The sequence below is a fragment of the Anopheles arabiensis genome, chromosome 3 (genome assembly GCF_016920715.1).
Source record: "Anopheles arabiensis isolate DONGOLA chromosome 3, AaraD3, whole genome shotgun sequence".
NCBI lineage: Eukaryota > Metazoa > Arthropoda > Insecta > Diptera > Culicidae > Anopheles > Anopheles arabiensis.
In genome coordinates, this window is record NC_053518.1 from 473294 (window position 1) to 595963 (window position 122670).

At 46.3% G+C, this 122670-nt stretch overlaps 13 protein-coding genes and 1 long non-coding RNA gene across 35 annotated transcripts; 8 read left to right on the plus strand and 6 right to left on the minus strand.

Moving 5' to 3' along the window:
• The first annotated feature begins 17758 nt into the window (after nucleotides 1-17758).
• LOC120902850 lies at nucleotides 17759-19153 on the plus strand. The gene is made up of 2 exons (XR_005739492.1): nucleotides 17759-18043; nucleotides 18717-19153. It is a non-coding gene; the product is annotated as an uncharacterized LOC120902850 (long non-coding RNA).
• Nucleotides 19154-30836: 11683 nt separating this feature from the next.
• Nucleotides 30837-49018, minus strand: LOC120900764 (sushi, von Willebrand factor type A, EGF and pentraxin domain-containing protein 1). The gene is made up of 18 exons (XM_040308210.1): nucleotides 48335-49018; nucleotides 45376-45545; nucleotides 45021-45303; nucleotides 44766-44957; nucleotides 44507-44683; nucleotides 42401-42583; nucleotides 40234-42327; nucleotides 40000-40166; nucleotides 39828-39935; nucleotides 39658-39751; nucleotides 39248-39586; nucleotides 39020-39170; nucleotides 34425-34543; nucleotides 34186-34345; nucleotides 33963-34113; nucleotides 33519-33882; nucleotides 33279-33449; nucleotides 30837-33131 (listed from the first exon to the last, which is right to left on the minus strand). The coding sequence occupies exons 1-18, from the start codon at nucleotides 48396-48398 to the stop codon at nucleotides 32890-32892; spliced, it is 5229 nt and encodes a 1742-aa protein (XP_040164144.1). The 5' UTR covers nucleotides 48399-49018; the 3' UTR covers nucleotides 30837-32889.
• LOC120900765 lies at nucleotides 36959-39252 on the plus strand. 3 transcript variants are annotated; one of them, XM_040308212.1, is made up of 5 exons: nucleotides 36959-37089; nucleotides 37637-37938; nucleotides 38151-38654; nucleotides 38717-38846; nucleotides 38914-39252. In XM_040308212.1, exons 2-5 carry the CDS (start codon nucleotides 37669-37671, stop codon nucleotides 38997-38999), a joined length of 990 nt encoding a protein of 329 aa, XP_040164146.1. In that variant the 5' UTR covers nucleotides 36959-37089; nucleotides 37637-37668; the 3' UTR covers nucleotides 39000-39252. The 3 variants fall into 3 exon arrangements, with proteins under 3 accessions (XP_040164146.1, XP_040164145.1, XP_040164147.1); XM_040308211.1 differs by having other exon boundaries at nucleotides 36959-37938; XM_040308213.1 differs by lacking the exon at nucleotides 36959-37089 and having other exon boundaries at nucleotides 37873-37965.
• Nucleotides 49019-50518: 1500 nt separating the features above from the next.
• LOC120904725 lies at nucleotides 50519-66438 on the minus strand. 14 transcript variants are annotated; one of them, XR_005739817.1, is made up of 17 exons: nucleotides 66314-66436; nucleotides 60417-61323; nucleotides 58988-59220; nucleotides 58561-58725; nucleotides 57372-57793; nucleotides 57192-57302; nucleotides 56981-57130; nucleotides 56524-56915; nucleotides 56351-56456; nucleotides 55894-56283; nucleotides 55625-55829; nucleotides 55337-55544; nucleotides 54713-55264; nucleotides 54320-54640; nucleotides 53897-54234; nucleotides 53368-53826; nucleotides 50519-53285 (listed from the first exon to the last, which is right to left on the minus strand). XR_005739817.1 is itself a non-coding variant. In XM_040314971.1 (16 exons), the coding sequence occupies exons 2-16, from the start codon at nucleotides 60482-60484 to the stop codon at nucleotides 53474-53476; spliced, it is 4014 nt and encodes a 1337-aa protein (XP_040170905.1). In that variant the 5' UTR covers nucleotides 60485-61323; nucleotides 66420-66438; the 3' UTR covers nucleotides 50519-53473. The 14 variants fall into 14 exon arrangements, 13 of the variants coding, with proteins under 13 accessions (XP_040170905.1, XP_040170895.1, XP_040170898.1 ...); XM_040314971.1 differs by having other exon boundaries at nucleotides 50519-53826; nucleotides 66420-66438; XM_040314961.1 differs by having other exon boundaries at nucleotides 50519-53826.
• Nucleotides 66439-66501: 63 nt separating this feature from the next.
• LOC120904731 (zinc finger protein 679-like) lies at nucleotides 66502-73871 on the plus strand. Of its 2 annotated transcripts, none has more exons than XM_040314980.1 (3): nucleotides 66502-67216; nucleotides 67279-67712; nucleotides 73789-73871. In XM_040314980.1, exons 1-2 carry the CDS (start codon nucleotides 67084-67086, stop codon nucleotides 67707-67709), a joined length of 564 nt encoding a protein of 187 aa, XP_040170914.1. In that variant the 5' UTR covers nucleotides 66502-67083; the 3' UTR covers nucleotides 67710-67712; nucleotides 73789-73871. The 2 variants fall into 2 exon arrangements, with proteins under 2 accessions (XP_040170914.1, XP_040170913.1); XM_040314979.1 differs by lacking the exon at nucleotides 73789-73871 and adding an exon at nucleotides 67809-68143.
• LOC120904728 (MTOR-associated protein MEAK7) lies at nucleotides 67739-73521 on the minus strand. The gene is made up of 8 exons (XM_040314975.1): nucleotides 73064-73521; nucleotides 71498-71734; nucleotides 71054-71281; nucleotides 70704-70891; nucleotides 69929-70233; nucleotides 69612-69838; nucleotides 69359-69541; nucleotides 67739-69292 (listed from the first exon to the last, which is right to left on the minus strand). Exons 2-8 carry the CDS (start codon nucleotides 71624-71626, stop codon nucleotides 69173-69175), a joined length of 1380 nt encoding a protein of 459 aa, XP_040170909.1. The 5' UTR covers nucleotides 71627-71734; nucleotides 73064-73521; the 3' UTR covers nucleotides 67739-69172.
• LOC120904730 (bifunctional peptidase and (3S)-lysyl hydroxylase Jmjd7) lies at nucleotides 73808-75781 on the plus strand. 2 transcript variants are annotated; one of them, XM_040314977.1, is made up of 6 exons: nucleotides 73808-73976; nucleotides 74044-74197; nucleotides 74780-74932; nucleotides 75012-75181; nucleotides 75253-75417; nucleotides 75483-75781. In XM_040314977.1, exons 1-6 carry the CDS (start codon nucleotides 73922-73924, stop codon nucleotides 75743-75745), a joined length of 960 nt encoding a protein of 319 aa, XP_040170911.1. In that variant the 5' UTR covers nucleotides 73808-73921; the 3' UTR covers nucleotides 75746-75781. The 2 variants fall into 2 exon arrangements, with proteins under 2 accessions (XP_040170911.1, XP_040170912.1); XM_040314978.1 differs by lacking the exon at nucleotides 73808-73976 and having other exon boundaries at nucleotides 74065-74197; nucleotides 74772-74932.
• On the minus strand, nucleotides 75747-78052 carry LOC120904729. Its single transcript, XM_040314976.1, has 3 exons — nucleotides 77753-78052; nucleotides 76427-77276; nucleotides 75747-76335 (listed from the first exon to the last, which is right to left on the minus strand). The coding sequence occupies exons 2-3, from the start codon at nucleotides 77244-77246 to the stop codon at nucleotides 76049-76051; spliced, it is 1107 nt and encodes a 368-aa protein (XP_040170910.1). The 5' UTR covers nucleotides 77247-77276; nucleotides 77753-78052; the 3' UTR covers nucleotides 75747-76048.
• Nucleotides 78053-78765: 713 nt separating this feature from the next.
• On the plus strand, nucleotides 78766-79545 carry LOC120904734 (cytochrome c oxidase subunit 6C). The gene is made up of 3 exons (XM_040314982.1): nucleotides 78766-78884; nucleotides 79069-79235; nucleotides 79322-79545. The coding sequence occupies exons 2-3, from the start codon at nucleotides 79069-79071 to the stop codon at nucleotides 79389-79391; spliced, it is 237 nt and encodes a 78-aa protein (XP_040170916.1). The 5' UTR covers nucleotides 78766-78884; the 3' UTR covers nucleotides 79392-79545.
• A 134-nt stretch (nucleotides 79546-79679) lies between these two features.
• Nucleotides 79680-82063, minus strand: LOC120904733 (fidgetin-like protein 1). Its single transcript, XM_040314981.1, has 3 exons — nucleotides 81790-82063; nucleotides 81127-81715; nucleotides 79680-81056 (listed from the first exon to the last, which is right to left on the minus strand). The coding sequence occupies exons 1-3, from the start codon at nucleotides 81930-81932 to the stop codon at nucleotides 79914-79916; spliced, it is 1875 nt and encodes a 624-aa protein (XP_040170915.1). The 5' UTR covers nucleotides 81933-82063; the 3' UTR covers nucleotides 79680-79913.
• A 587-nt stretch (nucleotides 82064-82650) lies between these two features.
• Nucleotides 82651-99097, plus strand: LOC120904874 (mucin-12). Of its 4 annotated transcripts, none has more exons than XM_040315323.1 (6): nucleotides 82651-82893; nucleotides 87429-87744; nucleotides 87832-88018; nucleotides 88113-95954; nucleotides 96192-97079; nucleotides 97157-99097. In XM_040315323.1, the coding sequence occupies exons 2-6, from the start codon at nucleotides 87430-87432 to the stop codon at nucleotides 97216-97218; spliced, it is 9294 nt and encodes a 3097-aa protein (XP_040171257.1). In that variant the 5' UTR covers nucleotides 82651-82893; nucleotide 87429; the 3' UTR covers nucleotides 97219-99097. The 4 variants fall into 4 exon arrangements, with proteins under 4 accessions (XP_040171257.1, XP_040171258.1, XP_040171255.1 ...); XM_040315324.1 differs by having other exon boundaries at nucleotides 96195-97079; XM_040315321.1 differs by having other exon boundaries at nucleotides 88113-97079.
• Nucleotides 99098-102960: 3863 nt separating this feature from the next.
• On the plus strand, nucleotides 102961-107258 carry LOC120902948 (UV radiation resistance-associated gene protein). The gene is made up of 6 exons (XM_040312048.1): nucleotides 102961-103315; nucleotides 104127-105782; nucleotides 105848-105999; nucleotides 106095-106169; nucleotides 106243-106575; nucleotides 106655-107258. Exons 2-6 carry the CDS (start codon nucleotides 104130-104132, stop codon nucleotides 106914-106916), a joined length of 2475 nt encoding a protein of 824 aa, XP_040167982.1. The 5' UTR covers nucleotides 102961-103315; nucleotides 104127-104129; the 3' UTR covers nucleotides 106917-107258.
• A 664-nt stretch (nucleotides 107259-107922) lies between these two features.
• LOC120900228 lies at nucleotides 107923-109384 on the plus strand. 2 transcript variants are annotated; one of them, XM_040306940.1, is made up of 3 exons: nucleotides 107923-108561; nucleotides 108633-108798; nucleotides 109255-109384. In XM_040306940.1, exons 1-3 carry the CDS (start codon nucleotides 108084-108086, stop codon nucleotides 109286-109288), a joined length of 678 nt encoding a protein of 225 aa, XP_040162874.1. In that variant the 5' UTR covers nucleotides 107923-108083; the 3' UTR covers nucleotides 109289-109384. The 2 variants fall into 2 exon arrangements, with proteins under 2 accessions (XP_040162874.1, XP_040162875.1); XM_040306941.1 differs by having other exon boundaries at nucleotides 108636-108798.
• On the minus strand, nucleotides 108876-119459 carry LOC120900227. Its single transcript, XM_040306939.1, has 6 exons — nucleotides 119281-119459; nucleotides 116916-117956; nucleotides 112573-112704; nucleotides 112290-112498; nucleotides 111879-112215; nucleotides 108876-111810 (listed from the first exon to the last, which is right to left on the minus strand). Exons 1-6 carry the CDS (start codon nucleotides 119369-119371, stop codon nucleotides 109694-109696), a joined length of 3927 nt encoding a protein of 1308 aa, XP_040162873.1. The 5' UTR covers nucleotides 119372-119459; the 3' UTR covers nucleotides 108876-109693.
• Between the last annotated feature and the right edge of the window lie 3211 nt (nucleotides 119460-122670).

Consider the following 122670-nt stretch of genomic DNA (forward strand, 5'->3'; position numbering starts at 1 on the left):
TAATAGGCAACATAAAGCTCACGGAACACATTTTGCTACAAATCCGTAGCCGAGCCACTTTCATCACCGACATTCGACCAAAACCTTGCACAACGGATGTACTCATAAAATTTATACCCAACCACCCGGAGCTCTTTTAGGCCTCCGAATAGAGGGTGGCAGCGGGGTGAGAATGTACGCAAAGTGAATTGTTATTTTCACAACTTTTCAGCCCACCAGAACGCAGCATGTGGGTTCCCTCCTGTCTTCACACAGATGGTTCGCCATTAATCATTGGCAAAGCAACCCCGCCATGGATGATGCCCGGTTTGTTTTTATTCGTCATTCGTTGCTTGCTCCTTTTCATAACATACCATTCCCTTTCCTTATGTCTCCGTCATCTCTACCCACCTTCTTTAAACAAGACATGTTTACATAAACAATGTCTTAAGACATTATTCACTTTCGCACACGTCCGTTGTCCAAGGTCGGGCCGGAGTCGCTCATGATGGAAATCACGACTTACCAATCCCCCGGGAACCTAGCCTGGTACGATGCTCCAGGCCGCGAAGGTCAGAACTCGTGTGTGGGCACATTAATCATGGGCTTTGGCACGAGCCCAACCTGATAATTCCCAACCATCCCATCCACTTAGCATATTACAAACGCGCCGCTGTTATGAAGCGTCGCCTAAGTGATACTTTTGCCTGTGCACTATATGCTTCAACATCCCTCAAACTGATGCAGATGAAGATGAAGGCAGATGAAGCATCGTAAAATCACCGAATGGAAGCATATGAGCCCAAAGAAAAAAGCGAACAACTTTGTCTCAGAATAAGAAGGATGTTTGCTCATTTATTTCACCCACTGTGTATCAAGTCACAAGGTTTGAGGATTTAAACAAAAAATCAACGATTCTCTGGGTACTTCACGCTCCCCCGAACATTGGTCTCAATAGCGCAATGTAGCAGCCATTTCTCATACCCAACAAATACCCACTCGGAACCATCTTGTCCGCTTTCAACCGCCACCTTTACCAACACTTCAAATATTCTTCTTAAAAGAAGGCAAAAGGACACAAAAAAGCTCCCTGTCGAAAGTTTGTCAAACGTGTGGAAGTAGTATGTGTTTTAACCTTGGCACATTGATCTGCCACTTTGTAAGCTGTTCCCTGTATCAAACAACTTGTTCTCCGGTGAGCATTGATTATGTTTACTTCAAGAAATTTCTTCCCGGAAAAATAATACCACCAGCCCTCGTCAAAGACAATGCCCGATATCGGAAACAACTTCCGGAAGTAAATGCCTCGCTACCGTGTCGTAGCACACAAATCACAAAACACAAGTAAAGCTTCGGAAACTTGTTTGCAAGGTCCCAAATGCACGTTAGGCGACGTTCGGCGAACGGAAAGACATGATTTATGAACTGCAGCATAAACATTTCCCGTTAGCCTCCAACTCAGCCAAGGTCTCTCATCTAACCCTGGTGCAACCGATCGTATGCTACTATGTAACACGGTCCTGTTCGGCTTTTTGGGGAAATGAAGATTCATTACCTGCCATGTAGCCAAAAGCGCACGTCATCATCCAGTGTGCAATTGCAAACACACATGTGTATTCCCTGTCACTGCACCATCATTCACATCACAATACGAATTGTTCCATTGTAGCAGCCAAGGTTCAATGTCAGTGGCATCCAACACAGCACAGCTTCCCTGTTAGGCGTTACTGTATGAAAAAAACACTCACACCATACCCACCATTTCACCCCTCCCGTGGTGCATTGTCAGACGCCTCCATTATTAATAGTAATCCTTGACATTTACTGCCCCGGCGTTGCGGTTAGATTAGCAGGCCGAGCTTCTTCCCCGTGCACACTGCACGGGATTTCGATGCGCTACTTTGTCTGTGTGTGTGTGTGTGTGTGTGTGTGAGAGAGAGAGAGAGAGAGAGAGAGAGAGAGAGAGAGTGAGTCGATGTGTATGCTGGTACACTCTGAAACAACAAGAAGTTGTAGCAACACAAAACCACAAAAGCACATTCGTCGCTCCTGTTTAAGCTTACATTCATTGTGCTTTTGCTCGGCTCGTTCGTTTTGAAGTGGTAAATTGTGGGGTGATGTCTTTGCATTTGCTTACTTGCAAGTATGTCAAGCAAATCTACAACAAAAAACTACTTAACAAGAACGAAGAATCAGCCCAGTCCCCTCGAAGCAATCTGCATGGTGGCGACAGCTCAACAACTTAATCATGAAATCAAACCATCCACCATCGAAAGAAGGCCATCGATCATCGCTGTGCCACCCCTCACACACGAATGCATGTACTGTGACTTTTCATCATTTTCTAGCTTTCCACACGCGATGACAAATGGTGCAAGAGCACACGACACCATCGTTCCTCGTGGTTTGGAACGCGTGGGAATTGGAAGTACGTGTGCAGTGTCGGTGTGAACCGTTTCATGCACTTCTTACACCAGTACCATGCATATAGAGCTGCACGCGGTCATAAAAACGTCGTAATGTTTTTTTTTTTTGTTTTTTTTCAGTAGTACTGAATGCTTAGGAATGGAAATGACATTTTGTGTGAGTCCTTTTCATGCTGCAAAAACAAGTTAAAACATTACTTTCAAATAGCTTCTTTACATTGATAGAAACGTGTATTCTTGAGAAATTTTTAACTTGTGCTTTAAAGACACGTGTAAATACTGTTTCTGGTTCAGTAGCTAGACACTGAGTAGCATCTCATCTGGTTTGAAGACACCACACTTTCCTACCCCATGATTGGGGAGAGTGTTAAATTCGAATGAAAAGCGTATAAAAAGCTGTCTATTTCATTTGACCGATATGAAACAGACACTTGCGACGTGCCAACCGAGCCTTACCCCACAATAAATCGTAGATTGTCATCGTTACCCCATTCACTTTGTGTCTATGCGTGTCTACGTGCGGGAGAGCCTGACTTTAATATCTACGCCTGGTCATCCTTTACAGCTCTCTTAAAGGCTGTACGTTGGCACACTCACCAAGCTGCCGACCGAAAAACCGACAATGCTATCCTCGAAGGCAGTTCGAGACGCCTGGCAAGAAACGAAACCACACTAATAAACCACCAGCACACGGTTGGTTTAGAAAGCGAGGAAAAGTGTAGGGAAAAACAAAACATGCCCACGCAAACATACCAACGATCTCACCGCCGAGATAAAGTTCCGGCAGCCCATGGAGCGCAAGCCAGACCCGGGCAAACCTTTGGATCATGTGTTTATTTATGTTACGCTGCGGGAACATTATAAGCCCAGGGCAAATGCATTTATTTATGAAATATTGCACGTCCTCTCTGCGCTGTTGGGAGGTGGAAGGGATTCGCAACCACAACAAAAAAATACCCGGCAGTAACAAGCCGCGTGCACCATACTGTGCCTGTACGCGTTCCAGTGGCCAATTCGCTCTGGGTATTATGATGTCTGATTTTTGCTTTGTTGCTCTTTTTTGCGTTCCCTACCAAAACTGCCCATTAAAACAGCGCATGCAGCGTGCATGCACTTGCGACGCCCTTCGCATCCGGAGCGTTTTTTCGCATTAAAAAGGTATTTGTTAAAAATGAACCCATTCCCGGGAGCGAACGCTCGTACGCGAGCACAACCGAGCAAGTGGCAACGGCAACTAAAAGGTATATTACAAAATACAAAAACACCATAAATTACGCCACACTCAGCGGCCTGCATTTCTGTGTGTGTGTGTGTGTGTGTTCTTTTTTTGTCGGAGTGGGAAGGAATAGGACGACATTTTGTGAGCAACTCGTGAAACTGTTTCCGTGTGGCATCTTGCGAGTCGAAACCACCATTTGCCAGAGCGGAATACGAAGGGCACAATAACACCAGCACAGCAGCACACATGTAGCTCCTTCGAGACGCACATCCGACCAAACTGCACCGACCGACCAACCCGAGGGACAGCGAGTTCCGCCCGAGGAATCCACGTGTATCCTCTGGTCTTTCGTTCTTTTTTTTTCGAGTTCGCTTTATGGTTTTCCGAAATTGTGCGCCATGGCACAACTGTGGCAACCGAGGGACAAAACCCCCGTAGAACATCATGCAGAGCTGAACACATACGGCCGACGCTTTCCCACCCAGGACGTAAATTGTACTGCTCATTGCGATGCATTGAAAGTGACGATGAAGCTATTTTGCGGGGCAAACCGATCGGTGGCTATACGTGTGAATTGCGCGGCCCTGGAATGTTGCGGCAGTCCTGGCGTGCCGCAGTCAAATTTATTCAGCGCTCGACGCCACTTCGCCCACCGGCGCACTATTTTACCGCACATTTAAATGAACTGCGCCCGTACTTTACTCCATCGGAATGTGGTTTCCTTTGGTACGCGCGCGAAACGCCTTGCAGGATGGTCTATTTTGACGGTGTTTGTTTTATTGTTGCTTTACCGACGCTGCCAAGAACCTGTATGTTGTCTAGTGCTCTGACAGTGTTGAAGCCATGCTACTCAACACATGATGTGCAATATATTCACAAAAACAGCGCTACTAGTCGTGTCTGCTTATATTTTGGAACAAAATTGCCCAATCTAGAATTGTCATACATTTATATGTGAATATGGAATTTAAATGGCGCACAGAATTGAATTCTTTCGGAAGAAACAAGGAGAATAAAACAACATGGAATAATTTTGTGAAATATTCAATATGCTTAAAACAGTTCATATTTCCAAGTATTGCTGCTTCTATAAATCCAAATAATTACAAAGGCCACCTTTTTACCTTGACCACAAGATTCCCTTCTGCAAAATGCCTGCTCAAACACACACTGACCATTAAGTGGCTCTTGACCACATACTCTCGGATGCCTATCGGCAAGAACCGAACATAAACATGTTTCAAGAAAGCTCCCCCGCATCACATTCTACATTCTAGCACACGATCCATCCCCTTGGGCCAACGACATTTTCTAGAAGCTGAGTGACTCCTTCGAGAATATGATCCCACCTACTCACCAGAACCGAACCCGAAACGAGAAAAAACAAGCTCAAGGATCAGGCTTTTCGAAGAAATTGATTATTGGGAATTGTGTCCGATACTTGCTACGCGGTTTCGGATTCGGTGTTGTGGAAAATTCAAACCATCCTCTGCTCGCCCTTTTCTGTGGCCCTTCTATCAAATTTAGGAACCGGGAATAGATAAGTCTAGCCGTGCCTGTCCAATCATGTAGCCGATGTTACCGATATTGTCGTTACTCCGCTGCTTCGCCGATGATGACGAATTCCATCTGCATAATCTTGGCTTATGCATAATGATAACCATCGTCGAATTCCATCGATTTCAGTCACGGAGTGAAATGCGCAAAAATATTCCCATACACCCGCCACTGCCACCACGGAACGACAGATCGGGAAAGAGAAACAGCGAACGACCCCGGTGCAGTGGGTTTTACTCGGGATTGGGAAATATGCACTGAATTTATACCAAACCACAGTCCACAAGGGATGCCTCTGCCGCGTGAAACGAAACAGAAGCACACGGACAGCGCCCACACGCACAAAGGACAACAAAAAAGGCATTAACCATGTTCCGTATCATCATAAATGGGGCAGAGAGATCTTGCCCGATATTTTGAGATAAGCTATCAATTATTCATGCTATTTTCCATCTGATTTATGCAAGACATTTAAAGAAACATGAAAATTGCCAGCCAAACAGCGCGGCCCGCGTGGTCTACGCCTCGCAAAACGCAACGTGCTACGCTTTCGCATTCACCCGGCTGTGTCCTATTTGCACAGACTACACGCTACAGCTGTCAGCTTTGTTGCGTTGGCTTTCAACGAAATTATGTGAATGCTAACTAGTATCGTGAGTTATGCAGCTCAAGTCCGTTTTGTGGAAAATTGCAATTTACTTCTAGCGAAGCAATATGCTTCATGCCCTTTTGCGCGATTCCATCTGGCAGCTAAATTATAATCGCAATCATAAATTAGCAATAAATTTTCATCAAACTGAAACCGTATGATGTGAACCGGATAAACATGAAATTTGCACTAAAGATGAAGGAGTTCACCGTGCCTTGTTCTTTTAACATCAGTGCATAGGTAACGCATGCTTTTAGGTGCCAGAAGAATGAGCAGTATACTGTATACTTATCAAAAATGCATTTTATAAAATCCTATTTCTACCATTTTTTTATCACAACCTCACAACATTGCTCAAATTGATAAACCTGTCACATAAACCCATTCCCAGTAAGGCTATCCCCTAACCAATCTTCAAACAAGCGTATTACCAGGAACCACAGCCCCTAGCACACAAAACCACGTGCCATCCATTATCTACGCTGCGTCATCGATGAAAGCATCGTGAGTGATACACGTGGCACGTGATTTGCGGTGTTAGGATGTGAAATTTAAATATTTTATCCCCCGCTGCTCTTTATTAAATTGTTTGAAATGTAATACATCAGCGAAAATTATGCTACGCCAAGACAAATGTGGGCAGTTATGAATATTTATGGCAGCGGCGTTCCAGCACCCGGACGGTCGCCTCCTTTGCCGCAAGATTCGGGAACCTTTCGCCACCATCAGTGTTGCGTGCAAGCAAACGGAACAAACGAGTGCGCCTTCCGAAAAGAACAAACGGGTAACAGGGAACCAAAAAGAAGAAGAACGTTACTCGCACACAAGCCCTAAAACACAAGCGACCGAGCCGCCGCATAAGCAGCATAACCATTCAACATCAATTCAACTATGGCCAAAGTGTCGTAAAGCACGCGGTACTGGCATACGCATCGCGTTTACGGGTACCGGTTTTTCACGAAAATCAGACCGAAACATCCATTTGCTGCTTGCGCTGCTCTCGAAACAACTTTGCAATCCGTTCGTGCTCGGAATTTTTTCGCCCATAAGTGTCGTTAAGTGAAGTGAGCCGAAAGCTTACGCGTGCACGTTCCGGCGAGGCACCTCTGTGCAGCAGTATCCTACCTCCCCGGTCCCAGTTGTTGTATCGAATTGATTCCAAATTCACTCAATAAATACAATTCATCATTGCGACTGGAGGAATGGAGTGTTAGTGCTGGTGCCTTGCTTGCCACTTCACCGTGGAGCGGTAAATGTTGATGATGCTTCGTAATTTTCATTCAATCGGTTCGTTATCGTGCATTAACCAACCTTGAGTTGCAACGAAAGCAAGGGTTCCCATCGCCAACACGTGCCTTCGCTGGAACAAAAAGGTCATCTAGAACAATATCATACTACATTTGTTATGGAGATTTTAAATACGTTTATAATTCAATGTTAAGCAATGTACAATCATTGAGAGGTACAATTAGGAACTGCTGCGATTAATGTCCCAAGGAAAATTTCATCGAAGCGGCATATTTCATACCAATAAAACCTTTACTATTTCTTAAGTTTTTTATATTGCAATCTATGAAATGTACGAAAACGACTCGACAATAATAGGTGCTTTTCGAGAACCACACTCAATATTATACTTAGCATACACAATTCCTACAAACAGTCAGCTTTATTGCTTCATACTCTCCACATGCGCTCTTACAACAGCTCCATTTACTTTATTTTGCAATTCCATTGATGGATCGTTACTTTCTCCTTTCCGAGTAGTGCCATTGAATTGATGGCAAAATGGAACAAACTACACAACAATACATCGCATGCTACACGCGCTCACGTTCGCACTTGATGACGATACCAAGAGCAACCGCTTCCGATAAATGCTGATAATTGATTTCTCACTCCGTACGAACTGCAGCAAGCCAAACAAATGCATTTTTATCTTGCACGGATGAAATACGTTGGGAGTTAAACCGGCGATTGGTGAGGTCGATACGGCCAACCGGATACTAGCCCGACGTATTCGAAGCTCATGGACAAGTAGGTGTTTATCTCGGAGAAGGGAGAGGATCATTCCATCACTATACGCCTCGTTCCAATCACTAGCATTTTCATACCAATAGTATACGTATGAAGTCTTTCTCCAGCAACGGTGCTTTATTTCTTCAAGATATACTAACCAATTTTCTAATGGCAGTTTTCCTATCGCCTTGCAGCAAAGCAGCCTTTCATTTCAATCCACTCGCCTACCATTTTGCTCCCTGCAACTGGCAATTATGCTGAACAATTTTCCTGTGTTCTGGTGCTTGCATGGAAACTACGGAAGAACGAGGCAAAGCCCTTCACCGTTCGACTGTGAAGCAAGCTTAAAGAAAAGGCTATATTACTCTAGCCATTGCCATCGCCGTCTTTTTTTCTCGTTATTTCTCTTTTCACTTTTGCTACAGCTCCAGCCCAGGTTTAACCTGCACTTAACTTGATTACACCCAAAACGGCATCACCTTTGCCGAGCGGGCAGAACGAAACACAAAGGAAGCAAGAAAAAGTGGAACGAATCTCTTCTGTACCCAAGTGTGGCCAAGAGCGCATTTAAAAAACTATTACCACAGCGACAAGACGTGACCATGGTCGGGGTAGCTGAGAAAAAGATAAATGGCACTATGCCACGCACTTAAGTGTCGTAGTGTGAAAGTGGAATGCAAACGTTCGAGCAATCATTGCGATACCATGTCGTGCCGCTTTTGCACAGCTCTCTTCAACCACATTCTTTTGCTATTCATTTGTTGCCTATCGTTCGGTTGCGCCACGCCGTCCAGACGGTGTAAAGTGAAGTACACATTTCCGGACATTGACGCACACATGTGCGTCGGTTCTTGTTTCGTTTTACATTAGTTTCGTTGCGTTTAAACAATAACAACGAGTTTTTAGTTAAAATAGTATCAGCAACAAACACCTAAACCCTTTATAATAGCAACAAATCGATCACTGGTACAAACCATAGTCTACTCTATCCCAGTTGGGTTCTAATCTCTAGTCTCCCGTCCATCCCCTCCCCCCCCCCCCCCATCAACCGAATACACATGCAACAACACCATGGAAGCTCCTACCAACGCCAACTAACAGCTCCCATCACCCCTAAACTGATTGCACCGCTGTACGATGAGAAAGTTCATTCAATTATCCCTTTTCTGTTTTCAACCAGCTCCAACCATCACTAGCGCCGTGATTACGCTCTCGGGAAATTTGTCACTGCGTGTTGTCACCTTCAGCAGTAGCGCACGAGCTCCCCCAGCACTCGGGGTCATCCGTTCCGCCTTTCAACGTCGGTAGCAGAGTGGAGTGTGTTTACCGATGGTATAATGACACCGTGCGCTGCTCGCATCTGGGTGTGTTCCCATGGTATATTAATATTCGTCGTTTGTTATCCCTGTCGACACGTTGACTCATCCCGCCGTCCATCTTCGTTCATAACAGGGAAAGCCGGACGGGCGACACAATGTTAGCTGTGTAGTGTTCAATTTGCCTTTTGGTTTTTTTTGCTAAACACCTTCAGCTTTTTGGTGATGTGCTGCAGTGACTATTATGCTTGTGATATCATCATCCATCTCGTTGGAAAATGAAGTTTGACTTTAGTGTGCGCTTAGTAGTTTGAATTTATTGCGCTCGTGAATTACCAGGCATCTCCATTATGTGAGGGATATTGTTTGGAAGATTAGTTTATGATTTTTATGTAGCAAAAACTTTACCAAATAAGTTTAACAGGTCATGCATACGTTAATATTTTTTCCGTTGGTAGTAGCTTTCTAATAGTAGTCTACGGGTAAAATTATTTACGAATTGTGTTCATAAAATATGATTCAAAAATGATATCTAACCTACACCCTTCAACACAGTATTCTTCAATTAAACAACCACCACCAGTAGAAACCAGTAAAACAAAAGCCACTGGCCTGCTGTATTTTATTATTTTTCAATCCAGAAACTCGCCCATACCACAGAGCACGGTGAAATAAGGTAAAATTGAAAACGAGTAGATCCTTTTGTAAGCAGCTTAGACGTGCCAGGATTTCGATGGTTCTGGTTTGTGGACGATGAGCACCTTACCACAAACCAGGTGGAAACCGGAGAATCCTTCAGACCAGACCAGTGAGGTGGTTGGGCTGCCGATAAAGGCAAGGAAAACAACGATGGACGTCGATAAACCAACCTGTATGGATGATGGAGAGAGCGTGTGTGTTTGCAAAACCTTCTCACGTGACATAAAGCTTCCGAAAAATCTCTACCAAAATCCGGAATATATGTACGACCAGGTAGCTCCGCCTGCGGACATTGCGTGGTAAGAATGCTCCTCATACTCAATCCCTAATCCCCCCATCCATGCGATAGAAGTTGATGGTAAAGTTTGTTGGACGATTTACGTATATTTTACGATTACGGTACACGCCTTTCGAATTGCGTTCTGCTCCCAAGATGCCAGTTGTCAGATGCTTACTGTTTCACCCATTTCATTTACCGCACAAAATACGGACTGAGTACTGACTAAAGCAAACAACACACAACACGCGGAGTTCCGAAAAGAAAAAAAAATTGCACACGATAAACAAGGCCACGCAGCTCCCGCTGGCATTGACAAATTTTTGACGACGGAAGACAACATATATGTTACGCCATCTCTCAAAAGTCCTCCTACTGCGTCGTGCTCTATTCTATCTATGCGCATCATCCAAGCGTAAACCAAGATGGGCTCGTTGGCCTATTAACGTAGTCAAAAGCACACGGACAGATTCTTTACGGATGAACAACGGCATCTAGAATAAAAGAAAATTCTTTTGGGTTTCTAAACCAGAAATAACTTACCTGTTTCTGTTCCGGTGGACCGGTGTGCCCGCGGGGCAATGACCCGCTTTATAAGGATATAGCGACACTCCTTTGCACATTGGTTGCCTTGCTCCCCCTTGTCAACCATTACCGATCCACAGCCAAACCACAACATTGTTTGCACAAATTAATGGTCTTTCATCAGGGCCCGGCCCGCCCCTCCCCTAGGGGCATCAGTGTAGGCCTTCAATAGTTTCGCTCCATCCAGCCCCGGTGTGCAGCGCAATGTGATGCCTGCGGCTAATCCAACCGAGATGTGGCTTTGGCTGAGAATCGAAGAAGAAAGATCCCTGCAAACAGGGGAGGAAATGGCGTACGCTTCTTTCGAGCCGAGTTCCATACACGGACGTGACAAGAGAATGCAATTGCGATCTTCTCGTGTCCTACGTGTCGTTGCGCGCGTACTCGACATCCCTGGGACAACGTGTTCGGGGTGCCCCGGTACGGGTACGTCATCCATCCGTCCATTCGTCCGTTTGTGGTCCGGTTTTGCCGGAAGCAGTGCATGCAATCAGTGCCGCACATGCTCTTCTTCTTAGGTGCAGGCGGTCACACCCGGATGAACGACTTGGTATTCACATCCGGTTCCAGTGTTTTGGCGGTGACGATGATGAAGCTGATGACGTCGATTGCAAGAAAAAACATACATCCCGAACCGTACCCACTCTCAAGGAGAACGTTATTGCTTGCCTGAGGGTAGTGCAGCTACTGGAACAGAAGCTAGCAAGGGTAAGTATAGCAGGTTGAGTGAATATACAGTCTTTTACCAGGAACATCTTTTGCTTTTCTTGTACAATCAACTTCCCTGGACGGGTTTTTGAGGGAATTGAAATTTAGACCAATGTTCCTGAAACTTTTCTTCAAACGTATCTGCTCATTCTAAAAATTCGAATATTTAACACAATATTTGATGTATACGGCAAGCAAATTTTTATATTGTAATTAGTACGGGTATAAAAGTGAATCATGTTAGGACATACTATGATATGAATTCTTCTTCAGTGTTTTTAATTAATATCATTTAATATTTCTCCCTTGACCCGTTCTTCTATGCTCCAACGCACCACAGAAGCATTGGTTAAATGTGAACGTAAAGCAGTTCATCACACAATTCAGCTGAACCAACAATATTTCGACCATTTTTTTGCCGCCTTGCATCGCTATTGACATGCAATAGGCCTCATTTTATCACATTCCGCCTATTTTAACGATACAGACACCTGATGAACTGCCGACGGCTCACCGTTCTCATCCTATATAGCCTCCACGATAAAAACAACATCCCCTTAACGATTAATAAGATTTATTGTCCACAGAGAAGGGAAGCTATAGGAAGAGAAGATAAAAGATGTGTAAAAAGGCTACTTCAATATGCGTTTGTTCAATCGCTGGTTCATCAAATTTTGATGGACCCCTTTCAGCTAACCGTTATACCTGCAAAAAAGGACAAAAAACCCAATGAATCTCTTCATAAATCAACCCACCTACCAATCTTGCAAGCACTAACGACAACAACAACCAATCCTGTCTCTTTACTCGAGCAACAAAAAAGGCCGCAACGATTTCCATTCTACTGCTCTGGCACGTAAAAATTAATCCCGTCGGATAATCCGCACGAAAATACTGTCGGTTGATAAATCAAGCCCTCTTTTCCAACGATCATACCCCGAAAGTATCGTGTGGTACGGATTTTTTCTACTATCCCCAGATTTTGCCATTTGCCGTCGAATGACCCGAAATACCAAACTCACAACTCACCTGCCTACCTGCAACAATCAGCTAAACTCCATTTCCACGACCGATCATAAATCATCGACGTTAACTCGCGGTTCGGTTCGGTGCGGTTCCAAATGGTATGACGAAACAGGTGAACATTACAGCGAGCAACAAAAAACATTCCTGACACAGCATTACACAGCGCACCTGGGTGACAGACGGATGGTTCGCCAGGAACAGATAGCACATTCCTGGAGTTTTCGCAATCAAGAAGCCATTTTAAGCTTACGGCGAGTAAAGGATTTCCCGCCCTGCCAATCCGCTTATCAAGGCGATTCTTTTCTAACACGTTCGCCTCACGTCTTTTCGCATCACATTTGTTTGATCCTTCGACCCGTCATGTCATCTGTGAGTGCTGTGAATCTGTGTTTTGTTCTGTCTCTTTTTCTCTTTTTGGGACAATAATTATCCATTTGACCTGCATAATTAATCTTTATGCTGCCCGGCCGTTTATCAAACCCTTTTATTGCATGCTTGTGTGCGCGAAGGTTCTTACACCTACACCGAACAAGCAACATCATACTCTTATATTGTCATAAACCATCCAAGAATCCTGTATCCAAGACAACGTAATGAGTGTGTTAAACTTAAAAACGTGTTCCATCCTTTGTTTTGCGTGCCCTCAAAAAAGAGCCACTAGCAGAGCCATCCTGAAACCACCTGTCTCAGCAGTGAATTGTGCTGACCGCATGCCGAAGAGCGCTCAAAGAAGGGGAAAAAGGTTTCAATTTTTTCAAGTTTCTTTAGCCTGCGTGTCCCGCCACAGCCAAACTGCATCACCGCTAATGGATCAAACGGTCGCCCCATAGCTGCTCGGAACTCGTTCATTCGCACGCTGTCACGCTGGACCCTCGTTTACGTGTGAGTTATTCGCCCTTCGCTCAATAAAAGCTGTCACAGCTGCAAACAGACCATCGCTGATTAATCCACTGTGCTTTCGATAAACTTTCCGGTTTATAGGCGACAGCTATGTATTCAAGGCACAACAGAAAGAAAGAAAGGGGGCGTTAAAGACCAAGCCCAAGAAGGAATGCTGAGCAGCAGCTGTAGGAAGAGCGAGATGTTCCGATTCTACGAACTAAACGAACAACCAATAAATGCGTTGTCGATTGGGTTGGAAACGTTTGAGAGATTCATTCGACCTGCCGGTCACGTCCAGTGGAAGGATGTTGCAGAGTTTCTACACGATTATTGCTATGTTTTCGGTGTTTGCTGAAGGATTATGGCTAGCGGGTGGGAAATAAACCGGAAAGGTGTCACGCTTATCGGTTCAATCTGAAGACGGTCGTTTTAAACTTCAACGCGTAGGACAACAATAAAAAAGAATAAAAATATTCCTACATAAACATCATAACTTCGAGAAGGAACATGTATGACAGTGTTATCAACATTATCGAACGTTTGATTACATCTTTTCAAACGATGTCATAACCATATGGCTCGATATCGCTCCTAGCTTGATTCTAGTCATTACCATTTCACTACACAGTTGCACTTCATTGAGAAACTTCAAGTAGATTACTTTACCCTCGTGCCAATTCCCAATTTTTCTCTCCCCCGCTCTCATCTCGTTTTCTCATCGATGACGTTCCCTTTTCGGCAAATCGGGTCATATCAACATTATCCAAACCAAACACAGTGTTCGAACTGCAAAGCAGCGCAAAGATCCTCCGGCTTGCATATCCCTCCGGACCCGAGCTTAAGCTTTTCGTGCTACTCGGCATGGTTACATTACCGATGACCGATTTGATGCTGGTACTGGACTGTTTCGCACTGGATCGATCCAGAATGCCACAAAGCATTAGCCGACAATCGTTACGTTTCAGCTCGTAATGCCCTGGGAGCACGTTACTCATGCAGATTGCCACAAGCAATCAAGCTTCTTGTTTCTTTTGCCCTTGTTTGAAGAAAGAAATACTCCTCCTTTTCGATCAATCGCAGCTATCTGCCTCGAGCTGCCAAGAAGCGAAACGATAATTGAAGCGGACATTAGCCTCTTTGTGTGGAGGTGTAAAATTTGCGAATAGGGTAATCCCTTCTCAGCATCAACACACCCGTGAGCTGAAACTACTGATTGGAGAAAATGAGCAGCAGATTTTTCTGACTGCTAGCCATATCCCACAAGAAACGATCTTTTTGCATAGCAAGCTACTCGATAGTCAATAAACACATCAGGAAAATCTCAGGCACTCCGTAACACACACGCTCACGTAATGCAATGTTGTTTGGAAGAGTCCATCCGACAACACAGCGAACGACACGCTCACCCTCGTCCTATCAAAGAGCTGCCTGTTGCTTGAACGCACTGACCTGTCGTTTTTATTGGAAGACTGAGATGCTCCTGACGCTAAAATCCTTCCACACGTGATGGTTGGCTTGGGCTCCATAATCACCTCCATCCACCACACCCCACAGGGATCATCAAAGCCGGCAAAACAGTCACAGGCAATGACTCCAGGGGAAAACGTACGTGCAAGGGGAGGGCTATCGCTTCTCACGCCCTTGTCCGTTTACTCCCGAACGACAGCAACGGACAGCTATCGTGTATCGTTTAGTCGGCTCCCTGTAGAATTGAAAGGGATTAGTTGTGCGAAACAAATACATACAAGCAGTGATTTGAATGGCTGGAGAGGGGGGAGGCTCAACAAAAGGCAGTGTTTGGCGAGGTAAGCACTCGCTTCAAGTGGTTACTGGCAAGGCAGCACAGTTTTGCTAATTGGATTATTTCCGGTTTTACCTCGGGGGCATGGGTGCGTAGTTGAAGGATAAAGAAAGGCTGTTTACATAGCCCTAAGTTGCTATACTTTACTGAAAATCAGGAAGTTGTTGAGCTTGTGAAAACATTTTTAGGCCACTGTCTTACGGATTTTTTCCAGGATAGGGGTCTTTCAACCATTGGAATGTAAGTACTAAATTACTACCTAACATTGTGCCCTACCTTACATATTTGAATTGGTCAAGAGTGGAGGTGCACGACTAGAAAACGAGATTCATCAAATTGTCACTGAGGTGTGGGATAACGAATCGATGCCTTGTGGTTGGAATCTCAGCACCATATACGCCATACAGAAGAATGGAGACAGGTTGGACTGCAACAACTACAGGGGTAACACGGTGTTGAATGCCGCCTATAAAATATTCTCCCTGATCCTTGTCCCGCACGTCGAAGAGATCGTCGGAAACTATTACAGAGGATTCCAAAACGGAAAATCAACCACCGACCAGATCTTCACCATGCGGTTGATCTTGGAGAAGATGGCAGAATACAAACACGGCACGTACCATTTCTTCATTGACTTCAAAGCTGCATATGATAGCATAGCCAGGGTAAAACTATACGACGCTATGAGCTCTTTTGGAATCCCGCCAAACTGATAAGGCTAGTTATAATGACTATGATCAACGTCACTTGCCAGGAGACGGTGGATGGAAAACTCTCAGGGCCTTTTGATACCACCAAAGGTCGGCGCCAGGGGAACGGGCTTGCCTGTCTCCTATTTAACTTGGCGCTCGAGAGGGCCACCCGCAACTCGAGGGTGGAGACTACGGGAACCATCTTCTATAAGTCAACCCAGATCCTGGCATACGCTGATGATATAGACATCATCGGTCTACTGTTCTCCTATGTAGCAGAAACCTGCTAAGGGATCGAGCAGGCAGGAAGAGAACCTAGGATTGAAGATAAACGAGGCAAAGACCAAACTGATGGTGGCAACATCGGACCGCTGATACCAATAAATAATCCAAACCTACGTAGGCGTGACGTACAGATAGATGAACGCATTTTGAAGTCGTCTTAGAATTCACCAATCTTGGGGTAAAGGTACGCAACGACAATAGTATGGTAATTAACAGTTCTTTCTACAGTCTGAAAAATCAGTTTACCTCAAAGAACCTGTCGCGATGGACGAAGCTGAGACTATATGGCACCTATGTAGTACATGTACTCACATACCGCAAAGCTGATAAGTAAGTGAGTGCCCTACCTTACACCTATACAAATTTGATCGAAGCACTATAAAGCGACATAACTTCTTACTAATTCATATTATTTCTCTATCTTTCCCATATCTCTATATCGATCTACTCTTTTCTATCTCTGTTCCTCTTTCTCTTCTTCTTTTCTCTATATCTATGAAAATCTCGTGTCATGATGTTTGTTGCCAGCGTCCTCAGAAACGGATAATTTTCAGAGCTGGATAATTTTCAAGGAAACTTTGCACACACCTTATGCTGGCATGAGCATAAGTTTTAAACTCTACAACATTTTCAGATGTTACGCTTAACTTATTTCAATTGCAATTCTCTAACTCCCCTTACAAAGAGCAGCATTGTTGTTGTTGTTGCATACATCACTTTGCCACTCGGTGTAGCAGTTTACACTCGATGTAAAGTGCCTAGCGGTTTACGATACTATCTCAATCTTGGGAATAACTGCCAGCTAGTTTATTAATATTATTTATGGTATGCGTAGAGGTCACAGGAAACTATAAAAATCTAAATTATTATTTACATCCACTTTCATCTGGCTGTTATAAACCAACACCAACATGTCGAAATAATATGCCCGTTTGCGATCATAATCTCTACCCAGCGCGTGTTTTGCTGAGCGCCAATTTTACTCCATTTCCACGTGACGAAACCTCATTAGGCTAATATTATACGCATATTACATTTCCGTTCCGACCTACTGGACCATCAAAGAGGTGGAACTGATTACATGCATATGTATGCGTAACGGGAGAGGAAGTAATGATTCGTTTGCTGGAATCAACCGAAAACACATTCGTCAGGGATTGGTGGTCCCTGCATGTTGCGGTGGTGACTATATACGTAGTTGCAGAGGTAATTAGGTGACTACGGGTCTTCCTTGTTTTAGGAACGATAGAGTCATATTTAGCTTCGCCTAAATTGCTGCACTGCAGTCAAAACAAGCACCTACGTCGGAGCTCCTTTCTAAAGTTCAGCTAGTTAGATTAATTTTGCTAATGAATGCTGTAATACTACATGAATAGACCGTACATGTAAGAAACATTCTAATCCAGCTAACCGCAATGCTTACCACAATACGAACGATGTTTATCAATAATAACTACTCTATATATAATAACTCTACTCTGTATATTTTTGGGACGAATATTTTAAGAGATGTTAACAATCTAAAACGCTGCTTTTCAATTACACACCACCTTTGATCGTTTGGTGGTGTTTCCAGACACAGTCTTGCACTGCAAATATTCCCCATCAAACCTCATCAAAGCAAGCCGCGATATGTCATCCTGACCTTTCCGGCAACCTCGCACATGGTTGGAGGATTAGCTGTTGATTAGTTCTATAGATTGTATTCAATTTGTGCATTAAATACAAGTCCATGCGTCCAAGTGTGCCGTTGGCGTAATGGTCTGTTGAGCAGGGTCTACCATTAGCACCACACACACTCCCATCCGAAATGGTGGAAAATCGCCCCGCAACTTTGAAGCCAAACGGTACTCCCAACTCTGTACGGAAACGAACGCAGGCAGGCAAACCAACACGCTACGTACAACTGCTCTCTGTCAACAGGTGAGTGAAGTGCATTTACCTAATGTAATGTAGCAACGCTGAGCACGTTTAGCTGTTTGCTCAAGCTAATGATTTGAGTGTTGAGGGAGATTAATATTCAAACAGCGTCCACATGTGAACACCACTGCAGCCTAGACCTAGACAGCCTGACTATAGGGAAGATACTACTGGATGCAATGCAGCGCAGTGAACAGAGATGAGATTTGAAGCACGAGGCCAATTGGCAAATGTTATCGTATAGTATGTGGATGTTAAAATATCATACATGAAAGTCATTACATTCGATGATAAGTAATAGGTATGCAATCTAGATTATTGAGGTTTATTCATCTGCTACTATTTCACTGTATTTTTACATTAAATACATTTTCATCATAAAGTTTCATTACATCGTAAAATACATACGTATTTATCTTTACTCACGCAGTATTTTCATATGGTTCACTCCATCAAGCGCTGTTTGCTGTACATCTCAAAGACAAAAGCAAAGAATGACAAACTTAACTTTACGCAATGCAACACAAAAGGTCTTTCCAAATATTTTCATTAGCTTTTTAAACGTTTGCAGTTGCACAAAGCTCATCTCCGTTCACCATTGCTAATACGCGTACCGTTTACACAACGTTCTATTTATTTTCCTTATCTGTTTTTCGTTCACTTTTTGCTACCTTAGGTAATCGAAATGAACCCAATACGAGTGGTGATGTTGTCCTTTGTGAGGGGTTTTTTTTTTTTGCTCATCGATGGATAAACACTGGCAAGCTCGTCAGTAGACCTTTGGAAAACCGTAAAACGAAAAAACGGCATACAACATGGGATACGATACAACGGTAGGAAATGAAATTATTTAAAACTCAATTTCAAAAACCAAAACAAAAGGCCAAAAATTGTTCCCTTATCCCTTTCCATAGTTTTTTCAGGGTTTGTGGGTGTATTTGCCTGTTTTTTTTTCGAATCCACTTCAAAAATTCCTTTCACTTTAAGCCATTCCATCCTCATCATGGAAACCCTTTTTGTGAATGCCTACCGTATGCGGTAGAGGAGGAAGGCGTTTTGATGGTGTTGATGCAACAATAAAAAACATACACACTATGATGTGACGTGACCGTGGCCATGTATTATGCCTGCTGTCAATCTGGTTGTCGGTTTCACGTGCGTTCATCGGTAGCCCTCCAAAAAAGGGAATAAAACAAAACACATGATAGCACTGAATTATTCATAACCGTCCCAGGGCTCAACCATCCTGTTTGCAAAAAAAAACTGCATAAGGTGATGTGGCCGGGATGCGAAAGATCCGTAAATGGATTCGTTGCACACTCGCCCGTGATAGGAGATAGGCTAAAGATTGGCCTCCGGTTTCCTATTCCCTTCACGCAAGCACCTTTCCAGGCTCTTGTTGCCCATTTACCAATCAACGTGTGCGCAACAAATTCTGGATTTCTTTTCCCATCTCCCACTTCATATGCATGGGAAAATGCGTGTGCAAAGGATCAGCATTAATGGTTGAAGACACGGGGTGAAATATAATGTTTGCTTTGTACTCGATCCTTGCGGGTGTTGGTTTCACTAGAAACGTGGCGCCGACCCGGGCTCCATGTGTGGCGGGGGTTATATTTGTTAAAGGATGTTTTCATTTTCTGGCCCGTCCCTTGTGTCTGTCCGGTTCGTTACTTATTTAAGTGCTCAGTGTTGCTTCTTTATGCATTCTTCAAACACGTCATGTACCTATGACGGTTTTGCGGTGGACGTGTTAGCCCACCGGAACGGTTACTTATGGTTTTACAGGTTTGCAGTGTGATTTTCATTTTTCAACATTCACCTGGCACGTTCAAAGCTCGCTTACTCATCTCACTTGTTTACATACTGTCTGGCAAGCACAAGACATAAAGCCCACCTTTTATGTTACTATCATTTAGATCCATCGTTACATCGAAACCAATCCGCATGGCGCTGTCTCAGCAACAACAAAAAATAATGAATAAAACACACAGACAAAGGTAAGCATCATACAAACATCCCAACAAATAGACAAATAGAGAAAGTTTTGCAATCGATCATCCAACACCAATACACAGCAGCTCAATAAAAGCGTTAATAAATAGCAAACGTCTCCACGGGATATCTACGAAAATTGCTGTTACGGATCACAGACACAGCATTACCACGGCAAGATCAAGCGTGTAACAAGCGTACAACAATCATCTTCCCCATTCGGCAGCATAGCTGCATTGCAACACCGATTATGCCAACTCTTCCACTAAAACGTACCCACAGGACGAATCGCTTTCACTGAAATCATAGCCCACCCATCGGCATCCTACTGGCAAATTGCCAACCGTTCGCGTTTTCATCATACGCTTAGCAGCGTACTCGTGCCAACATAAGCGTTGCAACTTTTCCACCCCGTACGGTCGCATTCAATGCAAACGCGTTTGGCGAGAAGTTGACTTGTGTTTGGAAAGCGTAAAGATAGATGGTACGTAGCGCCCCGCTGGGACAGTTTAGGATGCACGCTTTACCCCCCCAAAATAATCAACATTCCACAAACATCCCATTATTGGTGATGTTCTGTGGATTTACGGCCCGCGGCCTGCATGCTGTTTTCGTTGCAAAATTCCTCGCGAAGGAAATACGGTATTTAAATTTATAGAATCACTCACACAACTTTCGCGGTAAGTGGCTGGAACAGTGTGTACGTTCCAACCGCATCGCACCGCTCCCTCATTGGAAAGTGGAAATTTTGTATCGCTCTGCTGGTTGGGGGCGTGATTGGGTGGGCTTTTTAATATCTTCTACCCTATTGAGCACCCAAACGGTGGCTTTCACCTATCGGCACCATTCCGTCCTTTTTGCAACATTTACAGCCCGGCCACTAGGATCGTTCCGGGTGGTGAAAAAGGGAAATCAATTCCAACCAATTATCGCACCATCCCGAGGTTCACCCGAAGCTGGAGCAACTTTTCTAAAGGGAGGGAATGGAGAGAAGCGTTAGTGGGACTGCATTATTACTCAAACGCTTGACGATGGTGATGGCGGTGCTTTTGGTGTCGTCGTTAAACGACGTCTGCAGCTGCTACCATGTACCATGTAAACACCCTTGTACAATGCGAATCGGACATTTACAATCCATGTTTCCCGTTATGCTATACGGCGGTTTCCTTCCTCTCGCATGCAACTTCACTGAACGTTCTCTGCCCCTTTGCAGGTCAATCCAGTAGCTGGGTAAACCATTATGGTCACAGCGGGAAATGCTGTTGTACCGTTTTTTGGGAGCCCGCCCTGTCCCGCTAATAGCAATTAGCTAAACGTGCTGCAAAAATTACTCCAATTATAAAGGGATGAAATGTAGACAACGAACGAACCAGGCAACTGTACCACGGAGGAAGCATGGGCAGTGTCCTTAATTGAACTGTAATTTGATGAGTTAGGAGTTGAACGTGTTTGTTGGCCGAAATAGAGAGAAAACAAATGTGCGGATATGCTTCTGTGCTGACAAAGTGTAAATACGAATTTAAGCACAAAACAATAACTCCCACACTACTGTCACATTCAATTGCATGCAGTGCAACATAATTACGTTGCCTGAAGCAGCTTTTTTCTTCGAATGCAAATTGATTTTCAGGTACTTACATGGTTTTGAATGCACTCAAAGGCTGACACAATGCCCATCCATGGCGGAATCACACAGTCTGAAGCGAATGTACATTTAATTTCTCTATTAAAAACACATCTTTTTCAAGCATTCGCACTCGTGTTGAATGTGCCCACCCTACAAGCTCTAATCGACGTCAATTGCACCATCGTCAGCAAACAGTTTCGTTATTCCGTCACCGATACACAATTAAACCGTGATCCGAACCCGCCATCTGCCATTAGCGCCAACGTCAATTAAAGCAAATCGTCCCGTCACCAACAGTCAGCAACATACTGTCAACCTGTTTGACTTCCCATACTCACACACACCCTTCCCGACCGAATCCGGTGAAAAGTGTGTTTGAATGCGTAAAATTTTAATTAAACTCTTCGCGGCTATAAAAACCCCGCTACAAGACACGGCGTACGGTGTATCAAGCCTAAAGCCCCAGGTTTTCCGTTTTATTGCCTGACAATTTCACAAACATCTCTCATACCCGCTACCACTACACCAAACCGCAAATAAGACTGTCGCTTTCCGGAGCCCGTTAATTCTAATGGTAAAAGTTAGTCTCCACCGGCGGTCGTTGTTGGTCTACAATGGCAAGCTCGATTCGCTTGCAAGCCTAGCGCACAGGTTGGCACAGGTCCTAACACTCAGTCGATTCGCCTGCACACAAGACACTGTTAACCGGCCATTCGAACAGACCGGTCGGCAAGCATTTGTGAACACATCTTCCACGCCCGCTGACAGATTGTGTGTCACTCCCGACTCCCGAGAGACGAACACCCATATTCCCTTAAAATCTTTCGAAAGCGGACACATTTTTGTGAGACCATTTCAACAAAGTTATGAACATTCCACCGTGTCTGTGCGCCAAAACTTTATCCCGCATGTCTTTACCAACCCGTTAACCGATCCGGTTTGCACCGCCAAATCACGCCGTAACGTAACTTTTGCTCAAGCTTTTTTTCTGTTTCTTCGTACGACTTCTTTTTCTTCACTCAGCGCTCAATGCTGACTTTCCACTGACAGATGTGACTCAAGCTGGTTTGCGAGAGGCAAAACCACTAACGTGCTTAAGGAAAGCTACTTTTCCTTCCAACGACTGCCAGCCATTGTCTTCCGTTTCATTACAATCACACGAATGCATCGCACGATTGAATGTGTTGCAAGAAAATGATGAGCTTTGCTCATTTTCTAATTGCTTGCGGCGTAGTACTTTCGTTGAGCTTGGTAGTTTCTGCGGAAATTCTCCACCCAAGAATAACACATCTTCTATCCTCCCCGGGGATTGGTATTGCACAATGATTTACCTGGAATGATGCTCTTGATGTGATGCCTACAGTGTACCGGAAAAGTGTACCCGGTACCACCATTATCAAGTAGAAAAGTAGTCATGACAAAGCCATACATTCTACCACCCACCATCAGTAGCCATGTTTCGTTTCCCGGTTCATTTCCTATGCGTGTACAGCTGCTAACAAAGTGTCGCTTACTTACATCAAAAGCGGCACATTTAAGCAAAACGCACAACCAGCCCAAACTCCCGAAAGCGTTTCAGGGACATTTTAGCTTTGAGGACTCAGTAACAGTGCTGGCAAATTAACTCATTCCCTGTGTGGTTTTTTGCGACCAATTTTCTGTGGATTGGAGGAGAGGAATCGAGTGTCTTTTCTGGAAATACTTCAAGCATATTTGAAAATACACTCATTCCGCTTCGCATACGAACCTAGTGCACCACCAGTGGGGATGTACAGATTGGGATGATGGTACTTCCCAGAGCACGGTGATACAGTTTTGGTACGGGGGACGATTCCGACGCCAACAGACCGTGGAATAAATATCCTCGGCCAACCAGATGATACTGAAGAGCTGATTTATCCCACATTCTCCCTTGGTCTTGGGCTCTCGTCTCAATATGCAGTCATTACTGAGCTTTCCCTACCTATCCCACTTATGGTACGACACCGGTAACACAAAATGAATGAGTCTTATTTATGCTAATGGAAAGCGAATGCCGGGCTGCGTGAGTCGGTAGGCGGCAGCGGTCTAACTGACTGAAACGTCTATCTTGTCTGCTTGTCTTGAACACGTTCAGAAGGAAAGCGATGCCACTGTGCCGCCTAACGCCCCATCTTCCAGACGCTTGAGTTCGGCATGTAAACGCGCCCGTCGTACGCAACACGCGTCATCGTAACGCCCTACTACGTAGCGCTTCGAGGAAGCGTCAAAACGTGAGTATTCCACAGGCTCGTCGCTCGACCAACCAACCGTGGCTTCCGTCCCGTGAAAAAGGATACTCTCTACCCTGTCGCAATTGTTGAAGCAGCAAAAGTTTTGCTGGAATCTTACCAAACCAAACCATGCCACTACCATCGATGGGTGGCATTGAATCACCAGCAACAAAAAAGAAGAACGAGCCTACGAGCTTTCTTGCTTCTTGCCTTTAGGACAACGCAAAAAAAAACCTCACAGCGACATGGCATGGCAAAAGAGTGGAATGGTGTGGCATGGCAAATTTAGTGGAACACGCTCCGGAACTCATTATATTTTATGTGAAGTAACAAATTGTCTGAAGCCCGCACACATCTTTCGCTACGCGGAACAGCTTGACGAAACGTACACCTTTTCTACTCCATGGTACCTTTTTTGTTTATGTAAGGTAGGTTTATTTACAGTGTTTTATTCAACTAAAATGGTGGAGCAAACCATGTCAATACAACTTTAAAACAGCTTCCTGCTTTTCTATACAAAACACAATTTACAACTTCGCAGGACCTGCAGGTCGCACCCAAGAAATTCATTCCTCGTTTCTTCGAAGCTGTGCCGATGGCACCGCCGTCATCAATTGGAACATATTTCAATACAGCATAAACAAAATTGCAACACACTTTCCAAAACTATGCAAATGAACATTTCTTATCATACACCGTGCACCATACACCGTGCGAACGTACGTTTTGCGAATGTGTTGAAATTCAACATTCAAGACGCAAAAATAGAAACGGCGAAGTATATCAAACGCTCTCTGTGGCAGTGTGTAGCTACTTCCCAGCACTCCCGCGTGGATGCGAAAACTGGGGAGATACAAGAGAAGAAAAATAAACAATATCCCCGCAGGACAAATTCATTTATAAAGCGATTAAACTAATATATTTTCCGTTTTCATTGTCGCGTGCACACAAACGCGCGTGTTGCTGCCGCCGTTCGGCATGGTATCTTCACTAGCTCTCCACGTTCCACTCTTCTTTGCTTCATGTTTTTACTTTTCATTCAACGACCATATTCCACTGCTTGCTTGGTTCGCATTGGTGATAGTTAAGCGTCCACCTCGGATTATTCTAATGAGCAGAAGGCGCAAAGCGAGAATAAGTTTATGAAACCATGTTTTAATCCAGTTAGGTGTTCGGTGGCAACTTTGATTGTTTTGTGTCCTATTATGATAAGAGTTTATTTAAATTTTACCACATCCTGAGGTTTCTTCCTGATTGTTGCAAACTACTTTAACAATCCTCTCCAAATCAAAGGAAAATATTTGTTTATTTTAATCATAGTTAATTAGTTTTTTTAAACTTATTGAGTTTTTTGCATTGCATTTGAACACATAAACATTACAGTTCAGTTTCATTATCAAGTTTCAACGAGTTTTTTCCCAGTTTTTTGTAAATGGTTGAGCCTCATGTTATGCAACCCAGCAGCAGCATCGACATTCGCGTCGTGCATCACAACACTAACACAATTAAACTCTTGTAGAAAAATTTGTCTAATTAAAGCATTATATCATTATCTCACCATTTCCTTTTTAAAAGCATGTTAGCGCAATACAGATTTTCTAAAGTTGTCGAGGACCCGCTACAGAGTATGTACCGATGTAACCCTCGTAATGGTACGGCTCGAAGAAAAACAGAAGCTCGACGCGATGCACACAGGTGTGCTCAATTCAGTTTTACTTCCTGCCCTTCCTAAAAGTAGCAAGAGTTGCAGCTCGATGACTTAACGTCGCGTTGATGGTTGTTTAAAAGCATCATAATTCAAATGATGTACCACCGGTAGTACACTGTGAACCGTACTCCCGCTATCGCGCCCACAAACGACGTCCCCGGTACCGGAACGTTTCCGGTAGGTTGATCCTTAAGGTTGATTGGCCTACAAATTGCACATCTCACATGAGCGGATCTTTTATGTCGTTCTATGGTCTCGCGTATTCTCTTCTGGGTGACTCAACTGCCTGTGCCTTTTCCATCCTTACCAACGAGAGATGAGATCAAACCATCCCAGATGGGTACTGTGCCGAGTACTTCCACCCGTGGCTGAGATGGAGGGTGATTTTCAAAGCATGACTTACTTACAATGCTGTGCTTTGCTTCTTCTGTGGCCCATAATTACGAACAAGTGGAGTAAAGTAAGTCACTGCGCTTTTTCTTAACGACCGACCGTCAGCCCACCTAGCGAAACGCGCGACATCATATGCTTACCTTTACAGCGGAAAAGTAACAACATAACAGCAGCAAAAACCAACTCTCCAAGTGTGTGCATTGTATTGCTTCTACCAAGCGAAATACCATTTCTGCATCCTTTTCCGCATAAGCCCGGCAACTGGACGGAGACCGCTGCAAACTTGTGCACGACCCGTTTCTTAACGATTATAATTTTCTTCCTGCTCATCTACAACGCACCCACGTTGGGTCTCCGTTTATTGTTCGAAGCATTTCACAAAAGGCCACCAGACGCATGTGCTACCAAGAAAACCATCAAATCGTCCACGTTTTGTCACTCTTACAATACCGACCGACAGAACCGTAGGACAATTTCCCATCCTTCTCTTTCTTTGTATATTCACTTATCGTGACAGTTTTGAAATGCCTTCCCGGAGCCTACATGATCCTCATACGCCCGGAGAATACTCACAGCTTGTGATCCAGGTCACCAGCGTACGGTTTTACTTTAATTACGAGAAATTGTTATTCATACGACATTCACCGGGAAGCCTCAACGAACCGACCCAAACTGAGCAACATCTGAGCTACGAAGGAACTCCCCCTGGAAGGGTTCTTTCTTCCCGCTGGTTAACCCAAAAGCCTTCGTCATCAGAGAAAAGCCCTCAGCCTGCATAGTAGACAAAGTAGTGGGGTCCATCGAAGGTCTCTACTAGCCAGCTGTTACAAAGCAACCTTCCGTTCCTCCTGTGCAACTGTGTACTAGAATCAATTAAAACCATTCTCCCAAGAGCAATGTGTGTACGGGAGCGAGGATGCAATGCAGTAGATATAACCCTTTTGTCCAAGTTTCTGCGATAATAACGCTCGCACGCTACAACAGCAAAAAGGCACAGCTCGATGAGCTCCAACCGCCATTGGCTCGACCGTATTATTGCCGGATAGCACCAACCAATGAATGAACGAACGCTTTCCCAGTCTGTGTGTGTGTGTCTCAAGAGTGGCATTTGTAATAAACATTGCCACGGGTGAGCGGGTCTTCCGAGAAAGTTAGAAGCAAATATCCTCCCTCGCCGATCCGATGCATATGAGCAGCTTTTCTTGCATTTGCTTGCAGAGTCGGTTGCCGGTGTGATGTATTTTGAAGATGATCTTGGCAAATTACCATCGGGTAATTCAAGATCCCCACTGGTGCGGTTCGACCCGGTACACGGTACGATACATGCATCCAAAAGATAGGTCGTGCAGTTAATTGGAGTTCATCTGCAGAAATAAATACTACGGCAGAATAGAGTTTCCGGAGGAACTGTGGGGAACAATTTGAACCATGTCGGGTCACAAGGTATCTTATTTTGTAAATTAATTTCACACCAAGAAAAATCATTGGATAACAATTTTGTATTCAATTGCATTGCTGGGGACAAACCATGGTGCAGTAGTTGATGTATTTTGTATCTCAGCTTATCGCTACTCTCCTAAGATCATCCAGACAGATCGTGCTCTTAAACCGTACCCGAAACAATGGGGCCTTCCGGCGGCGGGGTCTTCCAGCGACTTTCCTGGTGTTTCTTTCCTTTCCGGTTTTCATCACAAATCTCAGATTTAAACTCAAAAGTTCACACTCACTAGTTGATGGGTACAGGAGGAACCTTACGCGAACAAAGAATGTTTCTTCACATCCGGCCGAGATTGCAGTGCGACCAGCACGTCGAAACGATGGCCCGGTCGAGAACTCCTTGTTCTGCCTTCCAAAGTTCGCCCAAAGTTTTGTTCGCTAACCACTAGTACCGGGCTACATTTGATGGAAGCTCCCACTGCACTCGCCTTTCTGCCGGATGCACTTTTTAACATTTGAGGGGAACTGCCTTTTTCATTCTTCATTCTTTTCGCCTTCATTTGGGTTCTGTTGAACTTTTGAAAGTTTAGCTAACGGAGTAAGTTCATCAAATTGGTCCAGGAGACGAATGGTGCGGTTGCACTTGTACTGTGGCCCTGCCAACAATTTCTATGCACTGCACGTACATTCCGCACAATTGGAAGATTGTTTTTTTTCTGCATGTTTTTCAGATGACTTACTACTAGGGTGACCGTGTTTTTTTGCACCACCGGGAACTACCGCAGTGAAAACGGTCAACAATCAACGACGTGTTGGGGGAGAATCTTACAAACTCTCACTACAATGTTTCAATGTTTGACTAGCAGTGTTTTTCGTGTAGTTTGCCCATTTGCACGACTTTTACCAAAAGCATATTTTCGGTCTCTCTCACTTCATGCCCTTCGGTTGAATGGGGTGTAAGGACCATTCATAGATCAAGCGGCCAGACAAACAATAACTCTAGCTGCTTAACGCTAGACGTTTTCTGCTCCATACAATTCTCTCAGTGCATTAGCGCAATCCGTTGCTATAGTTGTTAATTTGCATGCAATTAAACACTACAGGCCATCGTACGGTGTACATGACGTACTGAGAAGCAGCCTCCTAGCATCCGAACAATCCCAACATTCTTCCACGCCCCGCAGTAATTACCGATTTGTCGAACAGAACCAATTAGCAAAGTTATTCAACGGTAACTGGGTCACCGACATCGTGTTTTCTTTCGAGCACTCCCTCTCTTTCCCCCAAACACACACCCACTCCATATCAACCCATTTCATCATTGGCGGCCCAAGGGACACATTGTCAAGGGCCGTGCTTCTTTAGCCCATTCGCACGATCTCCTGCATCAGGCGTGTAATCGTCCGCCTTCCTGTAAGGCGAAAACAGACGCACTCGTATGCAAAAATGTGCAAAAGAGACCTCCCGGTGGGATTTGAGATACGACTCGGGAAACCTTTTCCGCACACCCGGTTTACTTTCTTGCAGCATTATTTGCATACTAAGGAATTGGAAATCACTCTCGGTGCTAAATACGGAAGCCAACTTCATTTCCTGCTCACTCATCGGTGAGTGTGGAAATCTAAAAATAGCTCCACTCTTAATATGGTTCACTTGAGCTGTTCATGCAGTGTCTGGAGAAATGTGCTATCAATTCGAAAATGTGTGATCAATGCACCATCAGAACAAACCATATGGAAGATTCGGTATGTAAAAAGGAATATGATGAAAGCCTTCCTCTGATGGAAATGTAAGTATCCCCCGGGAAAAAGCCTCAGAAATTTACATTCAACGAGTGAATAGACAATTAAATGACTATTGAATTCCTCATTGCACAATTATTGGCAGGAATATCCCAAATTCATTTTTTTAATTGGAAACATTCTTTTTAATATTACCACATGATTATATATTGTTCGTTTTGCTCAAAGAATAAGTCACTGTCTTTTGTTATGTTCAATCATCAACCACATAAATGAGCCCCAGCTCGTTCAACGTATTTTAAACCTTAGTTCCAAATGATTCCCATGGGGTGCAACATTTCACAAACGGTTTCTTCTGCCTCGCTCCACATTCTATCGGTAATTGTCCTGACCTAGACAGCAGCGTACACGTGCACACAACATGCAGATTGGCACATGAATCTGAATCGATTCGAACAAATTGATGTGTGATATGGGTTGCATTCCGTACGAATGCCCCGAAACCTCATCGATGCTGATTGAAATGCAAGCCCTTTTAGTTCTGTTTTTTTTTTCACCTTGACCATGAAGTCTGAATACTCCTTCCATAGAAATGTGTCGCTGTCTGACATCAGAGAAAATGACACCTCTCCAGATGGTGGGATGCAATGCACCGGTAGATGATAATGCATTGTGCTAAACATTTTCACAGACCGAACGGTTTTCCACTTTTTATGCTTAAATTGCATCCAATTTGCTTTCTTTATCATACTTTCAACCGGTACGGGTTCCATTCGGTTGAGTCGAATTGCTGAAACGAGATAAGATAAGTACAATGCAAATGGATGAACGGCTGCAATCGATTGTCTCTTTTGGAGCGACTACCTTTTGCACCATCCTTCAGATAGTGAGATATCGAGGAGCATTCTTTCTGGGTTGATAATGTTTCAAATTGTTGTGTCCTGTGTGTAGTTTACACAAAGCGAACATAATAAATAGCTGATAAGAAGAATCGTTGTGCGGGTGAGTATCAGACCTGTAAATGAGCATCTCATTATCTTGTTTGGTTTCAGCATTTAGTAATGCTAAAGCCTTCAAAAGTCAAACAAACAAACAAAAAACAACTAAACGTGTTTCTCACGCAATTGTTTATCCCATTATGTCGATACCCTTATCATATGTATAAACAGAACACTTGCGTTAATTAAAATTAAAACGTAACCCTAAATCATAATTTCACGCAAGGTCTATCAAACGGCTCACTGTCAGCATAAACAATTGCTGTACAAATTACATGATAAATTGTACAGAAAGCGTATACCCATTAAAATGAATCGCACTCATTAATTGAATCGTGATCCGGCGGAATGGTGGTTAAAAACTGTCACCCAACTGTGACCGTACGCCAACCATCGACCGCGCTTGCCGCTCGTACTGCAAATGAAAAGTGACAAATGAACCGCTGCGGGAAATTCGGATTAATTGAAACAACACTACGCAAACCGGACACCATCGGCCGCATTCACTCGTCGAATGTATTTAGCGTTCTGTACGGTAGAAATATAAATAAGTGTGTGTGTCCATCAAAATAGTAAAAATATAGATATTTATATATTTATATATAGATATATTTCATTTGTAAGTATATAATATATAATATATGTTCAATAAATTCCACCTGCTTATTTTATTTACAGTTTTCAATTCAGTGTAACGCCAATAAAGGAGTGATACATTATGCGCATAACAATACCTAATGTGACATACGAATGGCGCAGGATAAAATGATTAGTTTGCCGAAAACGCGAATCATCCAGTGCAACACATACCTCACGGGCATTCCTGCCAACAGTACTTTCTGCACAGTGTTTGTATTTGTGGGGGTATTGAGTGGTGGTTTTGTCATCTGTTGCCTACTTACACTGCAAAACCAACTCATCTGACCTGACGGAAGCAATTATAACGTGAGCTTCATATTGGATCGCAAAAAAATCCCGCCCTTTCTGATGAATGTGCAATGACGAGATGGTGGAGAGATTATCCAGTCCGGCAAAATCGGGGTGGAAACAACGCAACAAGAGCCGCGTATGCAGCAATAACAACAAACAAACAAGCGACCATGTTGGTATTACATTTGCGATTAAGTTGTGCATAAATTAGCTCCTCACAACCCAGGAGCGATTACCGCGCGACGAACGGCTGTCGATAAATCTACATTCGATCCCATTTTGTTCGCTACAAACATCGACAACAATGAAAACAAAAAAGTTGTTTCTCCCCTATGCATCAAAACTGATGCTGCAGAGTTGCATGGTTATTATTTATTCACCAGCCACATAAACCACTAACCACGATACAGCCTGATGCACGGAAAGAGATGTTCGCTTAAAACCATCCCCTTGCATTTGGGTCAAGGCATAAAAAGTGGGCAAATATTATCCCATGGTTTCACACACACACACACGTGACACCGGGTGTGTCCATCGGTGCTGGTTCTAGATCATCGATACAATTAAATATGCGTCAAGGGAAACCCTTTTTCCCGTCAAAATAGCCAGTGCGCCCAATCCATCAAACAGGCAACATCAATACATCATCCCCATCATCATCTTCCTCCTCATCATCATCACCATCATCCTCATCATTAAGAGGGAGTATGGAGTAAACAGCAACACAAAACAATCAGAGATTAAAAGCAAACAACAAGACAGTCGGACCTAAACGTAACTTTGCTTATGGATATATCCTTGATCATCTTTTTCAATGGTTGCCAGTAAGTTTGCTTCCTCCATTTATGCTACTACTAATGGGGATGGTCAGCTTTGTCCTTTTAGCCCAACATCCGTGCTGCATCAACATCAAAGCCCCCTGATTCCGATAGCATTTAGGTAATATTTTGAAATATCAATATCCATACGTACATGTAGTCATCTGACCTCTACAAGTGTGATGCAATTGGTTTTCTCTCTATCTCTCTCTCTCTCTCTCCCTCTTTCTCTCTCGTTCTCTCTCTCTCTCTATATTTCCCTTCACACTTCGCTAATGTTTTTTCCTCGGTGAGATTGGAAGAGACGACAACAAATTAACGCTGATTACACTCCTCTCTGCGTGTCGTTGTAGTTTTACTAGCATTTCTGTTACGCGATATGTACTTCCCTCTCAATTTTGCTGTGTAACTGTGTGCGTGTGTGATGAATCTATATTTGTAGGTTTGTATGAGTCGAAGAGAAACTGCTGGTTATCGAATTTACGTGTACATTTGTGTCAAGGTATGGCGAAGATGGTTTGCTTAATCCAATTGCAATTATGATAATATTTTCATTGCTATGCGTCTGTTATTGTATCGTTTCCGGTTGTTTTATCCTTATTATTTATTATTAAGTAGCTGTACCCTCCCCCACCCTACTCTCCTTCTCTTTTGATACGATCATCGCCTTTGTGAGGCTTTCTTTGTGACTCCTCTCAATGGGTTGCCTATGTTAAGGTTATGAGATGAAGCAATTCCTTGAACTGCCCGCTGATTGCTAATAAATTGCTATTATACTCTCTTCTATCTCTCTCTCTCTCTCTTTCTCTCTCTTTCTCTCGCTCTCACTCTCTCTCTCTCTGTCGAAACCGAGTTTGTGGCTGTCTATCAATCCAGTGACAGGACCTCCTGCACTGTAGGTGGGTCGTTTCTACGTTCCTTGGGCGAACGGCTCCGTTAAGTGAACCGTTTAGTTGTCCCGCTTAAACACCCCTTTCGCGTCGGTGCGCACGTTTACTGCGTCAGGATTAACGCAGGTTGGAATGGCATTCGACCATTTGCCGTTTTTCAGACACTTGAGCATCTTGGCGCCGCGCAACTCCAGCCCGGCGTCACACGTGAATGTGATGCTTTCCCCGATTGAGTAGTAAAACTTCACCGATGACATCCGACCACTGATGGCGGTACCGGGGTAGGAACAAGCCTGTACACCTGTAGACCAGAACATTACGGGGACGGAATTGAAATTTATCTTATAAAACTATTAAGCTATACCATCTGATTTGCTGGTAGCTTCACGTTTGAAAGTTTATTGTTAAAAAGTCTAAGAACGCATGAGAATGACAGTAAAACACTTACACTTTGGTAGACCTCCCGACCAGCGCCCATTGTCCTGGCAAGCGATGATCGGTTGTCCCTGCATCATGTACTCCGGGTTGCAGTTGAACTGGACCACATCACCTGCCCTATACGGCGGCGTCCCCTGAGCGTAACCATTTTGAGGTGCCCCTGGGTGGAAACACTGAACCTCTGTACCGAAAAAAATAGATAGTTAACAACCTGATACATGATCAGAGTCGTTTCTAGCACAACACTTACCCACACACGATGGGAATGGACCACCCCATTCACCCGTGGGCAAGCAGATGGCTTCACTGGGTCCCCTCAAACCATAGCCCGGTGGGCAAGAAAACGCCGCACGACCTCCCACCTCTCGCGACAAGATGGCAACTCGCGGTGCGGACCCATTACTACTCGGTTGTATCGGGACCTCACCGCACTCCACACTTTCGCAGACGGGCAACGGTGCACTCCAGTTACCACTCGGCAGGCAGGAGATCTCAGGCGTTCCAATCAGTGCATTACCGTTGGTGCAGGAAAATAGTACTCGTGTGCCCATCATCGTCTCTCCTGTGCTGGCGGATAGTCCTCGTCTTACCTGAATTTCGTTACAATGAACCGCCTAAGGGTGGAGCAAGCCCGTAACAAGAGAATACAGAATAGAACGACCAGTAGCTTATCTTGTAGCAACATGTAACCTACCTTTACAACCACTTCAACCGTGTGCGTGTGTCGAGCTGGTGTGACACAGGTGAAACTTCCAGAATCATCCTTGACCGCGTGCATAATGCTAATGCGAAACTCTAGCTGTGGATCGCGCCCTTCATCCGAGCTCCAGCCTTCGGGATATTTGCTGCACAGAAAATTCATTGAATCAGCTACTACAGTACTAACTTCCCAAACCAACAGACATTGAACAACCTACCGATAATCGTGACTAACATTCCATCGTGGATTTCCAAAGCGACGCATCCACAGACACTCCAGATGTACGGTGGTACCCGGATACACGATCAGCTTACCATCATTACTCTGCGCTATCGGGCCGTTCTGGTGGCGTATCAATATGGTCGGTGGTTTTTCCACTACAAAGTGAGAGTGTGGTATTTTGGTAAGATTCATTCAACGACTTATCCCTAAAAAGCATCTGAATGCCTTTCTTACTTGCGTAATCATTCTCCTGGTTCAACCCGAAACAGGATGGCTTCTGTCCGCTCCACTCTGAACGAACGCACGTTCGCACACTGGTACCGATCATGGCGTACTTTCCAATATCGACACATCTGTTTGGAAAGATTGAGCAAGTACATTTTGAACAGGTTCTTCTTAATAAAGGAATCTATTTCCGTTCCCAAAGGAGATTTTTTAATTTTATTAAAAAAATCCTATTTCAGTGTGTACACAAGTAAAGAGAGTACTTGTAAATCCAACAAACAAGTACTAAGGTTATAGAAAATATAGATATACAGGACCAGTTCTAACTTACTTGTAAATACGACAACATGGTTTTAAAAATATTCCTAGAAATCTAATTCGGTTTCAAAAACAAGGCCTATTTCAAACGAATCTATTATTACCCACCGACTACACACTAAACAAAAACTCGATCCACCCATCAACCATCAGACCAACAGCTCAATTTAGCAGGCACTGGCGTCCAGTAACAAATGTCCGTTTTCAAATTTCCACTGGCAACGCTTTTATTCCCCCTCCCCCTCCCCCTCCATACCCGCACAGTGTACCTCCTTCGAGGAAATGGTTTTAATTGGAAAATCGACAAATCGCTACTTTACACATCGCTGTATAACAAAAATGAACCAAATAATTCGAAACCGGCAGAAAAAAGGCAAACACAATCATTCATTTTGAATTCAATCATGCAATATGATACCTTTCACGTTGCCACAAGGCAAACGTACTGCAGCGAACCCGCCTTACGCTCTTACCATAGAAAAAGGGCAAATTAAATCGCATTCATTTCCCGCTTCATCAACGGACAACGGTGCGTGTAGGCGTTCGATCGGTGCAGTCATTTTCCGTCCTTTCATTCAAACAAAAACGTATGCCTCTCCATTGCGCTGGTTACCAACTCATTCATCCCTCGAATCCGTAACCAACGAAAGCTTCAAATTCAACCGACAGCAAGCCGTCACGCCCGTTGGCTTCTTAATCAGATAAACTTTGACCCGGGATTTCAATCGGTCCATGCCAGTGTGTGTGTGTGTATTTCTCTCTCTCTCTCTCTCTCTCTCTCTCTCTCTCTCTCTCTCTCTCACACACACACACACTTTCTCTTCCCTTCACGTCAGTCAAACGCCATTTTTATGTCGATTAGCAATCGAAGTGTGATGTTTATTCAATCTCTGGCGCAAAAGTTAACGAACCATTTGACGCTCATCACTGCCACCGGTTACAGAACGCCAGGCCTTAATAAAAGATGTAGCTAAAATCTAGCACAAAAAAGGGGAGAAGAAACGAAGCGCTCTCATTTGAAGGACGGCAGGCAAAAAGCAAACAGGAACTCGTAAACAAAATCTCCTCCCAGTCCCGGGCACGAGCCTGAAATTCGTTTCCCAAAATTTAATTTCAAAGCAAAAAAAAGCTGTGAGACGAAAATAAAATTTAATACAATTTTATAACGCACCACAGCTCTGGATGAACTGCCGCCGAAAGCTCCCACAGCAATGTTAAGTTACTTCATTTCGAACAAATTTCACATCTTTCCACTAAGTCCGTTTCCTAGAATTCAAGTGTTGAGGGAAAGAAGCAAATAGTCACATCATTACAACGAACTCAGACTCAGTCTGACCTAAGACCCATCGGAAGTGGGCTCAGTGTGAAAAGCTTCATCTAAAAACACCACTTGGCAAATGGAACTGCGTGGAAGCAGACGACGTAATGGGGAAAAATCACTTTATTCGATAATGGCAATGGAATGGGAGGTGAACACAAAATACACATCCCTACTCCCACTGTAAGGGAAACGCTATCACCATGGAGATGGATGGAGCAGCCCAGAGACGGGCCCGTCACGAATGATCACAATTGCGTGAATTGCGTCTGCTGAGTCACTGATAAGGAGCGCCAGCTGCAAACGTTTGATGCTGTGTGTGTTCGCATGTTCCATCCGCACAGCGGAACGTGGTCTCTTTTGCTGGGTGGTCAAGAGGAGTGTTTAAAATTGGACTTAATAGAGATAAAAAGGAAAAAAAAATCATACACGTGCTTCCGCAAAAAAAGGATCCTAGCAACAACAAAACGACAAATGTTCGGGACAAAACTTTTCCCAAGGTGATTTTACTAACGAACACAGACCCACAGGTGGGCGACTTCAAATGAATGACTCAATAAATAATATTTTCTCCCGAAACATTGCTGTGTGCATGGTGCTTTTCATCTTGTCGCGCTAGATCGCAAACGAACTGAACTAAATGAGCAGTTGAACATTAAATGTACCATATCGTGCATAAAGTTAATTTAATTGTACACCCTAACGGTCCTGATGAAGTGGTAGAGCTCATTTACTTTCCTTTTTTCATAACGAAGTTTTACGATTGTACTTCTCTTCGTTACTTTTCGTTTCGTTTATTTAATAGTAATGTAGCCAGTATCTGTCCCAAAACTCCCATAGTCCTCCAACACCCTTTCCGTTTTCCCAAACTCAATTGCCTTACCCCATCTTTTCTGCTGCAGTACAAAGCACGCACTGGCAAACACCTCAGCATCAGTGCATTTCCCTTTTTCAGTATCAATTCACACGCCACAGGCTGTGGAACCAGATGTTCTGTCCCGCAGCAGCTTTCCAGATTTTTTTTCTTCTCAACAAGTGGTTCTCGAACATTTCGAACAGCGTAAAATTATCCATTCAACAGGATTTCACGTGTAGTGCAAACCATGCCGTAAGGCACGGTCCGTCCGAAACGGATGGAAACTGTACAACAATTTTATCTACCACCTCCCCAGCTTACTTTGCCAAACAAGTGCGTTCTCAATTAGAGCTCGAAAAATTAATCCAATCCAACCAGCTTGGTTGTATGGCTGAGTACCAGCGAAAATGTAAAGTGAAACACCAGCAGGCAACAAACAAAGTGAAAGGAAATTTGTTGGAAAATTTGCATCGAAAATCACTCGTGGTGGTGGAGCGCAATGGGTTCGATTGAAGTGGTTCGGAGCGGAGCCACGTGAAGGACTTGTGCCGTACAACAATGAGCAAAAAGTGAAGTGATTTCTCAGTGTGGAATTAATACGATTTTCCCACAGCGAAGGAAAGTGAACATAGACACACATACGCAGCCTACACACATACGTAGCATCGAATACACTAGCTCCCAAATTCGTTACAGCAACTAAAATAGTCAAAATTTTGTGTGTTGTAGCGCGGTTTCACCTTTCCACACCGGTTCCAACCATGGATGAAGTGCATGAAAAGATGAAGAATTTTTTAATTAATTCCGACTCGAGTGGCATCGAGTTGGGCGAGTTTCTAACGAAGCGATTCCCCACATCCGCCGCAACCTATCTCGCCCTGCTTCCTCCCGGCAGCGCCCACTGCATACGCCAACGTTTGACCAACCCATGGAAAATGGTACCGACGGTGGTGCTGTTGATGCTTGCGCTACTTCTCTTGGGCGGACGACGGTGGCCACTGCAGCTGGCAACGTTGTTTGCAAATGAAGATGTAAATGAGAAATGGAATTAATTTCGCGTAATGAACGCTTCCTGCAAACGTTTACATATTTTCGACATTTCAAGGATTTTTTGTTTTATTGTTCATTCTCTTCTGTTTGAAGTGCATCGAGATCACTCGCCAAAAAAGCACCTTCCCTCCTTTGCAGCAGATTCTAATGTCGTTTCGTTGCGTTTTTTTTTTCTCGTTCAATCATTTCATAGTGCATTCTTACCATGCCGGCACAGCTGCAGAAAGCTTTTCGACCCCCGGAGAGCTGTGACTTCTGTCGAGCGGTTCGCGGAACTGTTCCACGGCTGTCGAACGTCAGTCCGGCGGAGTTCGCCCGTAACTACGCATACCGCGGTAGACCGGTGATTGTGACCGATGCAACCGTTAACTGGACCGCAGTGGAGAGTTTCGACTTTTGGTTCTTCAAACGTGTGTACGAAACGCATGGCAGTGGGCCGAGAGCGGAACGCTGTCAGTTCTTCCCATACCAGACCGGATTTCGCGACATACGAGAAGCGTTTTCATTGCCCGAATCACGCGTCCGATATGACCCGGGAACTGAGCCATGGTACTTTGGATGGAGCAATTGTGATCCAGCGATCGTGAATGTGCTGCGGAAGCATTACCAGCGTCCCTACTTTCTGCCAGCCGACTCAGAGAACAGTGCCATCGATTGGGTGTTTATGGGTGGGCCTGGTCTTGGGGCACACATGCACGTAAGTGATGGATGGTCATTTCAATATCACTTTAGAATGACCTATGCCCAAAACATTCACAGGTGGACAATGTGCGACTTCCTTCGTGGCAGTCGCAGCTAAAAGGAGCCAAAGAATGGATACTGGCACCGCCACCCGAGTGTTTGTATCAGTGCGAATTCCTCTCGGTCGTGGTACAAACTGGAGAAACAAGTATGTCTATCTATGTATTCTCTTTATTCCTTTCTTTAGCTTAATCTTACTCTCCTTTCTTGACTAGTTGTGCTGGATACCAACAAATGGTACCACAAAACAAATGTACTCCCCGGTCCCATCAGCATCACAGTGGGAGCTGAATACGACTAAACCCCCCATTCGCCACTTACCTCGATATGATCGTCGTCCCCGGCGGAAACTCCACAATGTCCTCCCGAATTTCCAGATCGTTGTAGAAGCTAACGACGTGCGGCTCATTGTTGCGGAACATGCACGATCCGTTCGCTGACGGCATTCGATGAAACAGTGGATCATCATCATCTATAAACGCATAACATAACGCTCAGTTCCAAATTGTTCAAACGAAATATAATACTTGATATTGATGTTGTACTAACCGCAATTCATCGAGCGACCGATCCATTGCCCATCTTCACATATAATTTTCCATGTTGTTTGTTCGCCCGTTATGGAAGCGATACAGTCGAACGTTATCTCCGTACCGGACGGAAAACCTTCCTCACTGTTTTCATCCATCTGTTCACCGTTTTTGTACACCAACGAGCCATGGATCTTCCCTGGTGGACCGCACTCTCTGCCATCGTTTTCATCCTCGGAGGAAGTCACATTGTTGCCATCGAGTACGATGATCGAGCTGCTGTCGTCATCGCGAGATTTGCGGGACGAAATGTACCCACAGTTGATCGTCTCGGGCGTAAGCGAACCGAGAGCACAATCTGGAAGCAGATGGTGAGCAATGGTAGATGAGAAAAGTGGTATACACAGATCCACAGGAAAATTATCTTACCCATCTGTACTGATGATGCACTTCCCATGCCGCTTTCACACTGAATCATCACTGAGCTGCCATGCGCAATGGTTAGACCAGCACGATATCCACCCTGGCAGACGAGAATTCAAATTGATTAGGTCTAGATAAATGTCACTTCGCCTTATTTCCAGAGATACTGCCCTTACCTGATAGATTGCGTGCATAATTGGCGGCAGAACACAAGGGGCAGGTAAACATTCCGGCAGTGAACTGACAGCCCACTCACCGTTCCAACAGCGTAGATTGGAGGGACCCTATTTTTCACAGATATCACATTTGAAATGGATGTTTGTACTGTGAAAATAAACACCTACTCACCTGCGTGTTGTAGCCATGATCACACTGGAAATTGATCATCTTCCCATTTTCGACCATCTCCATCGGGGTTAAAGAGGCTGTAGTTGGTCGCACTGCATCAATGGTCGTCAGATCGACTGATGCTTCATAGTACTTGCCATGCTCGGTTGATGGCACGAAACAGGGTTCTAGCAGAAAAGCAAATATTGTGTAATGTCTCCATCATCACCTTAAACTCCTTTCAACTAAACTTACTCATACTGCACGTTGGTTTTGTAGGCTTCCATCGTCCCCTGACACATTTCGCCGTCGCATTCGGATTTATAATGTTCGAGACATACCCCTTCGTGCAGGTAACGCGCACAATCGTCCCCGGACCGAACGTTTCGTTCGGGTCCTTGCCTGGGCGAACTATTTCCAGCTGTGCGTACGGTTCACTGGCCAGAGGTTCACAAGGTCCCTTGAATTTCACCTTCCGCGCCGGGTCCATGCTATCCACGTCAGTCTGGTTCGCTGCCTTGCGGTTCGCTTTCTGTGTGCGCATCGTTTCCTCCATCGAGCTGCCAGCATCGCGCGTGTCTCGCTTCCTTCTAATGATCTGCGACTGTAGCTTCTCCATCAGTGCGAGCGGACTTTCCTCCACCGTTGGTTCCGTTCGATTCCGGCCACGGTATTGTGTTGTACGGTACTGGTTGCCCTCGTTCCGATGACTGGGCGTCACTTCCGACGCAAACTGCCAGCTCGTGTGATAACGCCCCGTCAGTGGCGGTGGGAAATAATTGCTGTAAATATCGTTCTCATTCAGATGGTCCGGTGTTCGATTAGTTTCGGCACTCTCGACAAAATCCAACCGATAGCGTGATTGTTCGTTTATGTCCGGTATTGTGATCGGCGGTGGAAGCTTCGGCTTTCGAGCCTTACCACCTTGCTTGACTTTGTGTGGTCGGGGTCGACGAGTAGCTACTGGTGAGGGTGCCGGTGTTCCCATCAGCTGCCCTGCTTCTGATTCACGCCCATTCTGCACGCCTCGGTTACGACTTACTGGGTCTGACTCAGGGTAGGAATGCCATCGACCGTCCTGCACGTGTATATCGTCGTTTGTGGGCATGGTACGAGCCTTGTTGAAGCCAAGCAGATTCTGCACATAGTTCCGATACTTTGCCTTAATGCGCTCGTAGTACTTGCTGTAGGCTTTCTCCACATCCGAAAGCTCCCGACGCTCACGCACCATAGCGGTGTGGAAGGCGCTTCTTAGCAGTGCATTTCGACTTGCATCGATGCTACGCTTTGCACGAAAACGCTGGAAGTCTTCGAACGTGTAATGACGATTGGGTGTCATCTGACCACGATACGGTATGGCAGCGGCACGTTTAACCAACTCGTGCTGATGATAAGCGTCATGCTCCTCCAGCTTACGTTGCAAATAACGATAGTGCTGCTTTAGCAGGTTTGACCGGTGGAATCGCATACGCAGGTCCAGCGAACGACGGCGACGATTCCAGCGCAACCGAGGATGTTGACCGGGCGTACAGATCGGTAGCTCCGTCGGACTCCACTTCCCGCCTATACAGGTCGCTCCAGGTGGACCTGTTTCAATCACATAGCCCTTGTCACACTCGTACATAATTTGCTTGTTGTTAATCACCTTCCGCACGTACGGCCGATAGTCGTACAAGCCCATGTTTCCCACCAGCAACACCTTTCCATTGGGGATGTATCCCGGGAACTGACAATACACTTCCGTGCACTGTGGCATTTCACCAGTCCAGTTACCAAATGAACAGATCAACACGTAGTTGTTCGGATCTGGTATCGGTTTCCCACCCGGAGCTGTTAGATTGTAGCCGTCCTTACACTTGAACCGTGCTCGCATACCATGTTCCGTCTTCGGTGCCAACACCATACCGAACTTAGGCGGCTTGGGCATGGTCTTACAGCGTGCCGGTGCACAACGTGGTATAACGCTCCACGTTCCGTTGTTACAGGTGGGTGGCGATAGTGAAGAGAAGGGAAACTCGTAATGCTCATCACAAATCACTTCCAGCACGGTACCATGCTTTACCTTGGAGCTACTCCCACTTGTCGGCACAACTGTCGTCGAGTTCACATCGATGTCAAACTCGATCGGAATTACCTGACCTTGCGAGATGGAAGGAACGACACAGGGTGCCAAACACTGCGGCAGCGGGTATCGCCACCGACCATCAATTTGACATACGGACGAGGTATTACCGACCAGCAGCATTTCTGGATGGCAGCGGAATATAATGCTTGCCCCAAGTCCCGTACCACTTTCGATGTTCTCCAACCATCCATTGTACAGCGTGCCGGGATGTCCACAGTTTATTTCTAACGGAGTGCAAAAGAACAATTCGTGATCGTAGCCAGTGTGATAGGAACCTCAGATGATGGTGCTACATACCCTTGCAAGCAGGCAATGTTCCGGTCCAACGCTTGTCAGCACCACATCGGCGAGAGCTTTCACCCACCAGGGTGTAACCATAGCGACACTCGTAACTGACCACCGAGTTGTAGGATGTGCTGGTGTAGATCGCTTTACCATTTCTCGGGTTTTCAGGTGATGGACATTGTACCGATGTTACCACTGGAATAAAAAGGATTCAATGTATTACTTTGACTTTCATAGTTTTTTAAGCATGATTATGAATTCACTAGCAGGAGTAAGTTGGTTACTTCATAGCATTACCGAATTATTTCGGTCGTACTGAATAAAAATCAGCATCAATTACTACAAACAGAACATTAATTTCTTTCTTGAATACCCAAGATGTTTAAAAAAAGTAAAAGAAAAAAACTTTGTAGATAGTTTCCACACATTAACAGAGAATGAAATAGGAGAAGAAGGTGCGTATTCTACTATTATTGCATACTGGATTGCATACGGTGAACTTGAGGAGTATGTACAACAGACTCCGATCAGCCACAAAAAATCGTCCAATTAGTCCTATATCTCTGCTCAAATTAATGAACTGCCCATTCATTTGTCCTTTCCTTGCATTGTGATATTGACATTTAAGACACATAAATCCACCATCGCCAATCACTAATACTCATGTTTCGCTCATTCGCTTCATTTTGTTTAACACCTTCTTCTACTGTTTCATTGCCCGGTGAAAAATGTACAAAACAAAGAAAATTAATCATTATATGCTCCCATTTAGGAGAAAAAGCAAAACCTGCAGCATAGAAAATTAATTATAATGTAAAACAAGCCAGTAGCTGCATAAGAAACGAAATAAATCCTTGTCTTTTCTTTTCTTGCTCATTCCTTCCCCCCGTGTCGCAATTGCGATCATGTGGTTAAACAAAATGAAACGAAATGAAACAAGTATTAGAGATTGCGGCAATGAATTTATTCAAGAATTAAACGTCACACTTGAGTACAATGTTAATCGCGTGCCAAGACTTATGTGACGGTTTGATACAAGTCCGTTATGCTTTCTGGTTTTCTTCCCCTTCTAGTCAACCCGCCCGGCTACTCGCTTCCCTTTTCCAATGCCTTTTTTGTCGGCAAGGTGTTGATTTGCCTAGCGATGACCCATTAAAACTGTTTTCGTCTTCACTAACGTGCTCGTCACTTTATTGGCCGCGCGTACACACTCGCACACTCAAACGCGTTTCTAGTAAATTCAAAATGACACTCTTCTACACTACGGTTATCGCTACGTAAATATTTGCTGTAATATTTATATATGCCACATACTCCTTTTGCCATCCCATTTTCTTCCCTTTCTTGATGCTTGACAAATCCCCTAACCCACACGCCGCAAAGCAAGAAGAATGGTGAGAATGTGAAATGATCGTGAGAAGCACAACCACGATCCCCGTGCTGACGTTGGCTAATTTTAAGAGTGATAAATGTTGTAGCGTGGTGCTTCGTAACTCTTCTTTACGCTTATTTAAGCCTGCTGCCCGGCTACTCGTCGCCTACTTCTGCTCTGCTTGTTCCCTAGCCTTACGCACATTCGAGTAAGTTATGATACTGTGTTTGTTTCTGGTCATGTTAATGTACTACACCTACTGCACGACGGGTCGCGCGCGAATCTGATCAACGAGTGAAACGCGCCAAGAACGGCAATTCAATGAAAGGAATGGGAAAGATCTACTTCTACGTTTTATGGCCCTGCAAGCTCGACCGAGCTGTTCTCCGACGCTATTTCTTCTATGTGGAAAACTCTGAATAACATAAACTATGAGATAGGTACTTTTTATCCTTCAGTGCCTATGCGAATGACTGGTAGTGTGCTAGTATGCTAGGCCCTTATGTACTTGGACCCACTACTTCCAATTTCTTGCCCGCGAGAGGAGTTTATCTAGTCAGCCGCAGGTTGAGCTAGTAGTTGCAGCATTCAAGATTGTGTGTGATTGTGTTAGAGAAAAAAAGTGCACGATTAGTACATGCGGAGATCAAACAGCTTATTAGTCGGTGCCCAGCCCTCCAATAACATAAATTAATTAAGAAAACATCAACCACATCGATTTTACGAGGCGATAGGTCTCTACTTACGAACACAGGTTGGCAGTTCCTTCGGTGTCCACGATCCATCGGCTTGGCAGTAGCGTTCGGCTCTTCCGACCAGCTCGTACCCTTCACCGCAATGGTATGTTACCTTTCCACCGAACGTGTAGCTCTCTCCGGCATGCCAGCCATGAGCAGGATCAGGCGGCTGACCACAGGAACGTGCTGGAATTGGTTCATCAAACAAAACACGAAACGTTATTGATGTTTGCCTCAGCATGTCCTTTTTCCTCTTTGGCCGACTTACGTTCGCAGGAAATGTCTGGTCCATACCAGCTCGCTTGTCCATCGACGGCCAAACATTTGGCTCTTGGAAATCCGGCCGTAGCATAGCCCGTGTGACAGTGGTACTGTACCGTTGAGTCGAGATCAAAGGTTGCTTGTTCGGGTAGAGCGGAGTGTCTTGCGTGCTCGATGGTCGGTGGCTCCAAACAATAGACTGCATAAAAGAAAAAGAGGTTTTACACAGCTCAATCTAACTCGCCTTCTCCCTGTTACTCACTGTTTTGCTTGCATACTGGTTCACTTCCCGCCCAACTTCCATCCGCTTGGCACAGTCGACTCTGCAGCCCAACCACGTGATAGCCATGCGGGCAGGTGTACGTCGCTCGCGATCCAAAATGCTTCCCGGACAGTGTCACTGACCCGAGACTCGGTTGGGACAGGTCCGGGCATTCCCGATCCGGTTTAATGCAGGACATACCGCACGCACCATCGCATAGACATTTCTTCTTCTTACTCTTACAGTCCTCGTCCGACGAACACTTGCGTAGGCACTTTTGACCCTGCGAAAAGGAAATCGTGGTACGTATTAAACGGAATAGCTCACAGCACGCCTCCCCTCCGAGACATCTTACCAGCAGTGTGGCCTGTTCCTCGTCCCGTGGACATTCGGTTGAGGGTGAATTCCTCGGATTCTTGTACACCCGCCCATCATCATCTGCCTCCGATGATTCCTCATCTTCGTCCCATTCTGAGTCGTTCTCATCGTCCGCTTCGGTGACGGCTGCCGTCGGGACGCAGTAAACTTCCGAGATGCGTGGAAAGCGGAGGGAAATACAAGAACAACAAAGCAATATAAATATTTTTCCCACCCAAATTGCAAGATCATTCAAATTAACGAGAACTTTGGAGGAGTAGAGGAGGGAGATGATCCTTTCGATCGACGTGTTGGCTGCGACCCCACGGCATTCTGTCATTGTTTTGGTTCGGCAGTCTCACTGCTCAGTGTTCCGTTCTTATTTTAAATACCCGGCTGCAATGATGAGGTAACTCGTGCTCAAACCGGTGATGCGACGAGGTCAAGTAAGTGCCTCTGAGGTACGGTTCTGGGGTTAAAATAATAACATTCCTTTCAATTGGCAACTAAATAGCAAAATTACAAGCTGATCGTTCCTAGTGGCTCTTAATCATGTTCTATTTTTGTAGTCGGCAAGGCTATCGATTGGGTGTGTCACCAGAATACCTTTCGAATTGGGATTTGAATTGTTTTATATTATATCTAATATCATCCACCTAATAAATTCTCCAACTAATATCTGAACACGTAACATCAGTGAAATTATTAACTTTACCACATCAATCAAATAGGAAAAACCCACGCACGAGATCACTCGCCTTATCAGTCGCGAAAACCAGGTACCCTGATGCGTAAAAATGTCACGCCATCGCGTGTTTGCCGACATGATGCGTTGTTGGCATACCGGGGGCCCAGTGCTAAAAAAAGCCACCCAACAGACATTGTGACGGTGTGGTGTCAACATATCCTCATGGCCCAGACACGATGTCTGGTGCAACCGAAACGGAAGGCCCAGCGCGACGTGTGAGTACTTCCGTTGGTTTTACGCACCAGCAAACACGCGAGCGTTCGCTGTGTCGTGCCGGCTGATCATCGTCGTACGATCGTCGCTGTCTGCTCGTACGAGACTTGTTGGAGCCATTGCACTGGTGGACAGCGCGATTGCATTCGCCAGCTGCTAACGTGCCTGCTGTTGCTCTTACTGCTGCTGTTGCGTTACCAAAAGGGAGTGGTGAGAAGCAAGAGAGTGAGAGAGTGAGAGCGAACAGCGAAATACCGGGACAGGGTGCAAGATTTCGCGACCGCAAATCCCGAAATAACCAGCCCCCCGGGTGTTGGGCGTACGGCGCATATCAGTTTGCCAGACTGTGACGAAAGCCCTGTATGCTGCACGTACACAAACACATTCGGGGCAATTTGGCAGACATCATGGCTAGACGTGCACGAAAGACGAACCGTAACACAGCCGTTAGGCAACCGGGCAGACAGTCAGTCAGACAGACAGCAGCAGCCCTATCTCCGCCGCAGCACACCGTTCCGTAGCTCGTTTGAACGTTGTTTTGGAACGAGTGTCTGAGAGACACTTTGTTTGCTACCGGTCGGAATTGCACATACGGCGAGTTGAGTTAGTTGAGCGGTTATGACACAGAAATACACTACTTAAGGTTAGTTAACCGCGGATTCTGCATCGCTCTGTGTCGCCAAAACGGGAGAGCAAAACAAGCGAACAGGGACCGATGATGACAAATCCACACCGATTACGTGTGCCCATGGTGCGATGATTCGTGGCTGCTGACGACGGGGAACTGCAGTCAACCCTCCGCCACTCACTTTCCCTTTGTGACACCCTAAGCGGGAGGGCTATTTTTGTAGGGCAATCGTGTAGCAAAGTGCACGAAAACAAACGCACGCGCTCCCAGTCGATTGGTTTGACCGGAAAGGTCACTAACTCGTTTATTGCCGCCAGGTGAACTGAGCCGTGCCTGGCTGGGGAATGCATACGAACATGACCGCGTGCAAGGCATTGTATGAATTTCATTAAATGGGAGCGTCAACAAGGCTTGCTTTGGAGATTGGTTAGTTTATTTTATTTACGTTATTTTGGGCGCATGTTAAATTCGATTGAATTGTAACAGGATTATTGAATTGGATTTTTCGTTCCAGTTTTGTTTGAATTCGGTCATTGATGCATGAGACAACATAATTGAATGCCCCTGCCCTAAAATCAATCCATTTTGCAAATCATTCGCTTTGCAAACTTTAACGCATCCGTTCTTTTGCCACCTGATGAGACTAGCACGATAAAGATGTAAACATTTCAAAATCAGCTGTGCGGGTCCAGGTTGAAGTCGAAATGGATGCGAGCGAGCAAACGAATGAGCGAGGTTCGCCCCAACGGTCAGGATGTGCCGCACGTGAGAGCGCACGTGAGAGTCGTTACACTCGCTCACCCATACAACTACACACGCACTCGAGCGTGGCAAATTTGCACACACACACACTCACGCGTCTTCCTCTTATTTCTGCTGAGAAAACAAAATAAATAAAACCCACAACGACCTTCCCGTGTCAACCCGAAGCCATTCCGAATGGAAAATGTGACCGATAACGGAGAGCGCCCACTCGTACGCTGTTCCCATTTAACTCCTTTTTCTGCGAAAAAGCGTACGAGAAAACGGGAACACCTTGACAGGGCACAAAGCGGTGAGAGGAGGACAGAAGAGATTGTCATAAGAAGCATACAAAGCGATGTAATATTGCCTGTTCTGGAATTTCACATTTTTTTCACGCCGATTCACTTCAACGGGTTCATGTTAAGGTCATGGCTCGGTTTGCACAGAGTACTGGAAATAAGATGAAACCTTTGCCCACTTGATATTTCCTCACACCTGCCCGTGTGGCCTATGAGGCCCCTGATATTTACATCCACACCCCAGAATAATAAAAAAAAGAAGAAAAAACCGCCCGAGAGCCCCGGAAAAGCTCCTCCTTTCATGCACGCCGAAGAAAAGGCTCACCCGTTTTCACCAATATGGCTGACAGGAGCAGCCAGTAGAGAAGGTTTTTCTTTAGCAGCAACATTTTCCGTCCGCGGCACCGTGTGCAGCACCGTTTATCAAATAACCGCTCGAGTTCGAAACCTTGTCAAGCTGTGCACAATTTCATAGGAAAAGCTACTTTTTGCACTTGGCCTAGCTTAGCCCTTGAAACCGCACATGACCACTGCAGCTAGTGAGATCGATTTTCCACCAAACACAGCTTCCGAAAAACCACAAAAGAGCACACACACACACACACACACACACACAGAGCACTGCTGAACTGGGTGTACTGCAGCTTCTTCTGAACAGAGGTCTGTATTCCCGCGTACAGCACGCTGTGGCGTTCCTCGCTGTTTTTCCCGTCGTTCACTTTTGATCTGGCCTGCTCTCTGCTTAGGACAACGTTGACAACGACGTCCACGACCACGGCAACAATGATGATGACGAGCAACTAGCACAGCACTTGAGAGCACTTCCACTCGCGAACAGTGTCGGGTCGATTCTCACGACGATTTCACAATGCTCGGTCCCGTGTTCTGTCAGGCGATCCGATCCTGGTTGTGTTATGCCAGTCCGCTTCCTACTTCCGCTTTTCGCCAGCTACCCCGTGCGACCGTGCCGCCACAGTAGCTTCAATTGAACTGTTTTCATCGCCGTTTTGCAGCGTTCTGTCACAACGGAGCGAATTTTTTGGCGAGAGAGTTTTTGTAGTGTGATATGAGTAAAAATCTTTGCCCCGGCGCTCACGGAGATTTCGACTTGATTTGAAATGAATTGCTGAGGGGAAGCCAGAGAACTTGACAGCTTATTAAACGCTAAGTCACTTTATCTTTACTCTGAAACTTTTACACTCACTTTAAAGGAAAATATACATTTCTTTAATAACAAGAATAATTATGTTCCAAATATCTACTTCCGTTACTACTGTTACTATCTAGATCCTTCGTTATCTTTCGTGTTCAACTTACTTAAATAATTTTCAAACTAATGAAATTGCATTAAATTCACACAGAATCGTCATGATGAGTTCCGCTGCCACCACGTGGTCGATGTCGCGCTTGCAACCGAATCGCGTTAAGCGTTTAAGCGTTTTTACTCCCTAAGATATGCAACAAGCAACACAACTCAACAGATACTCTTTTTTCCAGCTTTGCACTTAGTACACTGTTGTTATCATTGAATCAAACTACTAACAAAACTGCCTCCTTTCTATTGGTTATTTACCGTTTCTTTACAACTTTACTATTTTTCCTTGTAGTGTTAAATCATTTTACTGTGCCCGGCTTATTCGAACTTCCACATTACAGTTCAACAGATTTGCGGTAAGTTGCTACATCCTATCGCAAGCTTCACTTCTTCTCTCAATCACAAAAAAGTGCACGACGACAGTTTGTCTGGTAGTATAGGTAGCGTTAAATATCGGGACACAAAAACAACCTAGCGAGCACAGACGTTCTGACGACAACGACCCGGGACATACTACTGCGTGGTACCCGCACAACGCGACCAGTGATGAATGGCCCGTTTAGCAGCACTGGTCCACCACAGCTTGTGGGAGAAATTTCGAAAATAGTTCATGACATTATCAAGCAATACGAGATAGGTGCAGTGTATTTTTTTACATCGTATTCTATCTCTCTATTTTCACGTGCTTGTCAACCTGATAATCCTTGCCATTTAATTAGGCTGTTATGATCATGTTGTTTATGCCCAGTTTTTTTTTTATTTTAGACTATAACCCCTTTCAATTCCATTAAACATAGTCTATAGATCGGCTTTTCAGCTACACACACTCAATTTGTTGTCACCACAATTTTGCAAAAAAAAATCCATCGCCGAACTGGCACAGCAAGGAGGGACTGATGATAAACGAACCGCCGTTGACAGGAGCCTTTAAGCGTTGTATTTTAAATTTAGATTTATTGACCATAAACCATGTGGGAATCACGCCCGAGATCAGAGCGACGAGATGGGTGTGTCCGGTGTACTGATACAGATACGCATCGTATTGCTCGCAAGATGAATTATGTTGGCCAAGGTAATTCTTAATCAATTGTTGTAGAGGCTATAGCTCTCGCACTGATATTGCTGCGAACCTTACTTCAAACAATCCAATTTTCTTTCAGTTTCTCACGAAATATAAAGTAAAACAAACATTGCTCCAATCAGCAGTTTCATTATTCATTTTCTTTTTCGCCAGTTTATAATGTTTGCTCCAGTTACAACGTTTCACTTGTTCGGTTTCGTGATATATATACGTATAATATTTTTTTCTTGGTTTTGTATTCTGGTTTTCATCTTGCAAATACATACACACATTCATAAATCAAAAGTAACAAATACAATATTACTTATAAGGTTTTACATAAAAATTGATAGTACTTCATCGCATTATATGTTGTGTTGCGTTTCTTGTTTCTAGTTTTTCAATCCTTAATATATGTTTCCTTCTACTTGTCTGTTTCGCTTCGTATATTAATAGTTTACCTCATTTACTTGTGCGTTTTGTCATACTAGCATAGTGTTTACTTAACCCTTGTTTTGCGCTACATTTCCTTTCTCAACGAACGGTATGGCGTTACTTTGTTTTGATTTCTATTCCCATTTTTTCACTTTTTCCTTTCCTCTCCTTCACAAGAAGTGTTATTCTTCATCGTGGTACCACGTGGGATGAGGGACACGTACACACATATAAGATATACACGTCTATTTAGCTACTTAAAAGTGTTCGATCTTTGTTACACCATCCATCCCACCAGCATCTTCTGCTACGGTTGTAACGTAACCTCGTACCTCAAACTATCACACCCATCTTAACGTTTACACGAGTTTCGTACTGCCGACGGTCGGCTTATTCTACAGTACCTGGTTTTGTTTCACAGCTGTAATTAGGGAGGTGGTTTCTCGAGCGTTGAGAGTGTTGAATTGAGTTCAGGAGCGTTTGCTTCCGGGCGTGGGATGGATTGCATTGCAAGACTTCATATCAAGGACCAGCCTCAATGTCTCATTCCAGATGAGATGAACTCTAAGGGTAATAATTTTTGCTTAGTCTGGTGACACGATATTGGCGGCAGAAGGCTTGGGCTAAGGGAAACCACTTGCGCATTGGCTGAGTGTGTACGGTTCATGCTATGGCTTTACTATTATAAATGTTGTATTGCACACTGTTGCTGCTAGCTACGGACTATTTGCCGATTACCATTCTAGACGATGATCAAACTGCATTATATGTTATTATTGGTATGTTATGTCTGCTTTTTTATATGGTGAAATGGTTCGAAACGTTTCTTATGTTGCTTGCGTTTGCTTTAATAGATATGACAACTACTATTTGCTTCTGTTTTTTTTGTCCTTACCTTACGCGATACGTTTTACAACTATTGCACTATGGCAGATTTCCTAAGACTGTGCAGAGAGTGTATAAGATAGGTTTAATTTAATGTTTTCTTTTGCTTTTCTTATCAGCCTACCCTATGCGCACACAAGAGGAGGCCAAAATGTGTAAAAAATCGTGTTTCATAAAAGTTTCATTCAACATACGCAAACGAAAAGGTCTCTACTGTAAAAAATTGGTTGAAAAAGTTTGCAACATTATAGATTATGGTTTTTATGGATACACGGTTTTTAGTATGTGACTATACAAAACGTAGAACAACGTGTGGCGCTTGCTAAATGTCATGTTTTCAATCCAACAGCCAAACAGCCAATACATAAATAAAAATCAAATCACATAAAAATTAGTTTAAATTATCTTCGAAACCAATTGCTTAACCAATACAATTTTTAATTATTTCTAAGCCCAAATATTAACCAATTCATTCTCATCACATCCACCACAACACACACGCACTTGCTCTTCTTAATTTAACTAAACAATAATCAACGATGCTTATTCGATCACATTCAGATAGCAGAAAATTATAATTTCGCCGTCGAAAGTTCAACAATAAGGTCAAAATCAAAAACTGAAATCGTTTCTCCGTCCTTCCGTCTTGTAGATCACGAGGATCCGTCCTTCCGTTTCGTTAAAATAATGTACTGTGAAACCCCACATAACGAGTTTAATCCGTTTCAGTGACTCAGTCGCTATGCGAGAGGCTCTTTTTCATATAATTTGTATGAAAAGTGAAATAATTGGTTTCAGCAACGCAAATGTGCTGGTATAAAGCGCATAAATGCATTTGAAAAATGAACAATATCTTCATAATACTTATAATTTGGAAGACATTTGTAGCTCACTATTTCTGTAGAGCCACAATGTTGTCCGAATGATGCTTGAAACAGACCAGGAACACAAATGATATTGCTCATTATGTGAGATTTTACTCGTTAAGAGAGGTATTTGTTGACCATTAAGATTTGCTCATGATGCGGGGAAAAACTCATAATATGGGGTACTCGTTATGAGGGGTTCCACATTAGCCACTTTTTGAGCGATGACTGTGCGATCTCAGTTGAATGCCGCGAGTTACATTCGCGATCGAGTCAAACTCGGTTCAGCAGTTACATATAGTTTGTACAGAAAAACATTCTCCTAATTAAAACACAGATACAGGTCGTATGTGAGCAGTACCGATGAGTACTAACGCCATTCTTACTAACAACTGCATCATGCAGTGTCATTACATCGTTCATTTCCTACGGTATCCATGTTTACTCTATGAAGGAAGATAATCATACCGCGCATACTTTGCTGTAAGATGTTTGATGAAGATTTAGAATCGCTCACACTCAAGGTTGTATGCTGCGCGGGACACAATGGCTAGGGTGCAATTATTTTTAATATGTGTTCTTTTTTGTGTTATGAAGCTGAATTTACATGCAGTTTGCGTCTGGTTGTCAATCATTTGCACTACTATTTATCTACGTTTTTCCATGAACATTGCTCCGAATACGCAATCATTTCGATTCTATTACCACGACGACTCTGTTAACCATAGGAGATGGGTTTGTAATGGATGAATTAAATTTGCGTTTGCGTTTGTGCCATACTTCTGACTCTAACTTACATTCTTATACCGAAGACAATCCATTATCGTTACCTTCACTCGTTTTGGGGAGATTCATTCGTCAAAGGGTACTCGAAAAGGATAGGACTCACCGTCCTCCTCATTATTACTGCTTTAGATCAAACTGCTTACCATCGTGTTCGGAATTGCCGTATACTGTCGCTGCTCGATCTTCATCGGCTGTGGATCCATCTTTACCTGAGCGAAGCTTCAGCGTGATCAGATTGTGACGGTTCTCCAATGCAAGTGCCAGATAGGAGCCACCGCTAAGAATTTCACACGTCGTGATACGTTCCTCCGGGGTGTACACCGCCAGCAGATTGCCGCTATCGAGCTGCCAGAGCCGTATGGACATGTCGCGTCCCTCTTTATCGCTAGATAACAGAATCTTGCCCGTAGGATCTATCTTCAACAAGGTTACCGGGGCACTGTGCCCGACCAGGGTGCTTCGGCAGTTACCTACAATCAAACAATCAGTTCAGCATGAATAATATATCTCCCGTATGGCTTGTTCATAGCTAGTTCTTACCAGTCACCAGATCCCAGATTAAAATTCTTGCATCCTCGAGTCCAGCAATGACACAGGTGTTAGTTTGCGATATGGCAAGAGATACCGTGTTGCAGGATGGTTTCCACTTCTTGAACAGTGTGCCGCTCTGTAGATCGTACACCACGATAAAGTTAGGGCTTGGTTCTGCCAGCTCCTTCGCAACCACACACACGTATGAGCCTTCGTGCGTAATAGCAGACAGTGAAGTGATAAAATCGTGATGCGGTATGCGTAGATCGTATAGCAGCTTCTTCTGCGACAAATGCCACACCAGCAGCGGGAACGGTTTCTGTGTTTCATCACCACACACAAGAATTCTGCAACGAAATAGAAAGAAAGAGAGAGAGAGAGAGAGAGGCGTAAGAAAACTCACACAAAAAGTACCTCAGCAAGCTCGCTTACCTCCCATCACCCGACACTAGGAGTGAATTCAAGAACCGATCTTCACCCGCCTTGAACGTTGTGACACAGTCACCCGACTCAATGTTCATCAGATTCACGTACATGCGGTTACGCGATAGACACACGAGATGCGCCGGATCGTGCAGACCAAAGTAGGGCATCTTCTGGTTCATGACACCTTTCAGTGTCACCTTGAATCTGCCTTCGTTCAGATCGATAATGCGAATCTCACGACGACACAGAACCGCCACACCATAATCACCAACTGGACATATTGCTGATGGTTGAGGTACACCAGTAAGTGTGCGTACCTTACGGCATCTACGAAAAACGAAGAAAATTGTTTTAAAGTAACTCACCGTATCCTCTTTGATATTTTATCCTGCAACTTACTTTGCTACGTCCCACACGCAGATTTCTTCCCGCTCTGTGCTAAGCGAAATGACAAAGTACCCCTCAATGCTCAGGTTCATGATCAGATCGAACCCAACCACGTTCGGCATGTTGTCAACTGCTTGCTTTTCCTCCTCGTCTCCCCCCTCAGCTAACACCAACTTTTCCAGGAACGGTACAGTGCTGTTGTTGATAGTCTTCAGCCATTGTTGTACGACTGTATTGTTCGCATAGGGAGAACCGGGTCGCTGCTGTTCCGCTACCAATACCGGATGCAGCAGCGAGTATAACTGATTACCGTCATAGTTCAGGGCCTTAAAGTGCGTCTCAATAAGCGATTTCAGCAGGGCCACGTGAGTACCAGCACTGGTGGCACTATCTACTAGACGAATGTCGTTTAAAACATGAACACATCCGGTAGCGATCAGTTTGTCTTGCAACCAGACTAGATCGGTCAGGTACGGAGAGTTGGAAAAGATGGCGCTATCGGTTGCCGTCGAATCGAGCTTGTACTTGTGGTAGGGCAATTCAACTATCTTCCTATAGTTAAAACTGCAATTCGAACCAGAGTTAAAATCGTTAGTAATTATTTCAAACGGACGACATGGTGTGATGGTCACTTACCACTTCTCTTTACCCTTCTTGTCGAGAAAAACGGTTGGTTGCAGTTCGTAGTAGTCGTACAGAATTTGATGCGCATGCTTAATGTCGGCCTCGTAGCGCTTTTCTGCCACCTGCCGCAGTGTCCTATCGATGACGATAATGTTCTTATTGTGAAGAAATAGTGGTCCCATCTTCCAACAAAAATGTGTCCACTGTTTTGTTGTTGATCCTAGAAAGTAAAAAAATGCAGCTCAAATAAAGTGTGTGAAGAGATCATTTAGCCAAAGATGAAAAGAAAACTCCTCGTACCGGTGACTAAGTTAGAATTTCTAATAAGTGTAATGATTTCCGTCTCGAGCAGTCCTTCCCGCGAAGCGAGCAGCAACGACATGATCAGCCTCACGATGGGGGCAGTAAACTTTTCCTCCAGAATCACAAACACTCGCTCGCTGATGTGTGAAACGGAGGTGTTTGAAAGGTTGGTAATGCCAAGCCAGCCGAGCCACCAGAGAATCTAGAACGATCAATACACAACTGCGTTTCAGTACGCCGTGAATCGCACCAAACTTAAGACATACCTTGGCTTGAATTGAAATCTTCTCGTCTGATTTCTTCCAGCTTTCTGGCAGCTGCAATGCACCGTTGGCAGCGTAAATATCGCCTCCTCCGAAACACAGCACATCCTCCCACTGTTCCTGAGTAAAGGGTGTGAGATACAGGAAGCAGCTATCGTCTCCAATCCGTTCACGAAGGCGCTGCAGCACGCGACTTTCGGCATTCGCCAGATCATGCCCAGTGCTAGCGGAACTAACCGTCAGCACAAACTTCACATTGTCCAGCAGCGTTACCGGCAACCAGTCAAGATCTTCCACGTCACGCAACGCATCGATCGAATCGATCAGGATGGTGATTTGCTGCTTCGAGCTCTCCAGCAATGACTTCAGTACCTCGGAATATGATGAAACGGTCTGTAAAGAAGTGCAAAATGGTTAAAGGTATTGTTGTTTCACGGCTTCCTATCTTCCCAAAACTCACATGCTGGCATCGTGTCGGTACTCCTTTGATTAATACTGATATCTGCTCCGTTATCGAACCCACCAGACCGGTAACATCTGAGCTTTGCATAGTAAGGTTGGCATATCTGTAAGAAAGATACAAAACCACTGTTATACTCTCATGCTTATAAGGACTAGTTCAGCGTGCATTACCTTATCACTAGATGAGAATCGGGCAGCCAAGTGTGCAGATTTTGTGACAGTTTCGCCATAAAGACACTCTTTCCAGCACCCATCGGCCCGTACACAACAAGCGGCTTGCCCCGGGCCGACGTTAGATACTCGCGCACCCGCTCAGTCGTGCTGAAGTTGGCGCAATTTTCGTTCAACACACGCGAGTGCCGATTGACCTCCTCCAGCTCACTCAACAAACGTCGATCGACACCGTGCGTGCAGTGTGGAATGGAGTACTTGCTAACGTGCTCATCGATAATTGCATCAATCTCAAGCGATAGGCAAGTGTCCAGCATCGCTCCAAACTGTTCCTGCTGCGGTTGGGCGATATTGGCCGGGATGCGAATGATGTGCTTCTCGGACAGTTGATTCTAGTATGCAAAGAAAGTGCATTAATTCAACATTATTTGGCATTGATATCAACAAATTAAAATACCTTCAGATCGTTCTGGATGTTGGTTAACCTTCGCACCATTTCCGCTTCTACAGAGGATTGGCCTTCCGTTTTAAGTGCTGCTACTGTGCTCTGGATCCAGATGCAACGTTTCGATAGTTCTTGGCTGATCAAAACGGTGTTGTTGATTTCCTGTGAAAATATATTCCATACTAACTGTTGCTTTGAAGACATCGACATTAACGTTTGGTACCTGTTCTACGACGGTGGTTAGATAAGAGTCACGCAGCTCCTTCGAAAATATATCGATCAACGTTTGCAGCAGTAGCGCAAGTTCCTTCTGCGACTCTTCTGAAGACATGGGCTGAAATCAATCAACGAAGAAAAAATGGATAACTCCCTCTCCATATATCTTCAATCATCGCCTATTTACCGGTGGGGCAGTTGCATTCAACCGATAGCACGCGGGCTGCGATTTATCGTCCAGCACGTACCACTTCTCCAGTATCGCTCGTTCCGCCGGATTCCGCTCAGCCATCTGCAGGGCCGCCACAAAGTCCTGGCTTTCGATCGTCAGTGGCAGCAGCGGATCGCCCAGCGTGCCACCGAGGAACAGCACCGGAATAAGGTACGAGTCACAGGATTGGCGGGCAATTTCGGCCAAACAGTTCGCTGCCAGCTCGTGACCGCCCTGTGCCTCGAGCGGTCCTCGGAACCACTTGTTCACGTCGAAGCTGTTCCCCTTGGGCTGCTGCACATGCAGATCGGCCACATGCAGCTCAAATCCGCGGCTCTGGCATTTCTGGTTCAGCCCCTTAAACACCTCTCGCAGCATGGCCTTTTCTGTTTGAAATCCTGCGAATATAGTGAAGAGCATACGTTACATTGGTAAGCCATCGGAATTGCCAGTAACAGTTACATTCCACGAAGCAATCGACTTGCCGTGCCGTGCGAGTCGTAATTCCAATTGAAACTTTTCCTTTTTTTCCTCTCCCCGTAAAGCCTTCCTGTTGGACCTTTATCGCTTTTCCCGTGCTTGCCAAAACGCTCCAGACACACCGGAAAGGGTCAATGCGATAACCGGAGGATATTGCCGAGTTTTTTCAAACACCCGGAGGTCATGCAAGTGTACTGAAGCGTCCTGCTCCATACCGTAGGGAATGTATGTGCCATGAAGCGTTAGCTACAGAGAGGATGTAGCAGAGCAAAAGTAAAAATAAACTAACCATCGCAAATCGGGACCATAATTGACACAAGGGAATCAAATCCAGTAAATGCACGTTTCGCCATCCCCGCTTCCCACCGAGGTGTACCGACCATTGGAGATGGTGGAGGAAAGGATAGGAGCAGTAGCAAATTGGGACGAAAATAGGTCAGATCAGGATGTGGTACGAGCTACATCAAGCACATATTCAATCACTGCTTCTACCACACGCCCACTGTGGTAGTCCTCGTGGCTGCTGTATCCATTTACAGTGCAGTGTATGTAACGAATGTTTCGTTCATCGTCTAGCTACTGCTAATACTTCCATGTTCTACGTCGCTCCATGTTTAAGGTTGTAAAGAATCCCCCATACACTTAAAAAAACGTCCCACACTGTAACCTGCTGAACAGGGCTTACCATCGTCTGCGGCCAGTATGTAGAGAACGATCTTTTTGTACTTATCCGTGCGCCTGTTAGTAGTCGGCTTGCCGTACAGTGGTGTTAGGTTTTGCGGTAAGTTTTGATGCACTGGCGGTATATCACATGGTGGCGACACGGTCATCGGGCTGTTGGCGGTGGAGTCTAGGTAAGAGTGGGACAACAAATTGTGATTGATAGGTTAGTTGATTGGCGATTGAAAAATTACTATCTTCAACACACTAGCTAGCACCGGTCTGTACGGTACCACAGTATGAAATGCAGCACGTGATGGCAGATTACTTTAAACGGTACTTTTGCAGGATATAGTTACATAGTTTTATTGATCTTTATGTGACATTTTTGCATTTTTGAGACTTGAAATGTTTTTTTTAATGTATATTTTATTTCATACGGCAATTCTTACCTGACAGTGTCATCGATTGCACATTTTGGAGTGCTTTAGGTTGAGCTCTGGCCCCATCCACGCCCACCCCTCCAGCCACGGTCGACGAGTTGCAGCCATTGGTAACGTTGGAGCTGTTTGAGATTTGGCCCGTGCCCGATGCATCCGATGTGACTTCCGGAGCCGCTAGCGGAGCCTCCTTTACATCGTTCCCCTTGCCCTTATTTTTATCCGCCAGCTGATAAGATGGTGATCTGAAATGTAATGTACAATCAGGCAACACATTAAACGCAATATCAATGAAAAAATGAAATAAAATAATCAAACGCCATTGTATGCTGTACTTGCTTCAACTCATTGGACGCTTCCTCAAAAACAAACACAAGTTAGTGATAAATAATATGCGAAATCAAAACACCTCCATCATTGGTCCGTACGTGCACTAATGTGTCCGTCGTGCCGACGGCTGACGTCAACATTAGCGGCTACTCGAACGACGCCCTCGGCCAAGGTAAACAACGCGCAGTTCGATGCAACAACCAACGTGCCCGTGCATCAATAATAAATCTACCATGAAGAACTAACACAAACACACACATATAGCAATAGCACACCGTCACTCAGCACCATGCGTCTCCATTGGCGAAGCGCCGAATGGGAGGCGAAAATGAATTGAGATTGTTCGGGTGGAAAAACAAACTAAGCTTACCGTGAATTGGTGTTAGTTTTCGCTTGCAAGTCAACCTATTTTTATCAAACGAAGCAAATATTGCGTCGTCCCGCACCGATTCAATAAATGAAATTAAAATTCACCACAAAATACCATGCGTCTCCATGAGTTGGCAGGTGTTGTGGCGATAATGGCCACCAATACCTTTGAATCCCTAGTTCTAGCCAAGTGAAGCGGGAGTGCAATCAGAACCGTTGTTAATTCTATTCAAATCCTTTCTTTGCACTAACTAAGCCATTGGCAAAAAGGTAGCCTCAGGTAGCTGCAGAGATCAATATTCCCAGACGCATGGGCATCGGTAGCACACAAAACCCACATGTTGCTACAAGCTGCTTATCAGAGCAGAAGAGAGCCCACCGTTCAGTATCGTCACGTAAATCATCACCCCTAGTAGAGCAAAGGCGGTTGGGGGCATAAAATTTAATTTTCCGATAGTATGTCTCACATCGAGGCGGTCTTCGTGCACGGATCGATAGCTGGCAGGCTCGTGGTAGACGTGCCATATGCAACCGTGTTACGCTATGTGTGAAATATGTTTGCTAAAAGCAGCAGTCGACAAGGAGATGAGATACGGGACAGTGAGCGTATAACGTTAATATTTAAACTGCTTTCATCTACATTGCTTATATGGACGCTACTGATTCGCTATCAGAACATTATTGGAATCGTTTTTAGATATAAGCGGAAACAAAGATCTCTCCTCATTCGACCGATACTTACTCTTCGGACTTTTCCGACACATTATCCTTATCCTTTTTGGTCTGTCCGGAACTACAGTAGTTGCCCATTTTACACCTATGACCCCGCCTGCACACGTAACACTCACACTGAAAAACTCTTGTTGGACAATGTCTCAGGGCAAGAAAATGCTCCTTTTTCTACAACACACTCGTCAGAGGCCCTCCTTCACTGTACAAGCCGCCTTTCCCGTACTCGATTAGTATTTAGATTCTTATCCCAGTGCCTTCTTATTTTTTTCACCACATCTTTCCTTTTATCGGTACCATTTCCCCACTGGTAATGCCTCGACGGTTTGCAGTGTTGTCTCACTGGAGGACGATCCCTTAACTACAGCACTGCTCCACACCGGATGCATTATGTACACACTCCAGCACCACGCCGAGATGTGCACTTTAAGTTCACCCGGTTGTTTTTTTTAATATATATTCTTTCTCATTCACACACAGTTTGAGTAATGGGGCTTTTTATCCACTTTTTACTCTTATTCATTCACAGACACACACAGCCACCTCACCATATACACTTCCGTACACGTTTAGCGTTCCGTTTTAGCTTCCGGTTCGAAGGCTTCACTCTCGGAGATTGTGATTTTCCTTCAACACATGCAAACACCGTACACCTGATACACCGTGACGTACACCTCACTTTTAGCAGCACTCTGTCACCATTTTAACGATCGATTCGACGAGCCTCGTTTCCCGTGCGCTACCGATGAGAGAAGCGTACCAATCCACACCGTAGCCTTCTTGAACGATTCCAAGCATTCTGCTAATGCGTTCAACACTTTAGCGTCATTTTCCACTTGTTTAATTATCACTCTATGGCCAGGATCAAACGACTTTCGCCCCGTCTATGCTTTTTTCACGGAGTAGAAATAAATTTAGCACTGTAGAGAGAGAAAAGGAGAAATAAACGAAACATACAGGATAGAGCTATGACCGTGATACGGTAGACCTTTTAATGGTGTTTAATTTAGATATAATACTAATTTTGATTCGTTTCTTCTATATTTTCTACACATAGTAGTTTTCTATCCAACAGATTGAAGCATAATAGCACAGTCTTATCGGATACTAGGCGCTTGTGCTCGGTTTACTTACAAGTTGAAAACACATCTCAACTCAAGTGATTATCAAACAACCAGCTCGATCGCTCTTTACTCTTCACCTTACTGTGGTACACACCCGTAATCGCGCTCGTCGAAATAAATGACTTTACTTTCTTTATCAAACGACAAAGTGCCAGTTTCTAACTATTAGCGTCACTACAAAATAGAAACCCTTGCGGAACAAACCAGGCGCAAGTGTGCATCGTATTACGCGAGTGTTTCTACGCTCATGCACACACAAACACACACACACACACACGTACACAAGATCAACGAACACAGCCACATACGCATGGCTTTAGGTCCGCATATCTGGCTGGTCCGCGTCAACAGCACCCACCACCATATGGTAGACCGATAACCGTTCGGTAGATAAACTCATTCTCCACCCACACTATTACTAGGCGTATTACCACTGACAGGCTCCGTCATCATATCGTACAGCACACGCGGTACAGCACACTTCCGAATCGAATCGAAACGAACGGATGGACGAACGAACCAGCTAATCTAATACCTTCCCGTAGTAGTGGATAAGTTTAGCTGTGAAGAAGCATCGTCCGATTCAATTATAGCACCGAAAGCAACAAGCTGAACCACAAACCCCGTCAAACCCCTGTGGCTGCTACTGTGTGTGATGTTGGATGGCGTTTGCGTTCGCGGGTTTTACCGATAAGAACGCCACGAAACACGGGGTGAACACGACGATAATGGATAAGCGGACGAACGGTTGTTTACTTTTCGAAAGCCATTCAACACACTCATTCGCACACGCGCTCATGGAGATGCGCTCACTCGCACTGGCCAATACACAGCTGTTGCGGCATCTGTCACCGTACGTCCGCAGCAGTGGTCTAAGTCGTGCGCACACCCGTTCGAAGCAGTGCTCCAGCATAGATTGACTAATACGCTCTCGACGCTCGCACAATATTGCACGCCACTCACACTTGCGGCAACGGTTGGTTTGGTGATGAGATCACAGAAAACGAATTACGGCAATGGAGCGCCGCGAACTACCGTGCTCGTGAGTTGAATACTAAATAATTACTATCCATTCTGAGCTTCTGATCGATGGGCGAGTGCTCTGCAGTGAGAAAGAGAGAGAAAGGAGTGTTGGACACACCACACTCCACGGTGCTGCCCTTCGATAGGATAAAGCAAAGTAATTTACTTCAAGTTGAAGCTGAAGACACCCACTCTCCCGCTGGTGCTCGCCAAACCGTTGGCAATAAAACACGAAACGCGGTACAGCACAGGCACAGAGTGTCAGAGAGCCAGCAACAGCGCAAACCCTCCACACGCTGCGAAACTATCGGGTCAACTAAAACACTGACCTACCAATATCATACCGTGTACTCTGACTCTCGATGGTCTGTCTCGTGTTGTCGCGCCTCCATCAGCTCGAGCACACCTCAAACCACCACGGTTACATGCCGTGCATTTGTTAATGTGTTTGTAGCGAACCCGTTTGTTTGTAGGAGACGGGTGAGTACAAACACACAGAATATCCAAAAATATAACGTTTTCTCAAGGGGGAATTGAAGCGGTTCTTCATCTCCGGAAACAGTTGAACTATGTTAGTTTGTGTAGGCTGGAAAGTATGTTTTGTGTGCACTATCAAACCAATTTACTAGTTGACGACACAGAACCTCCAATCTTCCCCCCTGCGCTTGGCATCGCCGTAATCAGTCACTTACGCGGCAAAACAATTCGTGCACAAACACACTACCGTTATCGTGTGCGTCACAGAGTGACTGAAAACACGGTGCGATGCACGGCAACGATGACGACATACGACATTGGGTCGCCCGGTTGACGATAATTATCGGCTCGATGCCGATCTCGTTCGTCGGCTGAGAATGTAATGGTAACAGGTCTTTTTGCTACCCTCTTCAACCTAGAGATCCACAATTGATCCCAATCGCCGTCGCCAAATGACGCGACTTGTATGCTGTGGTAACGTAACAACGTCACAGTTCACAGCGTCATACAAAATCGATGCAATTTTTCTAGTGCTCGTTGCGAGGGGCTTTGATGAGTGGACAATTAAGCGCATCCAAACCATTGGCCACGGAGATTGTGGGATGATGAATTATATGTGTGTTTGGAGCTTGGTACGTTGAGGACAGCGTTTCCTGATGAGCAAGCACGCAGCTGGTGTAATAAATTTATTCCATTGTAGCTATGGTTGTTGTTTTAATGGACAATCTGACTCCCAGAACAACTGCCTGAGTTTGCTGTGAGTAAGTTTTTAATATGGTATATACTCTTAAATCTCAAATTATTTAAGATTGTGCAACAGAACAATTATTAGTATAGCATTTAATATAAACTGAATACACCCATACAAAAAAGTCTCTGACAAATAATATACAATACAAATAAAATCGACATTCTCTACGCACATTGACGAAAGCGTAAAGCATTGACATAACATATGCATGCTCTTTACCTCGATTCGCTCATCATCACGTCCACCAAATTCTACCACGGACGCAACAAAATCGGCGTGAACATCGATGCGGAAAGGCATTCGCACGACGCAGCAAGGTTTTTACTCGTTCATGGTTTCACTTTTCAGATCCAAAATAAAACTCCACATCCAAAGGTTTGAAGGCCATCGGAGACCGTTCGCCACTTTCCCATGCAAGTCAATTGCAAGGCAAAAAAGGCAGTCAATCCGATTTTACTGCCCCTGGATCCTATACTTACGCATCGCCCGTCCACGACACTTTCCTGGCTAATAATAGCTACCAGAGTTATAGTATTTTTTAGTATTATTTTTCTTCCCACTCTACAGTAACTGGAATGTGGTTGTCATTTCGTCTGTAGGTAAAAGCATGTGCCGCTTTATGCTCCCGTTTCGGTGGCAGAATTGTGTGTCTTTTACCGCCTAAATACAATACACATACAATCAGTAGTACACTCAGTTGACCCAGTTATAAGTTGGAAAAATGAGCGTCAGCTTTACGAAAAAAATATATTTTCATGCCAATGTGTACTGATACCTTAATTTTCCAAAACCTGCACTGAGCACTAAACAGATGATTAATCTTACAACATCCCTCATACGCGAGCGTTGGTGCTGTGCCAGGTCAATTATTAAAAATATTTCAACGATCGCAACCAAGAGCAAAATGAAAACACAAATCACACCAAACGATCCACTTCCCTCTGATGGGCACACACCATGTAAATTAGTTCATCAATTTATCACAAAATTAGATTATGCTTGAGGCAGCACCACGAATCACACATCGTTTGCCAACTCTTGCCACCCGTTCTCGTCTCTCAGCTGTCCTGCTCACCGTCAACACCAAACATCCTGGGACAGGTGATGACATTGAGGAGCACACTTTCGGCAAATGGAACGCAATCGAGGCGTGCAGGAACACTTTTCCGCTCGCACTTCCCGTCCGTACCGTTTGCGTTGCTCACCTGGTTTAGCATACGAAGTGCGCTTTTTATCAGGTTCTATAGCAGCATCGCAAGAAAAGTAGTATTTACAACATAAACACACATACACACGCGATGTACCCGTCTGGGAATCAGCGCACATACGGGGACACACGCGTATTCTAATGCTCTTCGAATCGCGGAGCAAGCGGGAGAGCTCCCGCAGTGAGAGAGAAGGAATGAGCGTGAGCCGATAAAGAATGTTGAGAGATTCTGGGTGATAATGGTTGTCCCGGTTTCGACATTCTTCCATCTCCCATGGCACCCATCTGGTTAGCTCTCTTTCAAGGTAGCAGTCGAGGTCAGAGCAAGATCACATACGGCGCGACCTCGTACACGTACGATTCCCGCTCATCGGAGTGAATCTGCATCGGGAAACTGTTTCAGGGCCAGATAAACCACTTCCAGGCCCTTTGGTAACGGAAACTTTTGCCTCTTACTAACAGCATTGATCGGTGGAAATAAACCATTTTTCGCATCCGCATTTTTAAATTTAACTCAAACAAAAAAAAGTATACACCTTCATTACTGCACCTTCACAAACTGTCACTCATGTGACGCCAATTTTTCCATATACGTAAACAATCGACTTATCACACTTTACATCTCAAGTCGTCGAACGAGTACGAGGGAAAAGTTCAACGCGGCAGGTTGAAAAATGTTGCCAGGCCAGGTCAGCTCTAGCCAGCGTACTTCGTCTCTCTGCACGACCAAACGGTTCCGCATGGGTTTTACGCTTAGTGAGCACCGAGCTGGACGGATGGATGAGCAAGCGTGAGAAATATGTGAGAAACTGAGAACACACACACATACTCACAAATTCCGCATGCATACCACACAAACACTCGCAAACGATCAGACGATTTTTCCGCACTAACACACTCAGCGCATTCTTTACGTCTCACCACTCATCTCATACACCTTTTCGCTGCTCGCCTCAAGGTTCCCCATGTTCATCTCACTCGGGCGACGGGACGATACGGGACTCAAAGACAATAAGGAACTGTAGCTTTACCAAGTGTGATCCTTTCTATGCTTTTTTGTTTTTGCTATATCCGAAGACGCACATGAGGTTGCCAAGAAGAGGGCCTGTTTCGCAGGTTACGAATTCACCTGTTCGGGTTTTCCGTCGCCGAAAACTGAACCTAATGACAAGCCCACGTCTCCGTTGGAAAGTGAGCCCCTTTTTCCTTATCACACGTACAACGATACATTTGCCGAAACTACGATTGACCCACGTTCCACACTATCTCGATGGGGAAACCATCAGCAACACCAGCTACTTTTCCACACTCTCGACGCTAATGCTCACGCTCGGTTGTCCGCACAATTGGCCCACACTGACGGCGGGCGAAAACTGCAAAAACTTCTTCCACGGTGCTGTGCCAAAAAACTGTGCGCCAGGAGCAGAGATTGACCTTCCCGTACTGTGGTGGTCGGATGTAACTTCTGTTTTCCTAGCGTTTTTCCACAGTGAGGACGCACGTCTGTCCCTTGTCACCAGTACCAGTACACACACTTTTGCAACTGGCAAGTAGAAATTTTCCAGGTTATCACTACTGGGTGGACATGCGCAGAACCTTACTTTACCGTACAATCTACAGTGCCGGTGGGAAAAATGTGTGCCTTTTGTGGGTGAGTCATTTAATCTTTTTACGAAAATAACAAAATGTTCTTTTTCCTCCCCTTTTCAAGCACATATTTTACTATACACATTGGGCTATGGGAATAAAAATGTAGGTTAATCACCGACAGCAGCACTTTTTGCAAATCACTGCTCAATATATAGCGCGCGCTCTAGTGGACAGTAGAGTTACTATAATGCACCGTCTACTCCCGAGTTTCGCGGTTTTGCGGTCCCAAGATTTCAGCGAATCTCGAATATCCGAAGAAGTCGAATGAAAACACACGAATTTTAATAAAAATCTTAACATTTTTACAATTTGACAAGCCACCACGTATTGTAAATTTGTCCATAAAATAATATATTTAATTCGAGATGACAGAAAGTGGCGGGTCCGCCCGACCTCAAAGAACCAGATTTTGCTTCTGGATCAAAGTAGGCTGAGCAAGGCCTTAAGTATGTATCTTTCAGAATTTGCAAACCAGAACACTCCACATCATACTCCACATCCAAACGCATCCATTATGCCCCGAAGTTTACTCTTGCAAAGATATAATGACGATTTGTTCCGCGTGAAGAAGCATTACGATGGTAAGTGTTCATCCCGATCAATACCAACGGCTCAATAGTTGTAAACATTCATCTCTCATCAGCCGAATTTTGTCGTCTGTTTTGGAATCCGTTTGCCGATACCGAAGATGATAATCTACGCGCAAAATCGACCTACAAACCAAAAGGCACACGTAAGAAGATGCGCAAAGTTGCTGAAGGCGGAAAACATCGATGTTATCAATGTAGGTCCATCTTCCGGTGGCCATCGGATTTGAAGTACCACATTGCATTCAGCCATAACGGGGAGCAGCTGAACGTTTGCCCGGAAGCGACGTGTGGCCAAAACTTTCAATTCCCCTTTCAACTGGTAAACCATCAGCGTACGTTTGGCCATCACGATTGGCAGATAGTTTGTACGGTGTGCAACAAGCTGTTCGGCAGTCAACGGTTTCTAGCGCGCCATACCCAGCTAGCGTGCAACCGGTACAAGCAGGAACAACAAGAGCAAGGACAGGACTCAGCTAATATGTAACAGGTAAGTGAAACAAAAAAAAACACGCATTCCTATCGGATTGGTTTTAATAATCCACATGCTTTATATTTTTATATTCATTCAAATCCGTGCATCTAGCCAACAATGGCGACATTGCTACATAAAATACACACATACACACATATCAATAAACGGACAACGCGGGTCACGATCGCCACATACAATAGCATACGGAAAACGGGATTTCCCAGTATGGGATACTTGTTGCCTTTCCTTTTGCACATATGAAACAATTTGAATAGAATTCTGCGGCGGCGAATGGCGCACTATTTTCTGATGACCTGAATTTGATACCGCATCGCCTGTATGGCACATTCAAAACTAAACCACTCGCGGTCTATACTCATTGCCTTATAATTAAACATACATAAATAAATACATCGATGTGCTTAAATACATCTCTGCATCTCCAATTTCCGACTGCATAGACATCTTTTGCACTATTTATGAAAACCTCGGATGTGTCTGTGTGTGTGTCTATTAGGGGGAGAATTAATTGCACAACATCGACGGATTCAGGGCACATTACTAAGCTAAATTAACTGTACAAACGTCATACCGTTTTCTACTGAGGAGTTGGAAATGATATTTTAAATTATTCACCGTTAGTTCATTGCACGTCTAATGGCCAGGCTTTCTTAAAGTTGAAAGGTAGAGAGAGAGAGAGAGATAGAAAACAAAATTTTCCTGACACTATGCTACTACGCTACTTTAATTTCCTCGCCAGGAGCGGTTTCCGCTATCTTTGCGAATTTACATTGCTTGTAGTTCAATCAAAATGTTCCTGTAAAACTTATCTTACTGCGTATCTTGGATACTGCTACTTGATATCATCAGCGCTATTTTTGCTGTGCAAAGGGAAATAATTTATGTGTTGTGCTTGTTTGCTTTGTTTCGATCTAAACAAACCCACAGTCGAGTAAAACGTGTAACGCCTAAAAGCTCAAATCAAAACAGTATCTAACAAGTTAGTGTTGTCCTCACGCCAGATGAAGAGTCTCGTGATTATAGTGCGGGTGTACGGATGGTTTCTTGGTGCAAGTTGGTGTTATCTTGTTTTATGTTTATCGTTAATAAATCAAATAAATTCTTCCCCAACGTGATGAAGGGAGCATCAAAACACAAAAACAGTTACAATGGTAAACCCGTTTAAGAAAACTATTCAGACTTTGGTTCTTAAAACGCTACATACTTCATACGCGGCAACTTTTTGGCCCGTACTTTGTCCCAGAGCATGACACGTCCACGACAAATGCCGTTTGTTTGCATTGCACATTTTTCCCTGACTTTAGGCAGCCACGGCCATCGGTCAAGATGTGTACCGAATTTGAACACGATTACAGAAAGTTAAAATTGAACGTATCCGTTACATCCACCAAGTTGATTTCCATCGAGCGACCCAGCACGAAACACTTTTGCTTTCTGGCGTGTTTTCGCAACCCTTAGTCTTTCGGCTCCTCCCGGTACCCGTCCGAGTACTGCTCCCGGCCGCTCATTTTCAGGATTGCCTTACTGTCTGCATTACCATCCAGCACCGACCGTGCGCCCGACTTTTCATCCTCCTGGTGAAAAGAAAGAAAAGATCATCAACACAACCTCTAATCGTTTGCAACTACAGTTTAACGTACCCCTTCATCTTCCTTCACGGGTTTATCACCAACACCCCAAACTTCCACATTGCGTATGTTGAATTTCTTTGTTGCGCTCAGTTGAAAATATCCTTTGTACGTTGTGCAGGACTCGGAACACTCCCCGAGACCGTACTCGCTGTCCAGCCACATGCCCCAATAGTTGTGCTGACCTCCCATACCCTACGAAAATGAAAATGGTTTAAAGATAAAAATCAGGTTTGCTTGATACTTTCAATCCAAACACACGTACCATTCCATTCGGCATGGTTTGCTGGTGCAAATTCAGATACTGGTAATGGTCATTATAGCCGGTGCTTGAAAAGCATCGCATTTTGGGCCGCAGCGTAAAGAGAAACGAGTTTTCGTTGCCGACATAGTTGGGACTGAGTGCCCACGAGTCCGTCGCATACCCACCGAAGATGTATCCATTCGCGTCCTCCACGATTACTACCGTCGGTCCCTGGTCCATAATACGACCTGAAGGTAGCGAAAAGAAAATTTAACGTTAAATGTGTTTAAAGTTTCAACACACATTTCTCAAAACAAACTCCTCTCTCACTCTCTTACCTAGTAGGGTGGAAAAACTTTCACCGTGGATTTGCGATGAAAATAGAAAGCGCCACTTGTTCTGCTGTGTTCCGGGCAGATTCGAGTTGATAAACAGCATCTGCGACAAATCGGTAAAAGCCGGATAGTCCGGCACATACTGGAGACCCTCGCAGTAGGGCAACATGGATTGGAGTGCTTCCTGTGGGATGATGCTTTTCCGTGCGTTTCCATCCGTCTCCGAGGCGTTCTTCACGTTGCGATAGTGGTACAGATGGGAGAACACGTGTTCCAGCATCTTAAGAAAGGTAGGATTTTTATGTAACCTGCCAATGGATAATGCATGTTTCGTTACGGCTTCAACTACAGCAGTCTATACCTAAAGCACCTCCTACATTCTCGAGGGAGTTTTAAATCGCACAAACTACTGTGACTACGCAATCAAGGTTATTTTACGTTTTAGAGGTATGGAACAAAAGTATCGATTGGTTGAGGGCTTATTTTGGATCTTTCTGCTAAAATATGTTACAAAACATACATCGAAATACGTTTCAAAAGAAATAAAATTGTCTTTAAATTGCAATCAACTCAAATGCATTCGCTCGAACACACGTTGCTTATTTGCATTTCCCAGCATCAAAAGAAATGCTTTTTTCTCATAACCAAGCAAAAACGAGAAACATTTATCCCAGCGTCAACAGAAATACAGCCGGGCGAAAAGCAGGTCAAGTTACGGAACTACACGTACACGCTGCGGCAGCAGGATGTCAGCTGCGTCCGATTATATTCCACTTACCATCGTTCGGCATCGGCTCGGGTAACCTTCTGCGTGCCCTGTTGCACCACATCGTACGCTAAACTTTCCGCCAGCTTCTGGATGCAATCCTTAACGATGCGGAAACCTCGCGATTCCCAAGACTTGTACTGTGGGCCACCTTCCAGTCGGATAGCTCGCATATAGCTGCTGACGACCGCTTCCACGTACTGTGTGTCGATAAGCAAACCATGATGAGCATGAAATAGTAAAAAAAAAAACCGCAAGCATGAGAAAACAATTTGCATGCTCCGTGTTGCTTGATAAAGATAAAATAAAATCGATTCACTTCACCACAGGCGGTCTACTATGTTGCGGCACTGCACCCTTACCTCCTTGATAAGCGGATACGCAATTTCGGTCGATTCCGATTCGGGCTGCTGCCCGAGACTGCACAGCAGCACATTGATACGTTCATCTATAGTGCCGCGGACACAATAAACATACAGTTCGGCGAACCGCTGAAACTCGACCACCGGCGACCGGGCACCGAGCGGTCCGAACAGGAAGTTGGTGATGTACTGCGCCAACCGGGGATCCATCTGTGAGCCCCAGAATTTCTGCCGAGGGTAAGACACCAAAGTCAACAACATGGAACGGTGCCAGTTCATTCCGAATGGCAACGACCGCCACGAGATACAACAACGACAAAAAAGACCGGACATCAAGGAACGGGAATGGGTGAGATGAACGCGGAAAAGGAAAAGAAAAAGAAAATAAATAAAAGTGCAGCAAAACTTGTTGGCTCACCGCGCTCCGGCAAGCGAGATACCAACCATGAGATCATCTTCCTTGATGCGTTCCGAGTTTTTGCTGACTAGCTTAAAGGAGCTTGCCACCACGGGCACTTCGCTCTTCGCCAGCAGGGAACATTTTTCTGCCAGCTTTGTACTTGAGTTTCCCATCGTTTCGCTGTTTCCTCACTAGCCCGCGCTTCTGCAATTAGTAATTAAAAAACGTCACCGGGACGCATTAACCGTCGCAGCGGTTGGCGTGCAAAGCGTGTGGAGAAGCTGCTAGGACGAGAGAGAATGATATAGAGAGAGGGTGTGAAAGGATATTAGAAAATTTATAATTGGCAACGAATATTACACGAATCGTCCCTTTGCCCTTCCAGTCGTAAATGAATAAATAGTATATCACCCGAGTGGCGAGTTCCGGGTATATTTTCAACCCTCATAACTAGACTCCATTATGTATTTCGTCGTTAACTGCAAAAAAATCATCACCCAACGACATCTTCAATCAACTGGCTCAATTCCCCACCAGCAATACTGTGAATCAGCTCTCGGGAAACTCTCTAGACGTACGGTAGATGTGGGTTTCTTTGGTCTTTGTCCACCACCCATTGTCACACTCGACAGATTTTGCGGACTCCATCAGAGTCGGAGGGTGGTGCAAGGGTGAAAACGGATATCATAAATTGTTTATTGTACACGATCGACACATTACCGGATGAAGGCTTGAGGGGCTTGTTATCTACTTGTTTGGTCCAACCAAAAAAAAAATCGGCCACATGATGAACAACATACGCAAGCAGCAGGCGATGATGATCCCTTATCAAGCGTTGGATCGTAGGAAGCGAGGGATCGATACGTCGCGAACACGAACGAATCAAATCAATTCACAAGCAATAAAACTTGCTCCATTATCAGGAGTGGAGCTGGCACGGTTGATGAAGCAGTTAGTGAAAAGGGTAATTATATTTTGCAATGTTAATGCTTTGCTTTCCACTATCCATTTCCAATGCGTTTGGAGGATTTAATCCATTCAACAGTCACCGTCTTTCGCGTGCAAGCTTGGTTGGAAAAGCGATAGAAATCCGCATATATTTTCTCACAGCACTATTACAGTAAAGCAACACCAAACAATCCGTTACTTTACGTTACGCTTTATTGTGATGGTCCCAACGAAATTCACTCTTCAGAAAGCAATGAGACAGGTCGATTCGAACTCTCCAGAATGCACTCGCTTGCGATTGAAAGCTGCTCGTCTACACTTGTTCCAAGATGTGATCACATGAGCATATCCCGCATCATTATTAAAGCACACCACGTTCTCCACCGAACCCGCTCTAGGACGGAAGGCCATTTGTTTACACAGGGTTGAAGTCGGAGGAAGGAGGCACTGTGTGCCATGGCAAATAGTAGACCTTCCCCACTCGCGTTGATCAGGTGTCAGTTTCCTTTCGGACTGAATAGTGCTAGGAATTTTGCCATTTCTAGTGTCTAATGAAAATGCACCACACACATCCACTCATTGATCGCCACTTCCTCCACTGCTTAAATCCTTCCATTCTGCCACATCCGTGTCCGTGTTATCTTAAGCTACACAATATTTACCTTTCCACTTGGATATTTACTACTATCGGCGGTGTTAGAACGCACCACGGCCGGCCACACACGCTTTTAGTCTACTGTCGTAAACAAATGCACATTCCCTGGCATCACAACATTTTCCGCTCACTTTTGGGCAACGTCTGTGCAATTTTTCACGCGTTCATGATTTCCTAGTGCCCTTATTTACTTTCGCTCTTTTCTTGCGACTAGAGAAGATTATGTCGCTGTTTTACTGCTTCGTAGCAGAGAACCAATGGTAAACCTGAATCACTAGGACAGCTGGGTAGATGTGTACAGCTTGTTGGGGAAAATAAACTCCACAAGTAAAAACCTCCTGCGTGCGGGACACTATCGCGTACCGGGATGAAATAAGCGAGCGATGGCCATTCGAGCCATTCGGAGCAAAGATTTTTCCACCTTTTGCGGCCCGTGAACGAAAACAGTGCAAATTACGACCCGCTTGACAGGTATTGCCATTCCGCTCCATGTGACATATGGCTAGGTGGCACATTGCGCAAGAAGAGCATTGATTTGACTAATTTTACTAGGTTTTGCCGTCAAATAGCTGATTTTCAATGATTTATGACACTTAAAACAGTGTTGATGTAATATAAAAATAAAATCGTACGAGACCTGCGACAATTTTACGTTTAATATTCATAATTTCAATCGCTCAAGATTGGTACCGTCTGTAGACGCCTTCATGTAAACAAACCTTTTCTTGACAGGTCTATCAGCTGCCATTACCCCGCGAAAAAAAAATACAAACACATTCTTGAGGCAAAACAGAGCGAGCGCAGGTACTCCCGTGAAGCGGTGCGAGTGGGCCCGATCTCGACGACAGTTATTCTTCCCAAAAAGATGAACAATTCGAACCTGCGAGATGCTTTTCAATTTCTTACCAGCGAGGCCAAAGGTACGTTATCACTGATCATCAAACAATCCATACTAATGTGATGTTTTCCGTCTCTTCGCCCTCACAGATTTGTTCCTTCCGTCGAACATACCGGAGACGTACGGTATCCCGAGTTCGCTGGAATTTGTGCGCGACTACGTAGCGAAAAACCTTCCCCTGATAATGCGCAACGCTGTGAACGATTGGCCAGCGGTGGACAAATGGAACTCCAAATACTTTCGGTTAGTAACGCATGAGCTGTACGTGTATTTTTCTCTCCCGTGCTAGACGCAAGGTACGCATGTTGTGATATTTTCACGAGCAGTTTGTATGGGAACTGGGATGTTGCCGTTTGTTCGCGTGATGATGCCGCGCGCACTGTGTCATATCCCGTGCTGGCATGGTATGCTGGTGGTCCGTTTGCATTTTTGAACCACTGCCAAAAACAGTCATCGCGAGAGAGGAAAGTTTAATTGGACGATCATCTCACCTTTCATTGACTGCGGAGGGAGACAACCTGCGCACAGCTGTGAAACATGAAATTATTGCCGACGGGGTAACGCCTTCCTTCCTGTGCGCGCACACCAACACGAAGTGATAAAATTATGATTGCCAGGTAGTTGCATTGCATGTGCACCTGTTCTAGCGCGTGTAAAAACAACGCATGTGTAATTTGTTAGACAGCAAACGCTAACTTGTCGCGCCTTCCCATGCTGTTTCAATCATAAACCCCCATTCCTTAGAGTAGTATTTGATTCAGCAAGCTTGAATTGCTTAAAATAACCCGAAATCGAACAATCCCTTACGTTTTGCAAGTTCCACAGAGACACAATTCCCGACAAAGAGGTAACGGTTGCGATCACGCCCAACGGCTATGCGGACGGTTTGGCCTTTCACGAGGATGAAGAATATTTCGTCCTGCCGCTCGAGCAAACGATGCGAATGGAGGATTTCCTCTCCGCCCTTGATCACAAGGAGTGAGTAAAAATACCCGACATTGGGAATTGACTAGGCGTTAATTAATTCGAACTTAATCACCCTTGCTCTATGCTGCAGCCCGGACGTCATTCCCTACATACAGCGCCAAAATTCCAACCTTACCGAGGATTTTCAAGAGCTGTGGATAGATGTGAACGAAAGCAGTCTAGATTTTGCTTCCGAAGCGTTTAACAAACAGCCGGATGCCATTAACTTTTGGATGGGAGATGAAAGGGCTATCACATCCAGTGAGTAGTGTGCCCGAGGGCAAGCAGCTTTCTGCAGACGGATTCTAAACTGTTGCTCTAATTGTCCACAGTGCACAAGGATCCGTACGAGAATATCTACTGTGTGATTTCCGGATACAAAGACTTTATCCTGATCCCTCCGATCGACCTACATAACGTACCCCGGCGCCAGTATCCGATGGGTATTTACATGCAGGAAAATGACGATTCGATAGTTATCGAGCCAATTCTGGACGGTGAGTCGTAACGGGTTTGGGAAGGGAATGGAATAGCAGGACAAACAAGCACTTTCGTTGAATAGAAATAGGTAAACCACGGATGATCGAGTGGGTCGGCGTGGATCCGTTGCAGCCAGATCTGGAACGGTTTCCCTGCTACGCGGATGCAACAACCTACGAAATTCGTCTGAACGCTGGGGACTTGCTGTACCTTCCCAGCCTTTGGTATCATCACGTACGACAAAGCCACAAATGCATTGCGGTCAACTTTTGGTACGACATGGACTACGATGCCCGTTACTGTTTCTACAAAATGATGGAAAAACTTTGCAACTATGGACAATAAATTTGGGCTGTGTGACGCACTATATTATATTTAAAACGGGTTTTCTTTACTAATGCAAGAACTTATCTTGAAGCAACGCAGACTATACAAGGGGCTCCTAGACAACATAAGAATACACTTTGCTAATATAATGTAAACACAATAAATACCCTACACTGGAAACGTACAAAAACCATACATATAAAGAAGACCGTCCTGGTTTGGCCATTGCTTTTCTTCTCCTTTGTCTGTATACTGGTAAAACATAAAAATATCTAGGTTCTAAACCCTTCGTCTTCTTTCCGACGCCGATCGTCGCTTTGATCATTGAAATCCGCACGCGTGCCGTAACTTGCGCACGAGCTGCGCATCGATTCCCCGGTTCAGTGCCTTTTCCTCCAGCTCGCAAATCAAATTGGTCAACCATCGTTCCTGCATGTACAGTTGACGATTTTCCTGCCGATCGAACTCGAGGCTGGTGTTCAGCATGTGCGTCATCAGCTTCTTCTTGTGGCGTGATCGACGTGACGCCTCGTTGTTTTTCACGCGGTCCTGGTTGTCGGCTTCGTTCTCACAATTCTTCCGGATGCGCGATTTGTTGGGGTTGAATCCTAAATCGGTAATAGGCGGGGACACAACAAAAATACGGTACCTTGTGAGTCCATATAACTCGCTACTACAAAACCCTTGATTACTACTTACCCATTTCTAGTGGGAACTTGGCCAGCTTAGCCTTCGTATAGAGATCCTTGTTGTAGGCGGAAATTTCGACTATTTTGTCCAGCTCCTTCTGCACGCAATCGGGAATTCCGCTGTCCTTCTTCCATCGCTGCAGCACCAAGTTTGGCTGCAACATCTCGTCCAGTATGGAAGAGACGCCCGAATCTGAGGGTGATCGTGCTGGTTTGTCCGCTATAGCAACGAGCGAACCACCAGCAGTGGCGCCGTGCTCTACGTTACCGCTTGCTCCATCCGAAGGTGGTTCCGGGGAGCTGGTATATTGGTTGCCACCCGATTTCAGCATCATTGCAAATCCGTTCATACCGGGGCTACCGTATAGCAGATGGGGGGAAAGGTTCCCTGGCGTCTCGATGATCCGCGGACTGATCGATCGTCCCCCGTGGGATGTTTCCGGATGCGGTACAATAATAGGGGACAACGTGTCTGCTCGCTCCCACCGCTCCAAATCCGGTGATGACGAGCCCATCCGCACCGCTAGTGCACGGTTCCTGGCAGTCGTATCTTCCAATTTGTTAACTGGAACCAACGAAATGACGGGGCGCTTCATCGCATGTCTAGTAAACAGTTCGTGCTGAGCAATGTTGCCGTGGACGGAAGCAACGCGCAGCGTCGATTTCGGTACGATGCGTTGCTTGGGTGATCCATTCTTTCTTTCCCGCCGCTTCGGCGGGGACGTGCCGGACGATGCTGCATTGGCTGTGGAGTTGTTCATTTGCACCAATGTGGGCTGGTGTCCTCCGCTCAGCATTAACAGTGCGGACACTGCATCCAGATCAGTCATTTTGGGGGTATTTTTTTTTAAAGAATCGATCTGAAAGGGCGAAGAGAAAGAGAGCAAAACACATTGGGGTCAGATTAGGACCAAAATCAATTCGTCCAAAGAACACTAGATCATGCTGTGAGCGAAAAAGGCCAGCCATGTCTGCCATTGCCGAAATGAATGCGTCACATTCTTCGTGTTAGGATAGGGGGGAAGGACGCCAAAAGAAGAGGTGATGTAGGCTTAGACAAGCCTTTCGCCTTTGGAATGTGTGCAATGGTTTCGATGTGTGTTACTAAATCCCAGTACAGAGAATTATTCTAACGTTTGTTTTTTTTCTTAAGCAATCATGTTCCACCGTTTCGATCGTTGCATTCGGAACTAGGAATGCAGATATCCCTCGTACGTATTCGTACTACTTTACAAAGCATCATAGCAGTAGCGAACACGATCAAGGGATATTCACAGCCAACATGAACTACAACCGATCGCTTTTGTACACTTTGAACATATGAAAGGATGTTTACCTCAATGTACTTTTTGGGGTGTTAATCACCTTTCAACGCGCACAAAAACGCACACTTTTCACAAAAACAAGCACAAATCCGAGTTTCCGCAACTCACACAAATTGTTCACGAAAGGACGGCCGACAAAGAATAACGCGATGGTGGAACCGAGCAGCAATTTATATACTAACTCTATCGCTTAAAAATTGTTACCCTTTTTCAAAGCACACAAACACATCCATCTTCAGGTACTACATAACTAGGAACCCTGATACCCCTAAAACAAATGCTCTGCCTTATGCCTTTACCCGCGTGAATTTGGTTGTGGTCGTTATGCATTAGCCCGATAGATAAAGCTAACCAAACTACGCCCTACAAAGGCTCGAGCTCCCTCGCACACATAAACAACACGTCCCGCCGGCTGGCTTCTATGAAAATGTGGCGACTGGCTCTTTCTTCATTATATTACCCGTAATCGTAACATTAGTTTAGTTTTTTTCTCAAGTTAGATTAGCCTGTATGTTGCTGGAGTGGGTAGTGAAAGTATTGTACATTCGAGTCAGGTATTAACGGTCAAGTTTTGTTCTTTGTTTTTACCTCTGCTTGTGAATTTCCAACGAGATATTGCATTGCTGCGAAGAGGCGGTTTTGTTGTGGGGTAGTGAAAGATATATTTCAACGGTTTTTTGAAACACACATTTAGATGAAACAAAGGGATTCAACGGAACATGCAAATGGGTAGAATTTGAATTTAAGCGAAATTGCAAATAACTGGCAACCAGACATTCCAGATTGCAGATTGCAATAACAGGCAACCAGAACGCATTCAATTTATTAGTGCGAAACTTTAAAATAGCAACATTTCTTTTTTATATTGATTTTTATATAGACTTCGAGGACATAGCACCATTGCGCACTTCTGTTATACAAAGCAAACGGTCCAATCAAATTTGGTTTCACATGTCGAGCGATCTTGCTTGATTGGGTTAATTTTCTTGCAAATAACATATTTTATCGTTTTCCTTTCATCGCCATCTTTGCGTTGACATTACATCGAGTAGACTTCGACTGTCATTCTTGTCTTTTTTCACACTCTTGTGATTTTCGGAACCAGAATTCGGTGCTGTGAAAAAACAGAACACACGAGCCAAGGTAAAGAGCAATTATTTAACTCGATTCCAGTTCCAGTGCGCTTAAAACACACGTGATTTACGTGAAGATTTACGAATTAATCATACTGGCAGTGGGTGGGCCAAAGTGTTGGAAAATGCGCCTCACGAAGGACGACCAAATTACGTAATGTAAATTCGGTTTGTTTTTTCTTTTCTTCTTGAAGATGTCTGAAGTCGCTACCAGAATCCCGAAGCCCGTGCTGCGCGGCCTGCACAATGCCACCATCAAGCGCAACCTGATCGTGTCGGGCGTCCTCTGCACCATTGCCGTCGTTGCGATGAAGGTGATGCACAACGACCCCAAGGTGCGGGACTACGCCGAGTTCTACAAGTGAGTGCAAAATGGTGCTGCGTGGATTGGATGCGTGGGCCCGTCCGTTCCTGGTCTAAGTTAATGTGGTTACATTGTTTTTGCAGGACCTATGATGCAAACAAGGCGTTCCAGCGCATGAAGGATGCTGGTCTGCTGCAATCGGTCAAGGATTAGATACGGCTGCCGCAGCATACTTTATTTAGTAACAGAGAGAGAGAGAGAAACAAAGAGAGAGATATGTATGATTCCTTGGAGACAGTTTGCAGTTGATTGCAATCCAGTATCTGATGGTAATCGTGCGATAAAAATAAATTCCGGTTAAACCAAACGAATGAGTAAGGGTTTCCGCTCTCGTGTAAGTGTAACCGGGATAATGCTAGTTTGTGGTTGATTTATCATCATGTCATCATGGGTCAATCAGTTCAATTTCGTCTTCTCCACATCGCTACGACAATCCATGCAATTAGGCAAAAGAATCCAGCACAGCCAAATTTGCTGGTGCGGTCTTTTATTAATTTAGTAACTGCTTCCCCACATCGCAAGGGAGTGCTATAGAATATGTCGTATCCGACGAAAAACAGATGTAAGCTCTAGCAAATCCTATCAAATATGTCCAACATTTTCTAGAACATCTCAATAGAGTGCCATACGTTTGTCTTTCGTGCCTGTCCTATACGATAGATACTAGAGCACACCCTAAATCGCGCCGGCCCCGTATGTACGATCCCAAACTACGTACTGTTGCAAATCGTCCTGTGATACGCTGGCCTTCACCTTTGTCAAAGCTAATCGGAAATCCTCGTAACATATCGGTCGAACCTGATCCTTCGCAATGTCACCCAACTGATCGAACGGGATGGAGCGAATTGGGCCCATGGAAGCTTCGTGGCACAACACTTTCATGTCCGCACCCGAAAAACCTTCCGTAAGATCGCCAATGCGTGCAATTTCGTCCGTTTCCAGGCTGTTGCGTTCTCGGTCCAGCAGACGATTAAGAATTTGAATACGAGCAGACCGTTCCGGCAGTGGAATGTACAGTCTCTTCACCAGCCGACGGCGTGCTGCTTCGTCCAGCTCCTGCGGTCGGTTCGTTGCACCAACAATAAGAATTCGCTCGTCTTCCGCCGTTGCGGCTCCGTCCAGTTGTACCAAAAATTCCGTCTTCAAGCGGCGCGAGCTTTCATGTTCGGTGTCCGACCGTTGGCAGAGTAGGGAATCGATCTCATCGATGAAGACGACCGCCGGTTGATGAACAGCTGCCACCGCAAACAAGGCCCGCACCATCTTCTCCCCATCGCCAATCCATTTCGAGGTAAGCGAAGAGGCACTGATGCTAAAGAATGTGGATTTCGACTGCGACGCTATACATTTACCAATAAGCGTTTTGCCCGTACCGGGTGGTCCAAAGAGCAGTATACCACGCGGTGGTTTGCGCAAACCGGTAAAAATATCTGGCCGCAGAATTGGCCACACAACCGCCTCCTTGATGATGGTTTTTGCGTACTCCAAGCCGGCAATATCATCCCAGGAAAGTGGTTGAAACCGGTCCATGATCTCGCTGCGAATCAATTCCACCATTTTTGGGTCAATGTTTCTCAACCGCTCATCGATCTCATCCTCCTGGCTGTCCTCGTTGCTGCTGTTATCGTTGCTATACCCGCGGTACTGTCCTGACCGACCATCATCCGAACCATTGTGAGGCGCTCCAGTGGAGCGATCCTCATTGTCAGACCGCACTGGACAGACGAACTTACTGCCAAGCATTCGCCGCCCTCCGAGCGTTTTGCGACCGTACGCAAATAGTGGCGCCTTGCCAGGCGGATTCGTGGTTCCGTATTTCTGTAAAATCGCGACAAAGAGAAATATGTTACCAATAAGCATTCGTCAAGCAACGCTCTACACACTTCACCTTCATGTTTTGTATGTGCAGTTCGTCTTTTGCCGTTCGGAAAGCACCACCACTACAACCTTCATGGTTAACAGATTTAGGCTCCTGATGATCTGGTACTGGTACGGCAGGTGCCGGTTTCGATGCCGGTTTGGTAACAGGAAGTTTAGGAGTGAATGCTGGATTGCCACCGTTTGCAAATACACGGCGTGAAATGTCCTCAATGACGGTATAACTGGTTGCAGCCGCAGCAGCAGCCGGTTGTTGTTTCGTTTCGCGATTATCAACGCGATTATCAATTCGCTGTTGGTGCTGCTCTTCGCATTGTTTCGATTTGTGCAGGATGCTCACAAGTTTGGTTGGGGAAAGTTCGTCCTCACAACAGTTCTCGTACGATCCGTAACAGTCCTCGCTTGGCAAATATGAAACCGGATCATCCAACGCCGTATCGGTGATTTCAAAGTCATCGTCAGCCACCTCCGACGGCTGAGTGTTAAGCAGCTCCAGCACATCGTCACAGTAGTTGTTAACGCCGTCGGGATTGGTCATTAAATCTTGGTACTTGTGCAAGCCTTCGCTCAGCAGCTGTGCTGATAGTCTTTCATCGTCTCTGGAAGCAAACAGTAAGTATTAAACTTGAAACATAAATTTGATAAACTGTGCGTATGTGCTTTTGCTCCATACATTTGCAACGATTCCGTATGGAGCAGATAGTTCAAATTTCGCACATCGTTTACTGCTTGGTTCGGGTCTTTGTGGGATGAAGTTTCTTTCAATCTACGCAAACAGAGGTATATCTCCTCAACGTTTCCAATAGAGTCTTCCATTTCACGAGCAGAACTCTTTGTTGATCAACGGAAGGATCTCTCAAAACATTCACGCGCGCGCCGATTTTGTGCTTCTTTTTGAGGCACTGTGGAACGTCCACTGTACATGCGCGATGTATACATAATATAGCATTGCTAAAACATACAAGAGGGCTTAAAAGCATATTCAGCACCGCTGTTAGGTAAATTCAAAAGCAAAAAAGATCAAAAACGATCTAGATTGATTTAAATGTAAAAACGTTGTAAACATAAGGCAATTTACGAATATAATAATAATTAAAAATAATAGATAGATTCCTATGAGAAAGTGCCGTTGTGCTATTCGATGCGTAGAACATATTAAATGTCAAAATGACAACACATTTTGCAACGTTGGAAAATAGAAATTTATAATCTGTTATACAAACAGTTTTTAAACAAATTTTCTCTTTAGAATGCTCAAATGAATGACATAAGCATACTGAAAAAAGTTGATATATTTTTTAAAATGATGAAACACTTTATAACTCGCTGAAAATGATGAAAATGAGTATAAATAATGTATCCGAATCGTTCGAACATCAGGGCGTCCATACAGCAAATGTGCTGCATGGGCGGCCATCCGTTTCGCCCGTCGTGTCGTGAATTTTGCTTCACCGTTCAAGCGCTCTCGCTTACGCATACGCTTTTCGGCACATTCTCTCGCTCTAACATTCGCCACTGAAATGGAAGAGAAAGAAAATGGGAAAAAATGCAAATGGCGGTCGTTGTTATTGTTCGATTGTAACAAACGTACTGAATTTTCGCTAAATGCAGACTTTCCACGTACAGTGCAGCCCGTAAACTAGTAAACTATGTTTATTTGGCATCTGGCGATCGTGTTTTCGTTATTGTTTGGCGGCAACTGAGCGTGTAAAGTGGATATTTGTCGTCGCAAAAAGTGTGTCACCCTCGGCTTCTCGGCTGAGCAAGGCTCAAATGGGTAAGAAAGAGTGTGTGTGGTACACCCAGGCGTACGAGACCAGTACCGTCGGGGGGTCGCGTTGCCGTTCCGAAAATGCTCCGGGGGTCGTTTTTTTCGATGCAGTGGGTTTCCATTTCGCGTGTGTGTGAAAGCAGCCAGTCAGGAAAGTCGTGAAGAATTGGCCACTTTTTCCACAGCGAATGCTTGCACGCATGCATGTGTATGTGTGCGTTAGTGCGTGTATGTGTGTGTGTGTGTTTGAAGATCCCCGTCGGGAAGGAAAGCGGGATAACTTCCGTCCCCGTTTAGTTTTCAAGGGGGTCCACTTTTGATGTCCCCTCCGTGCGGGGAAATAGGTGATGGGAGGAAATGGTGATATGTCCTGATGTGTTAAATATGATTCGGAGCTTGTAGGCCGCTATACTAGAGTGCATTATACGATGAAACAGTTGTGTGTGAGTTGCTTTTGATCACGTTAGTGGTAGTGATAGTGGTAATGCTGGTGGTGTTGGTAGCGGTAGTATGTGGTTTTTCTGATGGTGAAGAAAAGAAGAAACTTGAATCGAACGATTCACGTCAATGTTGGCCCACAAGCCCATAGTTCCTCCCATCATGGCCTGCGTTTGTGAAACAAATAATTTTCACCCTTTCGCCTGGAACTAGGCAATCGGGATAGTATGCACCACACTTTCCGGGGGTCATATTTTGTTCAGCGCACCCAAAACCGTTCCAAACGGAAACCCCCTCACGAGAGCGCCATGGAATTATGGGTTGCAAAAGGAAAAAGAGAACGAAGAAATGCTGGAGTTCTTTTTGGTGTTTCGTGTCGTGACTGTCTCGCTCTGTCGGTCATTCCCGCGAGGGCTCTACCCGTCTCTGTCACATCGTTGGGTGAAAAGGTTGCTTGAGCGAGTGTGTGTGTGTGTTTGTGCACTGGAGCTTCCTGTTGGTGTGCTCGCGTTGTGCATGCGTGTGTGTTTTGTTGATTCGATTGGCAGTGTGTGTGTTGGTTACGAGCACGTATGTGTGTAATTGCTATCCTTCTTGACGGCGACCGATGTTTATGGCGTACACGTACAAGAGACGTATGAGAACGCGCGCGCGCGTGTTTGTGTATGTGTGTGTGTGTGGGTTGTTGGCAGAGTTGGTCGGATTGGGATGCGTGTGTGTGGTGTGGAGATGCGGTTCTGGTCATACAAATTTACCCACATTGCTATAGTGTCGTGCGTGCTTGCCCTTTGCGTGCGTGTCGCGTGAAAAGTAAACGGGACGAGAATCAACGTTGTCAAACAATGCAAAGCTAACCTCTGAACGATTTGGTAGGTGAAAATCTAACCCTGAGGTGTGTGAATCACGGACAATGGGCATGCAGAAAGTGTATTTTCACAATCAAAGCAAACAGTGAGCGTGTACGCAATACGATCCCGTGTGAGCATCAGCTTCATGTGTAAAGCATACGAGTTAAGAGCTTCCACACATGTGGATAGATGCGAGTGTGTACGAGTGTGTGTATGTGCGTGCGGGTGTAGTGCGTAAGCGGCTGCTAGAGGGAGTAAGAAGTCGTTCTTCACAAGCGTTTGCTGGCTGTGTTTCGTAGGTCGACAAGCGCACCAAACACACATACAATCCAAGATACTCCTACATATACTAGCCCAAAGAATCGGTTCGTCGGCTGCTGCTGTTGACGGCGGTACGCTCAAAACATACGTTAGTGTTCCAGTCGAAAGGAAAATTCTGCCTAACACATCGCCAACATCGTATCATAAAAAGCGTGAAAATGTGTTTGCTAGTAGCAACAACGGAGTATGCGTTGGCCTCGGGCACGTCGATGGGTTGAACACGAGTTTTCCAACGCATTTTTTGCTGCATAATAATCAGTTGTCAGTATGTGTGCGTGTGTAAAAAATGAGAGCGTACAACAGCTTGCGTGTTGTGTTGTATGTAGTTTAGGCGTGTATGAAGAAGTGCACCTCCTCTTCACCTAAAATGTGTGGAAAATGCTTTCATCTCAGTTCAGGAACGTTTTAGTGCAGAGTGTATCGTTTTTTCACCGATCTGTGGGCCTGCGAGATGGGATGAGATCCGACGAGAATGTAATGAAGATAATTTAATATAAAAAGTCCCGTTTCCGGGAAACTCTACAAGCCCCTGCGTGAAATAACTTGAAAAACAGGAAATCTTCCAGCGCACTGATTATGGAGCGGTTTTGCACCGTTGTGTGAAGAACGTGTGGTACAGGGGCGTGTGTACGTTCGTGTGCGTGTGTTGAAGCGTTGCGGAGGTGTGTATGTGTGTGTGTGTGCGTGCGTGTGGGTATGCATGTGTATACGACGAGGTCGCAAGAGAGAAAGAGCGGCGTGCGGTAATTTCGATTGAATGCAAGAGATAGAAAGAAAAAGAAAGAGTCGCAGTATAAGTGCGTGTTGATGATGTGTGTATCAGAAAGAGCGAGAGCGAAAGAGCGCGCAGATTTGTTGGCCTTCGGTTTCGCAGCAGGTTGAGCATAGCGCTTGTTTGCATGTGTGTGCGTACATGCGTGAGTGTGTGTGAGAGAGAGTGCGTGTATATAGTGTAGAGATGCGTCGTCCGTCTCAGTCGCTCCATCGAAGCAGGAATTCGTTCTCCTTTCTTGTCATAGTTTAAAATCAAAATGGCTGCTGCTGCTGCTCACATTTTGGCCAGGGGCCCTGAGTTTGTTGGTTGCTTGTTCACACTGCTGAGCGAAATGCGCGATGTTGTTGGAAAAAGATGACGTACATCTATTTTGTAGTAAATATTAAAGCGCCAGCAATGTGTAAAAACCATGGCACTGCGCTGTTGTATGTAGCGATTCATGATTCTAGGTTACATAATTATGATGCCGACGGAAGGTCCCCCGAAATGAAACAGATTTGACAGGAGCTTTCGAATTGACAGGGTCCACGAAGTTCAGGTTTCACTGTCGGGTTAGTTAAATACAATAACCTAACAAAAAACAGCTATTTATTTGGATAGAAACCTCGTGAAACTGTCCAACGAGTTGCCAACAATCATCATCATCCTTTGCGCTTTGCCTTGTCTTTTTAGAAGCTCTAGCGTCTCTTTCTCTCGCACACGTACATGCCTCACAACTACACAGACCAATAATTGGTCAGTGTATTTCTTAGCTTGTTTTGTTGAGGTTTGGAGGATGTGTGTGTATGTGTTGGTGGTGTGTATTGCGAACACCCCCTCTCGACAGGAAACACAACATTGTGCACCAACACAACATCAACGCAGCCAATATTTTCTCGGCTGAACGATGTCGAGTGTGACCCATGGCCAAGGAGCTAAACGATATGTGTCGATATCGTAGGAGCGCCATCAAGGCAGCCAAGAGGGTTTGTTACAATACCACACTACTACAACCATCCTCACACAGGAGGGCAACAAACGAGATCCCTCTTTTGGAGGACCGGTTTTTACACGCGAATTGGCCTACGTGCCGCAGCGATTGCTTTGATAGTGTATATGATTAATAACCTTTTTTTATATTACATTCGAGACCGGATGGTAAAGTATGCTAAAGTACGACGGTAGTTCCCGCCTTTACGTGAGAGAGATTGCAACATAACGGTTGAATCTGTGTGCGCGCACGCCTATCTTTTTTGATAAGAGAGCAGTATAAGTGGCCCGAGAGCAGGAAGGCACGATAGATGCAGGCAGTATGAGCGAGTGAAATGACTATGTGTGAGCATTTCCTAAACACGCGCGTGTAATTGAATCCCGTTTGATGGTATGGCGATAGAAAGAAGAAGAAGCCTCGTAATTACGATTTGTTTACGATCAATTGTATCAGTGGTTGATTATGTATTTACACCGGCTCCATATCCTTGGAGGTGTTGGTTAAATCCGAGATCAACGCCGCGACATATCCTAAATGTTTCAAACCAATGGATGATAATGATCGGAGCGGAACGGGAAGCTGTGTCTTGGCGTCCTGGCCGTTCTGGAATGCATCTAGCATTGAATGCTGATAAACAATCAATGGCGCAACAGGTTGCGCCGGAGCTCTGTTCTCCAATCCCTGACCCAATGATGACGTGACAGATTTATGAGCGAATGAGTAAACAGCAAATGTGCGTATGTGTCGTGTTTTGGGTGAAGATTTTTCTTCATCCAGGGGCTCCACATTGCGCCAATTGTAGATTCGTTCACACCATGAATGGATGAGGGCTGTGGTACGAAAAAAAGGGAGACGCAGAGTGTATCAAAAGTTCACGTAATGTCACAGGTCCCCAGGGGTCGGGAAGAAGTTTCGGATTTGAATAATCAAGGCCCCTGCGTCTTGCGTTTTGGCGTATCGCGTTCCGAATGCGATAGCCGCTATATACTTCTCGCTCCCACTCAAATACATATACACAAGCACATGGTCAAACATATCCTCCCGGTAGTTTTGGTAAAGTTTTTTGTTATGATGGTCATGTTAAGAAAATGCTATGCTACATTTTCAACGTTCGGGTCCATGGCTTGGGCCCTTGTTAAGCGAACACACGATGGTTATTTGAAAAGTTACGTTCTTACCATTACTACAGAATGGCGGCCGATAGTGACGGTGATCAACAGAAACGGACAAACAGTAGTAGCAAGCGTAGAAATGCCGGTAACGAAGGAAGCCGAAGCAGAGCCTGCACCAACAGCAGCAGCAACAGCAGCAATAGTGTCAGTGAAATTCAAAGCAATGACAGCACTTTAAAGGCGGTTGTCATATGCGAAGGGAACCTGCACGATCCAGACTTTCCGGCACGACTCGAAAGCCTGGTAGAAAGTCTCACAACGCTGGTTGAGGAAAAACAGCCGGACGAGGGTGGAAAGGAAAAGTCCGATTCCGGGAAGCTTACGGTCGATAAGGTATGTGTTGGGTGGGGGATACTACGGAGAGAAATGAATCCAAATTTTAATTGCCTTTCATTTTGACATACTGCGTTTCCCTTCTAGGTGGAACCATGGAACAGTGTGCGAGTTACCCTCTCAATACCGAAGGAAGCGGCGGTACGACTGCGGAGGCTCGCAGCCGAAGGAAACAGTGCACTACGGGCCCTAGGCATTCTGTCGGTGCAGCTGGAAGGAGAGACGGTTCTATCGTTGCGGTTAGCCGGGCAGCAGGAAATTGTTTTGCGGACTGGTCAGTATTTGCGTTGTTTCGAGCGATACAAACACTCGCATCCGTTGAAAGGAAACACAGGTAGCTAAATGTGATTTACGGTTTCATTTTGCAGATAACTCTGCGGTTGATGGAGCGGTTGCAGGAAACAGCACGGGCGGTTTGGGTGAGCTGGCTCGGGTTTTGTCCCAGCAGCAACAGCAACCCCAGCCAAATTCGTCGGGTGTCGTCTTGCAAGGGCATTCCCAGGGTGTTTACGCTCAGCCAATGATTCCGGCGCAACAGCAGCAGCAGCAACAGCACCTGCTACACATGCAACAACAGCACCAACTACAGCTGCAACAGCAACAGCTACTGCACGGCACTGCTGTTGTTGATGGTTTGCCCGGTCCCAGTACCTCTAAAGTCGTCCATCCAAACCTTCCGAAGCCTCTTAGCAATGGTCCATTGCCGATGGACACCGTTGGCGCTAGTGGAGGCGGGAGCGGAATATTCAAATCGCCAAACACTATCTGCCCGATGGACGGCAAGGTTCCAGCCCATGTGCCAAATGTGGTCGACGCCTGCGAATATCCGTTCGAAAGCATGACACAAGCAAGGGTAATACAGCGGCGCGAAAATACGCTCGGATTAAACAGCAGCGGTGGAGTGGTAACGGTAGGTCCGTCCGTTGCCCCGGTGTCCGGTGTCGGCATAGGAGCAGTGAAACAACCATCGAATGGTTCGTTTGTACCACCGGTAGGCACTGGTGCAGTTCCACCACCGCCGCCATATCAATCCGCCGTCGGCACTGGAAGCGTTGTAGCGAAGGAGAACCTGGCAGCTGCTGCTCCGGCTGCGGTCGTCGGAACCACGATGCCCATTCCGGTGGGCACGGCAAGCGCGGGCAACAATGTGGCCATGTCCAGTCCATTGCTGGTGAATTTGCTACAAAATGAAAACAGCCAGCAGCAAACCGGTCCATCCCAGCAGCAGCAGCAGCAGCAGCAACAGCAGCAGCAGCAATTGCAGCAGCAGCAACAGCAACAGCAGCAGCTGATGCGCAGTGTAGGACAGCCGATTTTGAAGCAGGAACTGCTGATTGCCAGTGGTACTGGGGGTGGAGGTATGGTGAAGAGCGGGGTCATTCCAAACATCCCACCGTCGGCGACGATGTTGACGCAGCAAGCTGTCGGCGGCGGGAGTCCGATAGTGCCGAGTGACAATGATCCAAGTGTGCACGGTGTCGTGATGGGAGGTGGAGCTCTCAAGAGTGGTAGCACGGTGAACCATCAAGTAGTGAGTGTAAATCAGCAGCAGCAGCAACAACATCTAGTGCATCATCCAGTGATTGGCGGGGCATCCACGATGGGCGCACCCATGGTTTCGGCTAGGGCCGCTACAGTTTCGGTCGTTGCTCACCAGCAACAGCAGCAGCTGACGTTAGTGAACAGTGGCAGTCCTTTGCGTGGGGCTGCGCCCACAACAGTGCCAGGTGTGTCTGGCGTAATGCTCAGTGCTAGTAGTGTGAATAGAAGTAACAATATGACTGCGATGACAGCAGCAGTGACCACAGGTGCTGTGTCATCAGCAACCAATAGTAATGACAGTAACAGTAACAATCAGAGTGTGTTGAACGTGTCGCCTTCTTCTCTAGTAACTCCACCATTGTCAGTGCCTTCAAATAGCAACAGCAGTAGTAGCAGCAACACCACCTCCACCATGAACACCATTAAGATGCAAAGATATAGCCTCGTGGCGGGTCCATCGACGAGCGGTGGACCTGTGGCGGTGGGGATTGGCCCGGCCGTGAGAGCTCCACAGCAGCAGCAGCAGCAGCAACATCAACAACTCGCGATACCCAGTGGAGGTGGCGGTGGCAATGTTATGCTAGCCGCTAACAATCGAGCACCTGTGATGGGACCACAGTCGTCGCATGGTCATCCTCAGGGAATGCGGCCACCCCCGTCTCCAACAGCGTTCCAGCTGCAGGACCAAATGCAAATGCAGCAGCCACAACATTCCCAGCAGCAACTGAACCGTTTTCCAGTTCAGCAGCAGCAACAGCAACAGCTACCTTTTCGACAGCCAAATCCAATGCCACTATCGCATCAACAGCAACAGCAACAAGGACTGCAATCAGTCGGTTATACTCAACGGTGGCCAACGCTACCCATGGATTCGGCCACCAAGTCAGGCTACCAGGAGTTTGCACGCTTTCAGATGCAGTACAATCTCAGTCAACAACAATTGAACAAGCCCACAGCGGCGTTGGGACAACCGCAACAACAACAACAATCCCATTCGCTGGACGGCGTTTCACCAACCGTTGCCACGTCCCCAAGCGTTGGTGCCGATTCGCTCGAGCTAGGCAATTGTCTGGTTGATCTGCCCGATCTGGCAAAGAACGATCTGGATTCGTTGCTACCGAGCGATCTGGACAGTGCATTTCTCGACACTAAGCTGGACGATCTAGACGATCTGGATCTGATGGATCAGCAGCAGCATCACCACACGCTGCTCGGTCCAGCGTCGTTGCAACAGCCGGCTGATATTTCGACTGTCCCGGGTACACTGCTTGGTGGTGCGTCCGTGAATCAGGCGGTGGCTACTGGACTTTCCGGGCTGCCGATGGGCGCTCCCGGCGGTGGTGGAACGACGTTGAGCGATGCGCAACTGCGCGAGCGCCGGTGGAAGGCACAGCTTCTGATCAACCCGCTAACGGGCGAGCTGGAAGAAACGCAAGTGGAAGAGGGTACTGAAGAATCGGAAAACGGTGGCAAAGCAGGTGGAAGGCAGAGCAGCAAGATGGGCGCGGTTCGTGGAAACGATTTCCCCCCCGAGATCCCTAACTCACTCTATTCGGACGACGACACTACGGGCAGCGTTGGTGGGCTTTCCTCGTCGCGGCTATTTTCGGATGCCAGCGATTCGGAACGTCCGTCGCCTTCTACAGCTGGTTTAGTAGCGATGGATGCTGGAAGCTTGGCACCGGGCAGTAACGCCAACATGGGCAAGGCTGTGTATGGTGGTGCTCCCATTGTCCCTTCAACATCCGTTCCTACCGGCAGTGGTATTGGTAGCAATGTAGCCAGTTCCGCCAATGTCGCTGTACCGCAGATGGTGGTAAGCACAGGCAAACCGGTGAAGCATAAAAAGGAACGCGCGAAACCTGTAAAGGCCAAGGACAAGCTGAAGTCTCCGGTAGCAGCCAAGGACAAGCCCAAGGAAAAAACGAAAGCATCGCTTAAGACGGTTGTCAAGCAAAAGGCGAAAGTTCTATCCACCTCAGTGCTGTTAGTAGACGCAGCTGGGTCAGGTGATTCGCCGAGTAAAAACGGCACGGAACTCAAGTTGCGGCTGAAGCTTGAAAAACCAGATTCCATTGGCGTACGCGAAAGCGGTCTTGGCTCCCGTTCCGGTGGAATAAGCGCTCTACCGCCATCATTAACGGTTGCATCGACCGGAAGTATGTCTGCTGCGTCGGCAAACGCATCGGTGGACAGGTTAACGGTAGACAGCGATGGCACAGCGTTGCTGACGTCGCTGCAGTTAAATCCTGCTTCCCAATCTCAGCAATTCATCGCTGCAACGTCGGTCCCCTCGGCAGTCACCAACGCCATGGGGAGTATCAGCGGTGGCAGCAGCTTTGTCTCTGTCCCGGCCCCGCTGGTTGCCAATGCGGCGGGAAACAGCGGAAATACCGGTAGCACAAACAGTATCGGCACTGCTGTGCAGACTTCATCTCCACCAGGCGAGGAGTTGCGAGTGCCTCCGTTGCACATTAGCTTACGGGGTAAGAATTCCGTGGTGATCAAGAACTCCCGCAAAGACCGTAAGAAAAGCCAGAGCGGTGGCGAAGATGACAGCAGTGACGGTGGTGGTGTTGCGAAGCGATCCACCTTCAGCAAACGTAACTCCATTGACCTCAACGCACCAATCTCGAGCATGGTGGCCGTAACGGCAGGCCCAACAGTATCATTATCCCCACCTGCTTATCAAAACCACACTGCTGGATCGTCCAAAATGACTGTCTCCGATGTGCAATCGAGCACCGACCAGACAAGCGAGGCACAATTAGGCTCGCAGAAGCGAGCCGCATCAGATGCAGGGCATAGCAATGCGACTGCTACTGGAGGCAGCAGCGGCAGCACATCCTCTGCCGGACACAGTCCGAACGGATACGTCTGTCCGGAGAAGAAGCGAAGACTCAGTAACGGTGGCAGCAGCATAAGTCTAACCGCGAGTGGTGGTACCATTGCGGCGAGCACTGTATCGACTGTATCCGGCACGAGTATAGACAACACCGCCAGCAGCAACAGCAGCAGCAGCGGTGCAGAAACATCGTCCACGCCAACAACCGTAACTACCAGTGTGCAGGAAATTAATGACATCTACGAGTCGATCGTTACAACCAGTGAGAGCGTACCGATTGGTTCGACCAACGTCGGCACAGTACCTCCGACAAACTTGCTCCAATCGGCTACAAAAAACTCCAAGAGCTCCGGTGCGAATAATGCTAACAGCAATGGCAGCAACAACATAAACAATAACAATATCAATATTAACAATAATGGTGGCAGTTACGGTAAGACTCAAAAAAATCTCGTCAAAGCTTCGGTAGATGGGGTTGCTGTGGGTGCGGCCACTGCGCCTCAGTCGCAACCGGCTACCGTGGATGCCCTTCCGTCGGCTGCGGAAGACTGTAAGAAAGGAGATAGTGCAGCTGTAACGTTAGCTTCATCGCCTTCATCCTCAGCGGAAGCGGCGTCCGTCAATCCAGGCAGCACTACAGCCGAACGCAACAATATCATCACTACCACCATCATCACCACAACGGCCACCAATACAACCACCACCACAACATCTACCTCAAGTGAGAAATCCTCCACTGTTTTGGAAAGTCATCCTTCAGGGCAGCAACATTGCGGAGAAGAAGAATCGCCACAGCAAAATACGCTAAATAAAATTAACACCAGCATTGTACATCACGATCATCAGCATCACCATCATCATTCGGATCAGGAGCATCATAGTAAAAACCGACCACCGGAGCAGTTGCTGGTAGACGTACCGTTGGAGGACAGTGGAAAGAATAGCAAACAGCAGGACAGCAGCACTGCGGATGGTGCCATTGCCGATGTGCTCCCATTGGACGCCCCACCACCGACTGCTGCAGAGAAGGGTACGAATCCGTCGTCTACGTCCAGTTCGCCCCATTCTCCTGGCACGGCAAACGCTGTGTGTACTACTGCTGGTAGTGCCAGCTCGACGGGAACGATGGCAACTGCAGCGACGGTAGCGGCGGGCGTTGTATTGGGTGTAAATCATCATTTGCTTGGCCATACGAATGTCCGGGGCTCACCAGGATCTCAGGCACAGGGTGAGGATAGTGGCATTGAATCGATGGATGCACTGTCGGAGAAAAGTCCCCATCAGCTGTCATCGCATAGCCCGCAGGGCTCGCATAGCAGCAGTGGCACAGGCAGTAACGTGATGAACAGCAGTAGCAGTACAAACAGTAATAGCAGCACGCTAGAAGGAAAGCAAATGCCTTCCGTTGATAGTCCACAGTGTGATGAAAAAATGCTTGAAGGAAACGGTGCGGATGTTGTTGCCGTGCGGTCAGAGAAAAGCGGTTCACCTAAGGACGGAAAAGAGCTGGCCACTACACCATTGTTGGATGGCAGTATGGAGCACTACAACGATATTGAGGCGGCGTTGGCAAAGATGGAGGGTTTAAATGACCTCGCGGTCGCGATTAGCTGCAGTGGTGCCGATGCGAAGCTAAATGGCGATCATTCCATACTGCTAAAGCCGGGAGATTTGCTCGATCACAATCATCACGAAACTCTGGAGAGCATGGATCAGACGAATCTGAGAAAAATTCTTGACATAGACGTCGAAGATGATAGAAAGCAGCAGAGTATTATTGACCCTGAAAGTCTATTGAACGATGTCACCCACTTGAACACCAATCAGTCATCGGAGGAAAAACAGGGCATTAAGTTGACGAAAGATGACGTTAAGTTGACGAAAGATACAAAGATACAGAACCACCACCAGCATCAGCAACAACAGCAGTTACTTTCCGATACTACGATGATTAAGAAAAAATCCGTTGCAGAAAAATGTGATGCCATCGGGAGCAGCAAGACTAAAACATCTGTAAAAGCGGCAGGCGTTGCTGGCAGAGAAAAGCATACACAGCAGCCGCAGCAGCAGCAGCAATCACGACAGTCCCAGCAGTCTCAGCAGCACTTGTCTCCATCTGAATCCATCGAAACGGACGGCAAACTACTCGCAAAGCACGTTGTTGGCAACAACAATCTTCCGGAAGAGGAACAGAAAATGTCACCGGTCACCACAAACGCAGCTCTCGATGCGAAAGTGTCCAGCGATGTTGACGGAAGCATCTCTGCAACACAGAAAAGTGTCGATGAATGCGGCAACAATAGTAAAAATATCCCTAGTGTGAAAAGCGAATGTGATAGTAAGGTAATAATGTTAGTGGACGATAAAAAACTCTTAGTTAAGTCTGATCCCGACGAGGCTATCGTTAGTAGTGTAAAGAAGAGTTTAAGAAAATCTTCTGACGAACGGCAGTCAGTTACCGTTGTCGCCACGGCTACCACACCGGCTGTTTGTACTGCTGCTGCTGCTGCTGATGCTGTTGCTGTTGCGCCAGCAACCGCCGAGACCACCTCCGTTACTGAGAAGCTTGAATCATCGTCATCATCATCATCATCTCCGACGCCTACAGTTGCGCAGCCATCTGCCACGGCGAGTCCGGTCGAAATGAAAGCGGATCCAAAAAGTCCTGATTCGGCTGATCCGCACATCGATCTGAAACCGCGTCATGAGCAACCACCGCTGTACAGTTATTCCAGTGAAAAAGCGCGTGAAAGACGTACGGCCGCTGCAGCTAGTGATGGAATTCAGTCTTCAGCTAATGGGAGTGCTCGGAGTGATGCAAGATCTCGTAGAAACTCGTCCGTGACATCGTTACCTGCCGAGGGTAGTGAGACCAATCCATCGGTTGATTCTGAGAACGAGTCGCCTAGTAGAGCACCAGCGAGTAAAAAGTCACCATCGGCAAACAGCACTGGCATGGAAGACGATAATACCACTATTGGAGGGAGTAGCACACGCACCTCGAAAGCAATCGAACAATCGGGAGCTTCGAGCAAAAGTGCCGCCGATGGTCATTCGACATCCGAACAGCAACAGGGTAAGGAGATGCTAACTCAGCTCTCCATTGAAATCCCATCGAACTCGGATAGTGGAGAACATCGGATTCGGACTCGCGCATCCAGCAAATTGGAGAGTCCGCTGGAGCTTCCACCACGCCAGAGTCCGTCAGCGGCAACCTCAGTGGGACATGATTCGCATGGTTCCTCTGCTGTTGCAGCCACTGGAGCAGGAACCAGCAACGCCACCCACTCAGGGAGCAGTGCAATATCTGGGTCTAAAAATTGTAGCTCAGCAGGAACGGCTGGCGGTACTGCGAAGCAAAACGCTTCTGCTGCCACGTCCAACGCTGCCGGGGGCGGCAGTGTAGTCACAGCAGCCGGTGCCACTATTGGCAATGATCGGCCAAGCCCTAAATCGACTGCAAATGCGATCCGACCGGCAGCCGCGAACAAACGGAAACGGCAAGGGTCGGAGAGCTCCAACCAGTCCGGTGTTAGCGATGATATTCCGACGCGTGCCAAGAAGTCCCGTAAAGCAACGACAGCTACCGACCCGGGCACGGCAGTCCATTCCGAAACGCCGAAGCCTGCGCTACGAAGATCGGCAGATAATACGCTCGCCAAAGGTCGCATGTCGAGAAAGGCGGCCAATGCGGCAGCCGCAGCTGCTGCCGCGGCAGCCGCAGCTGCTGCCGCGGCAGCAGCCGCCGCTAGTACAGCACCACCGACGGTTACTATTGTTGCGGATTCCTCCGACAGCGATGAACCTTTGATCGAAATCGCGGGTAAAGCTCGAAATTCTAAACTAACCTCCAAACTCAGCTCAACTTCTACCACTAGCAATGCTACTACTTCTCCTACCATACAATCTTCTACTGCTACTTCTTCTATTACTACTTCTACTATCGATTCTACTACTGCTACCACGACCATCAATACTATTCGCAACAACAACCACACCAACAACAACACTTCGACTACAAATTCTACTTCATCTTCCTCAACCTCGTGTAAAATCCTAGCAGCAGCCGCAGCAGCCGCAGCAGCAACTGGTTCGGGAGATAAAGGTGCTCATTCCGCCGTTTCGTCCGGTGCCAGTGAAAGCACTATACCACCGTCATCCGCCTCGTTGCCGAAGGGGACTGCACCCACAACGAACCAGTCGACAGGTGGGGGTGGTGGTAGTGGCGAGAAAGAAAAATCACTTCGCAACCATCACAGTAAGAATGCGTCCGGTGTCAAGCAGCAGGGTGGAATTGCGCCACCGCCGTCTTCCACAGCATCGTCTCCTGAGTTGACCACGAGCACCATGACAGTTGCATCTTCCACCACACCCACCTCGAATGCCACTGGTAGCAATGGACCCACGCACAACGCCAATGCGAGTCCCGGCAGTGATAGTGCTGGCGGTGGTGGTACGCAAAAATCCGCCACAAACATCGTTGGTGGTGCACCCTCAACTCCTGCAACGGTGGGTACTTCTGCGGATGAGAAAATCAGTACACGACGCAGTGTACGCATGACGTCATCGACGCTTTCCACGGCGGCGATGAACAATAAGGCAAAGGCTGCGGCGAATGCATTACTTCAGCAGAATTCCACCGCTGCTACAACCAACAACATCGACAGTAACCATCACGGGAATAGTACCACTGTCAATAATAATGCCGTGGTGAACGATGTTGCTGGAGCTGGCGGTTTATCAGCTGCCGCGGCCGGTCATGCGGACGGAGCCTCATCGGGTGGATTGAGTTCGGGCGGAGCCAATGGCAATCATAGCAGCAAAGTGGTAAATCATGTGAACCATCATCACGTGGGAACCGGTTTGAAGGGATCCGGAACTTCGGGTGGGGTAGAGGCCATCGAAACCGGGACTGCGACAGAGCTGCGCCGTAAAACGAGAAGTGCAGGTATGACAGAAAGCAGCAATTGCGATACGAGTAGATTTGCTAAGATGAAAAACGTTTCTATTTCCTCCTCTCAACAGCTGGACTCGAAGTCACCGTGACTGAGGGACGTCGAAGAAGGATCTCCCGAGATAGCAAGTGACCAACAGTTTGCGCCTCAGCCGCTAGCGACGATGAGCAACGCTATCGGCATAGGCCAGAAGGTATTATTACCTGTGCCCGCTGCAACTGTGTCGATGATCATCATCGTAACGATTGTCTGACGAGTGTCCATTGCACGGCGGTCAACAATGTTGGGCCAGTTTCAACTGGAACTGTTGTGATGGAAGGTGAAAGTGCTGAAACTGAAGACGGGCAGCAGTACTTTGCTGAGCAGAATGAAGTGACGGTCGTGGAGTGTAACGATGTTGATCAGAGCGGCAGTGATGCAAGCTGGCACGTCGATGAATCTGTTGGCATGTTGCATAAAGAAGCTGAGGCGCAAAATCTACGCGAAGTGGCGCAGAAAAGAGGCGTAAAAGCAGAGATGACAAAGCCAACCCCTAGCTGTGCCGCCGGTAAAGCGCTGTTGAATGGTGGAGATAATGCTTTGGCTGCGGGATCCGGCACTTTGACGTGTCGTAATGATGATACTGCTGGTACAGGTGACCAAGTACGATCAGCGGCGAAGGAAACCGGAGGCAACGCGGAGGACGAAGATTCGTACGCTAGTGAAATCATTCTCACGACTAACAGCGACTGCAGCCTAGACGAGTTCGTGTCGTCGGATGACGATAGTAACCTGGAAATATCTGTGGTAACTATTTCACTATACTGAATGTGTGGGTAAGCAAACGGGATACAGAACCTTTGTGTTTGCATGTAATTAGGGTAACAACGAATACCCTGTTTCTAAGGATTCCAGTGCTCTATGTTTTTTGTGTAGTGTGATTCCGTAATTTTAATTCTTTGATTTTGAACCATTTTTAATTGTTTCCCCTTTGTGTATGAGTATTGCATTGTACTGTGTTTTGTACAATTCATTTTTTGAAAAAAGAAAAAAAGATATATTTATTTTTCCCCTTTTATGTGAACGCTTCAATCATATTGATGCTTTATTCGTTCTATTGCTGCGTTGTCTCGGATTGCGACATGCGATATGAGTTATCCGAGCGGATTGGAATTGTGATTTCGTTTTGTCAGAGTTTGATGATCGATATCTAGTAAAACCCGATGGAAAATCAATATTTGATGAAAGCACACCTTCAAAAACTCAAAACAAAAACAAAATACAACACAACTTTTGGCTTACCTAATAATGGCAGCAAGCATGCTTAATATAAGAGAGCTGCTGTTGGAAAAAAGTGTCTTATAAATAGCGTTAGGGATATAAGAGTCATGATGATAAAACCAAACAAAAAAGATTATTGCGCCTGAGGGTCCTTAAAATTTGCTAACCAAGAACCAAGTTAATGATACGAAAAACAAACATTAGGTACCACATAGAAAAACGAAGTTTTTTTTCGCATCTGGTTTGCTATCGAAATCGGAGGATGGCGGGTTGGGGAAATGGTGAGGAAATTAAATATAGCAGAGAGCGATGAACATCGTTTACAAATGTGCAAGTGGCTGGAGTTAGATTGTGGCGGGGAAAAGTGTGGATCAGTATTGTACCTTCGCGTCATTGAGCGACGTCAACTTATACGCCATCGTTTACACTCAAAGCTCAAAACGGTTCGCTTACTTTTTAAATGTAAAAAACCTATTTTGCTTTTTTCTATGTCTCATCTCTGAATGATACCAATTGCATATGGCATTGATAAAATCCGATCGTTTAAATTGCACCTCCAAGATGATCTGTCTTTGAACACTCGTATATTGATTTAGAATGGGAACCCTTACCTTTTGATCTCAAGGTGCGTTGAGCTAGGTTTTGTTTAGTAATACACGCGGATTTAAAATGGAACAAGCGAAACGGATACTACAGAATCACACAAACAAACAAACAAACAAACAAATAAATAAAAACACACACACATATATTTTTTTCTCTCCTTGCAAAACACACACGCAACACTGACGCGAGGGTGCGTAAGAATATAAGGCACTATTAATTTCTTACGCAAACGACTTTAATAATACTTGCTGCACGCACCCTATGTGGAAAGGAATCGCTCGAAAACGCTTGTCATTATGCTAATATGTGCAATAAAGAACCCCCGGATATCAAAGGCCAGGGGTATATAGAAGGAGATGCTAGTAGTGATGTTGAGCATGCATTAAAATCTTTGCTAATCAACATGTGAGACTGTTTTTATTTGAGCGATTCTCGAATACAAATGATCATTTCTCGAGCTTTGAGAGTGGATGTGTAGTGGATAAAAAACGATGCTTTTGGTTTAAACAGGACGAGTCGATTTGTGTGTGTGTGTGTGTGTGTGTGTGTGTTTTTTCTTTCATCTCTGTTGCAATGCTGTTCTTTTAGAACAGAAATCATCTTTCAGTAATTCGATACGGAAACTGGTTCAAAAAAGGGGGAGCGTGGTGTTTCTACATCTGAAGTATAAGCTGGGCTCGATCTGTTAAACGGTCAGAATGAGATAGCATGTGGTGGGACAGAGGCAACAAGTAGAACACATGTTAGAAAGCAAGATAATAATACACAAAAACAATTAAAAAAAACACAGACACGTACATATTCACATTAAAAAACACTCAAAATATCGCTACAATAGCACACGTTAGCAGCAGACGCGTCAACACATTAATGCACGTTTAGTGCAAACAGCAAGGGAGAAAGAGGGTAATGAGCGGATTAGAAAAAAACACGATTATAGTTTAAAATAATTTATCCGTATTATGTTTAGTTGAATGTGCGCGGCGTCGGGGGAGTAAGTGCGTTGAGCGCGTTTTGTGAACGAACCGCATTGGGTTTGGCTGGTGCGGCGGTGGTATGTAGTAAACAGAAGCGGATGGTAGAATTAGTTTGGGGAGGGAAATTGTCGATGCATCCAATCGTCAGGTCGGACAGTCAGTCAACTAGAGTGCGTTAGAAGTGTGATCAGAGATCGTTCTGAAGATGTATGGATGTATCTCGATGACGATTTAGCCAGTCGGCGCGGTACAGTGAACAGGGGGTTAATATAAAACAAAACAAACGAGGGGAAGGAGATATTTGTAATGATGAGTGCAGGAATGCTGCAGAGCTTAAAATTTGATTGTGTATATATAGGTTTATTATCAAGTATAGGTGCACAGCAACAAGTAATATTGAGGGAAAAAGTAATCCGTTCTAAGGACGGTCACAGAGTTTTTCTCCATAGCCCTCCTTCCTTTGTTTGTTTAGTAAACAATATGCACACAGCAGACCCATTTTCACACACACACACACACACACACACACACACACACACAGAGGCGAATTCTTCATAACTACACGTACTACTAAAGTCATTCGTTCTCTGATATGGTTAATAACTCACTACTCGACAGGATGAAGCTAACAGCAGCTAACGTGCTAGTGTTGTCGTATAAGCATTGACGCTGGGTCGGAAACGAGTATATGGTGTACTGCCATTGCAGTGTAAACCCGGCTATATTGCGCACATGCTGGCAGAGAGAAAGCTACAGCACAGCACACATCATACCTATTCAGCTTCCTCGTATGGTATTTGGCTCGTGGAAGAGATAATCGATACGATAGGACGATAAGAGTAGGTTATTTGCTTAGTTTAGCTATTGCGTGACTGGTTAAATGTGCGCATCGATCATGCTCATGTTTGCTCGATCGTATACGAAGCACATACACATTAGTTTGGTTTTACACGCTTCGGCATTCATGTTGTATTCGAAAGAATTGCTAGCATAGATTTGCGAACTAATCATGCTGCATGTGCCAGCTGCCACAGTGCTACTAAAGAAACAAAGAATATCCGCTCCATTTTGTTGTACAATGTCAAACGACTTTATTCGCATCATCATCAACCCTCACGTATGGCGAATTGTAGTGTGCTCTCTATAGATCTTAGCGCTGACACATTTAGGAACATGATCAGCACGATCGGCGACGAAGGCTTCATGTTTCATTTTTCTTCCGACGGAAGCTGCTTGTTCGAACTCTTCCGAATGATATAGTTCGCCAATTCTTGAAATAGGCCAAACTTAGCTAGCTAGCTGTGTGTGTGTGTGCGTGAGTTCCCAGATTTTCCCTTCCGAATTGTGCTTGAATGTGCAACAAAATTAGGCACAAAAGTTGTATTTCTCTGTGTATGGAAGAGAGCATACGCATCGCTGCTGGTAGGAAAGGACCAAAAAGAATGAGAATACGGTGAAACAGAAAAAAACAGAGATAAATATAAGTAATCTGCAGATGAGAGGGCTCTTTAGTCAACGCGAGTTAAAAGGGGGCTATACATTCTACAGTACACCTATAACCTTATCTTTCTCAGCAAGCAGACAACTATGTTCTGCCGGGATTTCCGTTTCCTCCTTCTTGTGACCATGGTTGATCACACTGTGTTGTTTGCGCTGGTTTTTTGTTGGAGTTTTATGTTGCTGTAATATATCGTTTTCATTGCCATATAAGTTGCGCGCACCATTCACTAGTGACACAACCTCTTGACGGGCGGACGGGAACGTACACAGAACCACGTTCTGCTGCCGGGTAACGGGTGTTATAGGAATGGGAAAACATTATGGGTCGATCACACATGTGCAGAGGAATGTAAGTGCATTTCCACGGAAGCTCGCACATCCCGCTTTGCTGCAAGGACACAGAAGCTTATATTATGCGTAGCACAGATTATACAAACATTAACATTCACAAAAATACACCTCATAACACACACACACACACACAAACAACATTCATACACCCACATACCACCCACCCCGAACGGAGAGTAGGAAAAGAATAAAATGTGTAGGACGCGTTCGTACGAGCATATTTATACATATGTATATGCAGAGCAATATACGGTATGTACGGTATGTGTATAGGTATATATCTATATATATATGTATATGGGATGCATAAGAAAACAAACGATATGCGAATGAAGTAGAAACAAGGGAAACAGACACCACTCTGTAAGTGGCGAATGGTAAAAAAAACATAAGCATTAAGCATTGTAAGTATGATAATAGACAACGGTACACACAAACACTTGCACCGTATAGTGCTAGCAGGAAAAAGAGCATCAATAAAAATGCATAAGTCCACTAAAAAACACCCGGATACGAACGCGCGCCCCCTTCATCCCCCATTCAGCAAAACACGTGAAAACCCCGTAAGGATAACAATTGTAATATTTGTAGATTTGTTTGTGAACAGGTTGATAATCTAAGCTCTATACATATAAATATTGTTGAATAGATATATCATACAATTGTGTTAAAAAAAGAACAGAAAAGTTGTTTTATTTTAAAAAAGAAGTACACAAAACCTGGATAATAATGAATAAAATATAAATAAATGAATAATGAAACAAAATTGCGGCGGAATTACTTGTGCGTCAACACGGATTTCCGAAAGGTGCAGTATTTCCAACGTGTATCTAAATTATCGAAGAGATTTTGCAGCAAACGCAGCGCGCAAGGTTTTCGCTGCACCGGCGGTTATAGTTTCTCATCTCTTCCGGGGACATCTGTAAAAATGGTTAACAGGATATGGACTACATATTCAAGTTGTTGATTCGTTCAATATAAAATGGTTTTAAGATTTAGAGAAAGAAATACATCGTTATTAAACTAAAAACAACCTTTGCTTCAGGCCACGATTTTCTACAATAAAAAAATAACGTGCATTTCAAAGGCAGTTTTTTCTTGTTTGACATTCAGCAACAGGGTGCCTCCGAGCTGTCAGCTGTCAATCGATTTAAGCCCCGTCGGCTCCCACTGTGTGAAATCTGCGATGCAAACAAAGCGAGAAAACGATTCGGAAAGAGTGGAAAAAGAGTGGAAATATCGATGATAGTACGCGTTTCGATAAAGTTGGTCAGCATTTACACACCGAACGATGGTTCCGCTGTAGCACGGAACTAACGCATTGGCTACGATCCGTGTGGCGCTCGACCATTCGTGTGACTAAGTTTCCCCGTGAAAGGGCGAACACAACGACAACACAACGAGTGAGAGAAATTTGGATCGTGTTTCAGGGGCACCAGCAGCAGCAAGTGCATTGAGGCTACATTGACGCGATATCGGTGGAGTGGTTTCCTCGTGAAAACGTTTTCCAATCGTGCGAAACAAGAAAAGATGAGGTAAATCAAAGGAAGGGGGTCTCAGATAGAGGGGTTAGCCGTAGGTGAGTGTGTCGAGCAGCAGCCTACCTTGAGCGTAAGTGTGCAAGAATACTCGCGATAAGACCAGGCATCCAAACAAAGTGGACACACTGCCAGTGTGCATAGAAATTTGGAAGCGTTGAAGCAAAACGGATGTTGCGTGGTAAACATATGGAATACACTAATAGATACGGATACGGTGCACCCAAACACGGTCCATCTTCCTAATTAAATTACCCATTTTACCTGGTGTAAGGTCATCGATCGGGAGGCTTGTTTGTCTCAATCGATTTTGGCCAACAATGGAGTATGTTTCTCGATGGGGTATGAGTGATGGGGTGGGTAAGCTGGCATCTGGGTGAAACTGTATCATCGGAGCTAATTATGTGAACAGAGTAGGCCAGAAACCCACCAACGCAGAAAGTAAATGTGGAACGAAAGCTGCAATGTTGATAGCCACTGTTGGAGAGAAAGGAGCACGCGCTCCATTGCTTAACGCAGCTTCTCGAGGGGATTTTTATTCGTCCCGGTATGGATATTAAGTGTTTCACTATGCTCCGGGGACCATGCCTTGGAACAAAGCAGAAAGAAAGTCGTAATCGTTTGTATACATTTTGCACGAACGCTTTTTCGAAATGAAGTCTTGTCGTATCACTTAGCGTATAGCAGAACGCATGTGACGGTATCGTATCGTACGATTGCTTGCTATGATAAAGCACGTTTTCAGGGGTCGGTGCCTAGAATGATGCATTTCATTCATTTGACCTCGTATCATTACATATTTTCGCAGAAAATGTTTGACCGTCCGAGATGTCGCGACTGGTGTCCACTATCGACGCAGCAGCTACGGTTGCGCAGCTTAATGCAGATCTCCGGCCACAACATAGCCGTACCGGAGTGTAACCTCAGCACCTCAACGCCACCAACGCCAGCCTGCGACACAGGCGCAGAGAGATTGAAATGTACCGTATACTTTACGCTTCACCAGACGCCTCACTCCGCCCCGTTTTACACGAGCGAAAAGCTTGACCTGCACTGCAACGTACTGTGGGCGGAAATCGACTGTCCGGCAACGATCAAATCCTCCCTCCGGAGTGTGTGTGTGCGGGTGTGGGAACACACCGCCCGACCCGGCCAGTCCGCCCGAACGAAAGTGCCTCCCGAGAGCAGCGATGCCACCAGGAACGACGAAGAGGAGGTGACGCAACCAGCGAACGAGCAGACCGACCGGTTGCTGTTTGCATGGGGCGTATATTTTTCCGGTCTGGTACCGCTGGCGCGACGCAACGAAAAGCGGCTCCGCCCGAACACGCTCGTGTTTCAGCTGCACGGCGGTTACTTCACCTCGGCCGCCTGTATCCTCGAGCCGGAAGAACGACGACCGCCGGTAGTGAACTTGCCCGTAGAAGCGGGAGGCCCGACTGTACCAAAACCGAACGCATCCTCTGGCCAGGCGTCGCCATTCTCGCCTTCCGCAACGATTCCAATCGTTGGGGCGGGTGTGGGTGCTCGACGTGGTGGTGGTGGTAGCCGCGGACATACCGCCGAGAACGTGTTACACTGTGATACTAGCAATAATTCCTCCCCGGTAACGATGTCCGGGGCTCCGCTCGGCTCCTATCAGACGCCTTCCTCTACGTCTCCGCACCAGTGGAACTTCTCAAACGGTGGCGGTGGCGCTCTGCTCGGTGTGGAAGGTCGCTTCGACAAGCTGTCCGTATCACCGGTAGCTAGCAACGGGGGAAGCAGTGGTGGTGTACTTCCCCATGCCGCACGATCAACCAGCCCTTCGTCACCGCTCAGCTGGACGGAACCGTTCGAGACGAGCTTGAAGCTGCGCTACCTTGTTATGGAGTTCCTTCCGCCGGAGGTGCGTGCTAGCTACGACGTACCGCGGCTGCTGGCAATCCAGGAACGGCAGCGAAGGATCCGCTACGAGGCGGACAGCGTCAAAACGCTCATCGATCGCATCTGCATGAAGAGTGCCTACTGTCTCAACATGGAGCTGTTCGCGAGCAAGCATTTGGTGTACCGGACGGGAGCGAACCAGCACCGGACGGGCGGGATGGGCAAGCAGCTGAGCCGGTTGCTGTACCAGGAGCGCGAACCGATCGATCCGATGGTGTTGCTTCGCGGCCAGGAGCTACGGCGGCACATCGAGCGGGCTCGGTTTCGCTGCCGGCTGCTGGAGCAGGAACGCGACCGGATGTGCGGTGGAATGCAGCAGCTGCGCAATCGGCTGAATGCGGCCTGTGATAGCAACATTGAGCGAGAGTCGGCACTGATGGAGCGCTATCGGACGTACGGGCGGGAGAAGGAGCAGCTGTACCAGCAGAAGATGGCTTACGCTAGCCAGAAGGACAGCGTGCGTGAGGTATGCGCAAAGATGCTAATGGTGCGCCATCAGTTGCTGAAGGGGCTGAACGAAATTTATTACATTAAATCGGTAAGTTTCGGGGTGGAATGTGGTGAGGTATGGTTCGATAATGCACCATTCTTTTACAATTGCAGACGAGTCAGGGCATCTACACCATTAACGATGTACCATTGCCGAATGCGGAATCGTACACGGACGCAACGCCGGCACTGGCCCTCAGCGTTGCTCTTGGCTTCGTTGCCCACGCTGTGATGATGTGTTCCTCGTTTTTAGATATTCCCTTACGGTGCGTATCGGTGTAGGGGTGCGCACACCACCACCACCACCACCACCACCACCAGCTGAAATTCAAATTGATCATGCATTCTCATCCTGTTGTAGAAATCCCATTAAGTATGACGGTTCCCGTTCGAAGATAGTGGACCAAATTAAGCTACTACCAACGATGGATCGAGAGTGAGTGTGATTTACGATGCAAATAGTACGCTTATTCGCTACTGAACATGTTTCTCTTCCCCCCGTTCTGCAGCTTTCCCCTGCACTGTCGCTCGGGACCAGCGCCGAACGCGCTGCTGTATGGGGTGTACCTGTTGAATCAGAACATTTCCCAGCTCAAGCATCAGCTCTCGCTGAGCCGGGGCGACCCGCGGGCCACGCTCGTTAATCTGCAGGACATTCTCACCATCCCCGGCATCGGCGGGCCGCTGCAGAAGCGTGATCTTGAGGAAGCGTTCCAAATGCTACCCTCGTCCGTGTTCGGGGCGTCATCGCCCGGGTTTATTTCGCTGTCCACGGCCGGTGGGAGCAGCAGCGGTAGCAGCAGTAGTGGATCGTTCCTTCGTGACAGCCCCTCTAGTAATAGGTGAGGAGTAGGAGGGCACGTTTGCCATTTATTTGCACCGCAATTGATAGGATATTAATACTGGTTTGCTTCCGAACAGAATTTCCCGCTCGGTTGACAACTACACGGACCGAAGGCAGCAGATGCAAAGGCACTACCAGCTTAATAGACATCCGTTGCAGCAAGCAAAAAGGCTGTCGAGCAGCAGCAGCAGTGCCAGCGCCGTCGACCAGCAGCAGCAGGACCATCTCGTACCGGCTAGGCGCGGCTGTGGGGACAGCACCTTCTCTTCCGATCCCATCCTAGCCCAGAGCGTCCCATTACAGCGACCGTGCGATTTTGACGGGGGTAAAAAGTTCTAACACTCAACAGACGAAAATGGGGCATTGCGGAAAATTATCTCCTCCTTCAAACATGTGGCAGCAAAAGGGGCATGAACTTTAACACTAAGTTGTCACTAAAAGCAAAAGAATATTGTTATCCTTTCTTCCCTTTTGTTTTGAGTTTTAATTTAATATTTATTGGAACATTATGCCCTTTCCCTAGTTGTTTTTTGGAAGGATTTAGGAATCATATAGAGAATTAGCGAAACTGGTAACGCAAACGGTGTATACAGCAATAAACGGACGGCGCATTCTAAAATCGCAAAAGCTGTATCATTGATGAGAATAAAAAAATAAATAAATTCGAAGAGTTAAACACAATCGACAGCATACGATTCTTGCTGCTTCGCGTTTGAGTCGGATGTACATCTCACACACCTTCGCTGTTATCCTGCCGATGATGTCGATGTCATCCGAGAAGAACTTGGAAATTGGAGAGACTGGTAGAGGACAGTGTCACGGATGTCGTTGTCTAGCCCCGCGCTTCGAATGACACCCTCCAGAGCGAAGAGTTGAAGAGTCCGTCACCTTACCTCAGAGTCCTGTGAGATTCGAACGGTTCCGACATCAGTTCGACACTCTTACCTTGTACTCCATCCCGTTCGTGGTGGCCTCTAATAGCCGGATCAACTTCCCAGGGAAGTGGTACCGCTGCATGATGTCACATAGCTCATTTCGGTCTGTCGTGTCGTAGGCCGCCTGAAAGTCGATGAACAGGTAGTGCGTAGAGATCTGGCGCTCTCGGCACTTCTGAAGGACCTGCCGTAGAGTGACAAATTGATCGGTGGTGGATTCGCAACAAAGAAACCCACGATCATGCTCGCCTGTTTCGTTTGTTTCACGCGAAAATTGCACACCAGCGCGACCTTTTTAGCGGTCATTTTAAACCCTTACAACACCTTTCAAAAAACCTCGCCAGAGTGCGCTGGCGAGCTCGCGAAACCGCGGTTTTTGTTCTACGGGTAAACAATGCAGCTGACAGTTTCCGCGAAGTAAACAAACGACTGCGCCAGTAGCTCGCACGGAAATCTGCTCGTTTTCCCTCTGCTTCCAAGTACCTAGTGCAACTGAATGTTTCACATGCTGGAACAATCGTGACCAATCCAAACGCTTTGATTTAGCTGATTTTCCAGTACCCTAGTCACGATGAACATGCGCGTATCGGAGCTGACGGAGATTGCCCTGCAGATGATGGGCTACAAGCTGTTCGATCGGAACGGCACACCTACTGACTCGCTCGAAGCGGTAATCGAAAAGCACCAGTACGCAAACGATGACCAAATGGCACTGGCCAAACCCGCCAACAAGCGCAAAAATCCCAACCCATCGACAAAAAGCGAGCAACAGTTTGCGAGCCAGTTCAATCTGCCCGATTTCGACACCATACTCACGAACCCGGTCCGGTACGTGGACGGCCAGCTAGTGTCGTTCGAGCAGCAGCAGCAGCAGCGTCTGGCCGTGTTGCGCATGCAGGACAATATTACCAAGCCGAAGGTGAAATCGATCCGAGCATCGAATTTGAAACAGATTTCCAACAGCAAGCAGGGCCTGCAGACACAGCTGATGCGCACGTACAAAGCGATGAGCGAAGCGGATGAGACGGAGCTGCTGTCCCGAACAAAGTGTGAGTCTAATACTCTCCATCGCTATAGTAGCTAGCAGGATTGTAATGAACCTTTATCGTTCCGTTTCTAGCAGATGATTTGGATATAGGCGAACACATACAGCTCAAGCAGGGGCTGCTGTTGCGCGAGTTTAACGTACTGCTCCAGCTGCTCAAACGCTTGATGGACGACCTGTCCGACAACTACGCCCAGTTTGATTTTGCGTGGCTTATGATGCGCAAATTGGACGAAATGTTGTAAGTACCTATGTCTAAGCCCCTTACCCACCGTTCGGATAAAATCTCACAAACAAACCTCTAGCGCAGAGCGGCGGTTTTTACTTCTTACATTCAAAGACATTTTTATTGAGGTGTTGTGCAGTTGTAAAACCCCCTCCTTCCCTTGGCTGGCCACGCTTTTGCGCACAGAAAACCCACTACACAAAGCCACAGTTAAATAATTCACATCTTACTCACTAAAAACGTGCGTTTGTTTCGCTCTTTACATGTGTGTTTTCGTTGCTACACTAAATTCTTTTTTTTTTGCTTCTCCTCCGCGTTTGTGTTAGTTGTTATGCACACACGCACACACATGTTGGGGCTTTTTCTTTCCTTAATATTCCACTTTTATGCAAGTGTGTTTGAAAAAGATTAAATCCTAGCAGTTTTCTCACTTCCATTTTTTGTCTGGTTTTCTGATTTTTTTTCCTACAGAAAGGGTGCCGAACGAACGTCTACGAGCGCTTAAAGGAGGAGCAACAACGTAAGCTAATTCGCCCCCGACCATCATCATCTCATTAATTCCACTAGCGTTTAATAAACAGTTACACACACACGCCCTTGACGATAAGTTCTTTGTCCTTTTCTTCTCCTAGTTGGTAAGCGGGTTCCCCTCCTCCGAACGAATAAACCTTCTCGTCGTTTTAAAAACGACCCTAAATTATCCCTTGCATCGTGTTCGGTTCTGTTTCATTTCGTACACGACGCCGGAGCACCCTCTAAACGGTATTACTTCCATTACTCCACACCGCTACCAGGCTCTTGGAGTGTACGCCCTTGGCGTAGGCATCTCCAAACCCGGGTTCTGGCTTTATCACAAATTCCGGTAATACTTTGGTCGTCGTCTCATTTCCAAACAACAACAACAGCTACGCTACTTGATCGTGTTGTAAATGTTGTCTTCCATCGGACTAGAAACGGCCGACGAGCAGCGGCTGCTTGTGTTGCTGTTGCAGCTGCTGCTACTACTGTTACTGGTGTTGATGGTGGTGGTGGTGGTGGTGGTGTTGTTGATATTGCTTGCCCCAGCCGGATTCAGACTGACCGAACCGGCCGCCGCCACACTATCGCACGGCGGCACATTGATGCGTATGCTGACGAACCGTTTTTCCGGCCTCGGTTGCACCTGCTGCTGCTGCTGCTGCTGCTGCTGCTGCTGGACAGTTTTCTTCGGCTTCGGTGGTGCTGGTAGCGTCGGTGAGGGACTGTTACCGCCATCGCTCGCACCCACGCCCGGATGTTCGGTACAAATCTCGGCGTAAATGCTTTCCGCCGGTACGGAGCTACTGTCCTGATCGGAGTCCCCTGCCTGCAGCACGATCGAATCCCGCACACTGCTGTACGGCAAATCGTCCAGTAGCGTCCTCTCGGCGACGGTTCCGCTGGCAGGTTCCCGTAGCGTGACAGTCTTCGGGGTGGTGGTGGTGCGGCGCTTCTCCTTCCCAGCCGCTTCCTGTGCCTCCTCATCACAAACGCTGTTAATGTAGCGAAGGTCCTCAAATGAAAGCACCACCTCGTCGTGGTTGTTCGCGCTGCTTCGGAAGCGGCTCTTGAGGGCGCTCTTTTTCCCTCCACCGGACAACATCATCAGGTGGTGATCACCCTGATTGCTCGATTGCGATCGGTGCCCATTGCTGGCGAGATGGAGCAGCTGCTGAATGCTGGAGGACGATTTGCTGTACTGCTTCGTCTTGACGTGAAACTCGTTGTACAGCTTCTGCGTCATGAACGACTGCTGGTTGGTGCTGTGGCGCAGCGGAAAGAAAATGGTGTCCCCAAGCTCCGAAGCCGTCAGCTCGCTGGTAGCGTCGTCGTCCTCATCCTCGTGCGCACCGCCGGACGCATGATGGGGCGGTACCAGATCCGGCTTGCACTTCTGCTCGATGTGCTGCAACGAAAGACACTTTTCCCGTGCGCCAACGCTCGCCACCGAAGATGACGGGTCGTGGCTCACGATCGTACCATCGTCAAACGCGCTGCTGATCCGGTCGGTGCTGGCGGCGCGTGACGATAGCGAAAGCATGCCGAGCGTACCGAACCGTTCCTGGATCAGCTTCGACATGTCCCGGTACCGATCGAGGCTCGTGCGCTTATCCCACTCATCGTCCGCCGACACGGATTCGTTCGCACTCGATCGGCTGCCGAAGCCACGGAACCATCTGCTCGAGGACGATGTTGCGGTCGTGCTCTTCGCCGGCTTGCCGCTCGGCGAGGCAAACACCTTCATCTTCTCGCTCCGGTAGCTCGGCATCGGCAGTGAGTGTGGCTCGTGGGTGCTTCCGCCCCCATCCGACCGGCCGCCGAGCGTTCGATCGTCCACCACCAGACTGTGGTGCTGGTGGGCAGCGGTGCTGTTGGTGGTTTGGTGCAGCGAATGGTGCTGGTGGTGCAGATGGTGGTGCTCTCTCCTATCGTCCATTCCGCCGGCCCCACATTCCAGACTTTCCAGGTCATTTTTACTTAAAAATATGATGGAATCTTCCTTCTCGTGGCCGGACCCGTTGCGATCGCTGCCACCACCGGACCCACCACCACCAAACAGCCGGCCAAACCTTCGCAGCACATCGGACCCTCCGCTCTTTGATTCGTGCTGCTTGCCACCACCACTGTTGCTCGACGATCCCAGCGAACTTGGACCGGTCGTCGTCGTCGTCGTCGTCGTTGTGTTAGAAGTCATGGTAAGGGATTGCTGCTGCTGCTGCTGCCCGACCGAAAGGGCCGTCATTTGCTGCAGCTCGATCGCGTTCGTTTCGTGGTCGACTATGCGCAGAAAGTTGTCGCAGTTAAACTGGCAGAACTTGAGCACCGTCTGCACGTTCGCGTTCAGGAACATGTGCTGCTCGTTCTCGAAGCCCATCGTACACTTGGCGAACTTCATCTGCGGCGTCAGGTGCAGCTTGGCCAGCGTCAGCGTCGTCGTGAGCTGCTGCTCGTCCAGTGGGCACGCAATTAGGAAGTTCTCCTCGCTGATCTTCGCGATCGTCACGTACTCTGTGTTTTGAGAAAGAGCGACCATTAAATCGGGCGTCCAGAACCGGAGCACACTGCTGCACACTTACCAGGCACGGTGGAGGAGTGTGTCCCTGTTTGCGGCGAGATGAGCTTCAGGTTGAGCGGCAGGCACGGATCCGACTGCATGATGAACCCGATCCGATGCACACAGTCCCGGCTCAGCTGTTTCGGTTTGCGATGGGGCGACGACTGTGCGTGTTGCTGCTGCTGCTGGCTGGATTGATTCCCAGCGTTCGTGCCGGCGCTACTGCTGCTCGTGTTGTTCCCGTTCAGGCTGTGCAGTTGATGGTGATTGCCAAAGTTGCCGTGCTTCTGCAGTACCGGCGCACTGTGCTGTTCGATCTCGTAGAACTTGCCTTTGGCGGACAGCGACACGTAGAAGATCTGGAGATGGGTTTGAGGAAGCAAATTGGTCAAAGTGAACATGCTAAATTCGAGCGAACCTCACAACAACTTACCTGCCGATTGTCATCCAGCAGCTGCGCGTACTTGCCCCGTTCCTTCTCGCGCCCACCGACGTTACCGTTCCCGGCGCCCGACCCATCCTTGTGACTAGAGGGCGATGTGGCCGATTTGTGATCGCCGTCCTGGAAAACGGCCAGCAGCCGGTACACCTGCCCTGCCTTGGCCGTCGCCTTCACGTAGTGCGTTTTGTGGCTAAAGTTGTCTGTGTTTGAGTGTGTGGAAAAACAACGTTAAGGCACACATCTTAGGGCGGGATTGTTTGCAATTGTCACTTACCGTGCGACTCGGTGTAGGCGGAAAGGCTGTCCAGCGACAGGAACTTGTACACCTGATCCCGCACCAGCTGCACGATCGTCGTGTAGACGGTGGCCGTCGGTGCGCCCTTGTCGTTGATGAACGAGAAGTACCCTGGATGGGAAAGAAGCACAACACACAAAGAAACCGTAAAGTACGACTGTCAATGGAGCTATGGAAAAAAGGAGCGCTACCCCAAAGTTCCCACATGCCGGACAAGCTTGATTATAGCTTTTCTATTTCCCTTTTTGTTTGCCATCACTGGTCACAGTTCCCAAGCTCCGACATTTGCATATCAGCGTGCATACGCTGGGTGAGGGGAGATGGGAGAGAGGTCGTCCGTCGTCCACCCGTGGAGGTCATTAAAATGTGACAGATAATGACAAAGAATGCATACGAAGATCCCTGCTCTTGCCCCTTTTTTGTGATGATGCACCGAGGCAATTGTTTTCTCGATTGAGTTATTGTTGATGTGGACCAACCGACAACCCCCGTTGCATAACTCGATCGTGGGATCACGGGGAAGATCATGGGATAGCGCGTAAATGGCGGGTGTGTGCGATACAGGTTTTTCTTGCCTGCTACTGGTTGGCTGGCATTTGTGGACCAACCAGAAGCACCTAAACCCTATTAACATGCAAACAAATGGTCTCTGTCAGAGGCAGCGCACGCTGATGAGCGTTTCTGGTAGCCGATCAAGATCAATCCTCTTGTGTGTGTAGGAGGTGGGATGTCTTCTCGTCAGACAGAAGCAGTAATTAGGTTAATGGTTGTCCGATTTGGACGGTGGATCGCTGCTAGCAGTAGCAGCAAACGAGTTCGATTTGTCGACTGCTTGGTGCTGCTGCCGCCCTAAAGAGGCCTATCCTGAGAGACCCTGAGATAGCTCCTCTTGTTTTCAGTTATGGCAATGTAAGCTTATTAAGCTCCGCAAGAAGCGCCTGTTAGCTTGTGGGTGGACGAACTTCTAATCCAACTATATCTCAGGGTGGGTTTCATTAAGATAGGCACGCTTTTTTAAATTGACTTTGATTGAAGTTCTACAAAAAAGTTCATCTTCATACCAAAACAAAAAAACAACACAAACCGTTGCTGCAAGTAAGCCGGTGGGAAACTGAATTGCAGATTCCAAAACGGTCGGCGTTGGGTTTCCCATCACAACAATGTCGCTTTTGCCCGCAAGGGTATGTGACGGCCGGTGCCTCGTGGGAATGCTTGTTGCATCGATTAAACTGCAGCTCTGTTTTTAATGATGTGTGGAAATTATAACCTTCTTGCCAACTACAAATAGAAGAAAGTGTCGTAATTTTTCTTTCTATCATCAATCTGACGGAAAATAAGGAGATTTGTTGAGCAGAAACTATTAGCTTATTGGAACATGTGGAAAAGGACTGTATTTAAAGGTGAATAGTACTTTCGTTGTCAACTCGAGAATAGTTATATGAGATGTTTGTTTTAACGCCATTTTTATTAGCCCTTGATCAACCGGCATCTTCAGTGTATTCTCTAGAGCAGTTGGTAAGAGCAAGACTGAACGCAGTACTTGTCATGAGTTCAAATCTCGGGATGTAACAGAGTTATGCTATCATTCAATGCAGATCTATTAGAGGCATATTCTATTGCAATTGCCAATATATATCTCCGTATGTTCGTTCTATGTAATCAAACATAGTTCATAAAAAAATCAAAATTGTCCCAAGAAATAAAAAAAGAGCTTCATTTTGCTTAAATCACACTCTTCGTTTAGAGCTATGTGAAACCAAACACCGATTGTGATCTAATTCGCTCTTCTTCTTTACTTACTGCTGGCTGCTACTCTTCTCCATTTCCCTCATATCTCACCCAAAACTAATGGAGTATCGTGTGTCATTAAACGGGATCGATTGATCAAGATAATCGCGTTCCACAAGGCGCACAAACACACACACCACATGCCCTTGAATATGAAACTGCATTTTCTCCTGTGCATTGTGTGCAGTGCAATGGTGTGAGCTAAGGAACCGAAACCGATCAAACACAAGCACCTTCTCCCCCTGTCCCGAGGTTCAAGTTCATATCCGCTGTCTGTTGTTAAAATGCGGGTTTGTGCGTTGTTCAATGAGACGGCGCATCGGTCGGTGGTGTGCATTGTTTGCTGTTAGTAGCTGCGATGACGCATTCTTCCCTAATTTTATACCTTAACCAGGGGCTGAGCAGCCTTTGCATTGTAAGCGGAGCAGAAAGGCGGCCTTTGAATTCCAATTAAAATTCTAAAAAAAGATAATCACCTCGATGGTTCTTGGGAGGGTGTTGAGACACACAATACGCTTTAACGACCCGGGAAGAGTTGGGTATAAAAAAAAGAAACCTCAACGAGATGCAAGATCGCAAAAGTTTGACAACGATCCACACACAAAGCTTCCCTACTCCCCCTGCCAGCAACACATGCAGATTACTGCAGCCGATGCAGCACGCTGCTGTTGCTAGGCAACCGGTGCCGCCATGTTTGATTAATGATGACACGGCCTCAGCCGCAGCCACAGATTCTATTCTGATACAGTTCGTCCAACCACCAACCTCGCGTTTGCTGATCTGTATTTTCTGCACTTTTTGGAGCGCCGCTTGCTGCTTGGCACAGCGCGTGGATCTAGCCTAGCAACGCAACGCATCGGAGGCGATACGCGAGGCGATAATGCGCAATGCTAACGATAGAGTGTTTGACGCTGCACTTTTGCCCACCAGCCTGCCGCGGCGTCAAACGGCACCGAGCTAACAATAAGGCGCAAAGACAGGAAAGGAAAGGGAAGTCGTCCACACAAGCCAGAGCGCGCAAAGGCAATCTAAATGATGGCGCACAACGCAACGGTATCACACACGCAGCAGAAAAAGAAGCAGCGTGGTATGCAATTTTCCCTCTTCCATTCGTGCTGCCCCCCTCCTCCTCTCTTTCTCTCATCCCGCTCTCCCTCTGTTTGCATTCAATTAAAAATGCATCGTCATACGGTTGGGAGGGATTGTGTGGGAGGGTGCATGTTTGGTGGTTCGCTTTTTTACCTCACCCAATATTATTTGCCTACGCGTGCAGTTTTAGAACACATTCTTTACACGTGATCTTCGCTGTGCCGTTGTTGGTAGGAGGGGGAGGGGGGGGGCGGTGTTAGTTTGCTGTTGCGCTTGGAAGAGATGAATCAGCAAACCCAACCGCCTCCCTCGTTGAAAAGAAAAACCACGGCCAAAGGAAAGCCATCCAAACAGATTGATTGGTACGGGGCGATAGTGTTGGGAGAGTGTTGTGCGCATATTAGCATGATTGGTATCTATCGTTCGAGTTTGCGTTCCATTGCACCATCCCACCAGCCCCTCCTCTTCCTTCGATTGTGCATCGCCAAGAGAGAGAGAGAGAGAGAGAGAGAGAGAGAGAGGGAGGTGGAGGCAATTGTTTGCCACCCTCAACGGGCGGTCGGTGAAATAATGTAATTTTCATTGCCAATCTTGCAGAAGAAAAGGCAAAGCCAGCAACAAACACCCTCATGCCTGGAGCCCTCTCACCGTTTCTGCTGCTGCCCCTTTCCTTCTCTTCCTCCGCTTTCAAGCGGAATTATGCAAATGCTATCGACGCCGGCGTGTGGTGCGCGCTCCGGCTCGGGCGGACGGGAACTGTAGCGCGAAGCGTAGAAAATTATTGCGCGAACGAAACCATTTGCCAGGTTACGCGTCGGAAGCTCGCGCGCGGAGCTGTTTTTTTAGGGTGTCTGTGTGGGTGGGTGAGTATTGGGAGGGGACGTTTTGGGTTTTATGCGTAGTCCGACCGGTGCGATCGCGTGCAAAAAAAGGTGCGAAGAATGGCAGCATGATAGATCGCTTGCGTTAATCAGCTGGGAGCGTTTGAGGAGGGAGAAGAGTGGTTGTTTTCACTTTGAATGAGAAAACGAGAGGAATAGAGCGTCTTTTCCTAATTCAAATTGAAATACTTTAGTAAAGACACAACATTTCCAAAAGACGGACCCAAATACACAGACTTTGTTATAACAACTCAGTGCGGCCCTTTTGAAGCAGATCGTCTTTGTCGTCCGATCGTGCAACAAATTATCATACGAGCAGTTAAAACCATTTAGCGTGACCAACGACTTATGGAGGAAATTCCTTTTTGTGATTGTTGAAACACTTAAACTCAATTAAGTTGATTGAAGCGGTCAGCGGCGCCAACTTTCTCCCCAACAGCACATCGCATTAACATTGAAGGTTAAGAGCACATCACAGTGCGCTTTAAAGCTCAACCCGCGCTCACCTGTAATTGACACTCCAAAACTCCCGAAAGACATTCTTAAGGCTGCGTAGTGACTTACCGGGAAAATCGTGCGGTATCTTGTAGCCCTTTTTCCGGCTGGTGCCCGCCTTCGTGTTGAACACGTGGTAACTCCGATAGCCGCGCATGTACCGGTACAGCAGAAACAGATCGCCGCCGATCGGGCCGCCCTGCCCTGCCTTGCCCTTCTTGCCCTTGCCCTTCGAGCCGCTGGTCGGCCGCTCCGCCGTGCTGCTCGATTCGGCCGAACTGGACGACGTCATCGTCTGGTCGCCCTGATGGCCACTGCCCGCTGCCGGCGAGACGGACGACGACGACGAGGAGGAGGTGTACGACAGCCGGATGACGCGCGGCAGCGAGAAGCGCTCGAGAAACTGTTCCGCAAACAGTGGCTCCGTGGTGGACTCGCTCGAGCTCAGCTTGGAGCCTTTGCTTTCGCCCGTCGAACAGTCACCTCCCCCTCCGCCTCCACCACCACCACCAGAGGACAGTGAGTTCAGCTTGTAGCGGGCGCGCTGCCGGAGCAGGGCCGCATTTTCCAGCTCGTTGCGCCGTGCCATTCGGGCGTTTTCAAACTCCGCCACCGAGAACATGTTGGCGCTAGTGTCGTGCGAGTTGAAGCGTCGCAGCTTCGGTTTGTTGCCTTCGCGGCCACCCCCCGGGGCTAGGATCTGCAGCGGTAGGTTCGTTTGTGAGTTGAAGGTGGACCCGGCGCCGAGCGAATTTCCACCCGCGGCAGCGCCACCAGTACCGGCACCGACACCCGCACCACCACCACCGACCGCTAGGTTCATGTTGTGTCCGATCTTGGCCAGCAGGAACATGGGGTTTTGCTTCAGCAGCTTGCTGGCCGCTTTCGACTGCTTGCTGGTGATGGCACCGCCGGCCGCCAGCTGCTGCAGTTGTTGCTGCTGCAGCTGGGCCTGGTGCTGCTGGAGTTGCTTCTGCTGGGCGGCGGTCGGTTTGGGCATGTGCGGGCTCGACTCGATCAGCCAGTTCGCCAGGTGGCGCTGCCGCTCGTACTCGATACTGGCGCGCTGCTGCATGTCGGTCATCTTGAGTGCGTCGGTCATGATCAGTACTGCATGGGGAGAGAGGGAATGAGAAGAAGAGAATGGAAAATCGTTAATACACTCACGTTTACACCATTTGCCACGCCGTCACGGGTGGAAGAAAAACATTAATCAGTTCTGTCTCCTTTATCTATTTCCTGCACTTTCTTCGACCCCGAGCGAGGCACTATGGCGCATTCGGTGGACAAGAGTTCAATGGAGAACTAAATTCAATGAACCAGAGTTTAAGGAGTTTGAGCGAATGGGTTTAAGGTTAAAAAGATGCTTTGAGTTGTTGTAAGTGAGTTACATAAAATATTTCCTTATATATAACATTGCTCTCTGATACATACAACTTCAATTGCAAACAGGAACAGTTTCTGTCTCGCTGTTCCTTGCATTGGTGCCCTCTCAACTTTCACAAATGACTCTATTCCAAACACCCAAACAAAAGAAAGTAAAACGAAACCAAACTCGTGCACTCTCCGCCACTAGAGCAACCATCGAGCTGTGCATTAGTTGGTCCGACCTGTGTTCCAGCAAGGACCAAATGTGCCCCCTGGCCACCGGTGGTGTGTAATAAATTGTTTGAAATGTATTAAAATATATTCACGCCACACCCTATACAATTGCTTGGTTTGGTTCCGCATGGAACGATCACGCCTGAGTGTGATTTTGATTCTAAGATTTGCGCAAATTCGCACAACGCTCCCCCCCCCCTCCCCCTCTCCAGAGAAAGTGATCGAAATGGTGAGATACTGCACCACAAAACTGTGGAACTGGCTGTGTTTGCATCAGTGTCATATTTCGCCTTCGGTGGGCCAAACCCACGCAACGATAGAACAACACGCCTTGCGCAAAAAAGCGCAACCGTGAAGTGAATCTGAAACCAAAACGGACCCCAGCGGGCCCTATTTTTAGATGCACCCTCTACCTCTTCTCTTGCTGGAGATGCTGCATTGCTCCCCCTGAGGTTGGAAGTAAAACGAGAAAATAATTCAATCCCCAATTAGGCGCTGTCGGCGGTTATGCGATGGAATTGAGCCGTCACGTTTTATGGGCGTTTATGTTTGCCATTTTCACCGGTCTGGTTGAGCATTGAAGAGTGTGTGTATGCGTGGCTGCCATAGAAGGGGCGAAATTCACTTATCGTTGGAGCGATATTTTTGTGCTCAGCAAAATTGGGAGTTCTAGGGTTGCTTGAGTTTCTTTTTGATCTTGTTTTGCAGTCATGTCTTAGCCACAGAGTCACAGAGCTTGGACAATTGGAGTTTGTGGAGTTTATCATGTAAGCCTAAACACTTGCATACATCAACTACATCAAAGTACATGAACTAATTATTGTTTCCTCACACTTTGTATCACCGGTTGCGACGGCCTTGAAGAAGGACGCATGCTGCTTCTTTTGCTTTGATTCAAGATTCACCAACAGTAACACGTGCATGGTCGCTTAAGCGGGCGCTGGGCTGGACGCCTTGGACACAACACCACACACTGTACACACCACGAACTCACCAGCGCAACTGACCGACCGCAGACCCTTCCCGAACCGATGCCTGGCGATGAAGCCCAAAACGGTCCGGAAAGCTTCTTGTTTTGCTTTCGTTTGCAAATTTATTCACGCGCGCACGGACCGTCGATCGAGCGCATCGTTTTTCCTCCCTGCCGTGGCCCCATCAGTGCGCCGTGTACGCGTGTGAGTGTGCTGCTCGAGGAGGCGTCGGACGGAAAGGGTGGCCCCGATTTTTTAGTGGGTTGTGTTTAGTCGGATTTAGGTGGTTAATTTTTAGCAATCATCTAATAATTTGAGTTACCCCCCCCCTGCCCGCCCCTCCCTTTTCTTTTCCAACGCCTCGATCGACCTTCAAAGGGAAAGGCTGCTGAGTGAAAATTGATATGGTGCTTCTTGGTTGAAGAAAGATCGATGCTTTGGAAAGCATTGTGCATTAAGGTTCGGCAGCCATGCTTGTTAATTCGTTGTTTGGCGGGCAAAATGGGAAGTGGGTGTGAAACATTTTGGGCCGATTTATTCCAAATGAGTTAACTTTAAAAGGATTTTCAAATGATTATAGGCTTGATTAGTGTGCAGGGAGTGTTAAATTATCTCACTGTTATGCAAGAGAGAGAAGAATCACAATCTTTACTTACAAAAAATATCAATTTTTATTTATTTTCCCCTTTTGGCTTTGGGCGTCTTCTCCATTTGGCAAAGATTTCATTTCGCGTGTTTTTTTGTTATCTCAGCCTGAAGCGTAAAATGAGAAAAATCGTTTCATCAAAACGCACCCTTGATAAAATAAAGAGCTGAAAAAGGCGCCACCTCATCTTTGCCGCAAACGGATCGCTCTGATGAATCATCCGTTTCGTTGCAGTTGCATAGTTGCACCCACCGTGCGCCTACAAAAAAAGCGCATCAGTTTCAATTTCGACGTTTTCTTTTTGGGTTGCGAGGTTTTTGCTTGAATCAACAAACAACAACAAAAAAAGCGACAACCTTCAACCATTGGGGCAGCCGGCTCGTTTTGCAAGTGGCTGGCGCCCCCGGTCTGAATGACGCTGCTGCTGCATCAAATGACGATTCAGTTCTCTGGTTAAGTGTTTTCATGTCCTCCCTATCTTCCCCTCCCCCCCCCTCCCTCATCCTAGGGCCGCACCCAATACCGTAGTAGGGAAAAAGTGCATTAATTGCATTTTTTGTTTCCGATTCCGATGGATCAGTTTTGTGTCTGTGTTGTGTTGTGCGAGGTGCCTCAGTCCACTAATCGTGTCGAATTACGAACCACTGCTGGAAGGTGCTATTTGAGGGAATGGAGAAGGAGGGGCTGTTTAGCGATGGCGCAAGACGGTAAGCAGTAGACCACCCAAAAATCAACGCCACCCGGACAGGCGCAAGCTGTGGGGAAATATTATTTACACCAACCATTTATCACAATATTCCACCAATTGTCGCTGATCGTTGCTATGGAATGAAGGTGTTAGAAAAAAATATCTTTCACTCGCCACTCCTTCCTTCCTGCACTTCCACCCACAATGGAATGGCAATTTTACACCAAATCTCTCAAAAAAGACACAAACCCGTGCAGGTGGGAGAAGGCGGCGGCATCATGCCCGCATATGGATCATTTCTTTTAAACTTTTGCGTTTGTTTTCTTTCCATTTCGCGCACAGCGCACGTGAACGGCGGGCCGGGCGCGTGATCGTGTTCGAATTCCGCACATCGATGCATAATGCATGCCCCACAGACAGCCAAACTTGGCGTGGTGGAGCTGGTGGTGGGGAGCTTTCAATTTTAAGCGCTCCGGACCAGCCCCAGAGTCGCCCGATTGCGAATTGAAAACACAACCACCGCCATCGATCGGCACACACGCACGCAGCAGAAAGCCGGTCGAGTGGACTAATAAACGCCGGTAGCGATGCGATGATGATTTATGTTCATTTTTTTCGGGCGAAGGTGAATTGCAAATGCAATCACGTACGGTCGTGCACACACACACACACACACACACACACACACGGGGGAGTGCTATGCGATGATGCCGTTAGATTTCACCAGACTGAGTGGAAAAGGTTGGGCAAGGAAACGAGTGTGTTAAGTAATACGATAAGGAGAAGTAGTTTTGTGTTTTTTAGTCAGAGAAAATTTGCAAAAAGGTCGTTTTATGAAGTCGCCTGGTAGTATGCAAACTGCAGCACAGAAACAAACAAAAAAGCGTTTTAATGGTAAAGGTGCTTTTTAAACAACATAAAACCGAACGATAAATTCGTCTTGTTGGACCACCTTTGCGTGTGAAAACTGTTTAACACCTGCCCCAATAAGCAGCAATGCGCTTTTGCTCATTAAAGCCACTTTAAAATCACTTACGACACTTGCACGCTGCACGCTGTTTTAAAGTAATCCTGATCTCTCTAACCCTTCAGGACTGTTGAAGGATCTCGATTACCGGCGCACTAAGCCCTCACTAAAGCCGATCGGTGTGATGAACGATTCACCCCGCTGATTAATGAGCACACGCATCTAATACACGCACGCAAACAGCAGCATTGCAATGCATTTGCAATGCATTTTCGTTTCCCTCCATTCCACCAGCCTGCATTCTGCATTCACCGACGACCACTCTAATGAATGGCCAATTAGAGAAAAGCACTGAAAGGGTAAGCTTTCTGTCGCACTGGAGTGTGTGAGAGGGGGCAATGGAGATCGCAATAAACGACCCCACAACCCAACGCCCTCCAGAGGCGAACGTCATTACATGGCGTACCGATTGCAATTCATCACGGCGTGAAATGTGAGATGAAGCAGCAGGACAAAGCAGCGCGCTGACCACAAAACATCCCTCTCCTCCCTTGCAGACCACACCAGATACGGACTGATGATGGAAAAGAAAATGATGAACCATTTGCCACTAATGAGCCTCGTTCATTCTATCTTTCTTCGAGTGGGGCATGTGTGTGTGTTGCCGTGATGAATCACGCACGGAGTCTGCCTCGATGCATTGGTTGCATTTTCTATCGGATGCGTATTAATCATTGGATTCGTGCTCATAGTTTACGACGATAAGCAGACCGGCGAGCAAGAGTGAACACGGCATCCCACGAACCGGATGGGCGCGCACGATAACTCTGCTTTTTTATATCGCAAACGCAATAAAAGCTGCTCTCGGCGAAAAAGATAAGGCGTTGGTCGGGATGCTGCTGTCCCTGCTGCTGCTGCTGCTGCTGCTGCTGCTGCTTTGGGTTGTACAA

What these genes read in the sequence shown, in the direction of transcription:
- LOC120900765 (XM_040308211.1), top strand. Translation starts at nt 37,669, where the DNA reads ATGGATGAAGTGCATGAAAAGATGAAGAATTTTTTAATTAATTCCGAC. An exon ending in CGTTGTTTGCAAATGAAGAT is followed by an intron (nt 37,939 to 38,150) that starts GTAAATGAGAAA and finishes ATCATTTCATAG; the next exon opens with TGCATTCTTACCATGCCGGC. An exon ending in GTCTTGGGGCACACATGCAC is followed by an intron (nt 38,655 to 38,716) that starts GTAAGTGATGGA and finishes AAACATTCACAG; the next exon opens with GTGGACAATGTGCGACTTCC.
- LOC120900764 (XM_040308210.1), bottom strand. Translation starts at nt 48,398, where the DNA reads ATGTTGCTGCTAAAGAAAAACCTTCTCTACTGGCTGCTCCTGTCAGCC. An exon ending in ACCAGTATGCAAGCAAAACA is followed by an intron (nt 44,958 to 45,020) that starts GTGAGTAACAGG and finishes TCTTTTATGCAG; the next exon opens with TCTATTGTTTGGAGCCACCG. An exon ending in CGGTCGCTCGATGAATTGCG is followed by an intron (nt 39,171 to 39,247) that starts GTTAGTACAACA and finishes ATGCGTTTATAG; the next exon opens with ATGATGATGATCCACTGTTT.
- LOC120904725 (XM_040314971.1), bottom strand. Translation starts at nt 60,484, where the DNA reads ATGGGCAACTACTGTAGTTCCGGACAGACCAAAAAGGATAAGGATAAT. An exon ending in TAACCACCGTCGTAGAACAG is followed by an intron (nt 57,131 to 57,191) that starts GTACCAAACGTT and finishes ATATTTTCACAG; the next exon opens with GAAATCAACAACACCGTTTT. An exon ending in TGCGTGTGGGACGTAGCAAA is followed by an intron (nt 54,641 to 54,712) that starts GTAAGTTGCAGG and finishes CGTTTTTCGTAG; the next exon opens with ATGCCGTAAGGTACGCACAC.
- LOC120904731 (XM_040314980.1), top strand. Translation starts at nt 67,084, where the DNA reads ATGTATCTTTCAGAATTTGCAAACCAGAACACTCCACATCATACTCCA. An exon ending in CGTGAAGAAGCATTACGATG is followed by an intron (nt 67,217 to 67,278) that starts GTAAGTGTTCAT and finishes ATCTCTCATCAG; the next exon opens with CCGAATTTTGTCGTCTGTTT.
- LOC120904728 (XM_040314975.1), bottom strand. Translation starts at nt 71,626, where the DNA reads ATGGGAAACTCAAGTACAAAGCTGGCAGAAAAATGTTCCCTGCTGGCG. An exon ending in TCAAGGAAGATGATCTCATG is followed by an intron (nt 71,282 to 71,497) that starts GTTGGTATCTCG and finishes TACCCTCGGCAG; the next exon opens with AAATTCTGGGGCTCACAGAT. An exon ending in CGAGCCGATGCCGAACGATG is followed by an intron (nt 70,234 to 70,703) that starts GTAAGTGGAATA and finishes ATCCATTGGCAG; the next exon opens with GTTACATAAAAATCCTACCT.
- LOC120904730 (XM_040314977.1), top strand. Translation starts at nt 73,922, where the DNA reads ATGAACAATTCGAACCTGCGAGATGCTTTTCAATTTCTTACCAGCGAG. An exon ending in TCCGCCCTTGATCACAAGGA is followed by an intron (nt 74,933 to 75,011) that starts GTGAGTAAAAAT and finishes TCTATGCTGCAG; the next exon opens with CCCGGACGTCATTCCCTACA. An exon ending in TGAAAGGGCTATCACATCCA is followed by an intron (nt 75,182 to 75,252) that starts GTGAGTAGTGTG and finishes AATTGTCCACAG; the next exon opens with TGCACAAGGATCCGTACGAG.
- LOC120904729 (XM_040314976.1), bottom strand. Translation starts at nt 77,246, where the DNA reads ATGACTGATCTGGATGCAGTGTCCGCACTGTTAATGCTGAGCGGAGGA. An exon ending in CAAGTTCCCACTAGAAATGG is followed by an intron (nt 76,336 to 76,426) that starts GTAAGTAGTAAT and finishes TTACCGATTTAG; the next exon opens with GATTCAACCCCAACAAATCG.
- LOC120904734 (XM_040314982.1), top strand. Translation starts at nt 79,069, where the DNA reads ATGTCTGAAGTCGCTACCAGAATCCCGAAGCCCGTGCTGCGCGGCCTG. An exon ending in GACTACGCCGAGTTCTACAA is followed by an intron (nt 79,236 to 79,321) that starts GTGAGTGCAAAA and finishes TTGTTTTTGCAG; the next exon opens with GACCTATGATGCAAACAAGG.
- LOC120904733 (XM_040314981.1), bottom strand. Translation starts at nt 81,932, where the DNA reads ATGGAAGACTCTATTGGAAACGTTGAGGAGATATACCTCTGTTTGCGT. An exon ending in CATACGGAATCGTTGCAAAT is followed by an intron (nt 81,716 to 81,789) that starts GTATGGAGCAAA and finishes GTTTGCTTCCAG; the next exon opens with AGACGATGAAAGACTATCAG. An exon ending in TGCACATACAAAACATGAAG is followed by an intron (nt 81,057 to 81,126) that starts GTGAAGTGTGTA and finishes GCGATTTTACAG; the next exon opens with AAATACGGAACCACGAATCC.
- LOC120904874 (XM_040315321.1), top strand. Translation starts at nt 87,430, where the DNA reads ATGGCGGCCGATAGTGACGGTGATCAACAGAAACGGACAAACAGTAGT. An exon ending in GGAAGCTTACGGTCGATAAG is followed by an intron (nt 87,745 to 87,831) that starts GTATGTGTTGGG and finishes TTTCCCTTCTAG; the next exon opens with GTGGAACCATGGAACAGTGT. An exon ending in GGAAATTGTTTTGCGGACTG is followed by an intron (nt 88,019 to 88,112) that starts GTCAGTATTTGC and finishes TTCATTTTGCAG; the next exon opens with ATAACTCTGCGGTTGATGGA.
- LOC120902948 (XM_040312048.1), top strand. Translation starts at nt 104,130, where the DNA reads ATGTTTGACCGTCCGAGATGTCGCGACTGGTGTCCACTATCGACGCAG. An exon ending in AAATTTATTACATTAAATCG is followed by an intron (nt 105,783 to 105,847) that starts GTAAGTTTCGGG and finishes TTACAATTGCAG; the next exon opens with ACGAGTCAGGGCATCTACAC. An exon ending in CTACCAACGATGGATCGAGA is followed by an intron (nt 106,170 to 106,242) that starts GTGAGTGTGATT and finishes CCCGTTCTGCAG; the next exon opens with CTTTCCCCTGCACTGTCGCT.
- LOC120900228 (XM_040306940.1), top strand. Translation starts at nt 108,084, where the DNA reads ATGAACATGCGCGTATCGGAGCTGACGGAGATTGCCCTGCAGATGATG. An exon ending in GCTGCTGTCCCGAACAAAGT is followed by an intron (nt 108,562 to 108,632) that starts GTGAGTCTAATA and finishes TTCCGTTTCTAG; the next exon opens with CAGATGATTTGGATATAGGC. An exon ending in CGCAAATTGGACGAAATGTT is followed by an intron (nt 108,799 to 109,254) that starts GTAAGTACCTAT and finishes TTTTTCCTACAG; the next exon opens with AAAGGGTGCCGAACGAACGT.
- LOC120900227 (XM_040306939.1), bottom strand. Translation starts at nt 119,371, where the DNA reads ATGCACGTGTTACTGTTGGTGAATCTTGAATCAAAGCAAAAGAAGCAG. An exon ending in CGCAACCGGTGATACAAAGT is followed by an intron (nt 117,957 to 119,280) that starts GTGAGGAAACAA and finishes CTCCCCATGCAG; the next exon opens with TACTGATCATGACCGACGCA. An exon ending in CGCCTACACCGAGTCGCACG is followed by an intron (nt 112,499 to 112,572) that starts GTAAGTGACAAT and finishes ACTCAAACACAG; the next exon opens with ACAACTTTAGCCACAAAACG.